At 53.7% G+C, this 129,757-nt stretch overlaps 5 protein-coding genes across 6 annotated transcripts; 1 reads left to right on the top strand and 4 right to left on the bottom strand.

The window, feature by feature from the left end:
* Window positions 1-5,400: 5,400 nt before the first annotated feature.
* On the bottom strand, window positions 5,401-7,874 carry TSPO2 (translocator protein 2). Its single transcript, XM_009818349.2, has 3 exons — window positions 7,702-7,874; window positions 6,518-6,656; window positions 5,401-5,583 (listed from the first exon to the last, which is right to left on the bottom strand). The coding sequence occupies exons 1-3, from the start codon at window positions 7,872-7,874 to the stop codon at window positions 5,401-5,403; spliced, it is 495 nt and encodes a 164-aa protein (XP_009816651.2).
* A 16,907-nt stretch (window positions 7,875-24,781) lies between these two features.
* Window positions 24,782-38,704, bottom strand: BAK1 (BCL2 antagonist/killer 1). 2 transcript variants are annotated; one of them, XM_059831288.1, is made up of 6 exons: window positions 38,663-38,704; window positions 34,453-34,572; window positions 27,842-27,977; window positions 27,566-27,709; window positions 25,249-25,429; window positions 24,782-25,052 (listed from the first exon to the last, which is right to left on the bottom strand). In XM_059831288.1, the coding sequence occupies exons 2-6, from the start codon at window positions 34,538-34,540 to the stop codon at window positions 24,948-24,950; spliced, it is 654 nt and encodes a 217-aa protein (XP_059687271.1). In that variant the 5' UTR covers window positions 34,541-34,572; window positions 38,663-38,704; the 3' UTR covers window positions 24,782-24,947. The 2 variants fall into 2 exon arrangements, with proteins under 2 accessions (XP_059687271.1, XP_059687270.1); XM_059831287.1 differs by lacking the exon at window positions 38,663-38,704 and adding an exon at window positions 29,809-29,816 and having other exon boundaries at window positions 34,473-34,565.
* A 22,803-nt stretch (window positions 38,705-61,507) lies between these two features.
* ITPR3 (inositol 1,4,5-trisphosphate receptor type 3) lies at window positions 61,508-103,958 on the top strand. The gene is made up of 58 exons (XM_059831304.1): window positions 61,508-61,596; window positions 69,536-69,606; window positions 73,499-73,620; window positions 76,843-76,929; window positions 77,118-77,276; window positions 77,409-77,507; window positions 77,629-77,712; window positions 78,677-78,823; window positions 79,196-79,291; window positions 80,512-80,562; window positions 81,146-81,288; window positions 81,467-81,566; window positions 81,861-82,021; window positions 82,728-82,869; window positions 83,114-83,275; window positions 83,425-83,597; window positions 83,725-83,844; window positions 84,007-84,189; window positions 84,274-84,525; window positions 84,814-84,958; window positions 85,085-85,232; window positions 85,540-85,736; window positions 85,890-86,019; window positions 86,290-86,347; window positions 86,557-86,722; window positions 86,888-87,052; window positions 87,266-87,334; window positions 87,794-87,919; window positions 88,094-88,216; window positions 88,399-88,599; window positions 88,970-89,221; window positions 89,316-89,441; window positions 89,758-89,883; window positions 90,003-90,123; window positions 90,877-91,061; window positions 91,188-91,336; window positions 91,517-91,625; window positions 91,797-91,887; window positions 92,132-92,301; window positions 93,002-93,176; window positions 93,259-93,443; window positions 93,814-94,014; window positions 94,446-94,556; window positions 94,857-94,952; window positions 95,218-95,319; window positions 95,609-95,695; window positions 96,358-96,468; window positions 96,980-97,172; window positions 98,174-98,299; window positions 98,821-98,993; window positions 99,107-99,271; window positions 99,764-99,956; window positions 100,476-100,571; window positions 101,004-101,128; window positions 101,407-101,572; window positions 102,262-102,422; window positions 102,945-103,106; window positions 103,453-103,958. Exons 1-58 carry the CDS (start codon window positions 61,508-61,510, stop codon window positions 103,519-103,521), a joined length of 7,995 nt encoding a protein of 2,664 aa, XP_059687287.1. The 3' UTR covers window positions 103,522-103,958.
* A 1,463-nt stretch (window positions 103,959-105,421) lies between these two features.
* Window positions 105,422-109,203, bottom strand: LOC104263843 (ubiquinol-cytochrome-c reductase complex assembly factor 2). The gene is made up of 4 exons (XM_059831307.1): window positions 109,060-109,203; window positions 106,763-106,837; window positions 106,331-106,400; window positions 105,422-105,600 (listed from the first exon to the last, which is right to left on the bottom strand). Exons 1-4 carry the CDS (start codon window positions 109,195-109,197, stop codon window positions 105,506-105,508), a joined length of 378 nt encoding a protein of 125 aa, XP_059687290.1. The 5' UTR covers window positions 109,198-109,203; the 3' UTR covers window positions 105,422-105,505.
* A 2,460-nt stretch (window positions 109,204-111,663) lies between these two features.
* IP6K3 (inositol hexakisphosphate kinase 3) lies at window positions 111,664-120,789 on the bottom strand. Its single transcript, XM_009819222.2, has 5 exons — window positions 120,591-120,789; window positions 115,427-115,649; window positions 114,270-114,442; window positions 113,393-113,568; window positions 111,664-112,134 (listed from the first exon to the last, which is right to left on the bottom strand). Exons 1-5 carry the CDS (start codon window positions 120,787-120,789, stop codon window positions 111,664-111,666), a joined length of 1,242 nt encoding a protein of 413 aa, XP_009817524.1.
* Window positions 120,790-129,757: the final 8,968 nt, after the last annotated feature.

Genomic DNA, 129,757 nt, shown 5'->3' with positions numbered 1-129,757 from the left:
ACCCAGCATGCTGGATGCATGCGGTAGGTGCAGACTCTTCCCTCGTAGGTAGTCCTCTTCAGCAGCTGCACCTCGTGTGTGCGGAAACCTCCAACGGAGCGACCACAACCCTGCACCGCAGTCACGGCATCGGCCATTGAGCCGGTTCCCTCTCAGTGGCACAAACCCAAGCTGTGGTTTCCTGCCCAAGCCCGTTCTCCATCCTGTGACAGATGTGTCCCGCAACATCTGGCAGTCTGTCTCCCTCTATTTTAAAAGGTCTGGCTTCACTGTGTCGGGGCATCGAGGCCAGAATGCCTGAACAGAGCCAAATGAAGTAATGGGGAGGAGTAGACCTCAAAGACACCAAACCTGCAGTAAGATTTGAAGAGCTGTCTGCATGGGAATGCTGCCAGCAAAGGCGACTGCTAGCAAGGCAAGGCTAAGGTGACAACCTGTTCTGGGAGAAGCTTTCTGGCTCTGCTGAAGTATTGGATATTAAGGTCTGATTCTGCATCCATCCAAGTCCAGAAGAATTTCTCCACTGACTTTAGAGGCATCTCTGAACAATCTGTGGACTTTTTTTTCCCAATCTTAAATAGGTATTTCACATAGAGAGTACTGTATTCCCTTGACCTGTCTCCCAGGCAGGTCATCTGCTGTTCCTCTCATTGCAGGAGGAGTTACTTTCCTGAAGTTAAAATGGCTGTTACCATTTCCCGATCACAAAGGGACAGTAGAAGAGACCTGGCTGCAAAAGTCCTTGCCAGGAAAAGGAGGCTTTTATTACATTTTTGGTCTGGAGGAACATTTTCGGATAGATGCGAGAGTGAAATAAGATACTGGCTGTGTGAGTCATGGCTCAGATGTGCTCTCTATTCCAAAGGGACAGCTGGTGGCACTAACAAAACATCTCCCTAGACACATTGTCTGGCACCAATCCCCCTTCTGTTTTTTCCAGCTGTAGCTACCGTTACGTGATAAATAAATAAACACTCTCTGACAGTGATGTGCAGAGGCAGCTTTCCTTCCCTCAGCCCTTGTAGGCTCTCACCTGTACCTGTCCCTCTCCTCCCGCTGCAGGACCACAATGCCAAGATTTAAAAGAAGGGACTGCAGTGTCCCCTGGGTTTGACCTGGATGGTGCCCACGTCCCTCTGTGCAGGGTGGTAGCTCCCTGTGAAACTACACCAGAGCTGAAGTGAGCCGTGGTGCACACAGAGATAAGCGATGCTCTCACCTCCTTGCCCGCCTTATCTTCACAGCTAAAGCCTGGGCCTCCCTGGCCCATGATCCCCAACCCTTGCACACCCATTGCCACGCTGCTGTAGAGCTGGGAAGGAGTCTCTTTTGTTGGCAGGCACTGCTGGCTGGCTGATGACTTCAAAGCCCGACTGGTAGTTAATGACAGCTCCAAGCAGTACAGCCTCCTTCCTGCTGGGCTTCTGCTGCAGTTTTGCTGGGAGCAGTTCAAGGGGAAGGTCAGCCCCAGCCACGCTGCAGGTGCTCAAAGCCCCAGGAATTTATATTCTGCACCACCCCGTGCAAACGAAGGGGCGGTGGGGAAAGCTGCTGGCGTGTGGTCAGCTCTCTGAAGTTTACACGCACACAGCAGCAAATCCTCTCTAGCATTTGTCTCTATATTTTAACATAGCTCCAAACATCAGCAAATCAATTGAAGTTCCTTACTGCTGAAGCCAGAATGTTTTCTGGAACAGCTGGTAAATTATTGAATGAAGCAAGGCTTAGGAAAGGAGGCTGGACTGAAAGGCAGAAGGATTTTGTTTATGCACAAATATTGTGTATCCAGCGGCCAGGGGATGTGCCCTTGGGCTAAGATCAGTTTAATATCAAAGTTTAATATCAAATACGTCTTTCTGGAAAGACTGGCTGAAGTTTGAAGAGAGGGATCATCATTAGACATGGTGATCTGAGAGGTGGCTCTAAATGCCACGACCCCATGAAAGCTGTCATGAATGCATGGCCTTTGTCTGAGTCACTGCTCGAAATCATGTAGACTGCTACATGTCCTGTCGTGGGTTATGAATGTTCCTGACGCTGGGTGGGACATGGTATCCATTCCATAAGCTAATTTTGGGGGGCTGGACAAACACCTTGCGTGCCTGCTAAGGTGATCCAGCCTGCCTGCCGCCTGGGTAATGCTGGCATAGGCAAAACTTCCCAGAGCTCCTTCTGGACCCCCTGGGAAAAAGGGCCCTGCAGGAAGATGGTGTATAGCAGGGAGGAGAGCCCTGAGCTCATGCACATCAAATCCCCTTTCTTGCTCAGAGGCAAAATTTCACTGCTTTTAGCAAGCCAGGTTCCCAACAGTGCTTTGGATTTCTAGCACCTCTCTGTTTTGGTTTTTCCCTCTTCCCTTTGGTCTGTGTGTAACACAGGGCCAGATCCAGACAAGGGCTGCCCAGCCACGTGCTTCTTCCAGCCATCGCGTGAGCAGGAGCATGAGCCCCATTACACAGCCCTAACGGGAAACCAGGGCCCCTCTAGATCCGCAGAGGCTGATTTTGGTCTGCACTGCACAATATAACTAAGATATTTTCTAGATGGCTGACTTTGAAATGTCGTTATTTTTATGCAAGGGGTTTTAGTGTATCCATTTAAAAAGCAAATATACTAAATGATGCTTTAAATATTAATACAAGAGGCTGCTTTGCTGAATTTAACTTTGTCAATTGATTTCAAGCTCTTATCTATATTACATGTAGGAACATCTGCTATTTTTGCTGCCTGCAAGAAAATGCACATAGCAAAGAGCAGCTATTGGTGTACTTATAGGTAGAGTAGAAGGAAGAGGAACTGAAATGAAGACAAGAACAAGTCAGCTAGCCACAGCAGTTGGGAAAAAAGGGGAAGGCAAAGATGAAAAGATTGGAAAAATCTATTACTCTTAATTCCAGGTTTTCCTCTACCTGCAGAAAAAAATGGGTAGAAGGGGAAAGAGGACTCATTTATTAAAGCTGATCAAATATGTATCTATATATTTAATTTGGAGATGCTATTAAAACGTTGCAGGTCTGAACCGGATCTAGAGTCACGTACTAACTCAAATGTGATTTAAAGAATACTTTTCCCCTTTTCAAAAGCAGAGATCACTGTAAAGACTTGCTTTACCCCTCCTGGCTTCACTAGGTGGCTCTGCTCATCGCTGTTCCTCCTGGCTTTGCCATGCTAACTAGGAAAGGACAGCCGTAATGATGTTCGGGCACCCTAAATCATTCTTAACTCCACTGAATTGAATCTCCAGCCCAGATATTAGCTTCTTTTTAGTAAGAAATAATTTATGTCTTCGTGTCCTTTGGCATGTGGCTTTCCGGAAGACACAGAGGAGGCATCACTGTAAATAAGCTTAGTGGTAACATACAGTTACATAAAAAAAAAAATCCTACATATTTCAGCGCTTTAAGTAGCTTATGATCTTTCCAGTGCTGCTTGCAGTGCTCATGCTTTATAGTCCTAACTCCTGCTTACAGCCACATCTATTCAATGGCCTGTTCTTATGCAGCTTTTACTTGGGAGATTACAGCAATATGCTTGCAGCAGCAGCCCTATATAAAGATGTTCTGTAGCTAGAAGAGAAAAATAATGGATGGGATCAAAATGACAGAACAAGATACATGACCAAATTTTAAAAAGGTATGGCAAATTTCAACCGTGCTCAGCTACTGGTATTTGTTTCTCTTGGCCCCAGCTTTCAGTCCTGCTGAGCACCCAGCTCTGCCATTGACATGAGTTGGACCCAGGAACATTCAGCATCTCTAAAAATCAGGCTTGACGTGACTCAGGAAGGACCCCAAACCCAAGAATTAGCTTCCTTACCTTGAATCTGTGGGTGAAGTGTAATGGAGGAGCCTGTCACAGGGATGCATCCCCAAGGGAACGTGTCTCTGCTGTGCAGGGGCTGAAGGAACCTTTGGGACCTTTAGGCTCAAAACCCACACAGCCCATTTACTCCTAACATGCACCCGGGAATGAGTCTGGCCGCCAGAACCCTGCAGAGCCTTGCTGCTGATCCCCTTCCCTTTGGAGGGAAAGGACAAGCCGTGGACTCCAGACAAGAGCCCCTGAGCTTTTGCAAACCTAGTGCCAAACAAGCAAAACAAGAATAACTTGGATTTATTTATTCTCCAAACAAAAATGGCTTGGTTTTATTAAAAGCAAATACAATTTATTTTACATCCTCAGCTAAGCCCTCCTACCCCCACCCTTTGCAAGTATACCCACGCACCTTAATCTACAGTTAGCTGCCAGGAAGAAGATCCACCTACCACTTTTCTTCACATATATTACTTCTATCAATTAAAAAATAATAGTAAATATTGTCTGTAGGCAGCAACGTCTAAGGCTCAGATCTATCAAAGGCAATGGCCAGAATAAAGGATGGACAAGGGCTAGTCCATGCCCCGTTTGTGTCCGATTCTGTCATGGCTTGGTCCCATTTCTTTTGAACTATTTGTATTTTAACCTTCCTTGATTAATAATATCCAGGAATGGAAAGACTCTGGGATGAGATACCTGTACTGCACCTGACAGACTTGGCATGAGGCTTTTTGCCAATCATGTAATTACAACCTTCAAGGCAGTGTGAGCAAGTTCTTAAATTTTACAAAAGCTCTTGTGTTTCTGTACTTAAAAAAAAAATATTTTTTTTTCAAAGGCACTGATGTTAGTTTTTCTTTTCTGATGAGAAATAGCACATGGAGGTGGAAGAGAGAAATTTCCTCTTGGGAGAAGCGTTTGCATTCTAATCATTGCTGCTTTATCTTGGAGCATGAAACTCAAGAAGTGTGATATTCCACAAATAGAAGTCAAAGTGCCCAATCTCCTTTCGCTAGCAGAACAAGACAGGTTACTACTTGCTCAGTAGCTGACAGATAAAAAATTAATGGTATAAAGCACAAACCAGGTGATACATGAAAATGAAGCAACAGCACAAATAGCAAAAAATCAAGTAAGTTCTTAAAAATTGGTGTGCATGAGTGAAGGGCATTTTTGTTTGGTCCCAGAAGAGGAGATGGGATTTACCACATGTGTGAACAAGTTCTGCTCTCTGGGGGAATGGTAGCAGTTTTGAGGGGTACACGGGATTGCTGCTCCGAATTAGGCTGGTATCATGAGATCCTAATTTGGCTATTGGAATTTGACCTGATAGCATTAAGGTCACGATACAGCTATAGCCCCAAAACCTCAACAGTGCTGGAGAAAATAGTTCCCAGGTTAAGGATGCACGGTTACTTTAAAGGCGCACATGGGTGCATGATGCAAACGTTTCTTTTACACAGCCACAATGAAGGTGGGAGGAGGAGGCGTGTTCTCATGCCCAAAATGAATCCCGCAAATTAGATCTTGTTTCACATCAGCATAGTTTAGTTTCACAAAATGCCTTTGTTTCTGTCCCTGCTCTTATTCACTCTTTCCTGGTTTTTGCTCAGGGTTCTCCTTCCAGATGCGGATTGTGAGACAAGTCGCCATGGCCAGCCAGCCCAGGTAAGGCACCATCAGCAGCGCTGCTATCTTGTTAATGCGGTACCAGGAGCACATCGTGCCTATCGCCAGGCCGTCCAAGCACAGGACATCAATCAGTGCCTGGAGCAGAGAGGAGACAATGACTCGGGTGCCCACTCTTGGGAGCACGCAGCAGTCTTCCCCAGCACGACTATAAACCGTCCTACTAAAGACAGTGAGATGAAATAGGAATTGGGGAGGTTTAGCACTGAAAAGTCACCTAGAGTGATCCTAAACCCCAGGACCTTGGCTCTGAACTCTGATCAGTGAGATCTGAATGTATCACACCGGGAGCCAAGACTAATTATCGAGTTCTGCAGATTAATACACTGTTTATGATGATTGGTGCCCCCTTCTGCTGATAACGCCAATGCAGACAGATCAGAAACATGCTTGTGTTAGTACCAATAGCTATTACCACCTAACAGACTTTCTAAATGTACCTTTTACCCACAGAGTGACAAAATTCAGATGGAAACGTAAGTGCCACTCTGCATCTCCGGGCCTTGGCACCTCAGGTAAGTCTTTTTTGAATATATCACAAGCCCAGCTCTGCCGTGCCGTGCCTTACCTTCCTGCATATCCTCTAAGAGGCTCTACAGTGCACGGTGCATTGTATTTGCTCGATAAGCCACTCACAGCTACTTTTCCCCCACAGGGATGCTAACTTTGCTGCTTGCCGGCGCAGGGCGTGACTCCCAGAAGGACTTATCTCTAACCCCGAATCCTTAACTAGGAGATGCAGCAGCTGGGCTATTGACTCCCTGATCTCCCACCCTGCTCTGGTCGGGCCGGCTATCTGCATGGCAAGAGCAGGGTGAGGGGTGGAAGGGACTGATACCATTGTCTAGAACCAGGTGCAGTGTGAACTATATCTGAGCAAAAGCTATTCTTGCAGCTCTCTTTACAATTGCATAATGCTAGTTAGAAAGCCTGCAAACAACCCCAAAAGCTGTGTGGCAAGGACACTAGCAAACAAGCCTCCAGCAGATGAATGGATGGCCAGATACATTACCATCTTCAGGTTACGTGCACCGAAGAAGAAGGGAGGCCAAGCCCAGTTCAGCGCCAGCTGAGCCCCGTAGAGGCCCAGCGGGACGATGGCTTTGCTGCTGCAGCCACCCAGGTCATTCCATATCAGGTAGGAGGCATAGCTGTGAAGAGGGAAACGCATTAGTGTTTTGCAGCTTGTATCAGAAACTGTGGCCAGGAGACCTGTGGGAGTGATTGCCCCCCTGTACTCGGCGCTGGTGAGGCCGCACCTCGAATCCTGTGTTCAGTTTTGGGCCCCTCACTACGAGAAGGACATTGAGGCGCTGGAGCGTGTCCAGAGAAGGGCGACGGAGCTGGTGAGGGGTCTGGAGCACAAGTCTGATGAGGAGCGGCTGAGGGAGCTGGGGTTGTTCAGTCTGGAGAAGAGGAGGCTGAGGGGAGACCTCATCGCTCTCTACAACTGCCTGAAAGGGGGTTGTGGTGAGGTGGGTGCTGGTCTCTTCTCCCAGGTGACAAGTGATAGGACAAGAGGAAATGGCCTCAAGTTGTGCCAGGGGAGGTTTACGCTGGATATTAGGAAAAATTTCTTCACTGAAAGGGTTGTCAGGCTTTGAACGGGCTGCCCAGGGAGGTGGTGGAGTCACCATCACTGGAGGTGTTTAAAAGCCGTGTGGATTAGATGCTTAGGGACATGGTTTAGTGGTAGACTTAGCAGGGTTAGGTTAACCGTTGGACTTGATGATCTTAAAGGTCTTTTCCAACCTAAACGATTCTACGATTCTAAATCCGTAATACAGACAAAGTCTTTTCATGTAAAATTGTTTCGCAACGGTGATTTGCAGGACAGTCGTATTTGCACAACAGCTGCATCCGTGTCCCTTGCTACTCTCAAACCCATCGCCTGTCTCATACCTGCGTGGCTCGTACAGCTTCCCCTGGGCAGCGGCTGGTTTTAGTATCTGTTTACAAAGCTGAGCATGGGCTGTGTCCCTGGCCAAAAGCATTGCCTGCAGTGTGAATCTGAGGAACTCAGCCCAGAATTTGGCTCAGGCTGTACTTCGTCTGCTGGGAATAAGCATACCTGACATGCCCTGCTGATTCGGGTACAAGGGATATCCCAAAAGCAAATGTAAGAGTTTGAAATGACCGGTCTTCTGTGTATCGGAAACAGCAGGACGAGAGAGGGAGCGGTTATGCAGAACTTACCCCATGCCAGTGTACAGGACAGTCCAAGCAACAGGGAATATTTTGCGGGGTGGACACCATGAAGGTTTTTTCAGCTTCTCATACCAAACAGGTATTTCTTTTCGATTAATGAACCAGCCAAGGAAACCTCCAACATGAGGCAGGACAGTAAAACCAACGGTATAAGCCCACATCCTTCCTTGGTGGCTTGAAGTAGCCTTTTGCCTGCTGTAAGTTAAAAACAATAATTGATTATCACTTTAAAGAGACATTTTTTCCTACTTTGCTCTTTCAAGCTTTTTCTCTAATTGTCCATATTCCACTTTAGTCTCTAAGGCAGCAGGTAAGTATTTAATACTGTATTCAGCTCCGCTGCCGGCTCCCTTCTGCCCATCTCCTGATCTCTCAGATAGATAGGGGTAATTATTTCTGTTGTGGTTACATTTTTCCCCTTGATCTACCCAGCAAAGTGGCTCCCCCCTACTATTTCATGGCTTCTTACAATATTCGTGTGGCAGGGTTCAGCTACAGTGGCTGTATCCTTAGAAGACAAGACTGCAGTTACTTTTATCATTCCTCCTCCGAATGCGTAAGTCGGACAGCACACAAACTTTAATGTACGTTTGCAGAGGCTACGCATCTCAGCAGAGCTGTTATCTCTCCTCTGCATGCTATTCTGAATACGAAAACCCAGACAGATGATGCCCAGAAAACCCCGTCCATTCTGACCTCATCTAATGTTTTCACCATGGATTTATGTGTTAAATTAAGTCTATAACAAGACAACATCCTTAGCACAAATTTTAAGTGCTCAATGAACCTGTTTTAATCCTCCCTGCAGCCTTAGCAGGCAGAGGTCGATTCTCACCTCTGTAAGCAGGTGAGCTGAGGCACAAGGGTAGTTTCTTAATTTGCTCAGGGTCTTCCTCTTGCATAAAAGGAAGGAACATTTACTTTAATAATTACATTATGCTCCCACACAAGACAGCTGCGATAAGGATAACATCTAGCATTTCATTCTCTGTGCCGTATCTTCCCCTGCCACTATTCTCTACAGGGCTCTGAACCTGCCAGTCTTCTGTCCTCTTTCCTTTGGTCTCTAAATTCACCTTCCCTTTTGATCCATTAAGGAATTAAACCCAAATTAGCATTCGTTGGGGATAGCACATAGGATTCGCCAGGAGCACAGCAGTTTTGTGCTATCAATCAGCAGAAGCACAAAATGCGCCTGAACAAATGCACTAGGGAAAGATTGGTTTTCGCAATGCAAGAAGAGGGAAGCAGGCACAGAAAATTCCCTCGCCCCGGGGAAATGTCCCTGGCGCTCTGAGCACTGGTCAGAGAAAGAGGGAGCACGAGGAGGAGAGGACTGATCTGCACAGGCGTCTCTGTTTGGGATTTTAATTCACAATTAACACTTTGCTATATCCTATGCTAATTGTTATTATCATCATCATGCTACAAAGCATTCCTCTTTAGAAACGCACGCCAGCAGTACAAGCCAATTTACACATCAATAAGGAACAAATACCCCAGACACCATCTCTAACTAACAATTTCTTTCCCAGACAATTTATAGCGCTATTAAAGTGTCTATGGAACCAGAAAATCAACCAAACACTGAGAAAAATAATAGCTGTTAGTCCTGCTTTTAAAGTGTAAAACAGCACCAGCTGATTTCTGGTTCCTCCATAGTACTTCAGAAAAGTAAAATGGGAAAAGTAGATTTTTCTCTCCTCCCAACTCCTTTGTAGTTGCCAGACTAACCTGATAGACTGCGGAAGTAACTGAGGGTTGAAAATAACACAACACTGTTATAAAACCTTATTTTGTCTCACAGCTGTTATAACTTAACAGGGTAAGAGCTGTAAAAAACCTTACCGTCTCTTATGGCCTTTCTCTCCCTTGCAATGAAAAAGGGTTGGACATCCAAGGCCAGCTTCTGCCTCTAATGCTGGTGCTGCTCTACAATGAAGAAATTGTCGGCTGAGTTTTACCTAAATAGCAGAAAAAAGGGGGTGTGTGCGCGCGCCGGCGGCTGGATCAGATTACACAAGAGAGCCCAAGTTCGGCAAGAATTATGGGGGACTCGGTGGTGGTTGAGCAACTGTGCGGAGGGCAGGACCAGCTTCGGGGTCCAGACAGCACCGAGATGCAACATCTCAGGCTCTTGGCTGGGTTTGAGGACAAGCATCTTGCCTGTAGGTCAGAGGGTGGCTGCGTGAGACGGAGAAGCACCCTTTTATCTGTCCAGGAGCACCTTGGGCATGCGAATGTATAAATTAAAGTGTCCCACATACAAATGAACGTGGTAATTGTACAAGAGCTTGCGCCTAAGGGATCAGGTCCGTAAGAGCAGGACTTCAGTGCGTGTTACATGGATGCAAGCTCTGCTGATGTACTCCGTCTGAGTATCTGTCCCAGAGCGTGCCTGTGGGTGTGAGCGCAGGACAGAAGGAACCTGCTGCATGTACAAGGATGTCCCTGCCACACCGGTCCCTGTGCACTGTTTAACACAACATTGAGTAACCAGATGCTTTTCGTGGTCGCCTATACACTAGTCTTTTGGCTAAAATTCACTGGAAACCACTTGAATCTAAAATAAAGACATTACACAAGCATGTTAAATGAAAAAGAAAAAAGCTAGAAATCAATTTCCATTAGTAAGCTGTCTGCAAGGGATGGGAAATTAAACACTAATTTACTTCAGTTATGGGTCATTACCTGAATTTCATGGCCAGAGGCAGAATTGCTGGTACCTAGCAGAATGTGATATTACTGTTGTAACACAGAACCAATGAGATCTTCTGTTTTATTGGGCTCAGAAGGAAATTCTTTTTTGTGGGAGGAGGACAAAAGAGAAAAACAGTGTAAAGGGACAGATTTTCAGCTAGCATAAATCAATGCACTGCTATTGCAGTGGTGTGTTTATGCAGTGCAATTGCCACTTTGAATTAACAGATGCAGCACACATTAATCAAGCAGTACCCACCTGCATATTCTTTCAGAGTCTGTTGCTATTTGCCATTAGAAACTTCTGTCGTGCAACAATGCAGCTACTATATGTGACGGAATGGTTTCCATTGCAGTCAGGCACTTCTCCGCTGAAGCGCTCGTCGTGCAGGTTGCTGGGTGGCATTGCCTTCACCAGGCTTTGGCAACTTGGTCAGAAAGCAAGCAGTTCAACAGTTTTTTAGCTGGTAGTGTTTCCCTCCCCGGGCTTGAGTACAAAACCATGATTACTGGTTTGCTTGACATACAGTGGTTGTATTCCCAGGCTGTTTTAGAGTCTAATATGCTGGAAGAATTAAAAACTAAGGGTCAAATCACAAGGATCTCGGGACATCTGGGGAGCTGGGGATGATGCTGCATGACTGGGGAATAGCAAACGCAAAGAGGAAAAAAGTAGCAGAGGCAATTACAGGCCTAAAAGTTGCGTATCAGTCCTACTCGAGCTTGAGAGCAAAGAAAGGGAGAAGTGCCAGCATGGAGGTACCTGGAAAATTGGGATAACATGTAGCAGATTTGCCCGAAGTGGATCACAGCAGGCTGGATGCCGTTGCCTGGGCAGATGTCTGCTTCCTGAGCAAGAAGATGTGGTATGCCGCCCTGGTCTGGACTTGTGAATGGCATCCGTTACGGTGTTTATTAGGTAATGGTGAAGTTGAAGATGCTGGCAGATGGCAGTAGGGCTGCTGGGCAGAAGAGACAGCGAGAGGGAGCACAGGACGACGAGGAACAGGTTTGGGACGAGTCTTTGGTGGTACCAAGCAGGGATCAGTCCTGGGACCCAGGGTGATTTTAAATACAGTATGGGCACGTGCACAGACACACCGGGAGAAGTGTGTGTGCGTGCCCCAGGCCTCCCCTTCTGTGTTGCAGCACATGCCACGGGAGGGAACAGTGCTGCAATAAGCCGGAAAGACTTTCTCTAGCACAATATTGGTTTTCCTCTGTTACCACAGATTTATGTCTCAATATTTCTGGTTTGAATCATTTTACAGTAATACAAGATGAGGCAATACTACCTCTTAGTAAAATCATTTCGATACTATGTCTTGGTATGCTTCTGATTATTAAAGTAATATTACTGCTGGGTTTCAGATCACTGCCGTATCACTGCAATGTGTTTTCATGAAAGAAAAGACAGGGGAGAACCGAGTTACACAACTGTGTTTGTTTTCCTCTTCTTAGCAACCTTTGCACGTTGTCCCAAGAGGTTCTCAGTCCATGCAAGATTAATTGCCCAAATATAAAAGCCCTGTTAACCTGAATATATTATTGAAAAACAGCATATTTCAATCTGCCCTAGTTTTGAAAATAGAGATGCCAGGTCAGCTCCTGGCATAAATCTCCAATGCTCCTCAGAAGCCAGCGGAGCTTCTCTGATTTACATCGGCAATAAAGTCATCCTGGTTTGTCTGCCACTGATGAGAGCGTGCGCGTGCTCGCCGAGCTGCCACAAAGAATGCGGCAGTGGCCAGAGAGGAACCTTCATGGCAATCACCGTCTTCTGAACAACTTAAACCTGCCAGCCTTGCCATTGCAAAATAAAATATTTCATTTTTCAATGTGAAAAGCCATTAAAAAAAAACCACTCCTAGTTTTATTTCTAATGAATAAAAGCTTATCTTTAAAAGTTGTCAGTTATGTTGAAATAAAAATTCCAGATAATACGGAATGATACAGGAATTTCCAGCTGGTGACTTGGTTTTTTTTTCCACGTGAGCTGAGGTGGCCCTGGGCTGGCCAGCGCAAGAGCTCCCAGCCCCTCAAAACTTGGATGGGGATTGCTCGGTGAGCTGAACCTTGCAGCTTGAATTTCCACCCTCTTTCCACTAGAGGGAATTTTAAAACAGATCTTTCTTAGGATTAAAGTCCAGTTTTCAGTGCGCTGCAAAGTACTGCCTGCAGGACACTGCTGTGCCTGGATGCACTGGGGCACTGGCCCTTCTGCAAGGTGCGAGATCCTTTCTCGCTCCTGGCTGATTATCGCTAACCATGGGAGCCAACTCTCTTGCGAGATGAATAGCAGAAAAGGCTCCTTAATTTTTTAGGGCTCAGCCTTTGATTTCTCTCTGCCCTCACCCCGGCTCCCTGCTGCCGCCCATGGGGGCTCTCCCACGGCTGGGGGCTCTGCGTCCCGCAGGGCTCCGTTTGGGGCCAGCTGTGAGCTGAAAGGCCAGGCTGAGTTTCGAGGTAAATTTTGAATATTGGAGCTTCTCATAGCACTGCTTGTTTGTCAGTAGCAGACCTGGTGAGGGCTGGTGTACAGAGCTGCCTACGTGCGATAACCGTAAGGGGAATGGTTCGGTCTTATCTGCACGCAGAAGTTGCACCTCAGTAGCCAAAAGAATAAATTTTAACGGACACAGTTCAACGCCTTCTTTCATGTTGGGAGTAGCTTAGTGTGTGGATAGGCGGATGATTGCAAGCAATTAAGTTACGCAGCTTAACAAATTACCGCTCTCTAGCAGAGCCTCTTCAATTAACCACATGCACAGACCCAGCCCAGCACTAATGTGACATCAAATATTTTGCCTTCAACTACCATGACCAGTAATACCTGCTTTACTAGAGTACTTGGTAGCACTAATTTTGACCTGCAGCAGTCAAATCAGCGCGAGCACGTAACTCTGCTATCCCTGAGCACACCGTGCCATGGCGTCCACTCGTATTGCACGGTGCGCGGTGGGATGCTGGGCTTCTGGCACGGGGAGGATGGTTCTTGGGGATGTGCAGAGGGCTGGCGTTTCGTCTCAGAGGACTCAGCCCTTGCGTCAGAAAAAAAAAGCTGCAGAAATGGTACAAAGGCACTGGCAGGGTGTTGTATTGGAGTGGGTTAAGTGTTATCACAACTCAGCTGCTTAGTTATGTCTTACTAAGTCATGATCGCAACCCTTGTATTAATGTCAGATTGGGGTATCGGGTTTAAAGTGAGCCAGAATAATAGTGTTCACCAAGGATTTTATAATGCCTTAATATAGCAGTTTAAAATGCTTTTCAAGGTCTTTCCTACATGCAGAGTTAATTGAGAAAAGCTGTTGCAGTTTCAAGTGATGCTCTCACTTAAATCAAGTTCACTTTCATGTGCTGATGTGCCCTAAATTACACTGGTGCAGATTTCCAGCCCAGCAAGGCTTTGTAGTAAGGGCATGATGTTCGCCAGTTATGAAAAAATTGGGGAGAGGGTTTTCCTGCTGGTACTTTCAGAGGAAAGCCAGAAACTGAGGGGTAGCACGTACCTCCCTGAGGTCTTAAAAAAGCAGCAGATAACCTCTGGACCCTTAACTGTGTTTTCTGTAACTATAACAAAAAGTTCTCATATATTTCCCCACCCAGGCGGTTCAGGTAGTGAACTGGGAAACTAAGACAGGCACCAGCAACAGGCATTGAACCATGAACTCCGGTAGACTGGATGCCTTTATTCCCGGAACGGGATAGCATAACCCTTTCCTGCCCACGCCCTAGCTGACTCAGCCTCCTGGCTGTGATTTATAACTTACCTTTCCCTCCTGCTAATGCAGCATTGCTGAGCTGGCAGCCGGGGGAGGTCGGGGTCCTTGCCAAGGGCTCCTCAGGGTTTGGGGGGATCTGTTGAGCCCTTGGCTTGCCCAGGGCTTAGGAAGCACAAAACCTCGAAACAAGCTTTGTCCAGGTACTAGGGAAGGCACTGGTCAGCCTGTGAGACTTTTGTTGCTGGGGATTATGAAGAAGAAAGGGACCAGCTGTCTTGGATTTCCAGTGGAAGGAGTTTTCCACCCTAATTTATTAATTCAAGGCTTCCACATGACCTGGGAAGTAATATTACCTCTAAATCCACATTTATTGACTTTTTTCCAGTTCAGGCCAAGATTAGATTGTCTGAGAAACTTATATCAAATTTTTTTTTTGTGTTTCTTTTAATGGAAATACCCTTTATACCAGCAGGGAAACCTTCAGTGGCCGCCTCTTTTCGGTCTAAATATTTTTTCTGAGAACTGTGCATCTGTCAAAATGCATCAAAACAATGCTTTGAGAAGTTTTTGTTAGGAGGAAAACTATGTTTTTCTTCTGTGTTTCTTCAGTCCTAGAAGAAATAGAAAGCGAAAAGGTGAAAGAACAAAGAGCCCGGAGGGCATTCTTAGCACAGGGAAAATAAAGGTAAAGATTCTGCAGAAAACCAAGGTTTTATTAAAGGAAGAGAAACCACAACATTTGGAAGACACAACAAATGTTGGGGTTCTTTCATTTATTTGTTCCAAAGTGTGCATCCTTGAGTTAACAGCTCTAACCTTGGTGGTATTCTTATTTAGGACCTCCGTTTGGTTTTTTGTTAGTGAGTCATTACAAGCCTGTCTTTTTTTCTCTTTATTTTTTCCCAGACATAGAGATGTGTGAGTAAAGTGAATATTGCCCCTTGCAGCACCCCCTTCAGAAGGCTGCAGCCAGTTGAGGAGAGCAGATGCTTCACGTCTGAGCACCTTCCAGGTGGGGACAGCAAGTGGATCCCACTATCTGCTCCTGAAGCCCTTCTCTGGTGGCTTTCAAGGTCGGTTCCTCAGCAGCTGGGGTGGTTCTTACTGTGGTGGCTTTACCCCTGGCACGATGGTCCACACAAACGTGTCACAGCAGAAGCCTCTGCAGGAGCGTGGTTTTTTGCATTCAGCAGCAGAAGAGTTGCCGGCTGCAAAGTCTAGAAGGGATGGAGCACCACGCTTCTGCTGGGAACGATGATCAGTCGCGTCTTCCCCTGACAACATCCACATCAGGGGGTAACAAAGATGGGGATGCAGCAGGAGTAACACTGCTTGCAAATAACAAAATGAGCATCTATGACTTGCTTTAAAGGCAAGGCTCAACATCTGAACAAGCTGTAGAGTGCCAGAATTTTGCTGTCTTTATGGGTCTGCCTTTCCCTCACTCACATCTGCCAGCTGCTAAAAATGACCCATTTCTTCTTAGAAGGCAAGAAAAGAAAGGCAAGAAAATAAGGCTCCTGCCTTGGCAAAGCCTTGCTGCTTGGTGCCTTCATGGTACGATTGCTTTATTTTTAAGGAAATGCAGCTGAGCCATGGTCATTGCGTGTGTTCCCGGTGGTTAGCTACAGATCTTTGCAAGAAGATCGCAAGGAAAAAAGGCTTGTGAAATATCTTGTGCTACTTGTGTGCGGCCATACAGTTCAAAGAGGGTGTCATCTGAGCCATGTAGACCTCATCCAGTTTCAGCTCTCTGACCTTTGGTCCAGGTTCTGCAGAGTAAGTGTAGGACAACCCCACCTAAATTGCGGGTGTAAATCCCCCCAGACGAGCACAATCAGCACATGGTAAATGCCAGGGTATTTCCCTGGACTATTCTGGTGAACAAGTTGATGGGCAGAGACATGGTTCAAGCAAATGTGAGGGCTTTTTTGGAGGGAGGGAGTTCTGAATTAGAAATGCGACTTGTATAAAGACAATGTTATGGTTTGGTCTCCTTCAATGACTAGTGTAAGTAGAAAACTGAATTTATTTCTTGCTTTGTGCTGAATCAGGTCTTCTAACGTTGATAGAAGAGGTTCCTCCTTTTACAACAATGATCCATCCAAGGACATTGAATTACTAGAGTATTCCCCACAGCCATCTGATGATAAGGGTATGTCTAAATGGTATATTGAGTGCAGACATGAAATTGCTCTGCCAGAGCTCTTGATATCTGGACAGACTCCAGCTTTGATCCAGAAAGCTGTATGACTGCCAGGAAAGCAGAGCAGAGCCCAACTTCATACGTGTCAGAATGGTCATGTCTGCTGGAACAAGCTCATCTCATCCCACGGTGTAACTGATAGAGGTACCTCCAGGGTTGTCTTCTCTTGAATTTACCCAGACCACCACGATTCATGGAGAATGTTCAGGGAAAGTCAGGGAGATCTGGGAATAAGGAATAAATCGGAGAAGAATCCGCATCTCTGGCTGCCAATTCAGAGGATGGAAAAAACCACTGGCTTAGTAAATTTGCTGCAAGCTCTTCTCACAGCACTGCCACAAAGGCACTCCGGCTGTCGGAGGTGCTAGTGCCAGTCCACGTCAATCACGGGGTTTTACTGCTGCATGTGTTCCCCTTTCAGCTGGGAGATCAATGTCCATTTCCTTCAATGCATTCGTGTCAATGCAGCCAGGTCCCGTGTGGAATCCCAGGTGTCAGTGGTAGAAATGATGCGCGAGATGAATGGACGTGAACAAGCGCTTGGGAGGATGCGTATCCCTGACATTGTAATGACAGCGCCCTGACCCTCAGCCAGGGGCTGAGAAGCTTCAAACACATGCCAAATGAAGGAAACCTGCTTGGGAGCAAAGCATTTTTATTAAAAAAATGAAGATGATAAAAACAAGTGTGATTTCCCAGCTCCTGCCCACTCTCATTTCCTAGCCTGGAAATTAACTAGAAAAAAACCTTTATTTCTGCAAAGCTCTGTGTGGTTCAGAGTTTGACCCAGTTTTAGAGATAAGGTACTTGTCTCAAATACCAGATCTAGATCTAGCTTGCTACCAGATCTTGGATTCTGGTTTAGGGTCAATTCTGCTTGAATGGCCAAAGGCAAATACTTCAATAATAGTGGCCTTAATTTTTTTTTGGTAATTTAATTAGGAGCTTGATCTGGTTTTGGGGCAGGACACGAAGTGGATTACAGGAGCAGCTGGCTCTTTAATTAGGGCCATTTATCTTTTGTTAAAGCTTAACCTTTACTTGCACAGAGAGGCAGTGACAGCAAGGGACAGAGCTTCAGCAGTGTGGTTTTGTGGGCAGAGTGTCGGGTCAGCCAGGTATGTGCAAGACTGCGTGAGTGGGAATACTCTCATCTCGCTTGAATCTCACTGCAGCAATCCCAAAGTACCAACTGGCAACTGTGTCATATGGCTATTTATAGAGACCAGGAACTAGAGGGTAAATATTTATTTAGATTCCAATGCTTAATCTGCTACTGGCTGATTGCATGGAAAGCCTGAGCCCCGGCTCTTTCTGCAGCAATTTATAACCAGAGCCTTCGTCTCCTCTCCTCCCAACACTCCCATACACATTCCCTGGGATTAATTCTGCAGAAAATGGGCATGGCCAGGGTTCAGACCCTCCGGCACCTTCTGGTCCCAGACCATCCTGGCAGGCATCCTGCCCTCTGCCTCTCCTCCCTCGTTTTAACTGACTGGCATTCAGAGGTAGGAATTGCAAATCCAGGCACCCAGGGTGCATGAAGGGTAATGGCACGAAGCTGTCACTGCTCTGTTGGGTAGACAGACTTGTTTGCAATAGCGTGGGATGGGACAGAGCAGCGGATGGGAGCTGTGGAGTCGCTCGGATTCATTGCTGAGCGGGCTGAAGGATGACAGCTGTGCTGTTCTGCAGGCTGACAAGGCAGGGCCACCCCCGTTGTAAAGCCAGCTCCGTTGCGCTGCAGAGTCCTACAGCAAGCATAAATCCTGCCGCGGCCCACCCCCCTCCTTTTCTCAGCCAGAACAACATATCCTTCCCGAGGGTGGGGACAGGGAAACTGGAAGGATGCTCCGGGTTCGTCACCAAGGACTGATGGGGACACCACCGCAGTCACCGGGGGCTGCCCTGGGCTCAGTGCCTCCCACCACAACCAGTGACCGGGAGCCTGGGGCTCCCGGGGGGGTTCCTCCCCGCCCCAAAAGCGAGGGCTGTAGTGACCGGTGCTGGAGGTGGGAAGGCATCAGCAGGTGGGGATGACTGGGGACCGCTGGCGCAGGTGGGTTTGACTGGGGACCGTTAGTGCAGGTGGGGTGTGTCCGTGCTTATTAGCAAGGCATGTGGCTCATTAACGAGGCACATGGTCCCACCACTCTAACACAGTGGTGTTAAAGCATCCTGTCCCCCCAACATCACCCACTTCTTTCCTCATGACAGACACTGCTGGAGCTCTGCGGTGCCAGTAGGAATGGCTGGGGGAAGCTGGAGTCCCGACTGGTCCTGCAAAGGGTGAAAAATCAGGTAAGCAGCAAGGTTTGTCTCTGAGCGAAGGAGAGCAGTGCAGGAAAGGGAGGGCAGCTTGGTAAAAGCTTGCATCCTGTCTTGGCATGTGAAAAGAGGGCACCTGAAAGGGGCATAGCCCAGGGATCTGGGCTGGTATTTGGGAAAGATAGCACAGGACAGTGACTCTTGCAAGAGCCCTGTTTTCCCATCTTTGTGCCAACCCTAGTTCCGCTTGGCAACGCGACTTCCCCGTGCGGTCAGCTGGAGATGTTAGCTAGCAGGAGGTATTGCTGTCATCCCAATACAGGACAGCGGTAGCACCTCCCTATTTTGTACGTGTTGGGTTTTTCTGATAAGAACGCACATTTCCCTTTCACTTGCTGGAGTGTTTTAAGGCAGTTGAGAATCCTGTTGTACTCCTCTGTAATGGATTTTTCCTTTGCAATTTCCTATCTGTATTGTTTCCTGCTAGGGAGGTGCAGACACATCAGAGATAAGATCCTGAAATTCTGGGCAGGTCAAGCAGCTGATCAGACAGCAGATTACTACAGCGTTCTCTTCTTCATCCCTGCAGCATCTGCTGTAAAGGCACTATTTCTCAGGGCTGGCAAAGCAAGCTTCAGCAGCAGATTTCTCTCCCTGTCTCCCTTCATGCTAGGAAAAGCGTAAGAAGGCCTGGTAGCTCTAAACTAATGGGGCAACTGAGACTAAATGGCTTGTGTAAATTTGTGCAGGAGAACCTATAATGCACCCAGGAGCTACCCAGAGCATCCTGCAAAGGAGAACAGCTTCTGGAAGAGAGCCCTTAACACAGCCAGGAAAAGACTTTGCACTGCATGTACCATTTTTATTTTCACATATATATATATATATTACATCATTTTAAAACAGAGTATTTGTGAAAGAAACGTTTTTTCAGGTAAAAGCAACCCACCATGTTCCACACAGCCCCTTTGCCTGCCATTTAAAGATGATCTGCACTGGGGAAAGGCTGGTCTGCAGACAGAGCTTGTTCCCCATCTCCCTCCTGCTACTGGGACAACCTGTGGTCTTCCTCTCCTCCTCCTGGGAAGAAAAGGTGTTTACCAGTCCCTCCTCTCCAGAGTCAGTGCAAAGCATGCTTTATTGCTCCATCATATACCCCGTCACCTCCCTGCAGCGTGGGGAGAGACCTGGGGCTTCCTGGAGGGGTGGAGGAAGGAGCTGTGTGAAACACCGTGCGCTTCGATACTGTGAAAAAGGCGAGGAAGAACCAGAATTAATAGTGATAATGTGGTTTCAAGTATACGTGTAAAACCCATCACACAGAGCTTCACAGAAGGCTACCACCAGTCCTGACCATGAAGAGACTGGTCTCTCTGGGGCAGCGCTGGTCCCTGCCAGCCCAAACCCTGCAGCACCCAGAGTTTGGCAGGGATGGCTCGGGGTTTGGCTCGCAGTGTGAGGAGCGGCTAGAAGGGAGAAGTGGTTCTGACAACCAAACTAATAGCTCAAGCGGATTCCTCCCTCCAGAGGGAAAGAGCTGGGAGAGGGTGGGAGTAGAAAATGCTCTCAGATAGGCTCAGTAAATGAGTCTCTTCCTTCAGACTCTCCCCCTTTTTCTATGCACCCATTATAACCTTCTGAATTAAATTCCGCTGCCCACCCTCCTGAACACACACGCTTCTGCTTGAACTAAGAGTTTTCTGTCTGGACAACTCCCTGTGCTACATGCCCTTAACACCTCTCCTGGGGTAGCCTCTTGCACAAAGAAATCCTCACCAAAAGGAACCCCCCTTTCCTCCTTGCACCCCTTGATATGTAGGGAGCCAGCAGAGAGGCACAAGGAACCACGGTGCAGAGCTCATGGCCTCGAGCGGGGCTGCAATCAGCTGCCCTGACTTGCATCCACGTATGGCTCCTACAGCCCTGGGGACTGGCACCGCTACCTGGACAGCCTGCACCCCTCTTTGCTGCTTCTGGGGTGCATCTCAGCCTTCACTGGGCACTGTGGTGCTGAAGCCATCCCATCTGTTGGTCCTGGGGCTGGGTGGAGAAGGGAAATGGCACAAGCCTTTCTTTGGTTCCTCTCCTTACCCAGTCTAGGAGTGAGCAGACCAGGCAGGTACTGGTACCAGTGGGTGCAGCTAAATTGTAGGCGTCAGGGAGAGCCTGTCCTTCAGATGCAACCCCACCTTGGGTCTCTGATGCTAGAAAACTGTCATGCTTGCTCAGCAGCCGTCCACCAAACCCTGCAATGATTTAGGTAGCCTTGCTTTGAGGGAGGGGGAGACTTTCCTTCCAAGCCAATTCAGTGAACAATCCTCTCCTTGTGAACAGCCATGGCAGAACCTTCTCCTCTTCTGCCATCATTTTCCAGCTGAGGGCTTCCCACCTCTGTTTCCCTTGCTCACCAGGGGAAGAAGCCCAAGCCCCATCATCCCCAGTAGCACCACAGTTGCTAGGAAGGTGGCAGCAGGGAGAGCCTGCTGTTCAGTGCATCAGATGGGCTTGCTTTCGTACAAGGTACAATATGTGACTGGGTTGGTGGTTAAACAAAGTTTACGTGGGTTAAAAAAATATTGTAGTTGATCAGGGCTTTATCCCTGCAGAATAAACTGGCTGATTCAGCCCTGTAAGGGAAGTTTGGGGTTATTCTAATAACACAGTTTTAGCTAAAGCTCTTGCTTCTATAGCAGAGATGTACTTTTTTGTAAGACTGGCTCCTGGCACTGCCAGTCCCAGAGCAAAAGCCTTCTGCATACAGTCAAGGTGGCCTGTGGTACCTTGTCCAGGCCCCCTGCCCAAACTCTGCCGAGTGGGGCTTCGAGGTAGATACCCGCTGCGGCTCTCTAGAGAGGGTCCACCAACCCTACAAAGAGCACCAGCTCCTGGGGAGGGCCAAGCTGCCTCACCTTGGGCTGCTTTGAGCCCAGCAAATCCAACCCTGCTTCAGCCTGTTCCTGCCCCCCTAAAGCACTCACGCTTTCCCAACAGCAGGCTGGTACAAAGCAGCGATGCCCGCCTTTGCTGTGGGTCAGAGCACAGCACACACCCGCAGCTGATGGATACCAAGGTCACCTGGACAAAGAGGGGGACCTGGAAGGGGGTTTCTCCCCTTCTGTGGGAGCTCAGCCCCTCTCTGCCCTCGGAGCCAGCACCCAGGTGGCTGTGTCTGCAGTGCTGTTGCCATCCAGTGACAGGACACAGTACTACAGACCAGTCACCCATTCACAGTCCCAGTTCAAGCTTTTTTCCACTTGGTAACCAGTGTCAGGAAGGCTAGGAGAGGTGAGAGCAGAGGGAGACAATACGCTGATATCCTGAGACAATCCTCCCTGCAAATCCCCTGAGAAAACGGATAAAATGGAAACTTTCCTTTGCTACAGCACCTATTTTAAAAGCTCCCTTCTCTGTCCTGGTATCACAGACTTTACTAAGGCTTGATCATCTACCATAAAGCTGAAAAATGTTCTTTATTTAAAGTCTGCTGGTCTTAAAGCTGAATTTGGTTTGCAAGGTGAAACACCTTATCTGGAAGGTGAGAATAAATTACAAGCAGCATGGCTTTTCATACAAGCAAAAGCTCTTTCCAAACTGTTAGAGTTCTTGAAGCGTGTCGGTGAAGTAGTGAATAAAAGCTGATGTACTGTTTTCCTTCCAAGGTCCTCTGAACAAGTCCTGCTGGAGACACGACCAAACCAGACAACTAGCCTAGAGGACAGTGACATGTCAATAATGTAGCTGATTAAGAGCAAAGGCGAATAACAATTAGTAGTTCATTTTCATCGTGGCAAAAAGGCTCCATCTGGTGGTGTTTTCACCCAGAAAAGAAGGTAAGGTGCGGGGATGGGAAACTGCCGATGATGCAGGCAGTTGATGATGCCGATGTTGGTCAGACTGGTTCACACCAGAGAAGAGTCTTGAGATCCTGAGGAAATGTCAAGATCTGCTCGAGACGGGTGGCACGATGGTAAATGAAGTTGTGTGTGGATAAACGCAAAGAAAGATGCTTGCAAAGGGACAAATGAGCTGGGTGGGCATTCAGCTGCTCAAAGAGAGTGAGCATGGCCACAAAACCTGAGCATGGACAACCCACTGGTGATTTGTGCTGCTCAGCACAGCTAAAACAAATAAAGCAACCAAAACAGAGATATATAGAAGAGGAATATTATAGCAAATATTTTAATGCCTTTCTATTAAGCACAGTCCAGGGCATTCCACCAGGGAAAGGGATACTGCAGAAACAGTCAGGGTCAAAATGATAAGCACAGAAAGACCCTGATTCGGAAATAGGCTGAAAGGTTTGCTATTCTTACGTTAAGAGGCAGGAACATGAGGGACGTAAGTGTTATAAAATTATGGCTGGTCCTGCTAAGCCTCTCCAGCTGCAAGGAGAAAGGATGTAAGGTGTCCTGTCTCTGCTTGGACAGGACATGTAGTAACAAGCTTAAACTGCAGCAAGGGATAGAAATGAGGAAAAGAAATCTATCTGAAGGTAAAGATTAAGGTAGGAATCGGTGATATGGGGAGGCAATACTGGAGGGTTTTATAAACAGGTTAGACAGATAGCTGTTAGGAACGCCTTTGTTACAGTGGGGCAGATGAGCTGCTCTCGAGATCTCTCGACCCTCCCTGGGCTCTCACGTCGGTCGCTGCAGCAGGAGACACCAGGTAGGGCTGCAAGGGCTGCAGGCGAGTTGGGCTCTGCCCCAGTTCGGCAATCCCCATGCCGCAGGGACAAGCCAGAGCACTCTCAGTTGGGGTCACCCGGCCCGTGTTGCAGTAGCAATACCAGGCAAGTTCCCTGCTCCAGCCATCGTGGAAAGGCCCCAGAGGGCAGGAGGGCTCAGCCTCTTTAGGGCTACAATACTGTGACTCCCGCTGTCCCAGGCTCCAGCCCAGAAGGGCTCTGTCCGCATTAGGAGCGGAGCTCAGACATAGGACCACTGCTCGTTTCCTACCTCCGAGGTCCCTCTGGCTCCCTCCCCCAGCTGGCTGACCCGAGGTGGGTGATGCTGGAATAGGGTGAGTTTGGCTCAGATAGGGCCAGTCACAGTTTCAAGCCTTACAGAGTCACCTGGAGTGAAAAGAACAGAGCTAAACCATGCGGTCCACACTGGGACTCTCCCCCTATTTCGCAAAAGTCAGAAAGATTTGGGATGGGAGAGTGGAGGCTGCTTCCCTCCATCCCTGAAAAATCATGCACTTCCCAAAGACGCTGTGCCCAGAAGAGGCTGGGCTTGCTGTCTGGGCAGCTATAAAACACTGCAGCCCTGGGCTTAACCAGGGCATGCCTGCACCGTGCTGCGCAGATGAGCTCAGAAGGCAAAGAGCTGATGCAGGGATGGGATGCAACTCCAGTGCCTCCCAGTGAGCGCAAGGAAGACCCAACTGAGCTGCTCGATTGCCAGCATCCAAGTCTACTGAATGGAAGCTCCCCAGCAGAACTGGAGGGCGGGCGGGCAGGCAGGTAGGCTGCCTACACCGACCATTAGTCACCCCACAGCTTTTTAGTGTTTGGAAACCTGCTAGTGCTTCCTAGGTCTGCTGGCACGCAGCTTTTGAGCTCACGGAGGGCTGTGAGGCTGCACCCCAGCACCTGCATCAGCCACGGGAGAGCTGCAGGTCTCTGGGTTCAGGCTGGGAAAACCTGCCTGCCAGCGCTGCCAGATGTTACTGTTGACTGTCAGATGACAGGTAGTCAGAGTGTTTCTTTAAAAAAGGGGTAGGGATGCTTGTTAAAAGGAAATAGAAGGCTCAAGTACTTGGGCTCAAGAACAGAGGGAAGGTGGAAGCAAGCCCCACACGGGCTTTCTAATGCTGGCTTGTCCCTCCAGTGACTTACAGACAATTGCAGCAACCAAGGCTGCAATCCCTCTTCAAATGCAGGCATGGTCTATGCTAGAGCCATTAGTAAATGGGGAGCTCTGCACCCGCCCCAAGGAGTGGACAAGACCCATGTGCTCACACGCACGCTGGCATTATTACAACAATGCATTTGCTCCTCCGGACTCTCGACTCCAGAGGAGCCTGGTCTGCCTCACTGCTGCATGCTAGGAGTGTCACGGTGATTCTCTGTCCTCAGCAGCTAAGCGAGGCATAAAACAGACAGCAAAGTTGAACCTCCCCCCCCCCCCCCCCCACTTCTTTCCATAGCTCCTGGTGGTGTCTCCATAGATGGCAGAGACCCTGGGCCCTGTAGCGGGAGGGTCACAGGTCCAAGCTGCTCTCTCTCTCAGAGGTTCCTTGAATCCCCCGTCTCTTGGGAGACGTCAATGCAGAGCAGAGATTTGAAAGAGAGCTTGGCCGGACCCCCCCAGCCTCTGCCCCCATGTCAGTCAGGGCCTGAAGAAGCGTCGTACCACTAAATGCCCCACCATGACCAGGGCCACCACCACCAGCATGTACTTCATGTAAACATTGTCCAGCTCGAGTGCAGCCACCTAACGGGAAACAGAGAATAACCAGAGCATGTTAGATCTGCCTCGGCCAGGTTGCTGCTCTGCCTGCACCCGGCTGAGCCCACCAACCTCAGCAGAGCCATGGTCCCCGGGCTGCACCTTTCACCGGCCAGAGCACAGCAGCCTCCCCTCGTCCCCGAATCCCCCCCGGGACAGCCCTGTGTTCCCGCTGGCTCACCCATCCTCCCTGCTGGGCGATCCACTGGGCAATGCGGTTCCGGAGCATGAACTCCGCGACGTAGCGGGCGATCCGGCGGAGGAAACCCGGTATGCCGTACTGGTAGACGTGGATGGCCATGCGGTAGCCGAAGCCCAGCAGCGCAATCACCCGGCCCCAGTTAATGCCGCTCTCGAACAAGCTGAAACGAAGCCCATGGTCTGGTTAGATCGTTGCTGTGGCTCAGACCTCCCTACTCTCTGCATCCCAGGCCACGGGCTCTCGAGCGGTGCCGGTTGCAGAGCAGGGCTGGGGATGCTGCACTAGTCCTCGAGGTGCATCCCAGCCACACAGACGACCTAGTCGTTTTGTGGCTAAGCGACACGTGGCCTCCAATAACCGGGATGCGCTTTCAGAGCAGAACAACCGTGGTCTCGGTCAAAACCGCTGTTTGCCTCAGCCAGGTGGGTTAGGGATGTCCTAGGGAAAAGGAAATTTCTAAATCCTGTCTACGCAGCTACAGGCTCTGAATTACTGGAGGGGAAGCTCTGTGACGGCTGTTTTTGATCTGCCACCGTCCTGCCTTTCCCTCAGGTCTCCACCCGAACACAGGGCACATCGGCTGCCTGTAGGTCCTGTGTATTCATGCGTAAAGGTATTAAAGAAGGTAAGCTGGAACTGGTGGTGGTTTAGGCTGCCAGGCTGTAGGCTGCAGCAAGCTCAGCAGCTGCTATGCACGCAGCCAGGAGCAGAAGCTACCACCCACCAGTCCCAAAGCATCCCTTGCTTGAGCCTGGAGGTAAGGAAGTTTAAATATATCCAAGGACAAAGCGCATTACAACAGGATTGTCCCTTTTCCTGCATAGACAAACCCCTCCAAGACCAAAACCTGACCTTAGACTGACACTCCCAAGGGCTGGGGGGGCTCCAAAATGTGCCTAGTCAATGCCTACTGCTCCTGATCCAGGTTTTGGTTGCTGCGGGCACAAAGTGCATCACTGTCTGCAGGTTTGGCACTGATTTATCTAGACCAGTTTTTGAAGGTGTTTTTTGGTTTTTTTCCTGGTTTCCAGCAAGGCAAGCAAGAAGGAAAAAAAGGAAAAATAAGAAGAGTAGACTAAGGCCCTGTGTCTTAATCTTGTGCCCTGGTCCTGGTGGTCCCTGTCTGCACAGCCGAAGGGAACTGTCTTCTCTGCAGACCCTTGGTGTGGAGCTGCCACCATGCAGGTCGCAAACAGAGAGGGAAGTTAGAGCCTGGGAAGGAACAACAGAGAAACAGGTAGCACAAAGAGAGGGACAGAGGTTAATTTACCTGTTCGCGGTGCGTTAACCGCCTCAGGCTGGCAAAGCGGTGAAAACAGCGCAGCATGGCTTCCCAAGGACAGGGGAGCAGGAAGAGGACAGAAGAGAGGCAGTTAGACAACAAACACCGAGCGGAGGGCGCACGGGGACGTGGCTGCGCCGGGACCAGGCACACTCGGAGAAGCAACGGGAGCCTGGGAACCCAGAGACCCCGGCTTCTCTCCTGGCTCTGCCAGAGGTCTTCTGCACGACCCTGGGCAAACCATTTAATGTGCATACTGTCTTGGTTTTCCTACAGACAGAGAGGGGTGAGGACTGAACCCTTTGATGGCCACCTCGATCCAAGCCCATACCTCAGGCAATCAGGGCAATAAGTTGTGCAGATGTTTGCCTTCGCTCTTCACCCTCTTGCTGTGCTTTGAGTGGGAGAGTTGGGTGTGCATCGCCTGCACAAGACGGCTGCAGGCTCTGCAAGCCTCTGGAGCATCCCCCATCCTGAGTTAGTCCGCTCCTGTTCCATGTGGACCACACCAAGGGCAGCGAGTACCTGCCCGTCCCCGCAGCATGCAGCTGTGTTTGCTTTGCGCCTCTGGAAAGCTTGACCTGTCAGGACTCCCCAGCTACCAAGCCAGTGGCAGCGGGACCAGCAGCAGGTCTGCTTTGGTCCATGGCTGGTCGTACGTCTGAATTGGACCTGGGACATTCGCTTGGCTACTGATGCACAGGCCACGCTTCCCAGGTATGTCCCCCAAACTTTCTGACCCTGCTCAGCTTGTGCAAGGACTTTGAGATGATTGTCATGTGAAAACTGTCCGGACAGTGTGCAAGAGAAAACAGGCAGAGAACACAGGAACCATCATGGCAAGGTTGCTGGGACCTCAACCCAGGGACAGTGGGTGTAGCTTGAATGGACAGGGAGGCAGCTGCTTCGGGATCGGGGCAAGGATTTAACGAACTGCATTACACCCAGTCTGACCTTTCCTTCCCTGGCCTCCTCCAGGCACCTAGCCCATGCCAAGGGAGCCGGTGGCCTTACCTGGAGGCTATTCTGGTGAAGTACTCATAGGCGTTCTCCTTGGTGGGCTGCAAGGATTTCAGCATGTAGCGAAACTCCGCATCGTACCGCTCATTAATGTCATCACCGATGATGGCCAGACGCCTTCCCACCTGGCTCCCCGTGCTGTCCAGAAGGAAGACGGCATTACGGACAAGTCAGCAAGACCGGTAAGCAGGACTGAGGGGTGGGTCTGTAATGGAGCCTGGCTCAGGATGGGGTTGAGGGACATGCATAGGGTTGGTATCGGAGTTTTACCTGCCCAGCTCCTGCTGGATCTCCACGATCTCTGGGTCCATGGGCACTTCGTCCCCTCTCTCCTCTCTCTCCTGTTGGTAGCGGTAGAAGGCATAGCTCCGAAATACCTCCTCAGTCTCCTGTGCCACCTGGTCTTCTGAGAGAGAGACAAGAGGAAGAAAAGTCAAGGGAGAAGCTCATCTCCCCCCTCTCCCAAGTTGGAAAGAGACCATTCCTTCCTTTTCAGCCTAAATTTTTGCTGTTTGTATTAACACTGGCTTTTTGCAGTAAAACAAAAAGAATCCAACATAAATTAGTTCTCTGAAAACTAATTTTGAAGCCAGTCTTTGTTCTTAGGGGCACAAACCCACCTTTTGAATCCATTTTTGGCAAGGGACAGCTACAGGACTGTCACAACACAAACCAGATGTTCAAGTACTTGTGCTTGGCAGCTCTCTCCACATGACAGCACCTCTTAGTAAGGGCATTGCTCAGCACAAACAAATTCAGGAATCTCAGATCCAAACCCAAACAGGAGGCAAAGCTCAGTCTAGTGCAGCCCATCAACCCTCAGCAAACAATCTTGTTTTTCATTGTCACCAACGATCATGCCCTTGCATGGCATCAGCAATGACGTGGTGAGCAAAAGTTAAATCAGTCATTTTAGTATAATTCCTTGCCGATTCAATCACACATCGCTGGTCTCGCATACACCCATCAGCCCGGCAGCGGCAATGCCAGGGCAGGGTTTGCATCTTCTGCATGGGCTGCTGGCAGGAACAGAAAGGAGAGCAGCTTTTGAATAACTCACACTGTAACACAGATTGGTGACTCCCCGTCCTGCGCTTGAAAGCAGATAGACAGCCAGGTGTTAAGTTTGAACTGAACGCCTGCTCCAGCACACCCACCGCCACTGTGCGAGGACGGACACCCAAATCCCCTGCTTTGCTAAGAAATACCCGTGGAAGCAATAAGCTCGTTGCACGGCGAGCGGGAGGCTGCAGCTGGGCAGGGGGTGAGCTGGGGCTGTTGTGGGGGGAGGCTGGGGCTGGTTCTGGGTGCCACAGCTCCCTTCCCCTGCTCTCCTGAACAAACAGGGCTCGGCACGCCAGGTATTCAGGGTTCAGCGAGGGAACGCGCCCGTGCAGTAACGTCACCCGGCCCCGACAGCGCGCGAAAACCGACCCAGCTCCGCGTGAGCAGGAAGCGAGTCGGAAACAACCGGCGTCGACAAGCATGCGCCCATCTGCAAACAGCTCAAGACCCACATGCGCTTCCCCTGTGCCGCTCGGGGAAGAGCAAGGGTCTGGCTGTGGCTAGGACCTGCCCCCTCCGGAGCAGGGAGCCCCCGGCAAGGCGTTTCTGTCCCGTAGGTACCATGGTGACCGATACCTTATCACATGCGTTACACTGCTCCTGGGGAAAGTACCCGGTCTGTCACGGGATGTCTTTGATTAGAGCTTGGTTTCGGCTGGCTTGAGAAGCAATCTGGGCTAGCGCACCGGTTCCCAGACAGCCGACAGCCCAGCTAAGTCACCCCGCAGGGCTCAGGGGGAGCTGGCCCTAAGGTCCCGGTAACACAGTTCTTCCCAGTTTCTTTTCCAAGGTGCAAAATTCATAGGGGACAGAAATGGTAGGACAGATCACAGCCCTGCTCCTTTGGCAGGGTATCACCATTCAGGGTGGAGATTCACAGACATTAGATGATGTGCAATGCCCAGGTAAATGAGCTATTTGGGGGAATGTCAGAAGCGCGGGACCCTGCCGACCCGTGGCTTTAGGTGATCATCCTGCACGGCGTGCTGGTGACACACAGCAGCAACGCTGTCTATCAGCAATGCAGCTCACAGCAGCCAACCCAGCTAAAACCCTTTCCCAGCATCCCAGTATATCCACCCACCAGACTGGCCACGCAGTTCTCGGGCCACTGGAAATTGCATTTCCAATGTGGAGATGCTCCTGCCCGAGGAACGTCCCGAGGCTGGGACGTGGGGACCTGCCTGGTGGACGCAGCTGTCTGGCAACATTGCTCCATAGAACCCTGTATCCAAGTCTCCAAAACATGCTGCGTTGCTCATTGCAGAGTTTTTTCCGGCTGGTCACATCTACATGACCCGCCTGCTGCTCCGGGGAGACGGGCCCAGCCCCGGATGGGGTGCGGGGAAGGGAGAGGACCTGTCGTGTAGAGACTCAGGTTACACCGAGTTCTGGTTGGGTAAATAAAGGTGAAGGGAAGCGACAAGCCCTGGTCGCTGTGTTTTCAGGGGATTGTTTTTTGTTTTGCAGGAACGGGTTTATTTGGCGGTAAACAAATCCCACCTGATGGAGAAGCCAGTGACCGCTCCACCGAGAGACAGAAAACGAGACCAACTGACTCACAGTTTCAGCGAGAGGCAGGGTAAACACACTGCGAGAACAAAAGAGGAAATAAGTGTACCAAAAAAAATCCCTGGTTTTAATTACCCCAGGCGCTATTTTTAGTAACACCAGGACAGGCGAACACACATCTTTTTCCCCCAGGTGCTAGCCCACTGGGACCATCTCTGGGTCTCTCCCCCTCAAAAGAAGAGGATCTGGATCAAGATTTGCCTTGTGGTCTCCCAGCACCAGCAGCGGAGAGGAGGAGAGTGGTTCTGAGCTCCTCTGGGATCTTTGGGCTCCATGTGGGATCGTCGGGGTCGTATTAGGGGGCTCATGAGCTGCTGTGAACTCCCACACTCCAAGGAAGAACCTGCTCCGCTTCCGCCGCATGAAGCGGCGAGCCTGTCGTCCTCGGTCCCCAGCGCGCTCTCAGCGTCAAGACCAGACCTACCCCGACAGCCTCTCACCCGGATCCACGCCGTAGACAACGTTGACCAGCCCCAGCCAGTCTCAAACACGCAACATCTGCATTTCTGTGCAAGATCCTTTGTTTCTCACCATTCCTATTTCCCAGGGAGCAGCTGTGCGACGGTAAAAACTGGCAGGTCTCACCAAAGTTATCCATCAGACCTTGTTACAACTAAATTAAATAGCCCTGCTACAGACTGTAATAACGATAGATGCAGCCTGGCAGCATCCCTTCCGAGCTCAGGAGCCAGGCAGTAACTACTCGAAGAGGTGCATCTGTTTGCACAGAGGGAGATATCCAGCCTGGAAACAGCAACTGGCTCCAAAGGGAGAAGACAGCTCCGAGGAACCGAGAACGGTGTCTGGAGATTTCTGCCTCGAGGGGAAGCTCGACTCCACCTCACGTAGTTGCAATTCAAGTGTGGGTTGAGCAGTATCTGCTCAGTTAATGGATTTGGGTTAGATTGCACCAGGCAAGGCAGCACCTTGTGAAACCTATCGCCTGTCAATAGCAATGCCATCCAGGATCGAAGGCTGATCAACCTGATACTGCATCACACTGGCGTAATCCTGCGCAGCTTGCACCCGAGAGCAGAGCTTCTAGACAGGGAAATGGAAAACTGCCATCCCAGAGGCATCTGCGCAGCACAGAGCCCTTCCCCTTATTCTGCTCTTTAGAACAAGTCTTCCCACCCAAAAGAGGAGCGATGTTCTCAAATAGCCTCCCTCCAGAGCTAATGGGCAAACACCCTAGGTTTTAAGATAGAAATTAATCTGTCAATAAGGGAGATTCTCTGGTCCAGATTCTGGACTAGACTCAAGAAATCTGCTTTAATTCTTATGTTCAATGATGTCCCACCAACACACCTGGAGTTACAGGCTTGCAGCTGGGGCTGGGGGCTGCAGCAAGGTTTTGCTCTGGTACTTTGCTGCCCAAGCTGAGCCCTGTCCCATATTTGCTCATCTACTGAACTGCAAAGGGAGGCTGGGCACAGTGCTCAGCGGGATGCCCCCGAGATGGGTGGGCATCTCACCTCCGGCAATGTGTATCCCTTTGCCCCACCAAGTCTTCCATGGAAGATTTTTTTGGGGCATCCTTTGCAGGCCAGAACAAAGGAGTCACGAGGCAATTCCAGAGCAGACTTACTTCCCAGCACAGCCATCAAAAGTATGGCTTTTTTTTTTCTTTTAAAAACAGAAGTGACATATTCACGGGTGATGCAGTTCAGGGAAGTCCAACACTCCATGTCTGTGCTCGACATAGGAACTGCATGGGCACCAGACAAGAGAAAAGCATGTTTAAATGGTTTTGATTGCTCTACAGAATGTATGAGAACCCAGGCTTAAACAGATAGACAGGTCACATTTTCCCTACTCATTTTATAGGTGGTCTTGGAGATGAAGACACAGAGACGCTCACAGATGCATGACTAACGTCCCTAAGCAACTATTTATCAGTTCATGACTTGCTTCACATGCAACGTCAAGTCCAGCCCTAAGACAAACAACCAAGGACCAAACCTCACACCTCTCTAGGTATGTTACGTGACTATTAAACACACACAGACAGATGAGAAAGCCCAGGTAATCTGAGGAAGAGAACAGTTGCCAATCTGACACTGCAAACTGTGAGTCAGGGTGGCTGGGCTTTCCAACCCTGACACCTTGGACATCCTTGCAGAGACGTGCATCAAAGCTCTCTCCCTTTCCCTAGTAGTAATAAGTGGCTATAGCGATACAGCACCTTTCTGAACAAAGTGCTTTGAGATTCCAGCTAACACGGTCCACACAGGAGCTAAACTTGACCACATAAGCAGTATTTTCATCATGTGGACTAGCCCCTCTGCAGTATAGGGGAGCTGAGCTGCATTTGGCACGGTTACCTGCAAGTGTGAGGACAGCCGTGTTCGTGGCTTGTCCCACAGATCCGAGCCTCGATGGAATTACCCAAACCATCCCCGTAGCTGTGTGTGTACCCTGGCAGTGCATCTGAACAGGTAGGCACTGCCGCCCCCATGTTACAGATGAGAACTGAAGGAGGGCAAGGTTAATTTTCTGTATAAGTCCTGTTTCCAGTGCTCAGCTCAGCACTGTTGGGCCTCCCACCCCTCCTTCTGCAACGTTTGCTCCCCTTTGCGTGACTCTTCATGAGCTAAGTTGCTTCTCCTCTTCATCACGTACAGTCAGGAGTATGAAGCTCCTGCCTTAGTCTAAAATGCCCTAAAAATACCACAAGTGCAAATTGCCACCCAACCTAGACAGAAGCAGCAGCATCTTGTCCATGCCCTAAGCAACGGCTGGTACGAGGGCTCAGAACGATGCTCAAGCAAACCCTTGAGCAGCGGATAAATCTCTTCACTCCCTACCGCATCCAAAGATAAACAAACAGCGCAAGTGAGCACTAAATGAAAGCCAGGCTTAATACCTGTTGACAAAAGCCTTCTTCCACACCGTAATCCCACAGCCCGTGTTGGCGGAAGCTGCGTATTTCTGCTTCCACTGGAGTCCTTGAGGCTTCTGCCTAAGAGGAGTGCAGAGATCCCACCTCCAAATTCCAGAGGGACACCCCCCCCCGAGCTTTGGGAAGCAGAGGGATGCCAGTACTGCCAGTAAGTGTTTGCAAACGTACAGGAAGCGTGGCTGTAAAACGGTGTGGTTAGAGTTCAGGGCCTGATCCTCTCACTGGTTTTCGCATCAGCATCTCGTTGGCCTCAACAGGAAATCAGCATACGTAAACAACTGCTCTTATTTATCTATTTTCCTACCTTGTAGACTTTGGTAAGGGAAGGACAGGGTATTTTTTCTTCCCGTGTATTCATGCGGGATCTAGCACAAATGGTACTCCAAGATGGAGAAGAGTCCAGGCAATCCCAGAGTATAAATAACATGATCAGGCCAATAAAACAGCTCTGAGCTGGATCTGAGCTCGAATACACAAACAGCTAGGTATAGCTTCTAATCTCCATTATTGACAGAGCTGCAGTGACTCAGCCTTATTTACAAGTTCACCTACAAAACAGGTTAAGAAGTCACCCGCGTTTAACAGCTTTCTGTGCAGCAGCATTTTATCATTTTGGGATGAAACGGGAGCTGAGGTTTTGCCCAGGTTCCTTTCGGCCCCGTTCCCAGTTTCACCCACTACTGTGAAACGCAATTACACAGTCTGCTGGGCTCGGCACACACGAGAAATGGACTGAACCTCTTCTGAATGTTGGTGAGCCATAACTTTTCAACGCTGCTACGCCAAGGCACACCGGAGACCTGATTTCATCCAGCAGCCGACGCAGCAAGACTGAAACCAACTGCCTGAGACCAGGCGCTGCTCAGCAAGGCGTGTTTTTCTGTGTGTTTTAAACATCAAGCGCCTTTCGCTCTCTTGTGCTCAGGGAAGGGAAAGTAAATGACACCAGGCACCAGCTGTAGGTCTCGCAGCCAGCCGGGGCGATCTGCCGCACTCCCCGATCCCTGTGGCACCCCGCTATGCCCACCGCAGCCCGCCTGCACAGAGCTGCCAGCGTACCCCAGTCCAGCAGCTCCCTGCACGCTATTTTCTCTGTGCCTTTCCAGCCTGCTGCCCACTGCGCTAATCCAATGCCAAGCGTCTCCCAAAAGCATTGAGCATGTGCTCTCCCAGTTCATTTCGGCATAGCTGTACGGAACGGATTTGTTATCCCAGTCTTGCAAAGGGCCCTGGAGGTATGAAAAAACCCATCTTTTCAAAGAAACACAGTAGGGGGGAAAAAAAAAAGAAAAAAAAGGGTTGAAAATGCTTCCTCCCCTGAGTATGACAGCAACCTTATTACCTGAGTTGAGCTCTTGTGACAGCCTGCGCCCATTGCTTCCCCGGCGTCCCTGGGCCCTTGGTGGGTCACCGTCGTTCCCTGAGGCCATCGCAGAGAGATGCTCGGGAGTATCAGCTTTACCTGGAAGGAGGAGAGACGGTAAGTGAACCAGGTTACGAGCAGCCATTGGGGACACTGGAGCCTGGTGCCCCCTGCTCCCTCACACACCTCCCAGGCCAGCCTTAGGAAGCCCCTTTGGCTGAGCCAAGCGCTCGGAGGAGCAACGCTGCCTGCTTTTATCTCTGCCAGCAACCTGGCTCCTCCCTTCCCGGCACGCTCGCTCCCCGATTCCCGGCCACGCCAAGTCCCTTGGCTAGATTTCTCCTCTCTTCCTGACTCTTCTCAGTAGCACGTTTGCAGACAGTCATATGCCAGAAGAGGGAAGTCACCCAACTCCCTACCCTACTTCACCACCTCCCCACCCTCGCTGGAAACCTGCCAGCTATCCTCTGACCCGCTCTGCAAGTGCCACGGGCCGTGCTGGCTCTTAGCCCAGACAGCAGCAGCATCTGCAGTGGCTTCACACTGGGACGAAAGCAAAAAATCACAGCACAAAGGGCTCTACAACTCCCCGGCTGCACCCAGAGAACGTGTCCGGGACCTGGGCCGTGGGGCTCCGCTGCTGCCCGAAATGCTGCTACCCCGACCTGCAGCTACGACGGTTCAGAGCGCGGCAAAAGCAAACCAACCCGTGACCACACCGAGCTGCCGCGGCTCCCGCGCAGAGCTGCAGCGACAGTGCTGACTTCTCCTAGCAAAGCACCTTTGACTTGTTTTCCGCAACTTCTGCAAGAGAAGAGGTCTCTGTTTTCCTAAATCCAGAGGCTCTAATTCCCCCTGTTGTGTCTTCTGAGCTCCTCTCAGAATAAGAAAATTAAATGGGAACCAATGCAGCTCATACTGCCCCTGAACTTCACAGGTATCCTAAACCCAGAGCTGTAGTTTAGGGCTCATCACAGCTCCTTTAGCCCTCTGCTCGTCACACTGACCTCACCCCCCTGTTTTTGCAGAGAAGGAAGCGAGGCCACGCAGTTACCGTCAGGGCTAGAGAGCGATCGCTGCAGCCCCTAGCCTGTTGCTGGCATGCCAGTACATGTTCCCAGGCCAGACTTCTACAGGGCTAAACTGGTGGCTTTTCTGATTTGCACCAGGTCTAAATTCATGAAGACACATCAACACCCCGAAGTTTAAATAGTATCCTGGGTAAAAATTTTTTAAAGTGCTGGTTAAGGATAAATAACCACCTATGTCAAGATTAGAAGTGCAACACGTGGTCCAAGCTTACAATCTCACGCTGAAGATTATTCAGAAGAAAAAATAAATTGAGACCATACACGGTAATGTAAAGCACAGCCTGCAGTCAATGCGGGGATGGGGGGCTGGAAATGCAAAGCTTACCAGCCTGGCTTAGAAAGCCATCGTGTATTTGCATAGCTGCACTCAGGGAGCGCGAGCCGTAGTGACACACGGATGGAGATGCTGGTTTTTTCCTACACGCCTCCGAGGACAGGATTTCCCTTTTCCTTCCCAACCTCAAACATCCTCACCCAAAGAAAAGCTGAAAGCGCGATGAGGATCAGCAGTTGGGACCGGGGGTAAAGCTGGGATGGGAGCTGGCTCCCACTTGCCCAGAGACCCAGGCTCCAGAGCTGCTCCTCTCCTTGCTCTTCTCTGCTCTGGGATGCGGTGCGGATAGCTCAGGGAGTGCTCGGAGCAGAGCGTGGCCCCGAAACCCTCCCGTGCTTCCTCCGCTGCCATCCCCAGCCCCTCCTCGAGCGTGTGGCAAGGCTACAGCTGCAGCCCACCTCGCATGGGAGGGCCTCCGTGCCTTTCAAGGGGAAGCAAGACTGGACTCAGAGCAGCTCTCTGGCGTTCGTGGGTAAGCGAAGCAGCGTGACTCTCTACTGTACTCCACGCTGCTACAACCCAAGGCTGTACTGAGTACTGGGGAGGATGCAGATGCATCCAGCCAAAGAGTTCAGCTGCCTCTGCAGCTTTTACAGTTGGTCTATAGGCGCAACCGGCTGTGTTTCACACCAACCCACTGCCTCTGACCCCAACCTCAGCCACAAGTAACAGGGAATTTCTGATGCAGTCCTGACTGCCCAGCATGAAGGATGGCTGGTGAGCACGGGAGTCCAGCAGCTGACTCATGTGGTTCTTCACATTTGCCGTCTGGCAAACCCTTAGGAAGCAGCAGGCTGTGACTGCGCCTGTCTTTTAAGAGGAACTTTCATTTTCAGTTTCCTTCTCAATATAGTTTCTTGCAGCGCTTTCTTCTTTTGCAACGCGGGACACCGCAGCCCTTTTGCACACACGCGCATCTGGGACCGGCAGCTGCGTCCCTGTCAGTGTGCTGCTGGTCCCCAACCTGCTCCCCGGTGAGCACCCTGAACTCCCACTCCTGCAAACCCAGCGAACGCCCAAGATAGCTCGAACGCCCAAGATAGCTCGCTGCCAGCCTCTGCAGGGGGTCAAAGTGCCTCAGCCCAACCTCTCCAGCACCAAGAGTGCTGCTGCCCACATTCCTCCTCCTTCCCAACCCAACACCCCTTTGATTTGCCCCATTCCCCCTTTGTTACGAGAATACCGTGCAGGAAGAGAGCAGGGAGGGGCGTGAAGGAGGATGTGACACCCATACACTTAAAGACAGCCCAAGGCTGCAGAAAATGAAAGCTCTCCAGGACTTGAGACAGGGCTCAAGAGAAGGTTTTCGGGAAGCTGCAGGTTACTGGGAGCAGTGTCTAATTCTCAGCAGCTGCTAAAAGGTTCATCTCCACTCTGACTCTTGTAGGAGGCCGTAAAGGGTTAAAAGCAGCCAGCAGCACCTAGGATGTGGGTTTAGCAACACCTCCAAAATGGCACAGGACTCTTATCTTTATAAACGGAGCACATGCCATGCAAAGAGTCGGCCTTCCTGGAACCTGCCAGGCTTCCCTAATAAAAAAAAAGACCTTTGCCTCAACTGTTTCTCATTTCAACCTCATCGCCTTTGCTTAAAGGTCTCTGACACATTTCCTGTGTGCTCCCACAATACACTCACCACTTCTCCCAACTTTTCTCCAAAGGAAAGTGCCTGGGCGCAGGGAAGATGGTGGGATTGGCCCAGAGAGGGAGGCAGATCCGCAAGCTGCGGGAGGGGAGAGGGGCTGCAGGAGCAGCCATAATCTCTATGAACAAGCTCAGCTACGGGGCTCTGAAGTCACCCCCCAACACGTTATGAAGATCCTGTTCAAGGAAATGTGTGGAGCATCCTCTGGGACAAGCATTTCACAGGTCTGGCCCTGGGCCCGTGCACGGGAGTGATTCCATCGTGCGGCGTGCGGGGCAGCTAACCCTCTCCAGGACCGCGGTCCCACAGGATTCCTGCGTCCTGCTGCCATCCCTGCACGGCCGGTGCAGAACCAGCCCCGCTCCTCCCCGCCTGGCCTAGAAGAGCAAGCAGGTGAGTTTGCCCAGTCTGGTGTTTACCCACCCAGCACGGCCCCAGGTCCAGCTCCCCACGAGCCCCAGCAGATGCGGACACCGCAGCCAGGGTCCCCCCACAACCTCGTACCCCCACGTCCCGGAGGTCCCCAGCGCTGCTGGGTGGGAAGCCGTGCAGGCAAACCTGCAAAGCCACACGTGCCGTGCCCGCCTCTGAGGTCACAGCCTAGAGCGGGGTGAGATGAATGTCACCCAGTCCTCAGCGTGGCACAACTCTTCCCACCGAAAGCTCACACAACCCTGTCCACCCTGAACCTCTCAGCCCCCTACACCGAGCGCCGGAATGGGGGGGGGGGGGGGGGGGGGCTGTCACCACCGTGGCCTCGCAAGGGGGGAAAAAACCCCACCCCACCTGGAGAAAATCATATTAAAAGAGGCAACATTCCCTCTTTGGGGCAACGATCATCTCAGAGCGAGACTTTCCAGCCCCGGCCCAGCTATTGCACTCACCGCAGCGCTGCTTGCTGAGGTACCACCTCGTACTTTAACCTTGCTGACCGGGCGGTGCAGGATGAGGCCCTGCGGCTCTGCCCCCCCCCCCCCCCCGCCTTGCCGGGCCCCCCCCGGAGCCCGCCGGCACCCCGGGGCTCCCGGTGCATCCCTCCCCCGGCACCGGGCGGGCCCGGTGAATAACCATAACCCATCCCGGGGGAGGCTGGGGCGGGGGGGTCCCCCCGCTACTCACCGCGTCCCGGCGGGGACCAGGCGGGCCGGGGTGTCCCGGGGAGCTAACGCATCCCGGCGGGGAGCTGCTCCATCCCCGCCGCCTCCCTTCCTGCCTCCTCCCCGGAGCGCGGCGCGGGGGAAGGAAGCGAGCAGGGCCGGGGAGGAGGAGGGAAGAGAAGAGGAGAGGGAAAAAAATTAAATAAATAAATAAAAACCCAGAAACCCAACCCCAGACCATAGATGCAGACGCGGGGCCGGGCGGGGCCCAGCTCCCTCTAGAGGCACCTTCCCCGGCCGGAGCGTGGGAAAGCGGCTGCGGCGCGGCTCTGTGCAGCGCCGAGCACCGCCGGGGCGGGGGGGGCTGAGGGGCTCCCCGGGGGGCTGAGGGGCTTGGGGTGAGGCTGGGGCATCGCCTGGCTGCGGTATTGCTGGGAGCAGGGTTGGGGGGCTGTTCTGCCGAGCCCAGTGGTGTAGGGATGGCACATCCCATCCCAGCACCCTGCTCGCCGTGATTTCCCGGGAGTCTTCGGTTTGTCTGTGGGTTCTCCAGTGATTTTTTCCGACCTTTTTATTAAGGCTGCGGCTTCTTAGCACCATTGGTTTGCCCTCCGTCAGGTTCCCCAGCCGGTAGGGCCAGGAGCCCTGTTAAAGTCATTATTAGCATTTCTGGTTTCTAGTAGGAAACTTCGGTGTTGCTCTACCAGGAAAAAAGTCGCTGGTGGCAGAGGTGGTTCACACCAAGTGACTTAGGAAATCTGAAATCCACTGAGATTAGGAAAAATCACAGTGGCTGGAGGAAAGGGCATGATTCACCCTGGAAAGCAAGATAGCTTCGTCGCTGGAGGTGGCTCTTGGGCTCAGCAAGCTGCCCCGGCTGCTTCTCCTCCCCTCGCTCCTTGGGAGACTGCCAGGGACTTCACTGTTGGGGCTGAAAAATGCCAGATAAGCAGAGGTTTGGGGCCAGTATAGATGCCTGACTGCTAATTATCAAATTACCTGCCTGTCCCATGGTAGGAGCACTGTTCATGCCCTGGGACCACATGCTCTGTGGGATGCTCCCTGCCCAGAGCCAAACAGGAAGATTTTTGAATCCTTGACTTACTTGGCTGAGCTTTGCTGGGGAAAACGGGCCCCTGGCTGCAGAGGGTCCTGCTCTGGCTCCAGAGACGCCCTCTCCCCTTGGAGGTGGGAGCTGCCTTGGCAGACCTTTCTGAGGGTGGTAGGTAGCTGCATGGGGACCAGTGACAAGCAGGTTGTGGAGGGTGAAGCAAAGGATGCCCGCAGTGACTGCGGGGGACGGGGCCAGGAGAGGTGTGCCCTGGCCAGAGACGGCTTTCAGTGGGGTTAGACTAATCATGGAGCAGAGGAAGGTGAGGAATCAGCTAATGACTGTCCCCGTCAGCCTGGCAGCAAGGGTTCTGCCTCCTTCCAGTGTGTGCTCCCCAAGAAACTCATGGTCCTGGGGGGTTGAGGTCCCACCACCAACCTCACTGAGCCTTGGGGTGAGCTTTGGTGGTGAGTGTAGCAACGGTGGCTGTTTGGGTCCAAACGTCCCTACCTCTGGGTTATCCCAGTGCCCTTGTTGACCTGTGCTGGTGGCTCTTCTTGTGCACAGCCAGTGGGATGTGTGCCCAGGTTTTAGGCTGAATACCGGCGCAGGCTCAGCGGGATGTGCTGACTGCTGCGGGATGAATCCTGTGCTTCTCTCCGCCACATTACATCGATCTGGGCTGTTCCTGAGTCTCACCACCATTTCAGATTTAGCATCCCCTAGTATTACCTCATTAGGCGGCAGCGTTGGTGAGAACTTTTGCAAAAGCGAAGCTCATCTAAAATCCTTCTTCCTTTTTGCAAACCACTTCTCTTCCACCTCAGATACATTGCACAACACCTCTGTGGCATGGCTGTAGAAAAACAGCTGGGAAAGTGGTGGTAGGTGAGCATCAGGTGTATGATATTCGTAGCTGCTTCTAATCACTTTGAGCAGCAAAAGTTGTGGAAAGTAAGCTGTGCAGGAGAATTGGACAAGTCCTCTGTGTCCACAGCAAGGAGCTTGTGGGGACTGAGCTGTGGGTGGGCAGGAGGGACTCAAACCACGATGTGTCTGCAAATGGCTGCTGGAGAGTGTTAAAGAGCGGGGCGGTATCAGGGATAAAGGGAAATCAGTTTGAAAGCACCAGCTCTGTTCTGGGAATGGTCCATATGGACATCAAGAAATGGTGGTGGCAAGTGAGTGATCATTTGATGTGTGGTCTGCTGGTGCGGAGACGGCCTGCCTTGCTATTGCAGTGGTTTTAAGATGTTGAGGCAATAGGGAAAAATTCCCAGCCAGCTGGGCCGCGCTGGCTTTGCGATCACTGATGCTGATGTGAAACGTTCCCCACTTCCACGGGCAGCCCCTTTTGCTGGTGTAAATAAAGAGATATATTTGCTGGTGTAAATAAGAGATGCACGGCAGCTGTTGAGAAGGAGCCTCTGCTTTCAGAATTCATGTGGCGTTTTAGGATGTGGTTTGACCAATTGGTTGGTGTAGCATAAATCTGTGCCGCTGCTGGGAAAGGGGCTGCACTCAGCTGTGCATCCCCAGCCCTCCTCTTGTGCCAGCAAGAGCAAAGGGCTGATGCGAAAACACACTTTTTGCAGTGAGGAGGACTGTGGTCTGTACTTTGCAGGAGACGCACCCTGTGCTGGCTGCCCAAGCCCGGCGATGGCGGAGGAAAGGAAACAGGAGGGTGCAGCTGGAGGGTGGGAGAATCTCAGTTTCAACCAGTCATGATGACATGGCAGTTTTAGATGAGTTTATTTGGCGGAAAAAAAGCCCTTCTTGCAGCCAGCAGCTTGTGGACTAGCTGAGCCAAGGATGAGCAGACACTGGCAGAGCCAGCCAGAAGAAACTCCCAGCATAGAAGCGAAGCTGAACTACCAGCGTGCCTCCCCGAGGGATCCGTTACATCAGCAAGAGCAGCTTTATGCCGGCGTTACTGCAGCTACAGCGTGGCTCTGCTGGGCGCAGGAACATTGTGGGGAAGATCATGCCCCTACCTGAGACTGTGGTCCCAGGAAAGCGCTCATTGGCAATGCGCCTTGCCGCCCCGGTGACAGGAGTGGCTGGGGCAGAAATGGGTTCTTCAGTTTGCTGCTGGTTTGGTTTCCGCTGTTAGTGTCATGAACGTATCGCGTTGCGATGGCAAACGCAGCCGCTGCTTGTAAAAGCCGTTTGCTCCGCTGCTGCCTGCAGAAGTAGTTAATTTTTTAATCTTTCTCTCTTTGGCCGTGGTACTGCGCTGCTGGAGGGGTCCTTGCGTGTTCTCGTGAGCCTTCCCCCGTCCTCCCACCCTCCCTTGCTGCTGTGACATTTCAGGGCTAGGCCAAACTGTGGCAGAGGCGGGAATGCTGCAAGAATGAGTCGCTGTGGGTAGAAGGGAGGCTTCACCTTTCAGGGTCCCCCTTTCCCCCCAGCTGTGGGCTGTGCCTGGCCTGTATCCCCCTCCCAGCGCTGGGTTGTGCATCCTTTGCCCCCCTGGGTGCCACCCTGCCCCTGCCCCCGGCCTTGTTTCAGACCCCTGTCACTGCCTCAGTGCCGCAGCGATGGGTTCTGGGCGGTTTGGGGCCGTTAGATTCAAATCCGGTTCTGAGCCGTTGAGCCACCGGCCGACCCTGCAGCCGATGGATGTCCCCACGGCCACCTGGGCTCCCGGCCGTCCCTCCCTGCTCCAGCTCCTCAGGAGTCTTTTTGGGCTCCCGCGGGGGACACGGCAGCCCAGAGCGGAGGGGCAAGAGCTGGGTGCCGTTAGGGGCCGCAGCAGCCCATGGGAGCACCCGTGCTGGGAGGCCTGGGAGGGTGCCGAGGGGGAGAGCACGGAGCCGCTGCTGGGGGAGCTGGAAGAGCTCAGCCTCATCAGCTCCCCGGGGAGCAGCACGAGCAGAAGCTGCCTGTCGTTGAGCACCAGCGACACGGAGCTGGCGGTGGCCGGTGATGTGGTGGACGCGCCTGACGGCAGCCCAGCCCAGCCGCATGCAGGCAGCGGGGTGGCCAGTGAGGAGGGGACAGCCATGCCAGAAGCTTTCGGTGACAAAGCTCCGGAGACGTAAGCGTTGGGTTGGGGGGGTGACATGGGGCCAAAGGCCTGGCTTGCTTCCGTGTCCCTATCAAGGGAGCATGTCCTCATAGACACGGATGCCCTGGAGTGATAGGGAGAAGCCCGCCTGGCTGCATTGGCCTTGTCAGATCCCGAGCAGCCGGTGTTTTGCAGAAGGCTGCTTGTTTAGACTTTATAAACAGCTGCTCGTTTGGATTTTATAAAACCTAGTTTTCCCCTGACCTCCTTAAGACATTGAAATGAGCCCAGGGTTTCCAGTAAGGCTGCAGTTGGCTTCTAGAGCCCACACAGCTTCGGGGCATCCTGCATCCACAGCAGGCAGGCTCCGTTCCCACCACTGCCTGTGCTGCTCTTACCTCCCCAAAGGTCCCCGGGCGGCTCTGCATGGACTGTGGCACCCATCAGAAACCCGAGTTATAGCCCTTTGCTGTCCTTGGGCTCTCTAGGCTGCTGACAAGGGATGCAACCAGATCCAGCTGTGTTAGCGTTGCTGCTAGAGGGTCAGGAATTGCAATGCTGGTGCTGCTGGTCTTTGTTTGGACACGCCTAACTGTGTTTTGCCTCCAGGGATGGGCTCCTTCAAGGTCTGGGTGCTGATGGTGAAGATGTTACCCATGGTGCAAGCCCCGTGCCAATATTTTCTGTGGACTTTGATGCTGAATGGGAGAAAGAGCAGCTGCTGAAAGGTGAGAGGATGGCTTGGAGGGAAAGAAAATCCCCCCACCTCATCCCTGAGGACTTGAGGGCTGCCTGGGGCAGCTGGTTGGTGGGAGAAGTCCTGAGGAATGATGGGTAGCCCTTCTCCCAGTCTGTATGCTGCTTTTTGGGTATGCGCCTTGGGGTTAGTGCTGCACGCTGTCTGCTGGCTAAATGTTGGCATCAAAGCTGTGCGTTGGAGAAGACCAGCCAGGGGAAATGCCCAGGGAGGCAGATCATTTGGGAGAGTACCCAAGGGCCAGGGCACAGAGCACTGAAAATTGCCCAGGGGATGCGAGGGGCTGGGGCACTTCAGCCAGTTGCCCGCCGAATTCAGTGCCCAGCGTGCCTGGCAGTAAGTCCCTTTGCTTTGCTGGTACTAGAGGATCTGGACCTGGCATGGTATCCTCTTTCAGACACTCTACTGTGGGCATGTTTAATTGCTGTGCCAAGGACCACATGCAGGAAGGGCAGTGATAGCTCTGGGGAGTCACTGTTTTCTTTGGGTTTGTTTTAAACTGCAGATGAGGGTGCAGGATCCCCGAAAGCAGAGCTGTCCCAGTGGAACAGGCTCTTCAACGTGAACAGACATCGACGGGCTTCACATAAGGTTGGTGAAAGAACATGGAGCATGGGGCTAAGGCGGCGATCACTCCTGAGACGGATGTACGTGCAGGCGGATCTAAGTACCCTCAGGCCTTAGAAAAGGCATAGGGATAGATTAGCGTCGGGGATGCTAAAACTCATCCCTGGCCCTGCCAAGGCACTGCCACATCAGAGGCTGTGGGCTTCCAGGGGTGTCTTTGAAGTTCTTCTGTACCTCCATGGTCCTTTCCAGTTGAGCAGGGAATGGTCTCAGGATGCTGCTGGTCAGCGATGGGCAACACGTGATATTGGGACGCTTGCTGAGATGGGATGGGTGGGAGTGAAATAGGGATAGTGGCAAGAGCCAGGCCTTTGTGACTCCCTTCCTGGTCTTCTTACAGACCCCCACTGTGACTATGGTTGTTCAATTGGGGTAACTGGTTACCCAGCAACCCTGGAACAAGCTGTATGTGCAAAATTATCTTGCCATCCCTAACAATCCCATTGTAATAGCTCCTGGATCTCCCTAACACGTCAATCCAAGGTAAAACAAGAGATGCCCCTGCAGACTAGGTCTTCATCTGAGATGAGGGTCAGGTCAGGGATGCTGGTGATTTCCCCAGGTATCTGCAAGACAGCTTGAGCAAGCCCAGAGGAGGTCACAGATGGAGCAGGATGGGCATCTCCAATCCAGACAACATAAACAGGGCAGGTTTGCAGCAGAGGAACAAATCTGCAGCAGAGCAGAGACTCCAGCTGCTCGGTCAGGGCCCTGAGAGGCGCTGAAAAAGGTGCAGGACCTGGTAGAGCTGCAGGAAGTAGCTGGGGTGGCGGATGGGTTGGTGGTTTAATAAAGCCGTTCCACCGAAGCGTGGGTGCGGGGTGTGAATGGTGCAGCACGTAGATATAAGACAAATTAGGCGCCCTCTCCGCGGGATGGTGCAACGCATTAAATCAGCTCTTTGAGAAATGGTCAATATTAAATCAGCTCTTTGAGAAATGGTCAATATTTTGTTCCAGACAGCAAAGAGGGACTCCAGGGCAGTGTTTTAACAGTAGCCTTGGGGAGCTGCCTGAAACTGTTAAAAAGTTGGGGTTTTTTAATAGATTTCCTTTCTGTACAGCAGAACCATGCTACAGATCCTGTAGCCTGGCAAAATATGGGAGACGAGCTGAGTTAACAGTTAGGGTGCGGGAGCCTGGAGACCAGATGTCTGCTGGGTTTTGTCACTCACTCCCTACGTGACCCGGGGCCAACCTTTTCCCCTGCTTGCCTCAGTTTCCCATCTGTGCCAGGAGACATCTACTCAATTGCATGAAGCGCTTTGAGATCGCTGGATGATAAATTGGTATGGCAGGGGTGGGGGGGAAGAAGAGGCAGAGGTATTTTTCGAGATTAGCTACTGGAATTAGCGTTACATCAGAATCAAGCTGTTGTACAGAGGCATTTTGTCAACTCTGACATCATCTTTTTTTTTTTTCCTGCTGCAGCCTCACACCCCGGGAAGCTTGACGGAGCTGGAAAGCAAAGCGGAGCCTCTTTCGAATGCGGCTGCGACAGGGGTTCCCCCCCTCCTGCCTGCAGAACCCTCTGATGTGGTCCTGGTCGAGAGGTGAGCTCCTCCACTCTCTCCTGCCCCGGGTGGGAGCAGAACCCCCCCGCTGCCCCCCCCAGCCCTTCAGCAGAGCTGCGGGAACCTGCTGGGGCGAGACCTTTCCTCGGAGCACCAGGTGGCACCCTCCGACTTCCAACCGAGCTGAGCCGAGCCGGGCTAAGCCAGCCGGGTGACACAGACACCCGTGGGTGTGCGCGGGGCCACCCTGGGGGGACCCTGGGTGCAGGCTGCGGGGAGCAGGAGACAGCGGGGACAGGAGGACGGGGTGCGTCCAGGGACCACCTCCGCACGGACCAAAGAGGTTTTCCATCAAGCTACAGGTTTGGTCACCCCACGCAGCGTGGGTGTCAGGAGTGGGTAGGCTCATCTCCTGCAAACCCTTGGCAAAACCAGGGCTCCGAGCCCTGCCCCGAGGCTGCTGGAGCACGGGTGGCCGTGGGTTGCGCGGTCGGGCCGTGAGCCCCGGTTGCTCTGCCGGCAGCGTGCGCGTGCCACCCACGGCTCAGTCCGGCTCGCCGCAGCGTTGCTTAACTGTCCAGAGGATGTGACTAAGGGAAAGTTGCTCTCTGCTCCCCTGGCTGCTCTGGAGCTGGGCCACCCACTGCTCCCCGGCAGGAGGGAGCTGGTCCAGCTCGCCTGGCTCCGCAGCACCCAGCTCAGCGGGGTGTGACGGCTTTCCAGGGATGCTGTGGTACGGAGAGCGATCGCAACTGTGAAAAGGAACAGCAAAACCCCTGTTGTTCATCAGGTTTTATGCACAGAGTTTCCTCCCGGTTCCCTCTGGGGTTGCTGGGGGAGGCAAGGCGCCTTTCCCAGTCGGGCAGGGTGGCAGGGTGCAGGCGGTGGCAGTGCCAAGCGCCCGGGGGCCGAGGTCGGAGCTGCGATGCCCCCGCTCCCCGCAGAGCACAGCCACCATGCCAAGACCACGGCTGTCTCCACGCCGAGTTTATCACGGCTGTGCTGTCCCTGGGCTCTGGATGAAGAGAGAATATGAGGCTTCAGGCAAAGCACTTCTCAGATGCACCAGATTTATCAAATTGATTAAAAAAACCCCAACAGATCCAGGCCTTGTTCCTGTAATGGCTATTGGAGCATGTTGGATGTTAATCAAACCGTCTGTTTGCATGTCCAGAGAAGCCAGCATAAGCCAGCTTGTGTTTTTCAGGCATTGGAAGAGCTGTCAAGCTATAATCTGTTTAGGACAAAATAACTTGTAAATACACCTTCTGATAGTGTGTTGTATAAATATGGGAAGAGATGGGGGTTTCTGTGACTGCAAGTGTCTATAAGAGGGCTGATAAATCTGGGGGGGGTGCTGAGTGTCATCGTATGGGCTCCCAGCAAGAGGGGAGGGAAGGGACTCCCAGACCCTCCTCTTCCTTTTCACCTTTGTCCCCAGCACAGAATTGATCCCTCCAACTTTGCCCACTGGATTTGAAATATTTCAAATAACAGAGCTCCCTCTGGGAGCCGCACCCTGGTTCCCGGGTATTTTTCCTGATCAGCTAGGAAAGCTAACCCATCACGTCCTGGGTGCGAGTCCTGAAGCACAGGGCTCCAGCGAGCGCCCTGAGAAGGCTCTCGGACCCGTGGCACGTCAGCACAGAGAGGGCTCAAGCGTGGCAGCAGACCTCTCTGCAGGCAAGATGCTTGGGACAACCTGCTTATAAGGTCCTGCAGGGCTGTGATGTGGCCAAGCAGTCAGCGTCTGAGGTCGGTTCCTGGCTGTGAGGACATGTTCAGAGTGTCACTCCAATTTGCTGTAGCACTCAGGGTGTCTGTCTTTTTGACGTGTTTCTTTCTCTAACTGAGGTTTTCTGAAGACAGAGGAGGAGAAACCATTGGCTGCTTTGGGAGAAGCTGGGTACAGCTGGGAGCAAGTGGAGCAGGAACCCCTGGAAAAGGCTGAGGTCAGTCTAGAAGAGAAAAACGCCATCGGTGCACTGACATGGGACATCTCTCCCGGTGCCATGTGCCACTATGGTGCTCTTTGGCCACAGCTGTATTTCTGTCTCCTCCACCAAGCCACTGCAGGACCACGGGCAAGGCGCTTGGGCCAATATGCTTAAAATTGCATAGTGTCAGGTCCGTAAATCCATTTTAGAAAAGCTGGTGGCTTCTGCAGAAAAAACCAGCATGTTTTAGTGAGGTTATTTATGAATGAGCCCAGTTTTAAGTCTCCCGTTTGAAAAGACTGGCTCTGCACTCCCTGCCTCAGTTTCCCCTTTCATACAAGAGATTGCATACTAACACCTCCCCTCCAAAGCACCACATGGATCAGCGGCATATTTCTGAAATCTGGGCTGACAAGGGCTCCGGGCAGTACCAGACAACTGGCTATGGAAACCCTCTGTCCCCATGCGGAAGAAACGCAGGGAGTTTCCAAGCCTGGCTCTGCGAAGGCAGATGCGTGCGCCGGTTATCACTCCTCGCTGGTGTGAGCCGAGGGCAGCTGAATGCCAGCACGCTCCTCCCAAAGGCAGGGACAGCCCGGGAGAGAGGAAAAAGCAACTTCCTCCACTCCACGCACAGGAAGAGCACGTCTGGGAGGTGGGAAGGGGGGTGCTGGGGGGGCTGCCTGCCCTCGCTGCCCACCGGGCACGTGTGCGTTGGGGTCACCTCGCAGCATCCCATCTTCTCCCTCGTGCAAAGACCAGATGTGTTGTCTTGTCTTCAGCAGCTGCAACAGGGGGGTGGGAAACTCCAAAATACCATTGGAAAATGAAGCGTGGAGGCGGTTTCTTTGTCTCACGCCGTGCAGGCCAGGAGTTTTACCGGGTTGTTTGCTTGGTTCATTTTTTTTCTTCCGTGCTCAGCTCTCTCTGCAGCCACCTCGCTCTGCAGTGTGTGGGCAGGCGCAGACTTTGAGCGTTTAGGAAAGCACCCAGAGTTAACAGGAATGCTTCTCTGTCTGAACCCATCTGCCATGAGCTCCAGGGCGTGGGTCTGATCCCGAGAGCCCGCACAGTAGCTCCTTTCAGCCTCTGAGGGGGTGTCTGCAAACAGACACCCATTCATAAGCACGGGCTTCACAGGCAGATAAAGGCAGGGACATGCCTGGCGCGGCTCCCGGAGCCGCAGTCGGTGGGCAGTCGCTGGTGTCCAGCTTCTCTGAGGCAGTAAATGGGGCTGGAGGCTGGAGAGGTGCAAGCAGCCGGGCGCCAGTGGGGTGTCGGAGCAGCCTTGCTCCATGCTAATGGTTGCAACGTGCCGGCATGGGTCCAGCTCTCGTAGCGAGAGATGCTGGAGGTGCCCAGGGCCCCGCGCTGCCCAGCGGCTGCAGGTAACAGAAGGGAAGAGCCCGTTTTGGGGCACGGGGCAGCACCAGGAGCCCCGTCAGGCGGTGGGAGCGGGCAGCAGGGTTGGTGGGAGGCAGTGCCGCTCTGCGTCAGCTGCTTCAGGCCCTGAGGTGCATCCTTTTCCCTCCCTAGATCCAGTTCCTCGGAGACGGACCACCCCACATCGGCAGCCCTCGTGGAGGAGAGTTCGATGCTTCTTCTTTGCTCCCCACCCCGATACCAGCTGGGTTAAGGCTCATCCCAAATGGCTCCTCAGCTCCAGCTTTTTCGTCTTCTTTCCTCTATGTTTCTCTTTAATGAACATATCGTGTTTCCTTTTTTGCTCTCTCCTTTCCTGTTCCCTGGGAAGGACCCGTGAGTCTCACCTCACTGGCTGGCATGGCCTGGCTTTGGTTTGAATTTATTTTTTTTTTTTTTAAGATTAAGCATTTAGTGTGAATAAATTGTTCTCGCATCTCCCTCTGATTATTCACTTTCCCTTATTAAACAATTCTGTGTTGAATTACTTTTTTCTCCTTTCCCATCCCTTCCACCCTCCAGCTTTTTCATGTTTTCCAGATTAGATATTCTCTGTGGCTTTTAAGGTTTTCATTTTTTAATTTCAGGGTAAGAAGAGACAGGTCTCTGCCTCTCTTCCTCACCTACCGTAAAAGGAGCGGTGGGATGACCGTGGCCAGTGGTCTCCATCCCCTGGGGCTGAAAGGCAAAGCCAACCTCTTATGGGGTATCAGAGAGGGGTTGGGGGTCCTGTCTCCATGGGGTGGAGAAGTGTCCCTCTGCCCCTTCATTTTCCCTTGGGTGCACGGGAAGAGATGTCCCATCCCCACATCCTCACCTCGTCCCATCCCCTGCCTCCGCCCCGAGCCGCTCGCCAGCGCCGGGCTCTTGAACCACTGACCTCGGCAGCGGTTCCCAGCCCCGAGCGGCTCATTCACGGCTGGGCCGGAGGAGCTGCTGGCAGCCCGGCTCCTGCTAATCTGGGAATTGTATGCCAGGAAGCACACACCCAGCCGACCTGCCCGAGACAAAGCCTGCAGTGTACGCACCAGCTCTCCCCAGGCGTTCCTCTGTGCGCTCGGGGCTATTTCGGAGCGGTCCCCAGCGCGTGGGGCCTTGCTGGTTCCCTCCCCGGACTTCCCCGAGGGTCAGGCACCTGCTTTGGCTGCAGTGCCAGAGCTCGGTCCTCCCGCAATAGGACAGGGCTCCCGACCTGGCACGGCATGCGATGCTCTCACAGCCATCTCGTGCTCCTGCCAGTCTCTGGGGCTTTCATAAAATGGGGCTGTGGCATCTAAACTCCGCTGGTTAGCCTGAAACCGTGGCTGTGAAAGAGATGAACTCCCTCCCCGATCATCTCTGGGGTGTTTACTCTGGACCCTATCAATGCCAAATTAACCACAGCCATCGTTGCTTTCTTGCTAGGTTGATTTAGCAGATCTGTCCGGGCAATAGACACTTGCCATGTTGCCTTCCTGGGTACCAAAACTCTCTGTCCTTGACACATCCTTAGAAGACTTGAGCTCCAAATAGACTTGACTTCTCTGTAAAACCGTCTGAGATTTCCCGAAGAAAAGTGCTATATAAAATGCAGGTATTATTAGCAATCTCCCTCTGCCAGGTCATATGTCAAACCCCAGCACAAGGAGGTGTTAGGAGGAAGGGTTTGCCTTGCCTGAGTCATTTCATAGCAGCGTGTTTCAGGGTTATGCGCACCTCTTTGGGAAGCAGCTGGTGTCATCTGCTAAATTAGCTCTGGCAGAGGCAGCAAGTCATTTCCACAGCATCCGAGCATCCCTAGTCAGCGCGGTCCTTGTCCTGTGCTGTTCCCACTGCGTAGCTGGGAAGTGGAGACGCCTACGCTGAGCTGTCCTTGGCGATGTTCGGGGCAGGCTGGTGGAAATGAGCTCGGTGAGTTATTCTGCTCTACCCTCCGAGGGCAGAGTCGGGCCCGTTGCCTTGACAAGAAGCTGCACGTTCACGTGATGCTCCCACATCCTGCTTGATGTATTTTAAGACGGTTGTTTACAAACACTGATGCGGTGCTAGAGCAAGCGAGGCTGCTCATAAACCCTGTGAGATAGAAAAGCTTCTTCAAACCTCGTTGTCTTCCCATGTGCTGATAGAAGACGTTGATCCAGTGCTGGAGTGCTCTAACTGCTGCGGCTCTTCCAGCTGCGGAGATGGATGGGCCGGTGGGACCGCTTTGGCACTGGGAAGCTCAATCCAATTTCCTGCATCGTCCTGCGCTTCCGTGCGACTTTGTCCTGAGATGTGTGGCCTTGCTCTGCTTATTCTGCGTCTTCGGTAGCACCATGAAGCTCCAGTCATGGACTCCTTGGTGCAAGATGCTGCACCAACACGGAGTAAAATAGATGGCCGGTGCCTGAAATAATTTTCAGTCTGAGATTTCCAGGACTCACAAAGCTGTTGTAAAGTTGCATTACAAATGTGAGACACTCAGATACTACAATGATATGAGCCAATGTAATAGAATATTTAAAATGAAATATTCATCTGGATCCTCAGCCTGTGAAAGGGATAGAGCTCTGCTGGCTTCTGTGGACTCACACTAATTTATTTTTTATTACGACCCATTTGTATTATGATGGTGGCTGGGAGGTTCTAGGAGATTGCCTCCAGCCTAAGATCCCATTATTTCAGGTGCTCTAAAATCACAGAACAGCTCCACAAACTGTGCCCCAAATTTGAAACCGCTAAGGATATAGCCTGGTAGTTTTTAAAAAACAAACCTGTTCTCTAACACACACAGCACTTCCTCCGCTCAGGGCGCCTGCACGGGGACGGGCCCTTCCCTGGCAATTCAGAGGGGCCTCGGAAGTCTTCTCCTCTGCTGACGGTATCGCGCTGGCTGAGGAAGAGATTGTCATTTAATCAACAAAGAGTGCTTACAGCCCCGGACCAGACGGGAGAAATATTTGCCAAACAAAGACTCTATTTTCAAGGAAATCCTCCAACTTCTGCGTCAAATGAGAGAAATGGTTCAAGCTCTGGAGGCAAGCGGCCGAGCCAGCCGTGGGTAGGAAATTCTCGTGTCATGGGCTGAGCGGTTCTCCTGCCTCATCCGCAATGGGAGCAAGGGCTACTTTTACAAGCAGATGTAATTCCTGCTTTACATTCAGGAATGATTTGAATCCCTTGGCGGGTGTAGGCTATAGATACACCTATAGATATTTTCTATTTGCACCCATCCATACCCCTCCCAGAGGGATGCCTCAGGTTTGTGCGATGGGGCGAAGCAGCAGAGACCTGGCGAAACCCCGGCACATTGCCGGCAGAGCCCCAGAGCCACTCCTAGCCAGGACAAGGAACAACAACCGATGGCTCGACCTCACCGGAGAAATCCAACGCAGCATTTCCAGCAAGCGCGTCTTGCACGGGGCCGGGGCCAGGCGCTGCGAAGCGGCTGCGTGCTGCTCGCACCTCCCTCCCAGCAGCGTTGGGGCATTTTGCCTGCCAGAGCCATGATTTTGATCAAAGGAAACGTTAGTCATTAGAGACTCGAGCCTTTGGTGTTAGAATTAAATGCTAGATGTTAAGCTGGCAGCCACGATAAAGAAAACTCCACTTTAGCAGCACGAACATGCTTTGTGTCCCAATTTAAAAGTCCAATGAGGCAATTGCACCCTGCCTCTGTGCGGGCTGTTCATCAGCTGCACGGAACTCACATTGCTCCCGGGACAGCCCGGCTGCGTTTTCAAGCCATCAGGTGCCCGGTTACAGCCGCCTTTCCACAGCCCCAGCCGAGATGCTGATGCTTTCAGAAATCACGGCCGAGCTGCTGCTCTGAATCAGGCAGGAAGGAGCTGCGTCCGCCGCAGCGTATAAAAGAGTTTTTGGGTCCATTGGTGGTATATAAAATGCAATATAATGTTACCTATCATTTTTAAAGCCAGCTCTGGTCCTTCCAAATAAAATACCTCTATGGTTCCTTTTTTCTTTTCTTTAACAGCTATAAACTCTGCCCAACTCTTCCTCTTCCCTCTCAGCTTGTGACTGTCTTGGTTTATGGCATCGTCACAACCTCCTGATTGATTTACACGTAAAGTCAGTAAACAGTCGCTCCCACCCTCTCCAGTCCTTTATCCCACGGCTCCCCGGCTGCCAGGTGACTCAGCAGCGTGGAGCACAAGTGTGACTAACTCTTCCCTTTACAACAAACAGGGATTTTGGGTCTTTGTTCAATGCGTTCCTCTCTGCTGGTGGAAGCTGCCTAACGAACTGCCCTGGCACAGCAGCGTGACTCATCCCAAGGGGGTGCACGCCAATCTCCGGGACCGAGGATGTCCGGGTCCTCCAGCACCACTTCTGCACGTATCCTGCTGCGGGAGCTTGGGCTGGACCGATGCACATGGCCGTGCCGGGCTGGAAGCAGGCAGAGCAGCCAACTTTCTCCTGCGCTCACGGAGCCCAGAGCTCCCTTGATCACACCCAGCAAGCGTTATTCTCAGAACTGGCTGTGGCCAGTCCCTTGAAATCAGATCTCAGGCTGGTTATTATCAATCCTCCCAGTGGTGTTTGGGCTGTTTCCTCCACGGCAGCTTTTGGACCTGCCGCAGGGGTTTGTCCACTGCAAAGCTGATTGCTGCTGGGGTTCGCCTCCAGCCTCTCTTCACCCCCCAGCATGACGAGATGGGTTTGGGAGCAAGGATGTCCCTCACTGGGGACATCCCTCCCTGTGAGGGTGGAAATGTGTCTGTTGAGGCACCGCTACTGCACACCCCATCTTCCCTTTCTCTCTTTGCTGAGCAAATTGTAAGCAGGAAAAAGCTGAGAGCCCAATTCTCTGGTCCAGCCACACCCAAGCGAGCCCACCCTGTCCCTTTAATTGCAGTGGTGGGTGGGGAGCCTTTAAAGGGGAGGGAGCCAGGGGGGCAATTCCCATGGGGCTGGGGGGGTGGGAGTGGGAATTTCCTCCTGGCAGCCGGGGCTGATGCAGCTTTGGGGCCCATGGGGACTGTGGTGCCTGAGCACAGTGGGTCCTGCACCGTGAGTACTCGCACTGGGGGGGTGTATCTGGTAAGCAGCTGGTGCATTTGGGATTTGCTGCATTGGGGTGCATGCAAGAGGGGTGTCAGCCTGCAAAGCTGCTCCCCTTGCACTGGGCTTGCTCCCCCATCCTGTGTGGGGCTTGTCTGAGGGAGAGAGGGAGCACAGAGCTCCCCTGGGATGAAAGCAAAAATGTGGTTTGCAGCCTGGGCTGGTAATTCCTGTGCTGACTGCCTCTGGGGTGTCCCTGTACGCCCAGCCCTGGCAGCCGATCCCGTCCCGTGCCCCTGCTGTGGGTTTTCTGCTGCCCTGGGCTGGGTTTAGCTCTGTTCAGCAGCCCCCCCTGCTCGGGGCACCCTGCTCCCCACGCTCGCCTCCCCGCACAGTGCCCGTGGCTGCGATCCCCACGCTGAGGGGTACTGAGCCCTGCGTGGGACCTCGCTGTATCGAGCACCTGTGCCCCCATGTTCCCCCCCCCGTGACGGGGGTGCTCTGACCCCAGTGGGGAGCCCACCAGCAGCATGGGGAGGCCCCACTTGCAGAGCCAGCCCTCCCCTTGCTGCATGCACAGAAACTCTCCCAGCGTCCCGCACTGTAGCCGGTCCCCAATTTGAGGTGACAGCAGGCTGCGCCGGGTTCCCCGGGGCACTCCTCGCTCGTAGTGCTGGGATGGGGGTACAGCATGGCGTGGGATCCCCCTCCCACGGGGCGCACAGCTGCCTGCGCTGCAGCATCGCCCAGCTCGCATCTCCTTTGATCTCGGCGCTGTAACACCCGTGCAGCAGCCCGGCTGCGCTCGCAGCGTGTTTCCTTTCATTGTCACATTAAGGGAGCCCATAAAACCGACTGCAAGCGTGGGCTGCGGTGGCCGGGCTCCTGCAGCCAGGACTGCCTGCACGCTCCCGTTGTCAGCACACCCTTGACAGAGGGGTGCGGCGTCTGCTTGTCCCCCCCATTCCTCGGGGACACGACTGGTGTGACAGAGGCGGTGGCCTGGCCCGGACGGGGAGGCAGCTGGCCCTGAGCCACATGGTAACCCAGCCTGTCATTCAGCAGGAAAGCATGTGGTTATCTCAGCGAAAACTGTAATTAGGTTGCTTGGCACTAACTTGTCTCAAAAAGCTGGGGAGGAGGGAAGAACCTCAGATCAGCCATTTTATATGAAACTTTACAGGGAGAAATGGAGGCCAGGGCAGGACAGGTCTGTAGTGGGAAGCCAGTACCTCTGCGCTCTGTCCCTTCTCCTCTCCGTGACGTGCCCACACGTCCCTGCGCCATTCAGACCAGACCCACCCCAAGAGGAGCTGGACTGGGTGCAGTAGTGCACCTTGTTTAAAACCAGCCCGGCAGAGCATCCCCATCCCCAGCTCGGAGGAGCTGGAGCCCGTCCGGCTGCCGGCAGCCCGTGGAGGTGGGCAGCGTGCCCGTCCCAGGCTGTAGCTGGAGTGCATTTCCCATCCGCTCTCCGATAAGATGTGTTGTTCATTCATCGCTGCGTGTTGACCACAAGCCAGGCAAGAGGGCCTGCGTGGTCCACTTGGACGCAGAGGAAATGCTGCTTGGCGTGGGAATCCATCGCCAAAAGAGCTATTGAAAGAAGAGGCTGTGCTGCTGGCTCCTCCGTGCTGGAGCCTGGTTTGCAGTGGATCCCTCTGGATTTCTTCAGGGGCTGAGACACGCTGGTGTGATCAGATTCCAGCAGTTGCTCTGGAGCTGCTGGCTGCTTTCAAAAATCTGCCTATTGATGGGAACTGCGAGTCTAGTCTGGGTCCTGGCCCTGATGCGCAGGAGCAAGGAGAGCTCAGGGAAATAACAGGAGGCTTTGCCCAGGATGTAAATCAGTGTGTGCCCTTGGAGATGAGCCAGCAAAGCCGTTAGTGATGCTCTCACATGGGCATGACTGTAGTGGGCAACAAATCAGCTGATTTGGTGCAAAACGGTTGTGCAACTGGGGAGGAGTTTGCGTGGTAGCCGCACAGAGGCGATCAGCAAGGTGCGGGGCAGCGGACGGCCAGCTGAGCCAGGGAGGGTTGTGCAATGCTCAATCTCTTGGGCAATGCACTAGAAGGGATGGGAAATGAGGAATGAGGCTCTTCCCTTGCCCGTTCTGTCCCTGCCGCTGGCTGCCATCCTGGCCCGTGGTGAGGGTACAGCTGGCAGCACCAGGCCCTGCTCCACCCCACAATTAACCTGTGTTTGCTTATTAGGGAAGCTACAAGCCTGTGCAAACACTTCCATTTGCTTTTGCTAAAGTGAAGGTAGAAAAAAAAATCATGCTCATGAGGCGTGACCAGTCCCGGCAGGCTGCTCATGTGGGTCTGGGTCGCGACGGGTCTGGGCTCCCGAGGGCCATCTGCCAAGGACCAGGAGTCCCTTCCTGCCCCGAGCACCCGGCTGATTCCCGTGTCACCCGGCTGCGCCGGTGGCTGTCCCCAGCCCTGCTGTTCTCCAGACAACCCCAGCATTTGTCCCAAACTTGGCCCGGTGTCGCTAACGGCAACTGCTAATTGTTCTCTTGTTCTGTACTATATTTAATTCCCCACTATTATTTTTTCCCCTTTTAATCATAAAAAGCTTAAATTTCCCTCGGGGAAGGTTATTGGCTCAAGTGTGGAAATATACCTGCAACTTGCACGGAGCTGAGCCACCGGGGCATTGGCTGTATTTTTAAATCCAAGTACAAAGTGTCTTCGATGTGAGCGTCACTTAACCCTTCTCAGGGAGGGAGGGTGGGTGGGAGCGAGGAGTCCTTCCCCTCTTCTCGGCTGCTGCTGCTCACCCTGCCCATCCTTGGGGTGGGATGCACCCACCCGCAGGCTTGGAAGTGGGGACAGGAGGGTGGGCAAGGAGCAAGCATGGGACTGGAAGAATTGCTCTATTTTGCCCTGTTTTCTTATGGCATTTTCCTCTCTGTCTTGCCAGGGTGAGACCAGTGTGTGGGCATCCTCCCATGCACGGTGAGGGTCAGTCCGAGCAGGGCTGCGTGTGCACCAGCATCTTCTCCTTCCCAGGGGCCATCTCCTGCCACCCCTGCGGGGACAGAGGTTCAGGTTCTCCGAGGTAACCCGGAGCCTCAATACCTTTGAGGATGTGGGCCAAAGTCATCCAGTCTGAGAGCTATTTTGGGGGAGCGTGGCTGCTCCCGTGAGACCGTTGGCACAGCCACAGTCGGAGACGGCCAGGCGCGAGCGGAGGCACAGATGGGACAGGCAGTAGGGAACTGGCCCTCGTCTCTGCCAGTTAATGAAGTCGCCGGAGGGAGTTTCAGCCCTGCCCCGGCAGACCTTGGGTCACCTTTCAAGCAGCTGCTGGGGGGCAGGTTTGGGGTTTGGGTTTGCAGCTCAAGCAAAGCAGATTTGGGGGTCTAACCCTGGTCAGTGGGGATGCACACAGCATCTTCTACACCAAAGGAGCAATTTTTTTCAGTGGTAGCTACTCTGGGCTCTGAAATCTTCAAACAGAAGGAGAAAGAGGGTTGAAACAAGCCCTGTTTTTTTTGACAGCTCTAGCCTGAAGTCGATCCTGGCCCAACTCTGCAGCTCTTAGCATGGTGACTGGGGTGGGAGGATGGTGCAGCAGCGTGAAAGGCACCATACAGAGCCCGGGCGGCCTTTGCATTGTGTCTGTGGGCAGCAAGCGGGGTCAGGGCACAGCTGGAGCCAGCAAGACGAGGGGGCAAACTCGCCTCCTGGACGAAGAATCCCCCTCTTATGCGCATCCGTCAGCAGAGCCTTCCTTCTCCCTGCTCTGCTTGTGCACAAGGGACTGAGTGTCTCCCTTCCTCCTCCTCGAACAAAGGAGGCTACAGTTATTTTTCGCTTTCTTCTTCCAAGTGGCTTCACCCTTGAGTTCCCGGCCTTGATTTTGGATGGCTGAGGAGACCCATGCAAAACCCAGATGGGGACCTGGCAGAGTGCAGGGATGCTGCTCGGGTACCCATCTGCCTGCCCAGCCAGCATCCCTGCTCACCATCCTCTCCATCATCGATATATTTGCTCCCAAAGCATCTGGACAAACTTGAGCTCCAGCTGGGCTCCTGTCCGGCCCCGGGGGACTATGATCCTGGCTGACCTGTCGGAGGGTTGTGGCACGGTTGGGAAGCCAACACCATCCCACATTGGGGAGTACTCGCTGCCGAGGGCCATCGTGGGAAGGGTGTGGAGGTAGAGAAGAGCTGTTGCCAAAGGAGCATCCTGTGGACAGGGCTGGGGGGCCGGGGGAGGGAGGTGGCCCCGCGGCTTGAGCAGATGCCTGCAAAGGAGCAATTTCAGCATGTGAAAGGAATGTGGCTCTGTCCTGGCCAGAGATGGAGGCCATGCCTTAGGGATGGGGATGACTGCTGCTGAACTGACTCACCGGTTGCCTCTCTGCAGCCGCTTCCTCTCCGGGAGGCAGAAACTCCCAGTTTTTATTTATCGCGTGGCTTAAAGTAGGGGGTAAGGAAGGAAACGCTCTTATTTTTAACTCCTCTATCTCCCCGGGGCCTGGGGGAGTGAGCGCTGGCACAGCAAGGTGGCTGCCCTGCTGCGTGTGCCTACGAGCATCCCCACGGTCAGGGTTGCTCATTCTCCTGCAGCCTGTTTGCAGCTCCCCACAGTATTTTTGGGTCTGAGCCTGTGCACAAGACGTCCCTGGGGTTTGGGAGCAGCCCAGAGACCCTGTGCAGAGTCAGGACATGCAGGGTGGGCAGCGTGATGGCTCGGTGTGGTCATAGCTGCTTTGAGAGCAGCTGAGAGCAACTGAGCCACAGGAGAAATGCACTTTTTTTCTCCTAGAAGCCACCTGTCCGTGCTGCTGCCTGTGCGCTGGCAAACCCTGGGTGGCAGATGCTGGGGGTGCCTATTTGTGCCCACCACGGGGACAGAGCTGGCGTGTCCCAGCCGCTTGGCCGAGGGAGCTGGAGCTGCATGTTGCCCTCCCAGGGCTGGGGAATGGGGAGGGTTTTATCCATCCCAGCTCCATCCAGGGAGAATTTGGAGACCCGGAGACGTAGCGTCACCTTCCCCACGGTGCAGGGTAGGCAGGGGTGCACCCCTGGAACATTTTGGGTTCCCCATCCTCGACTGAGCTCAGCTGGGATGTTCAGCCCTGAGCATGGGCTGGACGTGGTGTCCACCACCCCGAGTGCGGGGAGGGGACTGCCTCCTGCCGTGGGATGGGAAGGAGACTTCAAGAGATTTCATCTTGCTGCTCCTTATTTTCCTGGGTGGGAGAAACCAGGCCAGACGCCTGTTTGGTTAGTCTGATGGGTTTTTTTGCACTTCTAAATGATTTTTACTGCTCGGCGCTCTGCAAACGTGAGCCATCCCTGGGGTTGAGGGAGGACGGGTGTACGGGGACCCAGGTTTGGGCCAGGCTGGGAGAGGTGGTGTCTAGCCCGGCTGTGCCCAGCAAGGCTGGTGGGACTGGTGTGGGCACCGGCATGGGTATGCCGTGGTCCCCCTTGGCTGAGATGCCGCTTGTGCCTTAGATCAAAGTGGCTGATCTGTGCACAAAGTTTTGGTCTTTGATTCCTTGGGGGCTCTCTTTGAGCTCCTGTTGTGGAACCTTCATTTGCTTTTAACAGCAGCAAGTTTTTTTTCTTATGATCTTCTCTTTTCCCCCTCTGTTGCCCTGAGATAAAGGCTTCTAAATTTGTCCTGTGCTGAAAACGCAGCTAATCCTGATGGACCTGAATTCGCATCTCCCCCGGAGGAATTGCACTAATTTTTTTCCCTTTGTTCTGCCAGGGGACCTGTCCGTTTCCTAGTGGAAAAAAAAAATTCACTATTTAGGGCAAGGTTTATATTCCTGAAACCTGTGTGTTTGTTTGTGAGAAAAGAGGACAGGAGGGAAATAAATGAGAAAAGCATAATGCTTTTTTTTTTTTTCCCCTTCTGATATTGTTTTTACAGCAGGCAAGTTTAATTAAAGTGAGGAACTAGGGCACTTGTGCTGTCCAGAAGATGCTCTGAGGATGCAGTCCTTTTCCGCCAGTGTTATACTGGGAGCCCGGAGCTGCTCGCCCAGCCCAGCGGTGTTGGGTTGGCTGTGGAAAGGCTCCTTATGGGCTGCAGGGACCGGGTGGGCTTCGGTGGGTGGGAGGGACTCCTTCCTGCTCACAGCTCCTGGTAAGGATGGGTGGGTCGGGTGCGGCAGTGTTGGGTACCGAACCCTGCGGTACCGCCAGGTTGGACGGGGCTGGGGATGGTGGCTGGAGCGTCACCCTGGTTTGGGGGTGCAGGGGGAAAGCTCATGCATTGAAGAGGGGGAGGGTTTGGGTGATGGTGCGGGGACAGGAGGGGGACAGAGGTGGCGAGAGGCGAAGCGGGTATGAACTGGCCCAGCTTAGGAGTGGCATGCTGGCAGGAGGCAGCTGGGCTTCAGGAAGCCACAAGTGCTCGTCTGGGGCAGAAAAATCCAGCGAGAGCCACCTTGTCCTCACCCGGGGCTTTCCCTGCTCCCGGTGCCTGCTCCGGGCTGGGGGAACGCCAGCCGAAGGGCGGCTTTTGGGGTGTAGGAGTGGGGGACGGAGCGCTGTGGCTTCTGCTGCAAAGTGGGGAGGGGGATAAAGCAAAGGCTGAGAGCAGGACCCGGGCTGTGGGGTCCTGGGATGGCAGGAGAGGGGCTCGGTGGGACAGGAGCTGGTTGTGGGACCCGGGGGGCCTCAGTTTCCCTCCACTATTTATGGGAGGGGGCTGGGGCAGCGGCCACATCCCAGCTGCACCGGCCACTTGCTTTTGCTGAGGGACGCCGAGGGTGGCTGTGCTCCCCGCTGCACCCACCGTTTTCCGGGGGTGCAGGGATGACACCCCACGACCCCCAGCGCTCCCAAGAAAGCGCCCGGTGCCTTTCCAACCGCCAAGTTGGAGAGACCTCGAGGGGGCCGGCTGGGGGGGGGGCGGTCCGAGCACCCCAGGACGGCGGCTGGCCGTGGGGAGGCGAGACCGGGGGACCCCGCGTGGACGGGAGCGGGGGCGGCTGCGGGCGAGGCCGGGGGCCCACGCGCGGGGCCCGGGGGCCGCTCGAGGGCAGTGGGGTGCGCCCCCCCCCATGCTGCCCCGAGGCGGGGGGCGGGGAGCGGAGGGTGGGGCCTCTTTTTGGGCATCCCCCCCCCCCCCCCCGCGGCTCCGGTTCTCCTCCCAGGCCAAAACTATTTGCATGCTTTTTCGAGCAGGACTTCCTGATCGCTCTCCATTGGCTGCAGGTAGAAACCGTGCGGAGACGGAGACACGGACAGCCGGACAGATCTCATGCAAACCTCTCATTGAGCTTCATCCCCCCCCCCCTTTCCTCCTCCTCCTCGCTGCGCGCCCGCGGCTGCCCCGCTCCCCTGGCTGCCATCCCGCCCGGCACATGTAAAAGTTGTGCGTGGGGCTCTCGCTGCCGTCCCGCTCCCCTTTGCTGCTGGCAGGGAGCCGGGCTGGGCTGACCCCCCGCCCCGGAGCAGGGAGCCGGGCCGGGCTAACCCCCCCCCGCCCCGGAGCAGGGCCCCCCCCCAGCTCCGCTCGCCCCATGGTGGATCTCGGCACGGGAAGGTGACTCGGGGAAGAAGCGGCGCTGCGCTGGGTCGAGGGCAACCATGAATGAGATGTCAAGTTTCCTGCACATCGGGGACATCGTCTCCCTGTACGCCGAGGGCTCCGTCAACGGCTTCATCAGCACTTTGGGGTGAGTGAGGCGCTCCCGTCTCTGCCCACCAGCGAGCCCGGTCCCGCGGGGAACCGGCCACCGCAGCGGGATGGGATGGGGTGGGATGGGAAAGCAGTGCTGAGCCTGAGCCCGGTGGGAAAAGGGGCCGGAAAGCTCTGGGTGCTGCAGCGAGGAGGGGTGCAGGTGCTGGGGAGGGGGGGCTGTGTGCCTCCGGGCCCTGCTCCGGCTCCACTCGCTGCCGAGGGCAGGATGTGGCCCTGGAGGGACCCTGCAGCCCACCCCCTCCGGCAGCCGCGGCCAGAAACTGTCCCCCCCCATTAGGGGCTGGGGGACACGAAATGGGCTTAAGCAGCGAGAGCGGTCGGTGGGGTTAGGAAGGGGTTGTGCGTGTGGCTGAGCAAGACTGCTCCAGCAGCCGGGATCCCTCCCGGGGCACGGGGTGATTAAGGGCTTCCAGCCCTGTCCAGTGTGGCTGGAGGCTGCCGTCCCCTGGGACAGGCAGCAATGGCTCTTGCTGGCCCCCCCTTGGGGTTCCACACTCCCGGGGGTCAGCTGGAATCACTGTGGGGTCACCAACAGGCGGGTGCCCATGGCCACCAAGTGCTGCTCGGGGCTGGGGGGACTGGGGCACTGCCAGGTCCAGGCTGAGCCGACTCCTTGCAGCCCGCTGGACGTGTCAGCATGGGCGAGGGAATGTTGCAGCCCGACCCGGGGAGACAAGCGGACAGCTTGGGGACCTCTCCCTTGTCCCTGCTGTTTCCGTGCAAGCCAGCGGTGCTGCTAAAGCAGCACCCAGGCAAAGCCAGGCCAAGATCTTTGGCGATGCCCTTCTCCATCCGTTGGCTGCTTGATCCCGCCGGGAGCGTTTGCCCTGTGGCGCTGGGAGAGGCTGTGTCCCCACTGTGGTTAGGGCTCTGCCGGGGCTGTTGGATGCCCCCGGGCATGGGTGGGTTTTTTCCTTACCCCGAAGCAGGGACCCAAACCTTGCCCACAGCCCCGAGCGGGTGGACGTGGGTCTGTGCCAGTGCGCCTGCCCCATGCTGCGTGTAGGAGAGGCTGAGCTCAGCCAGGAATGCTGACTTGGATGGGATTCCTGGGGCAGGAGCTGCCCGGCTCTATAATCTGCGATGAATGCACTTGCTCCCACATGCCTATGTATAACCGGAGACGTACATACCTTCGCCTACACGTGTTCGCGCACCCACCGCTGGGCAGGCGCAGCCTCCGGGTTCATGCCCACCTAAGCCTTTCTCCAGCTGGCTCCAGGATGCTGCCCAGAAATGGGCTGCTGGGTGCAACTGGGTGCAGAGCGGGGCACAAAATCCCTGTGCGTGCAACTGTACGGTGTCAGGCGGAAGGTCCTGCACATGCAGGATGCAGCCTGGCTGTGCCCAGCCCTCCCTGGACGGGTGGGAGGACATCCCCAAGGTCCTTTTTGGAGGGGTCTCGTAGCTGGGCCGCTCTCCCAGTGCCAGAGCTGTCCCAAGGTAGAGGCTGCAGACTCGGCAGCTCAGCACTGAGCACCCTTCCAGCCTGTCTGTGGAATCGGGTCTGGAGGAGGCTCTGCTGGGACCCAACACTGGTTATTAGCTGATGCAGCACATCCTAATGGCTCAGCGGGAGCTGAATTAAGAGGTCTTGGGACTCTTTGGAGCTCCGATCCCTTTGCAGCTCTGGACCCCAGGTCCCCCTTTTTTCGGGGTGCTTCTCTAGACTTACTTAAAGCATCTGAAAACCAGGGCTTGCTTGGAGAGCCTCTGCTCCCAGGCCCCAGCACAGTTTTTGCTGGGCAGCCCCACTTTCCCAGGGTTCTGCTTTCTCCCAGTTGTTTCCCGCCCTCTGAAATTGTTTTCCCTTGTGCCCCCGCGACCTGGGACACCCAACCACACCTTAAATCACTCCTGCGATAAGGGACTGGGTGACTCACCAAGAGCTCTTCTCCCTAACCCTCTTGCCGCACCGCTTGGGACCTTATTTAGCTCATTTGCAAGACAAATAGCTCTGCCAGCCCCACACTGGGTGCTGGGTGCCTGGCTGAGCACCCTGCCGGAAGCGCTCCCTCCATCCTTCCTCACGGAGGCTGTGTGATTGCTGGAGGTCTGCAGTGGGATCCTCTGTTCATATGGGATGATATGGAGTGTCTCCAGGTGCTGGTCACAAGTGTCACGCTAAGGGCTGTACCCCGATGCTGTGACATCCCTGTGCCAGTGTCCCGGCAGGGCACTGGGCTCCTCCCGAGAGCGCTGCTGGGGTCTCTGGGGTGTCCTGGCTGATGCGGGTGAGAACGTCAACTAAATACCAACCCGGTGGTGCTTACAGGCGGTGCTGCTGGGGACAGAGGGCTCTGTCTGTCTGTGCTTGGGATGCACCGCTGGCGGAGTTTGGAGCCGCTTGTACCGAGCTCCTCCACGGCAGCTTTTGCAAAATGCCCGGAGAGGATGAGGAAGGGGAAGGAGGTCTGCCAAGAGGGTGAGGAAGGAGATAAGGTGCCTGCTGGGGATGCTTCCTCCTGCCTGGCTCTGCTGCAGCTCGTACTTCACGTTAAACCCATTAACCCCAGTGCTTTGTCACTGGTGGGGTCTGGCCCAGAAGCGAGTGGGTCTGGGAGCCTCTCTGCCCCAGCGACGGCGTGAAGCCCTGCCCCGGGCTGCGGGGAAATGGGCTGGGAAGGGTCTCAGCCAGGACTAAGCCAGCATGCAGGAGCTTGCCAGGCTCTCAGCGGCTCCATCAAAAAAGCACCAGCTTTTCCTTGAAGCCCAGCTGCGTTGGGGGTACCGGGGGCTGGCCTGGCCGCTCGCACAGCACTGGACTTTCATGACCCATGGGATGTCTCAGCAGGGAAGAAGAATCCCGCCTCTTATTAACACGAAGTCCCATTTTATTATCTTTTTAAGCGCTTTCCTCCTTTCGTACAGGAAACTTGCTGAGGATGGTGGAGGGGGTTGGTGACGGAGCTGGGGGAAGCCCTGCAGCCCCCGGCTGAGCCTCCTCTGCTCCCAGTCCCCCAAATTGCACTGTCAAAGGCCCCTGGGCACAAACCCTTCCTCCGCACACCCTCTCGGCAGTGGGCGTTTGCTCTTAAGGAGGAAAAACATCCCGCCGAAGGGTGGGGAGTACTCCTGTGTGCTCAAGTGCTGGGCTAGGTGGAGGAACGCAGAGCCAAAATACCCACACTAGCTAAAATGCTAAAGACAGCCCCAAAGGAGGAGGTTACTTAAGAAGTCCCACGGGAAGGCAGGGCGAGAGCTGGCTGCCCTAAAGCACCCCCGAGGTGTTGGGGGAACCCGGCTCAGCCGCACTGCTGGTCGCATCCCTTGGATGAGTGCCCTGGGAGCAACACGGTCCCTTGGGGGAGATGGGGATGGGTGTATCGGAGATGCCAGAAGTGGTTTTGGGGACATGGGAAGGTGCCCAGGAGGAGTTTGTGAGATGCAGGGACCCAAGGGTGGTTTGGTCTTCCCTCTTGGCTCGATTCGAGGCTACTCCCGGCTGGGAGGTGGGGAAGGGCTCTGCTGGGGCTGCCCAACTTTGCTGCTGTGGCTTTGCTGCTGCAAATTAAAAGCATCTGAGGAAATGGCAGCTTGAAACAGTTTGGGACAAAAGCAGCAGTGTGGGTCAGGGATGTGGGATTGGCACCGAGCAGCTGCTTCGCAGGGCATGGCACCCCACCATAGGGACCTTGTATGTGCAGTTGCCTTGCTGCTTCGGGACTATCGCTGGTAACTCCTGGGAGATCTGTGCTTGGGGAGAGGGAACTTTTGGGATTGGGTCTGGGATGGGGGCAACAGCCGCTGATGTGGGGTGCCCTGTGGGGATCATCCAGGCAAAGCAAACCAGTGGCCAAGGAGGGAAAGGAGCTTGGAGACCTTGATTTCATTCCTGCTCCAGCTTGATGGATGGGATGATGCTGTGAGCCCTGGAGGACACCGCTGTCATGAGTGTCCCCATCTTATCTTGTGTCCCTGATAAGCCAGCACCAAATGGCTGGAGCCAGAAAGGAGTAGAAATGCAGTGCAGGCGCCTGCGCTTGCCGGGGTGCTCCATCCCTGCCATCCCCGGGGGGGTCCCAGGACCCGCCGCGGGCTCGGGGACCAGCACTGGGGGCTTAGAGAGGGGAAGGGCCGGTGGCAAACCTGCCTGAATGGCAACTGGCTGTTTAAGGTGAAATAACACCTTTGATGATAGCTGTAATTGTGATTGCAGGTGGATTTGCAGGGTGGAGCAGTTCAGGGAAACACAGCTGGTTAAAGGGTAACTCCAGCTCTGCCGGGTCAGGACGAACTCGTCTCTGCGGGGAGGAGAAGCACGCAAGGCCAAGAGCAGCTTCTTCCTCCCGGCGCTGGGACAGCGGGGGAAAAGCTGCATTTTTGTGGCTGCCCTGCGTTCGCTCACTTTATTTTTATTCCTCCCCATGGGCTCAGCGCCCATCCTGCGCCCTGAGCCGGAGGGGCTGACCCTGCCCTGTGCCCAACAGCAAGCTCTTCTCCTCCTCATCCTCATCCTCATCCTCTTCCTCACCTCCAGGGGTTGGTGGGCTTTGTAGTGGGGTGCTCCTGCCTGGGTTGGAGCTCCCCTCCTTCCAGAGCACTCCTTTCCCGGGCACCCCTGGACCATGGCGTACCGGGGCTCCCCTTGGCATCGGATGCGCTGTGGCGTGGCCAGGGAAGGCTCTCTCCTCTTCCCCAGCCCAGGTTTGCCTTGCAGGATCGGCGCCTCCACGTCAGCCCCAGCTGGCCACCGTCCCCAGGGAGTCTCGGGGTGTCCGACCGCTGCAGATTGCAGCGCTGGACGAGCTGCTTTTCCCCTGACCTCCGGCGAAGGCTCTGCCTCGCGCGAGGCCAAGCGCGCTGGCCCCAGGCCAGGGAATCACTTTGTGCTCGATTTATTTTTATTTTTTTTTAAAGCATGCAGAAAGCCCCACTGGAACCACGGCGATGAATTGCACGGCTTAAAGCTAACCAGATGCTCGCCCGCGCTTTGCTGGGCTGCGGGCAGCAGTCTCATCGGTGCACAGGATCCGGCCCCTCGTGCTCCCTGGGGGTAATTTGAAAAGGCAAAGCGTGAAGTTTTCATCGGTGCATACAGCCTGCTGCTTCGCTCAGGATCTTCCTCCAGGTGCTCAGACACCATCAGCCTGTTTTCTCATTAACACCTGAGAAATGAGAGCTGCCCTCCGCGTGCCCGGCGTCCTCCCCGCAGCTCGGTGCGGCAGCGAGCGCCCGTGCGTCCCTGCTGCTCTAATAGTAGAGGGAGCTTTGATTTGCCCCATCCTGCTGCGGTAATGCTGGTTATTAGTGGAAGCGTGTCCTGGCCCCAGCAGTCACCCAGGTGACTCATGTCCCCCCTGTCAGAATCCTTTATTTGCAGCAATTTTTAACCGAAGAATGTTAGTCCAGAGTATCAGTTTAATAAAAATAACACTTTGCATTCCTGCAGAGCGTGTAATCCTAGGATTAAAGATGCTGCAACTGCCTTGAGATCATTAACTAATTAAGACTTCCAGCCTGGCAGGTCACTATCTCTAATCCTGCCCGGTGGAGCGGTGACGCTGGGCACGGGGAAGCGGCAGGCGAATGCTGCCGGCAGAGCTGGTGTGGGTGGGAGGCTCCTGCGCTGTTTCCTTCGGCACTCAAAATGGGCCACGCAGGTCAGGCGCTTCCTCGGAGACCCCTAGGCATGACGATGGAGGATTTTTATTTTTTAAAGTGCAGGATGAATTGGGCCCTCTGCTTTTGTAGGCACTGGTGGGAGCTGAGCATGTGCCGAGGGTCAGTGCTTCACTCCATGAGCCTGACCCGTGGGTTGGTCGGGGCTCAGCGCTCGGTGGTCTTTGCTCCCAGGCGCATCAAAAGTGTTTGTTCCTCCCTGTCCCCCATCAAAATAATAGTAATAGCAACCAAAACCACCTGCAAGTGGCACCGGCGCTGGGCTGAGGCTTTGCATATCTCCTGCGGGGTGAGATGTGTGGTACAGCCCCTGTCCGCAGCTGCCTCTGCTCCGCTCTGGATTTTCCCCTCTTTCCCTGCCCTCCCCTGGCTCCGTGTCCCGCAGGAGTTAGGGAGTGTGCCCGACTCCTTTCCTGCTGTCATGCCCCATGGAAAAGGCATTGCATTTGGGCAGCCCCTGCTCGAGAGCCCGAAACCCCCTGCGCTGCCAACCACGAGTGTTTGCAAAGCCAAGGCAACCCTGTCCGGCAAACAGCTCACCATGCGTTTACTGAAACCTTGTAGGTTTTGGGTTTCTTTTTGCAATCTTCAAAGTCTTTGCTAATTGTTTTTAAGCTTCTGCTGCCACCAAAAGCATTAGAGAAACTGCTTTTCTCTCTTTATTTGAAATCTAAGGTTAATTTCCCCCAGCCCCAGGGAGCTTTAACGAAAGCAGGGAGCTGGTGGCGGGGGCAGTAGCAGCGCTGGGTGTTCAGAGCACCCTGCCAGCCCATACCTCTGCTGCCAAGGATGCAGCAGTGCTGGGGTCCCCGGGGTCCCAATCCATCAGCGCGGAGGCCAAATTCCTCTCTGCCGAGCTGTTCAAAGGAATTTTCCCCTCCTCCGGAGAGCGGCTGGGCTGGGGGAAGGAGGCTGGATCGGGATATCTGTCTCTTTTGCCAACGCTTTGCAGCGCAGCATGTCCATCTCCAGCAATGTTTTGGCTGTTTGGTTTGTTGGGGGGGTTGGGAGTCCCTTGGGGAGCAGACGGGGCAGCGTGGGCTCTGCTGTGCCCTTCGCCACCATGCCACATGCACGCGCCTCATTTCTCCAGGCTGCATCTTCCCTCCTGTCCCAGGGACAGAGCTGCCCCATGACGGATGCTCCCTCCCGGGATGGCGTCATGAGTGCATTCCTGCATCCGCTCGCATGCTCACCGGCTGCCTGAATTCAGCCTCCACAGGTGGGGACATGCTTCTCACTTCCTCGCCCGGGGCAGGAGCGTAGTTTCTCTCGGTGCATCGCTTCCCAGGGGCTGGGAGAAAGCGGGCGAGCGGGTACAGCCTGTCTCACTGGAGCACCGAGTTCCCTTGAAAGCCTCACAGGACCATGTAGACGAGCTCTGGGTGGCCCCGGCGCCATGAGCCCCTCGAGCGATGCTCATTCCTCTGCACTTTGGGGGCTGAGCAGAACTTCATGCCAGGTTACACTTCGCTGTTCTCGGTAACTTTGAAAAGTAACATCCCATCCATCCCGAAATTGGTCCTCAGCACCCAAGACCAAACTGGTAGGATTTTGCTCAACACTGGGAAAACAAGGAGGTGGGCAGGGAGGAGACACAAAGCCCTTCACATCTGATGGCAAGAGCCACCATCTCTGATCAGATAATAATTAATAACTGGTTTTGGTGGGCCCCTGCCACCTCCATCTGCAGCAGCTACACCCTCTGCGTCCTGGTGCGGTGACCTCCCAGCCGGAGAAGGAGAACCACTGAATGAAAGTTGAACTCATCACGTTTTTACCAGATTAACAGCGAAATAACGCCGCAGCCGATGCACCGTGCCGGGGGGGTGGATTCGGCTCAGCCGGGAGCTGGGCAAGGCAGGATTTGCTCTGGCAGGACGCGGGCGTCAGACCCTCCTGCACGGGTCACTAAGCAAAGGCTCCAGCAGCGTGGCTGACACGAAGCATCGTGTTTTTGTTGCTGCTGATTTGTATCTGCTACTGTTTGCCCCAAGGGACCGTGATGAAAAACACATGTGAAAGAAATGGCGGGTGGTGGCGAACAAGGGGTGACATGTTTGGAGCCACTGCCCAAGAGCAGCTGCTCGCTCCAGGAGCTGAGTGTTGTCGTGCTCAATATTTGTAGGGTGCAAATGGGTGGGAAACAGGAGACGCAGCTTTTGATGTTGTCGCTTTGGGCCAGGTGATGGTGGGGCAGCTCTGGTTTGTGGCAAAGCCGCTCCGCTCGCTTGGGCCCTCCTGTCATCTCGTTGTTGCTGACACCTCCTCCTGCTTTTGTCCCCGTGCAGGCTGGTGGATGATCGGTGCGTGGTGGAGCCGGCCGCTGGCGACCTGGACAACCCGCCCAAGAAATTTCGAGGTGAGTCTGGGGCTGGGCTGGGGCAGCTCCCTTGCTGCCGTGAGCAGCCTCAGGGATGATGCTGGTGCCGAGCATCCATGCCAGGGATGGGGATGGGGACGGGGGTCCCCGGTGTTCCAGCTCGCCCAGGGCTCGGAGGTGCTGCTTGTCCTTTGCAGAGGAGCCCGGAGGGATCTTGGACAGCCTCCACAGACTTGCTGCTGTGGCTTGGCCAAACCACTTACCTTGCTCTGTTTGCCTCTGGGGGCATTTATGCATTTATTGGAACCACCTCCACAGGGGGATGGTCCTTGGGAGCCCTTATCCCAGCCCTAAGGAGCAGGGGTGGCCGGGAACCATTCTCTGCAAAGGTGGGTCCAACTGTTCCCAAATGCATCCCTAGGGATGCTGGCAGCTGGGTGTCTACCCACCAGGAGCCAGGGACAGGAGGGGACAGACAAAGGGACAGTTGCAACAGGCAAACTATTTCAAGGCGAGCCTGTTAGCAGTCAGCCCTAATTACATCTGCTGTGCTTGGCTGCACCTCAGAGAGAGCCGGGGGATTAAGCCACCCATTTACGAGGCAGGCAGGGCTTAGGGAGAGACGGTAAATCCCGATCTGTCCTCAGCCATCACGTTTTGGGCCGCGTTGTCTCCTCCGGCACTCGGGGCCGAGTGCGTTATTTCCCATCTGGGCGAGGGGCAGCCCCGGGCAGGAGCGGGCAGCCGTGGCCAGGACCAGGCGGAAAAGGGGATGAGTCAGTGGAAGCCGGGGCGGCTCCTGGACTGTGGAAACGGTCTGGAAAAGCCAGGACAGGCCACCGGGAAAAGTAGATTGTGCCTCCCGCTTCCCCCGTTTGCGAGTCCTGGGGCCGGCCAGCGAGGTGGGCTCGACCTTCGGGCTCCCCGGGGAGCAAATGGCTGGGCTGAGCCTGGGGGATCGCGTCTCTGCCCCACGCTGCACCTACCTGGGAAATGCTATTTCTGTGCCTGGCTGCCCCGTGTGCTCGGTGTGCTGCAGAATGCAGGGGAAGGACCGTGTCCCAGAGAGCGTCCCGGTCAGGTTTGAGCGCCCGGTGCACGCAGCATATACATAGAGCTGTGCTGTACACTGAGAAAATATCCCAAACCCGCCGACTGCATTGTTGGATTCGGGGATTGGCTTAGGGCAGCCTTTGCCTTCATCCCAGCTACTGTAATTTCAGACCCCCTTTTAAAAAAATCTTTTTAAATATTGGTTCCCCACTTTGCTTTGTTCCTCCAACTCTTTCTCAGGGTGGCTTTAACATCCCGCAGCAGGCTGTCCTGCGGGCACCCTTCCCCTCTGGGCACCCTTCCCCAAGGGGGTCCCACCTGCGCAGCAACCTGCCTCTCCGTGGGAGCTGTTGCCACTAATTTCTACATGGGACTGATTAACGAGCCATCCGACAGCTCCCCAGAGTCCTGCAGCCCTACACAGCCCCGGGGGGCCGTCCCCGCTTCCGGATATCGGCAGACTTTCACCTGGGGCTGGATGGGAAGAGCTGGAAGCAGCAGCGGGGCGGCGGGTGCAAGCCTCGTCCCAGCAGCCACACCGTCTCCCTGCCTGGACATGGGCGGGTGTTGAATCTCTTTTCCAGGCGAAGGTCTGGGCTAGACTCAGCCCTGCTCCATGCAAACCCTATCAGGATATCCCGGCGCTTGTTTTAATGGCCGGAAAAGTAGCGGTCTGCCTTCTCAATAGCTATGACCATGAGGGAGGTAAAAACAACGGGCTGCTGCTGTTCTCTTGCAGCAGCAGCAAGAGGCTTAAGAGGATTTTCATGTGCTGCTGCTGTCCCCATATCCTGTGGCCGGACCCTGCCTTATCCTGCGCTGCCGTGAGGCACACGTGGGTCACGCCGGGGCCTGGCTCGGCTTCCCGGTGGGGAAACGGGACCCTTCTCCCGGAGTCAGGTCCAAATGTTTTTTTGGAAATGCCAAAACCCACCCGGGGGCCTGTCCTCGGCTCTCTGAGAGAGCCCTGCACCTCTCAGTTATTTGCTTTTCTTTGCGGTTTCTTTCCCCCCTAAGGCTCTTCCCAGCCCTGCGTTCAGGCACGTCAGGAAAAAAGCAAATAAAGCGCTTCAATCCTGCGCTGTGCCGGCGCCGCGATGGCTGCAAGGCGAGCGGGCAGCGAGACCCCCGCCCGTGCCGCTGCCCGAAATGCCCCGCTGCCGGTTGGCAGGAGGTTTTTGCCTCCGTGGCCGTGCTGGGTCGTGGCAGCTCGGCCGAGCATCGCTCTGCTGGGTTGCTCTCGCCGGGCAGTGCTGACGTGGGAGCTTTCCTCGGCTTCCCTCTTTTCCGCCCACTATCCGTCTTGCAAAAAATTGTCGGTGCTTAGACCCGGGTGCCAAAATCTCCAGCTTCCAACGCAAGCTTTGCTGGAGACTTTCTGTATACGAGTGACTCCGTGCCTCAGTTTCCCTCCTTGCAAAACAGGGCTTAGTATTGAGATGGAGATGTCAGGCAGCCCCTCCGGGCAGGGCGTGCTTGGAGCCAGGGGTTTGATTTGCGCCTATCGTTTAATAGCTATGTTGGGGTTTTTTTAACTCCCCCCAGTTTCTACTTTCTACCAGGTCCTTCTGCAGCCTAATTAGCAATTTAATGAAAACGATTTAAGGTGCTGCAGGTGGCCCAAGTGTTTCTGTAGCCCTGCTCGGAGGCAGTGGGAGAAGGCAGCCAGGCATTGCAGCAGCTACACTCAGTCCCCGATTAAAAGCCCGGTGTCACGGCCTCCTTGGCACGGGATATGCCATTAGCAAATAGACCTGTAAAACGAAATGTGAAACTTGGCCTCTTCCCAGCAGCCCGAGCCGGTGAGAACTGTGCTCTGCGCTTGTTTGTTCGTCACTCCCAGGTAAATAAATATGTGCTTGCCAGCGCCTCGGGACCAGGGCCAGAGATGGAAGTGATTTTTTTTTTTTCTTTTTGTGTCTGAAGTTTCTGGGCTGCTATTTCAGGCGTAATTAGGGCGATCCAGGCTGCAGAGCCCTCCCTGCCCTCGCCCCGTACAGCTTCCAGCCCTGAATGAGGGTTTGGGAGATGTAAGTGCCTCCTCATCTCCAGACATCTGCTCTTGTGCTTCAATTCCCAAAGCCTGGATCTGAGTATCCGCACTTCCCGCCATCCTGGCCACAGCAGCCTGGGGGAAAACAGGGAAATGGGGCAATTTGCAGAACTTGGATATGCTGCAAGTGTTTGGGGGAGCTGGGATGCAAACCTGTGCCCTTCAGGTCCCCAAAGTGTTTCTTTTTGGCCTTGAAATGCAGCTGTTGACATACAGATTTTAGGAGCGGTTGCTTGTAGCCTGCAGTCACGGGAGAACAGCAGCGTGTGTGCAAAACCGGCATATCCCGATGGCACAGCCACGGTCCTGCTGGCTCAGGCTGTCCGATGGGCAGGGGAACAAGGGAGATGTGGAGATGTCTGCTCATATCCCAGTCTCACGGCGCCTGCGTCCTGCCGGCTTCCCTCCCGGCGGGATCCTCTCCTCCTTTGGTACAGCTGGGCTTCATCAGTACTTTTTCTCCCCCTGAAGTTTTCCTTCCCAAATTGCACAGCCGTTTCCGATGGGAACATCTCTAATCGCGAGTCCCAGAAGTGGAGTCACTCCTGGACTCATTATTTACCCTGATTTGAAACTAACCCACCAGCTAATACAAGGTGACGTGACCCTCCACCAGTGCCAGCCACGTCTCCCTTGGACCCCCAGCAGCGGGCGGGGTGGTTGTGTCAGCAGGACCATCTCCCAGTGATGCTGCTGGGATGGGAGCAGTGTCCCGGAGGAGCACTCGCTCCTGCCCCTCGGTGACGTTGGCCCCCCTGGGGACACGCTGGTGGCTGGCGACTGTGTGGCTGCTGCAGCCTCATGCTTGTCTTCCTCTCCTCCCAGATTGCCTCTTCAAGGTATGTCCCATGAACCGCTACTCTGCCCAGAAGCAGTACTGGAAGGCCAAGCAAACCAAGCAGGACAAGGAGAAGATCGCAGATGTGGTGCTGCTGCAGAAACTCCAGGTGAGCAGCCGTGAGGGACCATCCTCCGCAGAGTGGACAGGCCCCGTGGGTTGGTTGGGTGATGACATCCAAACCTCTCATCGTGCAAATCCTGGTATGTTTTGCTTCCCAGAAAACAGCCTGCATGGAGGCCAGGACCTGCCCTGGGCTTTGCTGTCCTCGGGGTGTCCCTCTGCTCTGTCACCTCCTGTCCCACCGCCCTCCCCTCACCGTGGACCATTAGCCACAGCCACCTTGTCTAGAAGAACGGCTCTTGTAGCCGTCAGCTCTTAATTAATTGCGGCATGCGGTGTCTTATAAGGGGGTTGAGATAGGAGCTCAGTAAAGTGCTTTGCGCTGGCACCTGCCGGACTCACGGTTGCGGTCCCCGGATGGACTGGCCCCCAGGGATTGACGCTGCACCCTGGGTTACCCTTCTCATGCGATGCTCTTATCCGGCCTCGGATATGAGAAGCAATTGAACCTTGGATCCTGCCAGACTCCTGACGGCTCCTTGGCTTCCGTGACGTGCCTGCTCGTGTGCCCTTGATGCAGAGGGGAGCCCTGGGCAGCATGGCATGGCCAGGCTCGGTCCATGCTGTGACAGTGCAGAGTGAGTACAGCAGCAACCCAGGAGCCACAGATGATTTTGTTGCTCCCAGTGCAAGGGAGATGTTCCAGGGAAGACCTGCAGAGAAGGATCCACAGGACTGAGCAGGCGGGGAAAGGAAGGGAGGGCTGCGATGCTGCTTTTGGGATGAGAGGTGATGTCCGCTTGCCTTTCCACACTTGCCGCTGTGCCCAGCCTTTTCTGTGTCAGCCCTTCTGATGCTCCTTGTGCAGAGGAGCACGTGGCAGAGCAGGGAGAGGTGCTCTGTGAGCACAGCCCCGCACCCCCCGCAGCACCCAGGGGTGCCTGGCACGGAGGAGGGAGGCAGTGCGGTCAGAACATGCTCCAAAGGGCTGTGGAAGAGAAAGGCTCCTGTTGACTTCCATGAAGTTTGGAAAAGGCCCATGTTAAACATTGCATAATCGCCTCAGACAGCTGGCGAGGCCCCGAGGATGATTCATAAAGCCGAAGCTCAGGAGGGATTCATTAAATCATCTCGTCAGGCTTCAAGCCCAGCCCCATAGGTCCCCCAGTTTTGCCTTTGGGGAGCAAGGTCTGATGCAGTGTCCGGACAAGGCGCCCTGCCTTGGTTCAGAGATGCCAGGACAGGGTCGGTACCTCCTGCTATGTCCAGCCGTACGTGGCCGCTGGCGTATGGAAGCACTATTTTCCTGCTCCAGTTAGACTGTAACTTGTAATGTCGACAGCTGTACTGGCCATGACTGGACAGAGAGGCTCGTTTCTGAGCCTGATTGATTACACCTTGGTTAAGATTTATCTTAAAGAGATTCTGTCATTTGCTTGCTCTTTTCCGCTGCTCCCGGTGTTGCCCTTTTGGCAAACACTCCTGCGCGTCCGGAGCTGAGCGCTGGGGGAGCCCGGGCAGGGAGGGAGCTCTCTGCAAAGCACTGCCCGTGCTGCTGCAAAGCCCCTGGATGTCCTGGCAGGACACTGGACTCCAGGCTGCGATTTATCAGCATCTCCCGCAGGCTGAAAACGTCTTCCAACTCACGGAGATGATTTCCTGAAGCAGAAGCAGCCCGGGTCTCAAGCAGAGAATCCCTGCCCAGCCATCCGTGATGCCCGTGGTTGCCTTCCCGAGCTTGTGCTCTTGTGCGGTTGTTTTTAAGTGGGTTTAAGGCTCGGCGTTTTCTTGGCTGACTAATTGTAGGTGCAGCCAGACGCAGTGCAGACGTGCCGTGGAGGCTTTCCTCCCGCTCTGCTGATGTCTCCCCATCCTCCCTGCGCCCTCCTGGGCTGCCCACCGCTGTGTGCATCCCTGACACCCCATCCCGCCCTGGCTTGGGGGCAAACCCCGTCCCATCCACGGGACAGGCTGGGAACATCAGCCCCTGTGGGCTTGTGTGCTCGGGGCAGCCGGTTCCCGCTCCCGGCCCCACTGGCTTTTGACGAGGGAGGAGCTCAGATCTGGATGCAGATCTAGGACACGCCACAGTGCCGGATCTCTCGCCGGAGCTGTGTTGCTCCATGGGGTTGTTAAACTCGCAGCTCTGCATCAGTGTGGGATTTCTTGGCAGCAGGTTTGTTTTCCTGATGGCAGCAGCCACCACCGCAGGGCTCGCATCCCCCGGGGTGGCACCCAGAGCTGCGTTGGGGACGGAGGGTGAACTGAAGTGGTGGCAGCATTCAAAAGAGCGAAGGGTTTGTAGTGCCGCAACGTGTGCCAGGCACATTCAGAGCCCCGGCGTTGCCTGCTCGGGCACCCACAGACCACCTGCCCCATCCTCCCGGTGCAGAGCTGCCATTCCAGCTGTGTTTCCCAATTCCCTCTGCCCTCAAGTGAAAGGGGGCGAAAGCAGGATGGGAAAGGGAGGATGCTCTCCCAGCTCCATCCCTTGCTGTGTTTCCCATCCCAGCTGCAGGGGAACACTGGGCTTGTGCTGCCCGGGCTGGCGCCGGGGCTGTCGGCGCACCCTCACCATTCCCAGACGGATCCACTGCGGGAGCAAGTTCCTGCCTTCTTCCACATACGTTGGCATCGCTCCTCCGACTGCCAGAGCCACTGCATGGAAAATGTCTGTGGTTTTGGAGAGAGGGGCTGCAAGCAGTGCTGAGCAATCCACTCTTGGGGCACCTTGGCTGGTGGGGACCCATCCTCCCGCATCCACTGCAGCAGGTCTGGACCTGCAGCCGTCTCCGGGCACGGCACTGCCAGCATGGCATCTTTTGCTCTTCGGTCTTGGTGCTGCCGGGCGCTCTCGGTCCCCACAGCTCTGCTGCGGTGGGGCTGAGGTGGGTGCATTGCCCCAGCCTGGCCCGTGCACAGAGTCCCCTTTTGGTGCTGCCCCATAAGACCTGCTGGGGTGTTTGGTTTGTTTTGAATTTCGGTGCCATTTTGTCCCTGTCTTAATTTTTAAGTCCTCGGTTTAAAGCTGGCATGGACTTCATACAGCTGCTCAGAACCACACCAGAGTCCCAGGCTGAGCTCTCAGACGCTGAGGACCGTATTGTAGCTCTGGCCCATGTTGCCGGGGGGACAGCGGGGTGCTGATGCTGCATCCCAGCCTGTCTCATCCTCCTCATAGCCGAGGGTGCAGGTGGCCCCTCTGGGGCTTGCTCTGGGGTGGGGTGAGGAGAATGCTATTACACTCAGCTCTTCTTTTGGTGTTCAGCATGCAGCCCAGATGGAGCAGAAGCAGAACGAGACGGAGAACAAGAAAGTGCATGGCGATGTGGTGAAATACGGCAGTGTCATACAGGTACGGGTGCTTGCTCTCCCCTCCTCTGCGCTCGGCCGATGGGTTTTGGGGAGAGATGCACAGATCCAGCACATCTTTGTCAGGCAGCTGCTGGGAAGGGGCTCGTGGGTTCACTGCTGGGTACGACCAGTCCTGGGGACCTTGGGGGGCCGTACGGCCACAGCTCACACTGGCATTCACCTTTCCAGCTCCTCCACATGAAAAGCAACAAGTACCTGACAGTGAACAAGCGGCTGCCGGCCCTTCTCGAGAAAAACGCCATGCGGGTGACGCTGGATGCCACTGGCAACGAGGGATCCTGGCTCTTCATCCAGCCCTTCTGGAAGCTGAGGAGCAATGGAGATAACGTGAGCACGGGTCCAAAAAGTCCCCAAATTAAGCTGTGCAGAAAGCACTGTGCGTGCCGCCTGCCAGGGCTCGCCTCCCCACGGGGCGCCCAGCCTCATCCTTGCTCCCCCCTTTCCCATTTTGTTCCCCAGGTAGTCGTGGGAGACAAAGTCATCCTGAACCCCGTCAACGCTGGGCAGCCACTGCACGCCAGCAACTACGAGCTTGCTGACAACGCTGGCTGCAAGGAGGTACGGGGAGGCTGGGCTGCCTGTACAGCATCTGGCTTTTAGGGCTTGCCTGTTTTTTTTTCCTTTTTCTTCCTTTTTTTCCTTGTCCCAGGGATCATGACCTTGCTCTCTTGCTCCTCAGGTGAACTCAGTCAATTGTAACACCAGCTGGAAAATCAACCTTTTCATGCAGTTCTGCGACCACATGGAGGAAGTGCTGAAAGGGGTAAGGAAGGAGGTTCAGCCGCCCAGGACACTGTGGGCTCTGGGGACCCGGCTCCGGTCCCCTGCAGGGGCAGGACGTGTGAACAGGCATTTGGCTGTGTGACAAGGGCAGAGGAAAGAGATCCTGCCTTGAGGACCTTAATTTCTAGGAGAATTCATCACTTGGAGAATTTATCAGCAAGTTAGAGTTGGATATTTTAGTATCTCCTGGCAGCAGGTACCCAGGGGGGCATGAAACTACCCTCCGCCTTATTGTATTAAATTGGCTCTCGAGGACAATATGAGGCACACGTAGTGCCAGCAGTGGCTTCTAGCCGCGAGGCCAATTTTCAGCTGTTTAGCCATGCAGCAGGACTGGCTGTTGCCTGGGAAAGGAACTTTCCCTGCGGAGCTATTGTTCAGGACTGAGGTCCTCCAGGAAGCAGCTGGATGGATATTGATTGTTATGATCTTACAGACCCTCGTCCCCAGGCGCCACACTTATCCCCCCGCTTCCCACATCCACTGCATCCTCCTCCCCGGGGCGTTAATGCCTTAAACACATTGGTGAGCGGAGCCTCTGCCCTCTCCAGGGGTGTAAAATGGTGGGTTTGTACCCATTTTACAGCCCGGGGAGGGGAAGCAGAGAGAAGTGACTTGCACGAGTAAACGGAGCGATGGCATTGTGGAGGGCAGGGTGCCCCGTGCCCATGCAGGGTGCCCTTCCCTGGGTTTAGAGGAACATTTGTGCTGCTAGAGGCAGGTGTTAGCACAGCTCAGGTAGGTAGAGCTGGAAGAGCTGATGGTGCCCTGTGATGTCCGGGCTCCCACGGTCCTGCTGTGCCACAGCTGGGAGCTGTGCTCTGCTCTGGACCATGTACAGGGGGGATCCCATCCCCTTGCAGGGTGGGGGGGGTCACACGAGGAGCCACGTTGGCTTGTAAGAGAGCCACATCCCTGGGTCTCACCACCGTGTCCTGGTCCAGGGGGATGTGGTGAGGCTCTTCCACGCCGAGCAGGAGAAGTTTCTCACGTGCGACGAGTACAAAGGCAAGCTGCACGTCTTCCTCCGCACCACCCTGAGGCAGTCAGCCACCTCGGCCACCAGCTCCAACGCGCTGTGGGAAGTGGAGGTGAGCGGGGAGGGGATGGAGCGTGTGTCTGCGGGCTTTCGGGGTACGTCCGTGGGTTGCTGCGCTTTCATGGGGCAGGGGTTTGCTAGAAGCAATGGTTATTTCTATACATTTCCACCTCTGGTAGCCTGACTGCCCTGGTGAAAGCCAGCACAAGGCTCGAGCTCTGTGAGAGAGCTGGGAACAGCGGCTGCTGATGGATGAGCCCTGGTGTCTGTCTGAGCTTGGCTCCCTGAGTATATTTGCTCGTGGCCACCTCTAAGATAGGACGGGGCTCTTGTCACCAGCGTGTTTGCCTGGGGAAGGGCAGGAATGGCATCCCGGTTCCCCACAGCTCCCCACGCTGCTGACTGAGCCCTCTGCTTCTCCTAGGTGGTCCACCACGACCCATGCCGAGGGGGAGCAGGGCACTGGAATGGCTTGTACCGCTTCAAGCACCTCGCCACGGGCAACTACCTGGCAGCAGAGGTAAGGGGGCAAGCAGAGGGATGCAGAAACCTGCCTTGCCCTCGAGAGGCTGATACCTCCCCTTGCAAAGGCAGTGCCCACCCGCCTTTAGACAGAGCAGCGGTGCCCAGGATTGCCTCTGGCCCCACTCCAGTTTGCTTTCGGAGCCATCCTGCCCTGAGCCTCCGCGGCTCCTCCTTGCTCACAGGAGGCATTGGCACCGGGGCTGTGAGCATCCCTGGCATTTGCCCTTTGCAGGGCTAGGCTTTCCCCCCTGAAATCCCCCACCCCACGGTGCAGGGGTTCACTTGCCAAAATAGCTGTTCCTGGCTCCCTCCTTTTCTGGCCCCGGGGGGCAGGAGGGGGTGGCTGCGGTTTTCCTCTCTTTCCTCGCTCCAGACCAAGTGACTGTACTGGCACAACTTCTGAGATAATTCATCCTGCTGCGTTTAACTCTTCCCAATCAGGTTTTGCCCATCCTCATCCTCTGGTCCACAGCAGCATCCAGGGCTGTCCTTGCCTGGGGAGGGTGTGAGCAAAATCTGGAAACACCATCTGCCAAATTTTTTTTCTACTGCTTAAGGACAGCTCAAGGCCTCCTGATAGAGGCACAAAGAGGTTTCCGCACTTAGATAATGTGGTTTCTATGTCAATAATGAGCTGCCAGGACCAAGGGAAAGACAGTGTTACACCCTGCTGCTGGGGAGCAGGGATGTATCGGGGCGGGGGGGTGTCTCGGTGCACCATGTGCCAAAGGTGCTCCCTAGCTGGAGAAGACAACCAAAGGTAGCCCCCAGGGCCCCTTCCACCACTGCACAATGGAAAACAGCAAATAGTGGGGCTCTGAAATGCTGCTTTAAACCAAAAGACACTCCAGTGACACCTTCTGCAGAGGAAAGAAGATCACAGATTGATCCCCATCCTGGGCTGGTGCTGCCCAGCTTGTGTTGCTGACTGGGACCTCAGCCTGGGGCCCCGAGGGATTTACAGGGAGACCTCGTCTTGCTGCAGCACGGAGCCACGGGTCTGTTCGCCAGGGCTCACCCCGTCCCGCTCCTCGGGGACGGGGCGCTGTGCACTGGGTATGGGTCACGTCCTCCAGCCCCATCTGGGCAGGTTTCCTCTCTCTGCGATGTGATCGAGGGAGGCAGGAGTAGAGATAACACCCCACGCTCAGGGTTTTGGAGGGACCGAGTGGGAGGACTGATAGCTGTCTTTCATCTCCCTCTTTAACTTTTCAGGAAAACCCAAGTTATAAAGGAGACGTGGCTGATCCCAAAGCAGCGCCCACGGTGAGCTGTGTGCAGCCTCGCTAGCAGAAATGCTGCTGCCGCTGCCTGAAATCACGCCGTCTCTTAGACTCTGCCTGAAAGCAGTGAAATGCCCCAAAACAGAGCCTGCTGCGGGGACAGTGCCTGCGCCAGGTCCTGCTTGGTGCCGAGGCTGCGGCCGGAGGCTGTCCCGCTGCCCAGCAGAGCATCCCCGCACCCCGCACTGTAGAGTAGCGTCCCTATGTCCCGCTTGCGAGAGGACCCTGCCAAAATCTGTTGAAGGGGTCCCAGTGCATGTTGGATCCCCAGGCCACGGGGAAGTGCTGGTAGAAGAGAGATTTGGACTTTCAGGGGTTTTTTCTCTTTGCTGTTGGTGAGATTTGGAGAAGGGGTGGCCTCGTAGCTCAGGTGCATCACGCTGCGCTTGTGCTCTTGCAGCCCCTCGTGCGTCTCCACGCTGTGAGGCTCAGCCCGGCATCCGAGCAAAAGCTTCTGCTCTGAGCGTAGCCGCTGCGTGTCTCCTCCGATGCCATGTGCGCAGGGAGGCTGGGCTCGGCGGGGCAGCTGCCCCGCGCCGGGCTCAAAGCCACTTTCCCGGGTGCAGGGGGGCATAGGCCGTGCCAGCCGCAGGAACACGGGGGAGAAGATCAAATACCGGCTGGTGGCCGTGCCCCACGGCAATGACATCGCCTCCCTCTTTGAGCTGGACCCTACCACGCTGCAGAAGACGGACTCCTTCGTCCCGCGGTACGTAAGCACGCGTTGCCCTGGAGGGACTGAAGTAAAGGAGGGAGGCTTAATTGTATGCTGTGAAATTTTGGCAAGTCTGTTTGGGGGGGGGCGGCTTTGCTGGGTGTTGGGGGAAGTGGTGGGTGCTGGCGTGTCCGTGTGGGGATCACTCACCAGGACGCTGTGCCATTTGCAGAAACTCCTACGTGAGGCTGCGCCACCTCTGCACCAACACCTGGATCCAGAGCACCAACGTGCCCATTGACATTGATGAGGAGAGGCCCATTCGCCTCATGGTACGGCCCCGCTCCCTCCTCCCGTGCATGGATTTATCCCCTGTGCCCCAATAGCTCTTAGCATGCTCCTCCCCACCCAGCACCCAGGATTTACCCAGGGACTGAAATACCCTGATGATCTGAGTGGGTGGCTGGACACCAGCCTAGAACCCATCCCAGTAACCTAGCGCCCACCCCAGTCCTTCTGATGGGGACAGACTGGGTCACTGACTTCTCCCGCGGTGGGTGGTAGATGGTGGGGACACGCTCAGCATTGCCCTGTCTGTGTGATGCTGCTTCCCTGTTGCTTCCCAGCTGGGCACGTGCCCCACCAAAGAAGACAAAGAAGCTTTCGCCATTGTCTCCGTACCCGTGTCTGAGATCCGGGACCTGGACTTTGCTAACGATGCCAGCTCGATGCTGGCCAACGTGGTGGAGAAGATGAATGAAGGTTTTCTCAGCCAGAATGACCGGAGGTAAAAAGTCATTTCCCCTGGGAGATGGGGCAGTGCGGGGCTCCTCCAAGGGCTCTCCAGCATCGCTGCAGGATGGGGCCCCTGCTTGGGTCTTGGTGCCAGCACTGTCTTGCTTTCCTGCCCACAACCCAAATCCACGCCTGCTTCTCCCAGGAGTCTGGCGAGGAAACCAGATAACGCCGCAGCCCCGCTCCGGCCCCTCCTTTGCCGCTAGAAAAATATCCGAGGGGCTGAGAGATGGCCCCACGATAGGGGCAGCCGGGTTAGTCACGGTATTATTTTTAGGTGGGTGGGTTCTTGGTGCTTCCTGAGCAAACACAGATCCCCCGTGGGACAGAGCGAGCCGCTTCCGCCCTGCCAGCCCGCCCCGCACGAGTCCCGCAAAAGTGACTAAGGGGGCAGAGGCGTTAAATGCAAAATCCCCAGCATGAATCATGAGCAAAGGCCCCTGGCATTTACCCTGGCACGTATAGTTTCCTTAGGAACCATAGGGGCTGTAAAACCCAGTGCTTCAGGGCAGTCATTAACCTCTAGCAGGGAGGGGAGGATCAGCCAGCAGCTTCCCTGGCAGTCTTTTGAGCCCTGAACGTAGGCTCTTTGGTCCTCCAAAATGCGCCGGCATCATTGCAGGGACCCACGTCTGGGTGGGCCATGTGGGGTGGGTGAGCAGCCCCCCCCAGCCCACTTGCACCATGCCCGTTTGCAGGTTCGTGATCCAGCTGCTGGAGGACTTGGTGTTTTTTGTCAGCGACGTCCCCAACAATGGCCAGAACGTGCTGGACATCGTGGTGACCAAGCCCAACCGGGAGCGGCAGAAGCTGATGCGGGAACAGAACATCCTGAAGCAGGTGAGTGGCCCCGGGGCCCTGCATCCAAGCAAGGCTGAGGTCCTGCGGAGTTGTCGTGCACTGCCCAGGGCCACGCTGGATTCCAGGGGTCTGGAAACCCCCGTGGAGGAGGTGTAGCTGGTCTCCAGCTCATGCCTCAGTGGTGCACCAAGCCCTCCTGGCAAGCACGGCTGGTGTCCAGCCATGCATGGGGTTGATGGTGTAGAGGAGGACACACCACTTATTATCTTTTGCTTTTGGGCAGATCTTTGGGATCCTGAAAGCCCCCTTCAAGGACAAGGGTGGGGAAGGGCCTCTGGTGCGGCTGGAAGAGCTGTCCGACCAAAAAAACGCTCCCTACCAGTACATGTTTCGGCTGTGCTACCGCGTGCTCCGGCACTCCCAGGAGGACTATCGCAAGAACCAGGTGCATGGGGGGGGTGATGGGGGAAGCCCCCATCCCGCCAGGTGTTGCAAAGCCCGGGGGGGGGACTGCCAAAGTCTTGGTGGGGCAGGAGGCATTGCCAGACCCTGACACGCAACCCCGCGTGCTCACCACCTCTCTGTCCGCTCCAGGAGCACATTGCCAAGCAGTTTGGCATGATGCAGTCTCAGATTGGCTACGACATCCTGGCCGAGGACACCATCACGGCCCTGCTGCACAACAACCGCAAGCTGCTGGAGAAGCACATTACGAAGACGGAGGTGGAGACCTTTGTCAGCCTGGTGCGCAAGAACCGTGAGCCACGGTGCGTGTCCGGAAAGGCCCCATCCCAAACAGTTTTGTGCTGCGTGATGGGTGGGATGTGCCTCAACCAGAGGTGGAGAGAGCCCTCGGGGACCCCCCTTTCACAGCGAGCTGTCTCTGCTCTGTAGGTTTTTGGACTACCTCTCGGACCTGTGCGTGTCCAACCACATTGCCATCCCCGTCACCCAGGAGCTGATCTGCAAGTGTGTGCTGGACCCAAAGAACAGCGACATCCTTATCAAAACGGAGTGAGTAGCCAAGGGGAGAGGTTTTCCACATTCGGGGTATAGTGCCTGGCTCTGCCTGCCAGCAGCTCCCACGGTGCCCTGGTAAAAACCCCGTCACCCCTCGAGGTGCAGCCGCTTCCCGTCCATGGGAGCATCTTCAGTTCTACCCCTTTTCTGCCCTAGGCTGAGGCCAGTGAAGGAGATGTCCCAGACCCACGAGTACCTGAGCATCGAGTACTCGGAGGAGGAGGTCTGGCTCACCTGGACGGACAAGAACAACGACCACCACGAGAAAAGCATCCGGCAGCTGGCGCAGGAGGCCCGGGCTGGCAATGCCCATGATGAGAATGTCCTCAGCTACTACAGGTGATGATCCCCCGGCATCTTCTCCCCAGGTGAGGATGCAAGGGTTGCACATACTCACTCCCTCTCCCCCTCGTCCCCGGGCAGGTACCAGCTGAAGCTCTTTGCCCGCATGTGCCTGGATCGCCAGTACTTGGCCATCAAGGAGATCTCCCAGCAGCTGGGTGTGGACCTGATCTTCCTCTGCATGGCAGATGAGATGCTGCCTTTCGATCTCCGGGCATCCTTCTGCCACCTCATGTTACACGTGCATGTGGACAGGGACCCCCAGGAGCTGGTGATGCCCGTGAAGTTTGCACGGCTCTGGACCGAGATCCCCACAGCCATCACGATCAAAGAGTGAGACACATTGGAGCTCGCAGTGGCTTTGAGGGACAGGCCAGGCGGTGGGCTGGCAGATGCCATCCCATGTAGGGACTGGCTTGGCTTTAGCAGGGACTGGGAGGGGGGCATTTGCGGAGTGACTTTGGTAGGTCTCAGCCTTCAGAAAGAAGTGGGCTCCATCACAGTCATGAGTATGACTTCTGGCCGTGATGGCTGAGCCCACTGCCTGGACAGTGCTCCTTCCAGGCTGGGTGTGAGGAGACTCGCTGCCATTCAGCTCACCCCCACTGCCTCCCCTCGCAGCTACGACTCCAACCTCAATGTCTCGCGTGACGACAAGAAGAACAAGTTCGCCAGCACCATGGAGTTTGTAGAGGACTACCTCAACAATGTGGTGAGCGAGGCGGTGCCCTTTGCCAACGAGGAGAAGAACAAACTCACCTTCGAGGTGCGAGACCTGCCGATGTCACCAGCATGTTGCAGGATGCCGCTCTGGCATCCCTCTCCCCCATGTCTGTTTATCCTGCTCAGCCCTGAGCATGGCGAGGTCTGGAGTTGCCTTGTCCTTCCCCAGGTTGTCAGCCTTGCCCACAACCTCATCTACTTCGGCTTCTACAGCTTCAGTGAACTGCTGCGCCTGACACGGACACTGCTGGGCATCATCGACTGTGTCCAAAACCCCCAGCTGATGATGCAGGCAGTCTACAACGACGAGGTGACAGGTGAGTCCCTGCTCCATAACCAGGCACGGTCCTGTGGGCAGGTGTTCTGTGGTCTGCCCAGTGCTTTCCAGTTTTGGCTGCAAGAAAACAAGCCACTGGTTTGCTGACATGGAACCTTTGGCTGGGTCTGCACTGGGAGACAGGAGGTGTTGAGCCCTTGGCCGTGCCAAAGAAATGGCCAGTCCCTCCTACTGGTTCTCTGATTAATATCTTCAGCATTTTCCAGTCTAAGTGGGTCCTTCTATTGGTCCTCTGCCACCTCCCCTTCCATCTGCATTAACTCTGCCCGCTGTGGCTGCCTCTGTAGGGAAGAACGTGCGGAGGTCGATCCAGGGCGTTGGGCAGATGATGTCCACCATGGTGCTGAGCAGGAAACAGTCCATCTTCAGCCCCCCAAGCCTCAGTGCTGGGTCTGCCCCGGAGCAAGTGGACAGAGGGAGGAGTATTGAGAATGAGAACATTGTGGTGATGGAGACCAAGCTGAAGATCCTGGAGATCTTGCAGGTTGGAGCCAGTGGGGAGGGAGAAGCATTGTGGAGCTGTGGGTGGGACCTGTGGGATGGGGTGGTGAGGGGAAGACATGGGTTTCTGATGCAAAAAGACAGCTGGCATGAAGAGGGCACTCACTTTTGCTTTCTTCTTCTTCACTGCTGTCAGTTCATCCTGAATGTGCGGCTGGACTACAGGATTTCCTACCTGCTTTCCGTCTTCAAGAAGGAGTTTGTGGAAGTCTACCCCATGCAGGACAGTGCAGCCGATGGGACAGCTCCAGCCTTTGACTCCACAAGTAACTCTTCCACTTTGCTCCTGGTACAGCTTCAACTTGGCAAACCCCACAGGCTGGGGACACACGTGCGACAGAGGTGACAGCTCCAGCCACTGCTGCTGGCAGGGAGCACGGGGGACTGGAGTCTGTGCAGATGGGATGAGGTGTCCTGTGTCCATTGTGAATGCTCAGAGCAGGGACCAGGGAGCTGGGTTGGTTCCTGTGGGGTTTCTGCCGATGCACAGGGGTCACGTTGCCCACCCCTTCCATCTCTCTTTCCTCTCCCTTCAGCTGCAGCCATGAACCTGGACCGGATCGGCGAGCACGCAGAAGCCATGTTCGGTGTGGGGTGAGTCCCTGCCCTCTCCGGTGCATAGTTAGCCTGGCCATAGGGCTCTTCCTCTCCTGTCCGTACTGCCGAGGCTGAAAGCTGCAGGTGATGAGGAAGATGAGGCTCTAAAGGCTAACGCAGCTGTCCCCATCAGCCCCGAGGGGTGACTGAGTGCACACAAGCTCCCATGTGGCTGCTAACACCAAGCGCTTTCGTCTCGGCTTCAGGAAGACGAGCAGCATGTTAGAGGTGGATGACGAGGGAGGGAGGATGTTTCTGCGGGTGCTGATCCACCTGACGATGCACGACTACCCACCGCTCATCTCCGGCTCCCTGCAGCTCCTCTTCAAGCACTTCAGCCAGAGGCAGGAGGTCTTGCACACCTTCAAACAGGTAACCTTGGTGGGACGCTGCTCTGGAGCAGCTCTAAGCCCACACTTAACTGTGGGTGCAGGAAATGGGATGGGTCCTGGCCCCTTTCCTTGGGAGGAAGGTCTGGGAGAGGAGGGGAATGGGGTTTGTGTCCCAAACTGGAACCCCCTGGGAATGTCACTGCAGGTTCAGCTCCTGATCTCAGCCCAGGATGTCGAGAACTACAAGGTGATCAAGTCAGAGCTGGACAAACTCCGCACTATGGTGGAGAAATCGGAGCTCTGGGTGGACAAGAAGGGCAGCAGCAAAGGGGACAGCACGGTGGAGGGAAACAAGAAGGAGAAGAAAGAGGTGAGAGCCCTGAGCCAAGACCCTCAGAACCGGGGCGGGAGAGGAGTGGGCTGAGTTGCAGCTCGCTTCAGTCCAACACCTAATGCCTCCTGATGGGCCATGCACCCCTCTCCCTGGAAGAGGAGGGTCAGGGAGGGTCCTGTGGGGTGCAGTTATGCCCCAGGCTTTGGAGAGGTGCAGTGGGACCCTGGTGCTGTTTCCCTCCCCTTGCAGCATGCTGCTGACGAAGAGGTCATTGCTCCGGGAGAGAAGAGCAGCGAGAACTATCAGATAGTCAAGGGGGTAAGTGAGACCGAATCCTGTCCCCAGGGCTGTTTCTGGAGGCACAGCCAGCGATGTCTGCCTGGCCTGGGCTGGCACGGGCACACCAGCGAGAAGGGAAAGGGTGAAATCGTGGGGGGGATTTCCAGTCTCTCCTGTGGTTCAGTAGAAATGAGTGCAAGCCAGGGCTTGTTCCTGCAAGCTCAGCGCAAGGAGGAGCCCTGTTACGTCCCCAGGGCTCGCGAGTGAGCCTTGCACTGGGGGGGCTGGAGGGGAGAGGGTTGGTGACGGGTGCGAGGGCTCTCTACGTGGCACTGCAAGGAGGATTTCTGAGGAGGGTGCCAAGATTTGCGAGCGATGCAGGGAGCACCCGGGTTTATGGAGGGCACATCTGGATTGCAAGCAAGCCCCCAGTGATGGTGGCCATCGTGATGGGCTCCCAGGCTCAAATCCCCTCTGCCATGGTCCTTCTCTTCCCAGATCCTGGAGCGGCTGAATAAGATGTGCGGGGTCGGAGAACAAGTGCGCAAGAAGCAGCAGCGCCTTCTGAAGAACATGGACGCCCACAAAGTGATGCTGGATCTGCTGCAGATCCCTTATGAGAAGGTGGGTGCGCAGAAGCCGGTTGATCCCAAAGCGCCCAGGGTGAGCGGTGGGGGATGCAAGGACCCCCCTGCATGGCTGGGTCCTGCAGCTGGGCAGGGCAGGAGGGGCAGCAGCCTGCTGCTGCTCTCCATCCCTCCCCAACTCTGGGTATTTCTCTTCTGTGCCCTTCCTCAGGGTGATGCCAAGATGATGGAGATCCTGAAATTCACCCACCAGTTCCTGCAGAAGTTTTGTGCTGGCAATCAGGAAAACCAGGCCCTGCTGCACAAACACCTCAACCTGTTCCTGACCCCGGGGGTAAGGAGAGGGGACCGAAAGGTGGTCGTAAGCAGCAGCACAGGGAGAGACTTCGGATTCACTCCTGGGGCTGAGAGCAGGAGATACAAAAGCCAGGAGGAGACCCCGGGAGAGGAAGCGTCAGGGCAGGAGGGGAGGCTGCTCCTCGCAGCCCCCAGCCTCACTCACCCCTGGTTCCACAGCTCCTGGAGGCTGAGACGATGCAGCACATCTTCCTCAACAACTACCAGCTCTGCTCAGAGATCAACGAGACGGTGCCGCAGCACTTCATCCACTGTGTGGCCACCCACGGCCGCCACGTGCAGTACCTTGACTTCCTGCACACCATCATCAAGGCCGAGGGCAAGTACGTCAAGAAGTGCCAGGACATGATCATGACCGAGGTGAGCACCTCTGCCCCCAGCCTGTGGGGCGTGAGCATGGGGTGTAGCAGGGCACGGCTCCTGGGAGGTGCACGGTTGGCTTCTTCCTTGAGGAAGAGTCTTCCCGGCCATGCTGGCTTCTCCTTGGAGTAGGAAACCTCTCCAGGAGCTCAATGCAAAGTCCAAGAGCTAATAACCATTTTGGAGTCCCACAAGCTGTGATTTTTTTGATTGCACTGCTAATGCTTGCTTTTCCCTGTAAATGCACGTCCCTTTCACCCTTCACTGGCTGCTGCCTCTCATCACCCCACTGCAGAGGACACCGTTTTCTGCCTTGCGAGGTTTCTGACCCTCCTTCTCTGGAGCGGTGACCACTGACCCTTCCCTGCAGCTCACCAACGCTGGGGACGATGTGGTGGTTTTCTACAACGACAAGGCTTCACTGGCCACCCTTCTGGAGATGATGACAGCAGCCAGGGATGGGGTGGAGGAGAACAGCCCGCTGATGTACCACATCTCGCTGGTGGACCTGCTGGCTGCCTGTGCTGAGGGCAAGAACGTCTACACGGAGATCAAGTGCACGTCCCTGCTGCCTTTGGAGGATGTGGTGCGGGTGGTGACACATGAGGATTGCATCACGGAGGTACGGGGTGCCCAGCGAGGAGGGTGACGGTGGCTTTGCACTGATTGCCTTCTTCTGATGGTGTCTGTGCCCCTCCTCCCTTCCTCCCTGGCAGGTGAAGATGGCCTACGTGAACTTCGTCAACCACTGCTACGTGGACACCGAGGTGGAGATGAAGGAGATCTACACTAGCAACCACATCTGGACTCTCTTTGAGAACTTCACCCTGGACATGGCCCGGGTGCGTGGGGAGGGTTGGGTGGGAGGGACACAGGAGCAATGGCTGCTGTATTGGATGGGGACAGGTTGGTGTCACCAAGGCTCCCTTGAAGCCTGGAGAGCCAGACATGGGGCATGAGCACCATGGGGACCTGTGTAGCTGCCATGCTATGGGCTGGGGACCAGTCAGAGCTCTCTGGCATAGACCCAGGAGCTGTATCACTGGCCACGTCCCTTGTCTCAGCAAGGTCCCAGTAGCGCTCTATGCCAGCAGCATCCAGCCAGGATGCATGCTCACCTCACCCTGGTGCCATCAGCATCCTCCCTTCTCCTCACAGATGTGCAAGAAGCGAGAGAAACGCCTGCCAGACCCTACGCTGGAGAAGTACGTGCTGACGGTGGTGCTGGACACCATCAACGCGTTCTTCAGCTCCCCCTTCTCAGAGAACAGCACCTCGCTGCAGGTAATGAGGTGCTGCATGGACAGGCAATGGCTGGGGGAGGAAAGTAGCTCATCAACCCCGCCGAAACAAGGTCTGGACACACCTCACACTGATACATCCCTGCCTGCTCTCTCCTGCAGACCCACCAGACCATTGTGGTGCAGCTTCTCCAGTCCACCACGAGGCTGCTGGAGTGTCCCTGGCTGCAGCAGCAGCACAAGAGCTCGGTGGAAGCCTGCATCCGGACCCTGGCCATGGTCGGTAAGGAGCTGTGCCAGAGGGATGCTCTGTGCCCCATCGAGCAGGAGGATGCAGCCACCCTTGGCTGCCTGTGCTCCGGCAGCGAGCAAGAGCCATCATCCCTACTGCGGGTCTTGGCTGGGTGCCCCGGTGAGAGGCTGCCGGCCAGGAACGGGGAGGTTTAGCCCTGGGATGTGCTTTTTTCTTTGAGCTACATCTCCAGGCATGACCAGGGCGGCGTGGGGATGACCGAAGCTTGAGCTTGGTTGCGAGATCCCTGGTGTGTCCCTGCTGGTGAAGGGCCTGGAAACAAAGTCAGCATTTATGGTGGCTTTCCCTCACCAGGACTTTGCCCTCAGCCTGCTTGTGGCTACCAAGTCAGGACAAGGGTTGTTAGCACTGAGTCACTGTGTGGAAAGGATTGCTTGGTGGTTAGACACTGGGTGGGGATTTCCCTCTGTAATTTGAGGCAGGGCGCTTACAACGTCTCCATGCTGGGCTTTCCCAACCGAAAACTGGAGGTGGTGCCTCTTTCCATCCTACGTTGGGCTGTGGGGGCTGTGGGCAATGTTGTGCTGTGGTAGGAAGGGATGGATGGAAAGACTCCACCCCTCACTAGCCTGCAGGACTTTACTCTTGTATTTAACCCAAATCTTCTTTGCTGCAAATGAAGGGTTGCTGAAGGGGTGCCCAGTCTGAGGCAGTGGGGTAGGACCCAGCCAATGGTGTGGGCTGGGTCCTGGCTGCCCCCAACCCTGGCTCCGTCTCTTGCAGCCAAGAGCCGCTCCATCGCGCTGCCCATGGACCTGGATGCCCACGTCAGCTCCCTGCTCAACAGCAGCTCCACCAGCACTGTGCAGAGGAACACGTCCAGCTACAAGACGGCCACGCGGACCTTCCCCCGCGTCTCCACCACCCCCAATCAGTGGGACTACAAGAATATCATAGAGAAGCTGCAGGTATGGGGCAGGGGAGTGGGGGTGGCATGGATCAGTGCATGAGAGCAAGAAGGCGCTGGCGTTGCAGGGGTCCCTCGTGTCTCCTAGGCATGCATTGGCCCTAAAGGTGTGTGCTGTGACTTGTAGGACATCATCAATGCCCTGGAGGATCGCTTGAAACCGCTGGTAGAGGCTGAGCTGTCTGTCCTGGTGGATGTCCTCCACCGGCCGGAGCTGCTTTTCATGGAGGGGACGGAGGCGTTTCAGCGATGCGAGAGCGGAGGTTTCCTGTCCAAGTGAGGATGCTTTGTAATTGCCCGGGGATTGCTGGGAGTGCTGGGAAGGGCTGGTGACCTTCATTCTTTGTGGGTTGTGCATCCTGGTGTGTGCCTGTAGCCTGGAGGGATGGTGGGGATGATTCCCTCAGGGACGCCCTTGTCCCTCTCGGCTGTGTGACGGTGGCTTTGCTGTGCCAGGCTGGTGCAGCACACCAAGGACCTCATGGAGACGGAAGAGAAGCTGTGCATCAAGGTGCTGAGGACGCTGCAGCAGATGTTGGTGAAGAGGAACAAGTACGGCGAGAGGGTGAGCACCGTGGTCCCATGGCACGTCCTCAGCCCCGCTCCTTGTCTGTGCAGTCCCTGCTTCCCAGGCTGGCAGTGCCCTCCCCACTGCAGCCCATGGGTGCTCAGCCTCATTCTGCTCTAGCGCTGGCCCTGCCGCTGGGAGACTCATGACGTTTATTTGTCTTGGCAGGGCAACCTGCTGCGGAAAATGCTCCTGAACAATTACCTGCAGAACAAGAAGTCCAGCTCCAAAGGGGAACTCGTGGATGCTGCTGGGGGAGGTGAGTGCCCCTCTCCTGCCTCTTCCCTGTCTCTCTGCGCTGCTTACACACACCTCGAATTCCCGGCTCCTGAGCCATGATGGGATCAGGTCTGTCTGTAGCTGGTTGCCATGCCCCCACCTCCACAGGAATAAAGGATTTGGGGAGATGAAGGGATGGGACTGAGATGCCCCAGCAGTGATTTAGCTGCGCTCGTTCTCCTGCACTACCACACCATCACATCCGTCCCTGTCCTCTCGTGCAGGTCAAGACCAGGACTGGTCCGCTATCGCTGCTGTCCAGTGCCGGCTGGACCGAGAAGGGGCCACCAAGTTGGTGGCTGACCTCATCATGAACACCAAGAACGAGAAGATCTTCCAAGAAAGCATCCTGCTTGCCATCCGGTTGCTGGACGGAGGCAACACTGAGATCCAGGTGCTGAGCCCCAGCTGTGCGGTGGGCGCCAGTCCCAGGGGGATTGGGCAGCCACGGTTTGATGGGTGCAGCGTAACCATCCCAGCACTTGGAAGATGTGGGTGCAGGGCAGTCCTTTCTCCTGGGTTGGCCCCTGGGCAGCAGGCTTTGCCAAAATACTGTTTGGTTGCATGTGTTTGCTGGCCGTCCAGCGGAGGAACTGCAGAAATCTGTCTGGTTTTGAGTTTTCCGGCTCGGTGGCTGGATGGAGCTGGAGGGCTGGGTGCTGAGAAAGGGGCAGGTTGTTGCAGGTTGTTTCTGGAGTAATGCTGATGCCCTCTGCTGGGTATTGCTAAAATGGCTCAGGGCTGCAGCTCTTGGGTGGTAACTCATGGGTTGTCCCCAATCCTTTATCACAGGGAAGCTGAAAAATTGTACGTGCAAAAAACCAGTAGGGTTCCAGGCCTGGAGCTGCTGTAATCACTGCTTGCTCTGTCCCTAACCCTGCTTAGGGTGAAGGAGAGCACAGCGGCAGAGGACGATCCACCCCTGTAAATCCAAGAGGACTGTGATGTCCAGGGCTGTTGCGTGGAGATAAACCTGCTCGCCAGGTTATCTCAGACAAGGTCTTGAGTGCTGGAGGCTACCAGATCAGAGGGGCAGGCAGGGACAGTTTGGACCCCATGGTGGACACTTGAATGACTATCCTCCCTCCTCCCAGAAATCCTTTTACAACCTCATGACGAGCGACAAGAAGTCTGAGAAGTTCTTCAAAGTTTTGCATGACCGGATGAAGAAGGCGCAGCAGGAGACCAAGTCTACGGTGTCTGTGAACATGAGTGACATTGGGAACAAGCCTCGTGAGGACAAAGACGAGCCTGACCCCGGCACCAAAGGTATGGGGCCGTGTCCCTTTGGTAGAGACAATGTGTGTCTTGTTGGATACCCCGATGCTAACGAGGCTGGATTGCCCCTTAGGACGAGGAGACACCTTCCTGATGCCTGGCACCCCCTCCCGATACCCGATGGCCATAGGGTTTCGGAAGGGCCATGACACCGGGGAGCAAGGCCAGAACAACGAAATGGGGGTGACGGTCCTGATCATGGAGCCTATCCTGCGATTCTTGCAACTGCTCTGTGAGAACCACAACCGGGACCTGCAGGTTGGTTATGGGAGCTGCTGGGGTCTGGGGGTCAGGACAGAGGCCATGGGACTGGGGTGTGGGAAGACTGGGCTCTGCCCCAATTTGGTCCAAAAAAGCCATTGCACCAGCCACTCTATGCCTCAGTTTCCCCATCTGCAAATGCACCATCCCTTATGAATAACTTTTCACATTGTGGAAGGAGCAGTTCATGGCATGACTGTATCTGTGGGACTGAGTGCTGCTCTTGAAGGTCTGTACGTTACAGGGGTGGCCCCAGCCCAATTCTCCATCGAGCTGCAGCTGGAGGGGGTGTCGGGAGGGGGATCAGGACTGCCCCCCCATCGGAGTGGTGCCGCTCAGCCCCATAACTGCAGACTTTGCTCGACAGAACTTCCTCCGGTGCCAGAACAACAAGACCAACTACAACCTGGTGTGCGAGACGCTGCAGTTCCTCGACATCATGTGCGGCAGCACCACGGGGGGGCTGGGGCTGCTGGGCCTCTACATCAACGAGTACAACGTGGCCCTCATCACCCAGACCCTGGAGACCCTGACCGAGTACTGCCAAGGGCCCTGCCACGAGAACCAGGTCTGTGGGTATCCCTGCAGGTCCGGGTCATTCCCGGCACGCCTGGGGCGTTTCATTGCTGATCAGGGATGCCCAAGGGAGGATTTGGGGGGGGATGCGTGGGAAAGCAGCAGGGACAGGGACAGCTTTTGGTTTCAGGGTGTGAACAGGAGCAGAATACGGGCAGCAGAGGATGGCAGGGTGCACAGGGATGCTGCACGGGTTATGAGCTACTGCTTGGCTAGATAATATGGTGATGCAAATGAGGGTTAAATAATATAGTGGTGCAAATGGTGCTCTTTCCAGGGAGAGAGGAGACTTGCGGCTCCTGGGGTAATCAGGCAGGGTCAGTGCTGTAGGCACGGCACCGATTCGGACCTGGGCTGTGTTGGAGGGTGAAGCTGGGAAGACTGGCAGCATCCATGGGATAACACTTTCCATTGCTCCCTCAGAGCTGCATCGTGACCCACGAGTCCAACGGGATTGACATCATCACAGCCCTCATCCTCAATGACATCAGCCCCCTCTGCAAATACCGGATGGACCTGGTCCTGCAGCTGAAGGTAGGCAGAGCCTCGGGCTGGGGTGGTGGGCACGCCTGGGCGCATCACTGCGTGGGCTTGCTGGCATGTCCGTGGGGTGAGGTGGCCACTGTAGCAGGGACTGTGCTTGCACCAGGTCGTCGAGCATGGGAGCACGTGCGCTTGGTGGGACAGGGCTGGTGCATCTCCACCATGCGAGGCTCAGATGCCTCCAGCACGGGGGAGTTACATCTGATGGGGGCACGGGGGGTTTCTGCCCACTCCGAAGCCCTGGGCAGAAGCAGGGCACAGCTCCCCTCAGCAAGGGCTTCTCCTCGCCAGGACAATGCCTCCAAGCTCCTCTTGGCCCTCATGGAGAGCAGACACGACAGCGAAAATGCCGAGCGGATCCTCATCAGCCTCCGCCCGCAGGAACTGGTAAGGGCTGACCGTGAAACACTCCCACCTTGCCCCAGAGAGCCCCCAGCCTCCCCCCAGCCCATTGCTGGACCTTTTCTGCCTGCGGGTCCTGATGCAGTTTCTGGTTTGCAGTCCAATAACCATCTCATCTGCCGTACTGCTGGTCACCGCCTTCTGCGCGAGCATCCTCGCCTAAGAGTTTTCCCAGAGCCATTCGTGGCCAGAGGAGGAAAACGAGGCAAGGAGACGGGGAGAAGCTCACTGTCCCTCTGCTGCCTTCCAGGTTGACGTGATTAAGAAGGCCTATCTGCAGGAGGAGGAGTGTGAAAATGCCGAGGTTTCCCCCCGGGAAGTCGGCCACAACATCTATATACTGGCGCTGCAGGTACTGAGCTGTGACAGCAGGGTCCCTGCCAGGCTGGGCTCCCCGTGCCGTGCTGGGCTCCCACTCACCAATTTGCACATTTTTCTCTATTTTTATTTACATTTCCTCCAGCCAGGCTGGCCTCCTTGGGGAGGCACAACTGGGAAATGTGCTTTTGGCTCCTGTGAAAAGCCAGCCCCCAGGCTTGCCGGCCGTCCCGCTCCCCTGTGCACCCCGTGTCCCGCTCCCGGGTGCACCGGTGGCTGCTCGCCAGCCCGTGCTCACCCGGCTATCGCTGTCCCTCTTCCAGCTGTCCCGACACAACAAGTCTCTGCAGCAGCTCCTGAAGCCGGTAAAACGAATCCAGGAGGAGGAGGAGGAGGGCATCTCGTCCATGGTATGGAGGGAACAGAGGCAGAGCCCCCGCAAACCACCCCGACCCTGATGGGAGACTGCAAATAGCTGCTTCTCCCACCCTTGCTGAGTCACCCTGGGTTTTGTTGTTTAAGATTTGATGGGTTTTGGTATTCCCCAGGGGGACTAAAGAAAGGAAGACTTATCAGTGCCCTTGTAGCCAAAACTACAAGTCCAAAGGCACGTGCACCAAGCTGCGGAGAGCCGTACTTGTGGGGCTCGGCCGTAGGGTGACATCCAGCTCACTGCAGGCAAAGGCTGGTGGCCCTGGTGGGGTCCTGCTGGTACCTGCTTTCTCCCCTTCCCTGCAGAAAAGGAAGAGCTGAGTCCTTTGTTGTCATTTCTTGCCTATGTACCTTAGATCCTGAACGAGATTCAGCAGTAATGTGATTTCCCTGGGGTTTTATGGGCATTGATTTGTAATTTGTGGATTAGCAGCATTTGGATGTAATTATTGCAGGGAATTGAATGTCTGTCACCTCAGGGAGGGCTCGTACCCCTTTAGGAAGCTTTAATTCATTTGCTTTTCCCTGAAACCTCATCAGCCTTGGTAGATTTTGAGGAACGCTGTTGTCAGTGCAGAGTTAGACCTGACTCCCCCGGCTGAGGCCACTCTCATCCTCTCTCCCTCTCCCCGCATCCCAGCTCAGCCTAAATAACAAGCAGCTGACGCAGATGCTGAAGTCCACAGCCCCGGTCCAGGAAGAAGAGGAGGACCCGCTGGCGTATTACGAGAAACACACATCCCAAATTGAGGCAAGACCTGTTAGCTGTTGGGTTGCCAGTATGCACATGGTCGGTGAATCCCACATGTGCTCCAGCTGCCTTGTGCCTGGTTATTTTGCACTAGGAGCCTTCCCATCCCCGTGCTGGCAAGAAGCAGATGGGCCCTTGGCTCTGCAGAGAGCTGGAGGCGTTAGCAGAGCCTGTGAGGAGCTGAGGGAACGAGCTGCCCCCCCGGACCCTTTTTTCTTCCAGCAGCAGTGGGGATGCAGCCGTTTCGGCAGCCCCGTCCCTGCTTGCCAGCATGGATCTCCTTGCAGATGGGCTAGGAAGGGTTGATGTGCTCTCAGCTTCCCTCCAGCACAGCCAGGACTGCCTTTGCTGGGTCGATTTGTAGCGTTGTAGACCAGCAGCCGGTGGTATTTGGATCCCAGCAGAGTGGGAGGGAGGAGGAGAAGGCACAGCTGGGTCTAGGGAGGAGGAAACCAAAGCCTGGCAGGGGCAGGATCTGACGGCACCCTCCCCGTCGCCCTGCTTCCTGCAGATTGTGCGCCTGGACCGAAGCATGGAGCAGATAATCTTCCCTGTGCCTGGCATCTGCGAGTTCCTCACCAAGGAGACCAAGTACCGGCTCTTTACCACCACGGAGCAGGACGAGCAGGGCAGCAAAGTCAGTGATTTCTTCGATCAGTCGTCCTTCCTTCACAATGAGATGGAATGGCAGAAGAAACTGCGCAGTAAGAGCAAACCAGACCTTCCCTTCAGGCTCCCCTGGGCCAGCACAGGCACTTCCCACAGCCCCTGTTGTGAAAGCGGGAGGCAGCCTTGCTTTGGAAGAGCTGTGAACCCTGGCAGCAGCCTGGAAATCACATCTCTGAGCTCTTGTGCCCCTTGCTCTGTAGAGCACAACACACTCGGCAGTTTGCAGGGACTGGAGGTTAATCAAGATCCCGGGGGTGTATTTCCTCCATGCCTGTTAGTGCAGCTCCTCGGTAGTCTGAAATGCATCTTGCAGCACATTCCCTGGGATTACACCTGCAGGTGTTTTCCCCTGGAAAGCCCTCTCTTCATTTGTTTTCAGTTGCCTTCTCCTAAGCCAGGATCTAGCAGCTACATATGGGAAATAAAACTTGTTTCTCTGCACCCCGCAGACCTGCTTAGGTGCTTTCAGGGCTGCATCAGGACGGAAATCCTGGCTTAAAATAACAGGAGCTCAGTAAGGAGCCACACTATAAATACCGCGATGCAGCTAAGGAGTAGTGTAGCAGCTCTGAAAACACTTGCAGATCCAGTCAAAACTATCTTAGGAATTCGGCAGGAAACAAGTTTCCAGTATGGATGGGAAATTGCTGGCTGGGTCTCCTCTGGGACTGATCACCAGCGCTGAAAACACAAAGACGCTCTTGTTTTGAAGGACATGAGCGGCGAGGCTGTAGGAGGTGGGAGATGGGGAGGAGGGTGAGGAGGAGAACGGAGCCGATCTGATTCCAAGGTGCCAGAGCAGGTCAAAGGGCCGAGAAGCCAAGAAATGTGAGCAGTAACATTTTGAACTTGCACTCCTATTTCAGCAGATGAGGAGGGAGCTTTTATTAACGTTTTGAAGGAAGCGGGAGGCAAGGGTCCCTCCGGGCCCACTAGCTGCACTGAGCCGAGCCCTTCAGATGTCCGGGAGGACAAAGCCTTCCCCGGGTGGCACAAGGTTGGCTGAGATTTGTGTGTCTGCCTCCTCTCCCCCCAGGCATGCCGCTGATGTACTGGTTCTCCCGCAGAATGACACTCTGGGGAAGCATTTCCTTCAACCTGGCTGTCTTCATCAACATAATCATTGCTTTCTTCTACCCCTATGTTGAAGCCACTTCCATGGGTAAGTGCCCCAGCATCTGCTGCTCCTCGAGGTGGAAGAAAAAGGGGACCCTCATATGCAGGAAAACTGGTCTCCTTACCTGTACTCCCTCCACCCTCAGTCTCCTTTTGACTCCTAAAGCCCCAAGTCCTTGCTGCTGGTCAAAAGAAGGGATTGAGTCAAGATTTCAGTTGCCAACCCTCCCACTGCTTCCTTCTTAGGGCAAAGTCTCTTTTCCTTGGGCAGCATTTTCCCTGTTTGTAAAACGGTGGAAGCAATAACGGCATACGTACCTGCTGTCAGGCAAAGCCTCCATCATTTACAGTGGTTTTGAGATCTCAGATAAAAGACATTAGAAAAATGTATCAGTAAGAACCATCTTAGTCAATACTAGTCTTTGCAGTCAAGCATAATTTCTCTCTTTCTTCCCTCTGATAATCAGCACATTAGTTTTTCTGGACAGTCTGGACAGCAGCAGTGTCTGATTGGCAGCATGCATTTAATCTCATGCCATTTAATTGCTGCGGGTCTTCTCTTCCCAGGAGTGCTGGATTCCCCACTGATCTCACTGCTCTTCTGGATTCTGATCTGCTTCTCCATCATGGCCTTGTTCACTAAGCGCTACGGTGTCAGACCGCTCCTCGTGGCACTGATCTTGCGATCAATTTATTACCTGGGGATTGGACTCACTCTGAACATACTGGGAGCTCTCAATGTAAGTTCTCCATGTGCAGGAAAAATAGCATAGCAGCCCATAGCACAGCAGGCTGCTCTGCGTTTATAACATGCAGCAAACCCCACTCCCTCCCATTTCTGGTTGTCCCCCAGCTGACCAACAAGATCGTGTTTGTGGTGAGCTTCGTGGGCAATCGTGGGACCTTCATCCGAGGCTACAAGGCCATGATCATGGATGTGGAATTTCTTTACCACGTTGGCTACATCCTGACGAGCGTCCTGGGACTCTTTGTGCACGAACTCTTCTACAGCATCCTGGTACAATAAATGCAGATGTTTGGGGCACGGAGGTAGCCTGTTTGCCCCGTTAGAAGCTAGAAGGTTCCTGTGACACCTTCCAGGGGCTGATTGATAACAGCAGGGAGAACAATTCACTGTGCTCTAATCTTTGCGTAGGCTGATCTTTCTGCCTTCCGACAGTATCTATTACTGTCTCTCTCCTGGTCTTTTGCTATCTTTCTCTTTCTAATCTCCACTGTGTACTTTATCTGGGTCAGCTGGGAGACAACGTGAGCTGGTGAGGGCAGAGGCAGGGTGCATGTGTCCTATTCTTGGCTCTCCTGCTGTGCATAAGTCACTTCATTCTTCTCTGCTTCCCTACAGTAAGCTGGGAAACTTAAATGCTTTATGTGAAAGTTAGTCAAGGTCTGCTGAGTGATCCAAGATCTCAGGATAAAAGGGGATGTAGGTAGGCCAAGCATTATCAAGAAAAGCACCCTGCAGCATTTCTTTGCTCCTGGGTCCTTTCAGCTATTTGACTTGATCTACCGTGAGGAGACCTTGTTTAATGTCATCAAAAGTGTGACGCGGAACGGGCGCTCCATCCTGCTGACAGCCCTCCTGGCTCTCATCCTCGTCTACCTCTTCTCCATCGTGGGCTTCCTGTTCCTGAAGGATGACTTCATCCTGGAGGTGGACCGGCTGCCGGACAGCAAAGCCAAAGGTTGTTCAGCCCTTGCCCTCGTTGGCTGCGGCGCTTGGGCTAGAGAGGGGCCAGGCAGAGCGTGGGTCCCCTTCTGCAGCTGGACCATTGCATGAGACCCTGCTCCCTCCCCGCTGCAAAAGCACGCACATGTCTGTGTGTGTCTGTGTGTGCATCGTGGGTTTTATACCCTTGGCGCAAACTCCTGGTAGTGCTGGTTTTGGGGTTGGCAAAGAAGACAGCTGCCAGTGCTGACTCAGGGACCTCGTGCTGCAGAGAGCAGGGTTTCGGGGCTAGGAGTGATTGCAGAGAAGGGGGTGGACAGCTACAAACAAAGTTTTAGCACTGTAGAGGTCTTACTGAAACTTGAGCAGAAGATTCAAAGCCTAGAAAAGGCTAGGAGAATGTGAAACAGGTTTTTTTTCCAAGAAGCTTGAAAGCTACACGACGAGGCAGTTGAAAAGCATCCGTGACAGCAGCGAAGAGCTTTATTAAGGCAAGCTGATGCTCTGACAAGGCTGTGGTCTCTTTTACTTGCAGATGACCCCTTGGGGATGCAAAGGAACATGGAGACCTTCATGGAGTCATGCAGCGGTGACAAAATTAGCTGCTCTGCTGTGCCCACCGCCTTGGAAGGTAAGTGAGCTCATTAGAAGGGTCGACTCTGTTAGTGGCAGAGTAGGTTGGCTGCCTGGTTTGTCAGCGAGCTCAGAAAAATTCTAGCTTTTCAAAGATGGAAACAAACAACCCTCTTTCTGGCATGTAACAGGCAAGAGGCCTGCAAATGTTGCGCTGACCCTGGCATAAAAAATGTTGAAGTAGATTCAATTTAGTCATAAAGAAAGTGGGAGCTTCAGGAGCACTCAGCCAAACACCTCCACAGCAAGAAGCAAGCTGGGAAGTTGCTGGTTGGGAGGTCCACAATGAGCACCTGCTCCCAGGAGATTTGCTGCTGCACCACTGCAGCAAGAGTCTTCCCCACAGCTCTGGATTCTTTGCAGTGGCCTGGTACTTAAGTCCTGTCTATGCTCTGGCTTTTTGCTTTTGTTTTCCCCTCTGGTACTGTAGAAACTGATGCTGACCAGTGGGAACGCGCCTGCGACACGCTGCTCATGTGCATCGTCACTGTCCTGAACCATGGCCTGAGGAACGGAGGGGGCGTGGGTGACATTCTGCGGAAGCCATCGAAGGATGTGAGTGTGGGCAGCATGTGGGACCCCTTTTTTCTGCTAAGTCCTGCTGCGTTTACCCCTGTGCAGCTGCCCTCCCTCCCTGGGAACTGTGACACTTCCAGCTCTATCCCCCACGCTGTCCTCCAGTGCTTTCCTCCTCTCTTCCCCCATCACATCCCTGTTATTCCTCCTCACCTGGTACCCTCAGCCCATGGCCCGTGTAGCGAGGCAGCACGGTTGGAGCGGCTAGAGGAGGGGCAGCGCGCGAGACACACGTTTATCCCTTTCACCCATTACAGGAGTCCTTGTTCCCTGCTCGGGTTGTCTACGACCTCCTCTTCTTCTTTATTGTCATTATCATCGTCCTTAACCTCATCTTTGGGGTCATTATTGACACTTTTGCTGATCTGAGGAGCGAGAAGCAAAAGAAGGAAGAGATACTGAAGACCACCTGTTTTATATGTGGTGAGCGCTGTGACCTCGGTGTACAGGAATTGCCCCAAAGCTCTTCCTCTTGGCTAAGGTGGAGGGAAGGAAAGGAGTTTCAGCTGGTTTCTGGTTTTCATTTGGTTAACAGCAAAACTTAAATCTGCAGTGTGAGGAGGCTTAAACAAGGCCACAGACTGAGAGGGGAAATTGTCTATATTGTTCCTCGCCTTCTGTTAATGAGGTGTTAAACTAAAATGCCACATTGTGGAGTACTTGTTGCTGTGCATCGATCGCTCCAGAGACCATCACTTAGCCAGTGGAAAAAAAGCACCATATTACTAAGGAAATAAAATACAGAAAATGTTCTGGAATGCTTTCAGTCATAGGAAAGCGTCCAAAAAAGGGAAAAAACCCAGTAAGTCTAGCTGCTTTTTTCTTAAAAGATCCACTGGGTGCATTTTATGCTTTTAGCTACATAGGCTGGAAGCAGTACTTTATATAGAAGCCTCCTGAATACACAACCGGGTTATTTTCCCCCTGTTTTGGAGGCTTGTTGTGTGCTAAATGCTAACTAATTATTAAAAGCACTTCTTGAAAGTCACACCTGGGAGAGGATGCAATTATCTGTACTTCCTTTCACATTTGCTTGCTTGCTCACTACTTATTTTCTCCTCCCCTCCCCATCTCCTCCCTCCACCTTCTCCGTTCTTGACTGCCTTTCCCAGGACTCGAAAGGGACAAGTTTGACAACAAGACAGTGTCCTTTGAGGAGCATATTAAATACGAGCACAACATGTGGAACTACTTGTACTTCATAGTGCTGGTGCGAGTGAAGAACAAGACAGACTACACAGGGCCAGAGAGTTATGTGGCGCAGATGATAAAGGTATGTGTCCTTTCGGGCAGCTCTCTCATTATTGCAACCTGCCTACCCCGGGGAAACATTGGAGAACAAGGGGCTTGCTAAAGAAAAACAGTTTTGAGAAGGAGCTTTTGGAAAATATTTAATCATGTTGTTGCGCCTTAGTTCGTTCTTAGCTGGTTATTTCCACTTTGCAATCTCAGGCAACAGCACATTGTCTATTTGATGTTTTGCACTGTGTACTTAAGTTTTGAACCAAGGGCAGAGCCAAGCAGTAGAGAGTGTGGCTTCAAGGTGATTTCAAGGCAAGAAGGGATGGAAAGGAAATTTAGAAAAGAAAAACTTCTGAACTTGAGCCCAGAAGGCTGTAAGAAAAAAGCTGGAAATGGACTACTTGTGGAAAATTTGCAAAGATACAGGCAGGACGAGCCTTTGAGAATTTCTTTAATCCCTAAGCACAGGCAGGCTTCCTGTTAAATCCTACCAGGTCTCTTCCCTCCTCCTCACCCCTTCTCCAACTCCCATTCTCCATGATCACCTTTCCAGAACAAGAACCTTGACTGGTTCCCCCGGATGCGAGCCATGTCGCTGGTCAGCAATGAAGGGGAAGGGGAACAGAATGAGATCCGAAATCTTCAAGACAAACTCAACACCACGATGAAGCTGGTGTCCCATCTCACCTCCCAGCTGAATGAGCTGAAGGAACAGGTACTAAACACTTTAAAAATAGGAACGCTTCAGGAACACCGGACTGTAGAAACTTGCTGTCCTTACCAAAATAGATGCTGATTTCAGGGAACAGGAGGCAGAACCAGCCCAAGCCAGTACAACTTCAGATACAAAGCAAAGGGCTCCTGCAGGTCTTCTTTTGGTGGGGGGGATCAGGGACAGGTACTTTTTGATATTTAACTTCCTCATCAGCTAAAGTCCAACTCACAGGGCTCTCTGACAGACATTTAAAGCAGCCTGGTCAGTCGCACACTGGAGGAGCACGTTAGTGAATAGAAAGAAGGCTTGGTTTCCTACCTCACTTGTGTCCTTGTTTGACTCCTAGATGACAGAGCAACGGAAGCGCAGACAAAGGATGGGGTTTGTGGATGTCCAGAATACTATGAACCACTAAGACACAGAAGCGGCATCAGCTTCACCCACCGAGGGACTACACATACGTATCAGCTAACGAGGCTGCTTATTCCTGGGTTCCACGCATGGACGTCACTGTCTGAGAAAGACAGACCATGCGGAAGGGCTTCGCAGTCAACGTTTTCCCTAGATCGCTTGTAAACAATTCAGGAACTGGGGACTGGCCAGGATTCCTCACCATACCTGGACCCACAAGTTACTCTAATGCCCTTGTAGGAAGATAAATCATACAAGACTTTTATTCCTCATTGCAATAACTCTTTAATTTGCAAATGTGGAGGGTTGTATCTTTATCTCCATGCGCTACATTCTGATGGCTTCCACCTCAGGTGTAGTGTAACTAGCTGTAGGGCTGCAATATTTAACTTATTCCAAGATTGGCACTAGTACATGTGGATCTTTGCAAACCAGCCATCGTATTCGCTGTACCCTCTCCATTTAAAGAATTCTGTTCATCACTGTGGTGCAGTAAAGGAGCTAAACTCAAGGAGATGGATTTGTTAATTTAACTCACCGGATGAGGATGCGTATCCAAGCTTGTACTAGTATGAACTAGCCTTTTGCCTTCTGTGGACCAAGGATATCTGGGCAGTAGTAGTAGGAGACTGCAGGTTTACAGTTCACTGTGAAGGGGTGTCCTGTGTTTTAGTTTCATCTCTGGTGTAATGTTTTACTTTTTTTGTTGTTATTGTTGTTACTTAAGAACTAAAATGTAAATTGCCTTAACTAAATTAAATACAAAAATCATGTTATAATAAAAACTTAAACATGGTAAAGAAAGCGCCCTTCCTGTGCACTCTGGTATGTAATGGGGCTGTTATAAATACAAACAGTGAACAATCCAAAGACCTGAAGCCAAACCAGGGCTGTATTACCCATGGTGCTCCACAACTCAATGCTCTCAGCTCCAGCTGTTAAACTTTAAAATGTAGTACGACGCTGCAGTCAGAAAATGAAGAAGAATGCTACCGTGAAGAGCTACCTTGAACACCAGCCTTGTTTTCTGAAGCTCTGGCTTAAAGCCTGCTGCAAAGTTTCAAAGTCTTTCACTACTTGCCAGGAAAACACTGTTCAAATACATAAAAAGGAGCAGCTGTTGGTGCTGCCTGGAGCCAAGCAGAGTCCTGGCATAGCTGTGCTCTAGACACTCATCCTTCCCAAGCCAAGCAGTGCTGTAGCCACCCGAACATCAGACCTGGGCCTCTGCCTCCCAAGAATAGATACTGATGCAAGCATTAAAGCTTTAAAAAGGAACAAAAATAGGCCACAGCAATGGACTAATCACACTTGAAATTTGTTTATCGCCCTATACACCAACATGTCATTAAAACCTATCTTTATCCCTCAGATATGCAGTAACCCATACAGAACCTTCTCTTCACACTGAGGGAAATCTGTGTATAGCTAGCTTGACCAGCAACACACCGCTGCAGCATTTGATTGAAATCTCAATTAAACTCTTACACTGCTCCACTGTCACCATGGTAAATTCACTCTCAGTCCTCTCCTGTGTCATCTCAAAAGGAAAATAAATGTGATTGTTCAAAGTTATTCCTCCCTCAATTTCACTGTTACCAGCACTAACATTCAGAAACACAAGCATAGCTATGTTTTCACATCATCACTACTGCTATCTTCACAGCAAATTTAAAGCTAACATGGTTGTACCTACTTGCTGTGTACATCTCCTGGTTGTTCCATTTCTTGTAATACAAAGGATCTGGTCTAACACCACAAAGTTCTTTCCTCTACACTACATTGCTCCAAGACGGTTTCAGCACAGATGTGTTAAGCTATGCCCTAGATTTTCAGGAAAAAATAAAAGAGGGGGCACTAAATATGGAGGGTGTAAGTGTAGGTCTGAACAAAAATGCTGTTGCTAAGAGGAATAAATGGTTTTATTCATCATGGCAACATACAGTGCTTTAGGAATATATACAGTGGAGAATCTGAGAGTTAGCCTATCACTTTGAGTCCTCTTCAGGTTTCTTGGCATAAAACTTTTCTCGCAGTTTTTTCCATGTCCCTTTTTTCATGTCTTCCATCTGTTTCAGAATGTCTGCAAAAGGAAAAGAGAGAGAGAGAGACAGAGATGGGGAACGAGGAAGAAAAGCAGAAAAGCAAAGGAATGAAAGCCCTCTTGTAACAGCTTTGCCTTACACATATTTTCCTTTTTTGACTTTTCATCTTAATGAATTTCTATTTCAGGGCCTGAGGCAAGTTTGTTTTCCCTTCCCATCAATTGTGCAGGGAGTCCCTTATCACTAACAACTAATATTCAGTTTCCACGCACTGCAGTCAAAGTCAGGAACTGGAGCAGAACAAAACTGCACTAGCTTCCTACATTGCACTTAATAAATGATTTGGCTGAGAGTATTTCTGCATTGTGGCACCCTGTTTTCTCTCAAAGTCTAATACAAAAGGAGAAATACTGAAGGGAATTTGAACATGGTGAAACAGAAGCTGAGAATTTTTTGAATGATGTAGCAAACGTGCATTTCTTTCACATAGCTCCTGCTTTCTGATCTCCAAGAGCCCTTGCAAACCCTTTGCTGTTCCTGCCCAGTGCAAAATACAATTGACTTTTTGCCCTTGTAGATTACTGAAGATCTCCTCAATTATTCCTGAGCTTGATCCTCATTAAACATCCTAATATATTTGCACGGCAGTCCCATTCTGTGCTTTAGTCACAGGTGTTTAGTAGAAGTGATGCAGTGAACACTACAAAGACTAGAATGTACTTTCTCTCCTGCACTGACTTATTCTCAAATCAAGCACAGTATTAGTACCTGTTGCTAGTATCATCTTGCAATCTTCTACTGTCACGCCAGTGAAGCTTGTGTCTTTCAGGCGGGGATACTTCACAAATGAGCAAGTAGGTGAGAAAAGGAGAGAGGGAAAAAGGCATTACTTGTAGTGCATTAAAACAGGTAAAAATGTCACCGTACAGTAGAGTCTGAGTTCATTTCCAGTCAGGCTCTAAGAATTCTGTTCATACATATGAACAAGAACTATCATCTGCATTGTTCATACATGTCACGGAGGCCAAGATGTCTGCAGCTTTCCCGGAGCGACCAAGGGCACCAGGTAGTGCTGCATCCACCTGACTGCTCACTTGTCTGTTAGACATTCCCAGAAACTCTGCTGGGACGAGGCAGCCATCTGCAGTAGGTGGGGACTCATCCCCTAAAAGAGGGATGATGGCTAATGCCAAAGCTTACCTTGTTTTTGTAGTAGTTGGTGTGGATTCTGACTAAGCTCTCGTACATTCGGTCACAGGTCTCAGGGTCAGCAATCTGGAAAGGGATAAAACTATCACACAAGTCTTAATATAAATCTCCCTAGCAAAAACTACCTTGTGAGAAGGACAGTCAAGGAGCAGCTTAGGCGACTTCTCAAGTGCAATGCAGGGTGCTGGTGACCCTTATCATGCTGCTCCAGAACACAGATAATTTTCTTTCCCTTCTACTTCTCACCAGCTTGGCCTACAAGAATAATGAAGCATGTGATTTCCAGAATGAACCTTAAACTCCACTGGAAAAGATCTGACAGATCAACTGTGAATACGCAGTTAATGAGAGCATTGCTGGACAGTTTTCTTCGCACTTTTATTGGCCAATGCTGTGAAATCTGTGAGACTTCTTGCTCAAAGGCCAGTTTTGCCACCTGTTTTATTCTAAAGCATCAAATAGGATAACAGAGTAGCATGGAAGTTGGAAAATCCCAGTGCAGGCTAAAAATAGTTTATAATTGATTAGGGAAAAGCAGCATGAAAGACTCTGAACAGCTTGTGAAGGGTAAATGGATTTCTATTTTGGTTAAGTCAGTTGGAAAGATTTTTCTAATACCTAAACCTCTGCTAGGTGCCTCGGACAGGTGCATCTGACTTGCAGAGCCATCTATTTAGCAGCGTGGATGGCACGTCATCTCAGTTTTCTATTTTACAATGGGGGCCAACTCAGCCAGAACTCGGCATTGCTGCTCAATGACATCAAACATAAATGATTAAAACGGACACATGAATAAGAATAGTATCAACAGAAACATGTCAGGATAAAATGTCACGGCTCATCTGTCCTTGGGACATTGGCACAGGTTCAGCACAAGGCGGGTAATGCCTCCTGTTCGCAAACTAGGAAAACTAAGGAAAGGCTCTTCTTAGTAAGTAATGGCTGCTGCAGGAGAGAGGATATAGGGAGAGACAGGCTGTCAAGAGTAAGCACCGTCACACTGCAGGTGATCTTCAGCTTAATGTATCTTGCAGTCACATTTCAAATGACCCTGCTAATGTTTTAGTAATGATAGCAGAAATAGCTATTACATGGGTAGCAGAAACAGTATTCTCCCTCTGTAAAATCAGCAAATCTTATTCCATGTGAATAAAACCGACATTAGACTAATAAAGTATCCTTTATGGTTCTAGTTCTTTTCTCAGACATTCCTCCTGCTGTCTGCCAGTACATTTCCCTTTGCTGTATTAAGCCTTTACACATACAAATTGATATCAGTGCTGCAGGCATCAATTTAGATTTTCGAGATGACTGGCAGCTTTGGGATCTTGTAGCCAATTGGTGCAGCAAATTCAGCTGTCCTGAGCACATGAAAGAGCAATAAGGAGTTTCTGAAATGTCTGCTGCAGACTATTCTGGTAACCAATACAGAATTAGGTGCCTATAATGGTCCCTTGAAGTAGAAAACACACGTCTGGAACAATGCTTTTGTGCCAGGAAAGGGCACATTTACATTCCACAGCAGCACCTCCAAGTCTGTAAAGGTCTGCAGCCCAAGTCAAGCATTAGGTTTTCTAATTTATTTCAGCACCAATACCTAAACTCCAACACAATTACAACTGCAGCCAGAATCCAATTTTATAACCGCTGCATCCTAACAGTGCCAGGCAATGTTGCATTTCACTGTGTCCTCCACACTGCATTGCCCTATCATCGTGATAAGCAAAACACACTGATTAACTCGATTCCAGCACAGCGCTGGCAAATTCACAATGCTTTGTATCCCACTTCCATAACCCCGGGAATGGGGCTCTCTCCCAAGCACGTAGTGTAAGTGGTGGAAGAACGCAGCACACACCGCAGCTTGTCCTATGCGAGGAACAAGGGCCGTGGCTGCTGGGACTGGCTGGGGCCTGTGTTTCAAAGGCGAGCAGGGGGTTCACGCACCGCCCTGTCCTGGGCCCGAGGGAAGCTCTGCGGGGCCCTGGGAAGGCCCGAGGAAGGCCCGTTTCAGAGCGGTCCCCCGCAGGCACAACCTTCTCCTCGACTGTAACCGCCAGAGCTCCGAGGCGGGGGACACCGGGGGAGTGTCAGCACCAAACTTCCGACGTTTGTGCCCAAAAAACCTCCGCAGCCGCCTCAGCTTGACCGTTACAGCACCGCCGGCCCCTCCACCGCCGGAGGCCGGGAGGGAAGAGGCGCCTGCGCGGCCCAGGCCCCGCCTCGCCCTCCCCCCCCCCCACCCCGAGCAGGCCGCCGCCGCGGCAGTGCCACCCCCCCGCCCTCACCTGCGTGTTCTCCCCCTCGCGGAAGGCCTGCGCCACCCGCTGCCGCAGGAAGACGCCCAAGTCCCGCTGCCGCTTCGTCTCCTCCACCGGCCACTCCTCGCAGAGCTTCAGGAACCGCCGGTACCTGGTGGCCGCCATCGCTGCCGGCGGCGCCGGCCATGAAAGGGTCACGTGACCTACGGCAGGCGAGAGGGGTCGGGCGGGGCTGCGCATGCGCGGCGCGGTCCCCGGCGGGAGAGCGGCGGGGGGGAAACCGGCGCTGCCCCTCAGTGCCGCCCCCCGGGGGGCAGCACCGAAACGGGGTGGGGGCTGCCGAGAGGCTGCCTCATCCACCTTCCCCCCTGTTTCCGGGGGTGCTTTCGGTGACGGCTGGGGGAACTGCCAGGCGAGGCCCTCAGGCCGCTGCTGTGCCCTCAGGCCCCCGGAGGGGCGGGGGTCGAGGCCTGGGGAGCAACGCTGCTCTTCGTCAGCCCGCCGAGCACCGCCGGTGGGCTCACGGCCTGCCCTGTGTTTTTCAAAGGCAGCGGATGAGCAGCCTGGCTTTGCCCGTTCATGTGCTAGATTGCTGCCCACGCTGCCAAGCGTCCTGCTTCGCCGCTGGCAAAGGGATCTCGCTCCTGCGGCGCTGCAGGAACCCGGGCCAGGCAGCCAGCAGCGCGGCATGTAATAGCTACCTTAATGCTTGGCTTCTGGCTGTTTTAAAACCTAGAAAGTCTTGCCTGTTTTTCCCCTTCTGCACGTGGAGTATGTAACGTGGTACACTGGCTCAGAGCTCCTTCTCTTGGCAGGCAAATGGTTAAATACTTGATAATTATGTGCTTGTATATAAGGGGTGAAAAGGGAGGGAGTGGGACGCCTTCGATCACTATGCAAGCAACAGGTTGCCTTTTTCTTTCCAGGAGCGATGGCAGGTGAGGCGTGCAGCCAAGGCGGGTGTTCTGCTCTGCTGGCGAGCGGGTCTGGCTGCTGGTGTCGTGCTTGGACCCTTCTTCATCCTTCCCCACTTCAGACCTGACATTCCGGCGCGTGCATCCAGCAAGAGGCTCAGCAGCGATGCAGATGCTGAGGTGGGTCTGCATAAACCCCATTGGCAGAGCTGATACCAGACACAGTCAGCACTGATCATGGGAAGATGCTACACACGTGTGAGCCAAGACAATTGAGGACTCAATCCTTTTGCTACTGAAGCGGAGTGTTTGTGGCTTTTTTTACAGTCATCTGAGTTTGTGGGCAAGAAATACACAATGCTGTGAACAATACCCAGTAAATAATGAGGACTTCCCAGATGAACTTTAGGCCAAGTAAAATATACAACTGGTCCAGATGACTTAAATTTTCCAGCTATAAATTGTAGCAGTTCACCAGCTGCATGCAGTAAAATACAAGTGAAGGGGTCTCCCTTGAGACCTGGTCTTTAAACCCATGGAAGTAACATCATTTTTTCAAAACATACAGCCCTAAACAAAAGATAACGTAACTTAAGAATGCTGTGGAAGTGAAAGAAAGGCAGACAACAGGTGAGAGTTACTTAGACAATTTTATTTATATCCCCACTCCCCAGTAATGGGGTTCTGTAGCTCTACTCCTTGTGTAAGGACTTCTCTTTCAGGTTTCCCACACCATGCAGGAAGGAATTATGTTTGTTCCATAATAATAAAATCTGTCCACAAAAGCTGTAAACATATTTTGAGTCTTTTGTTACTGTCTCTTCCAAACACACACACAATATTTGTATCAAAGAATTTCTAGGTGACCTTTAATGTCTAGTCCCTGACTCAATCTCATACTTTTTTTCTACTTTTTTTTCCCTTTTTTTAAGCAAAAATACTTTGATGTGAATGTTTTTTGTGACTGATATCTGACAGAATCATCGCATTGCCGTACTTCCAGCCCTTGCTTAGAAAGTTTCTGAAACATGCCCTGTTACAATCCTGCAGGGATATTAAACCTTTGCAAGGGCCAGTTCTTGGTCCGAGGTCCCCCTGCTTTCACACCATCAGCAGCGCAGAACCTCTGCAGCATCTCCTACGCCCGTGTTTTCACACCTGCGCTGTACAGAGAACACCCGACCGTCTCGCAGCGCTGGGCGCATGGAGCGTGAATGTCAGGGTGTGCGTTTTCATCTCCTGCTTGCGTCTTTGCGTTCAGGCCATAGTGTTGAGCATGAGTTGAAAGTAATGCTGCAATCTGTTCAGCCCTGCCAGCTCATTTGAATAGTCTCGCTCAAACGCACAATATCTCCTTAGCCCGCTTGGCTTCGCGAGTGTAGAGGTGAGCAGGTCCTATTTTATCATTAAGACTCTTTCAAGTAATGCTTTCTTTTGGCTCACAAATAAATCAAGGACAGCAGTAAAACAAGAAGGGAAAATAAATCTTCTGATTGATTGCAGAGAGAACAGATTCTTTCAGCTCTTTGCTTTTTATGCTTGAGTTCAGTAATGGCACGTAGCGGTTTTTTGCACTTTCCTAGCAAGCTGTCCATGCTCTCATTCCAAACCGTGCACGTGACATCCAGCAGCTGTGAGGGTCCCGTGCAACTGACCCAATGCGGTACTTTTCAGGGCTATCGGTCACTAGTAAATCCAGGCTATTTCACAGAATCTGTCATTTTCCTTCCAAGATATTCTGAAGGATTTTGATGAGGTTCTCTAAGCCAAAAATATAGCCGTGGTCTGGCCCGTCGTAAGTGGTGTGATTGCATTTGGAGCCTTTAAAAGTGGTGTGGGCAAAGTCTATCATGCGGACGTCAACTCTGGAGTGATTAGCGCCCTGTGACATGGTGCGGTTTGTTTTTTGGAAGTGAAGGTGATTATCCAAGGGTGCCGTGTTCTCCTTGTGCTCCTGTCCGTCATAAATGATGAGAAGTGAGCTGGAGTAGAACCTGTAAGAGCTTTGCTTCCTAATGACAGAAAGCAGAGCTTTTAGCCGCAGGATGATGGGCTCCAGGAGATCCGTTCGGAGGTGGTTACCGTTGCACAGGAACTGGCGCAAGGTTTGCCGGAATCCCTCCGGTGAGAGTTTCCTGCCGTAATACTTATCTTTGCAGAGAAAATGGCCAGTGTCCGCTTGGTAAACCTTGAGGAAAGAGAGCAACAATCCAGATTCAGTTGTTCAGTTTTTCCCAAAGCTCTAGATCTCACCCGAATCTAAAAAGTTCAGACCCAAGCTGAGGAATGGGACACAAATCCTCTGAAGTCTGGCAATTTCTAGCAATGCCGGCAATGTACTGCAGGCATCTCACTGAATCCCACCTCCTGTCTTTTCTGGAGATTTAAACTATTCAATTTAAACCACCACTGCAGATTCTTGTTGTACTGCTCTAAATTATCCCTTTGTGAAACCCAAATAGCTGTAAGTCATAGCCGTGTCACTAGTGATTTACAGCGTTTTCCCTCTGGCTGTGGTAGGAGTTTGCAGTAGTACAGGACTACCCCCGCTTTGCACCGCCTTGCAATACGTAATGCACGGGTAGCAATAATCTTGCTTTCTTAAACACAGAGAGACGAGATGTAGACAGAAATTTGTATGTGAGGCTCTGGTATCAATGAGTAAGAAATGAGAGAGGGAATTTAGAATTAGCTCACACGCCAGTTGTAATTTAAAGGATAATCTGCTCAACAGAAGGATGTCAGAGACCAGAAGGGGACACAGGGTTTGACACCGAGTGTTTACGCTGCTATATATGTGCTTTATAATCATTCTTGTAATTAAGCTTCAGGCACAGCAGGACAACATTTTGAAACCTGTTTGAGAAGTGTGAGTGAACCAAATGCATGGTTTCGGTTTCTAGGAGGAAAGGCAGTGATTTGGAGCAAGAGGAACCATAATATTTAGCACAAAATAAACCCCTCGCTCTTGGGGTGACAGGATGAGACAGCTCCGTGAAGGCATGAGTGGGGCGACGGGATGCTTTTTTTGGTTTTCTTTTCTGTGCAGCAGCCAAGAGCTGAGTGTGAGAGGGGAATCTGTGTTCGGGTACGGGCGGATTCTCAGCTGGGGTAAACTGGTTCCGGCTGCTCACACTGGTGGCAGTGGTGCAGGGTGGTGCTTCTGCAGCCACCACTTGTGAAAGCAGCCAAATCTCCAGAAGTCAACGGGAGGGTATGGGCAAGGGTTACCCTATATGTGCCATATTCTATACTCTTCCCTAAGCATGGTCTCCTGTTTGAGGATAGGACACACTGCTGAGTGGTCAGTTCTTACAGCCTGTATTTGGAGGGAGATGAGAATAAAACTGCTTCAATTTACACCAAAGAAGAGTCCCTTTAGATTTCCAGCTTGGCTTCAAGCCATGTGTCGAGCAAACACCGAAAGGAGCGAGGCTCCGTCTTACCTGCATCCCACAGATGCGCACGCCCAGAGACGCAGAGGTGCTTTGTTCACACTTCTTGATGTGCCGGGCTTTCTTCTCCTCCGAGGCATCATCGCCATGCTGCCGGGTTCCCATCTTTAAGTCCAGGATGCAGGGATAGTTGTATTTTGATACCACATTTTCAAGCAATAGAAACTCTGAACATGAGTTAAGGGAAAGCCAGTACTTTTAAATTCTAATTGAAAGAGGTCTTAAATCAGAGCAACTGCTGACGCTCTCCATTATAGCTCACAACTGTAATGAGACTTTCTGAGCCAATTTTACCAACATGTCATTGCTATAGGCCCCTCGCTGCCAATTGCAGTTAATTTACTGCAGTACAGTCCTACCAATTAAAGCACCAACAGCTCCATTCTCAAGTGACACGATAGCCCTGGGCTGTCAATCCCACACCTCGCCTCAGTGCTGTACTCTCTCCAGTGGGTGTGGAGGAAGTTCTTAAACTGTATTACTCACATGACTGGTGGGTAATGAAGTGTATTAGGAAAATAAAAGGCGAGGCAGCTGCTAATTCCTATATAGTTGCATTTTTAAATGTATGCCAAGGGGATCCTTGACTTACGCTGAATACCCTTTATGAGAAGTGGTTTTTTTCTTTTTCGTATTTTTTTTTTTAAGAATAAAATAGAATATTTCAGTTGGAAGGGACCTACAACGATCATCTAGTCCAACTGAACAGTGGAAGACAATAACAGAGCAACTGTATTCTGTATATTCTGTATTTTCCCAGGGACTGGGCAGAGGAGGGATGCATACCCCCTGCAAGAAAACATACACTGATTATGAGCTGTTATTTGTAGCCAAGACTATGCTGGAGGGGAGAGAGGAAAAAGGATACGATGAAGTTTGTTCTCATTATGCTTGGAGGACATGCGGTTCAGGTGCTGCCTGTGACAGTGCAGTCCCCAGGGGTTGTAGCTGTTTCTTTCTGGCTGGTTTCTGTTTGCGTCTTCCAAAAGTGGATCTGTGCGGTACTGAAGGTCTGTCCTCAATAGCATCTTCCCCGGGCAGCTAGACAAAACACACAAAAGAACACGTTTGGTTTATAAGCTCCCAAAGAGAATATTCCCTCCTCTTTTGTAAGAGCCTCAAACTTGGTAAGGTAAATTTTCAGGGACTCTCAAAGGAAACATATTCATCACGTCCAACCTGCGGAGGTCCTTTGTTGCTTTGTAAAAGTAATTTTCAGAAAGCCAGTTATTGCTGGGTGCCAATATTTTCTTTCATTATCATTTCAAAGTGTGCTTGGCTCCTATGAGAAGCACCATTCATAGTGCCAATGACCAGGAATCTCTATTTGTCTACCTAATGGGCACAATACAGGCGAATTTTCCAACAATAGGAGTGATTCCCAATTTAGAGGGGCTGCCTTCGAGGAGGGGAGGGAGGGAGCGATGAAAAGATTTGTTCTCCTTGGAGGGTCATTCCTTGGTCTCGCTCATCCAAAAACTGTAACTCCCATCACGCCGAAGGCAGCGGATTTGCGGTAGCAATATTGCACCCTTCAGTCGTAGCTGACCTAGGTCTTTTCTGCACCAGTTCGAGATGAAAGGTGTCTTGCGGAAAGCTTCTGCCAGCCCTAAGGTCACACTGCAGTGCCTTTCAGAGACAGCTCTCCCCTGCGACGAGGACAGGATTGAACCACGCTCCAGTGTGCAGTTGCTGCGTGGCTGTTACCAGCAGAAGGGCATTACGTGCTGTGGCTGTTCTCCCGGGGCCTCTCCTCCTTTTGGAGCATGCTATGTTTGAGACATGTATTTGAGCAACAGCATCTCAGTGATGGCCAAATCTGCCCTGCTCCATCCGCAAGCCGGGGAAGAGATAAACCATGAACCACCAAGCCGGGCTTTGCTTTTCTTCACCGTGGTTGGGCATTGCTTTTGCTCACTTTGCCTTAAACCAGGAGTTGTGCCACCAAAACCATCCCGGTTAGACCCTACACAAAGCGGCAGGCGAGGACCAGGAGGAGGTTTGTAGGGAGCAGCAGACCCTCACCTGTCTTTGAAAGTCTTGGTGAGCTGCGTGTGACTCCACTTGACGAGCGTGCGCTCGCTGCTGGTGCCGGTGCTGGCAGCCCACTTGCATTTGTGCCGTATCGTCACCGAGGAGTCACTGATGGCGTTATCCAGCCGGCCGCAGCTCTCTGTCTGCAGGCTGGGGCTGGCAATCAGGGTCAGGTTGCCCAGGCTGTCCTTTTTGAGGTGAACGGAAACGATGCCTGGACAAAAAGGGGGAAAAACCAAACCAGAATGAGATTAACCCATGGGTTACCATACAGGCTTGGTCACCATCTGCACCAGCCCGAGGTGGTCCAGCCTCCCTGAGAGGGCTGGCACGTAGCAGGACAGCTGCCTCCTCATGTTTTAGTGGCCTCTCACACTCATCCCACTCTGATTTGAGGCCCGATAAACACCACTAGTCTGAGATGCTGGAAAACTCGCAGGCTTTTCTAATGATCCCTCCTCTCAAGGCTCGGCTTGAAACCTGCCTCCTCTGAACATCATGTTCCTTTTTCCTCTGTCCCTCCAGGCTCTGCTATGCCACAAGTGACCCAGCAAAGACCCCCGCATTGGACCCGGAGCTCCTGGCTCATTTATGACAAGGGATGTCACTTTTTAAGACAACAGCAAAATTGGAAATACTTTTCATTGGCATGAAGCAAAGGGAGGGTTGGGGATGAGGAATTTTCCAAAGACAACCAGCATGCCAACTGCTTCCTTTAATTGGAGAGCCCCCAGCAGCAAGGGCAGAGGTATGTGGATGGGCTGGCAGCGCTGCCTGCGTACGTGAAGCCCGTACATTGTCATGGTCGTGTCCTTCCCCAAGCACCAAGGACCAGCACCCGAATGGCTGAGGGGGGACCGGACCCTCACATGCCCAGTGTTTGCGCACGAGGAGGAACATGACCGTGACTGAGGATTATTACTTTCCACCCTAAGTGCTTAAAACACCATTGCGTATTTTAACATTGCGATTTTTCCCTGACTCTAACGGGAATCACAGGGCTCAAATGCCATCCAGCCCATCACATATTTAGCCCAGTCTTAGCCCGTCCCTGGCATGGGGACGGCTGCCTCCGTGTCTCAAATGACAGAGCAGGAATGGCCATGGCTCGCGTGCCAGACGGCTCTGACCTTTCTGGGAAAGGCTGATAACCGCAGTCCTGCTCCTGCAGCCCTCTGTCAGGGCTGGCTGAGCCTCTCAAGGCAGCAGAAGCATTTTGAGAGCATCGCCCTTTGGGTCTGAGAGGGGATGCCAGTTGCATGAGTCGTACCCTGCTGCTTTCAAGCCTAGCTGCGGTATGGCAGATCCAAAAGAGGATGGTCATGGCTGTCAGACCAGCAAAACTCAACACTGGGTCACTGGAAAGACCCCCCGTTAGCAATGTGTGGAGCTGGGGTTCATCCAGCTGTGCCCACCGTACCCTCACTTGCTCTGTTGGGCACTGCGGGGAGATAGATGCATTTCGGCAGCTTAACAAACAAGGGAGCTCTGTTCTCCCAACCAAATTTGCCAAAACAAATAAATATGCAAATTCCCTTCTCTCCATTTAGAGTGAGATTATAGTAAGTAAACACAGACACAAGGATTTGTCCTCCCTGTGTGTGCGCAGAGTCCTGCCTGCTGAGTTTTGCTGACTGAGGGAGGTTTTCACCACCTGAACTGCAGGACTCCTGCGTGTCTGCAGCCACCGACCACCTCCGTTAGACTCGGGGTGCCCATCCCTCCCTGGGTCCTGCACCCCAAAACCCTCCAGGTCCAGCTGTATTGGGATGCGCTTCCCTCCCGCCCTCCGTACAGCCCTCCTGCTCAGGTACCACAACCATTTCTGTTCCCTTTTGCTGTAAAATCAGCATTAATCCAAACAGCATGCCGCGGCAGGCTTGGTTAAATCAGCTAATTTTGCACTGAAATGGGGGAGGAGTATACACAGGCTGCTTTGCTAAGGGAGCTGGGGTGCTGGAAAATTTAATTAGGGGGTAAGTAATATTTTTAGCTATCTCAGTCCTTTGCTTATGGTCACGGTGAGCACAGGGAGCTCTGTCTTCCTCAGGCTCCAATGTTACCCACCCGATCTTTCGCTGAGTCCCATTCGTAAAAAAATCCATATTACAGATAACTGAGAGCAAGAAAAATTCCTATCATCAGCTCAGTTGCCGGCTTTGAATTTTCAGGGGAGATAGGTAGGAGAAAAAGCCAGCGTATCTTTTGCCTAAATCACAACCTTTTTATTTTTAAAAAGTCACTGTGAGGCAACCAGAGCCCTCGATTCCAAATCTAGCGCTATGCCTCAGTTACAGCGCTACAGCAGCCTGTAACCTTAAAAACTGTCCCAGTTACATATCTGCAAGTCAATGGAGCTGTGCTGATTTACATAGTGCTGACAATCTGGCCCTAAAAATGCTATATATAGCATGAAACTAAAAGTTCTTAAGTATCTTACATTAATATGAAAATTAATGGGGAGATTTTCAAAGGCAAGAATGAGCCGTTAAATTGCAAAAGAATGTGATCCTCGCACTCCTTCCAGCCGAAAACTCTGCCTTCATAAACCTACGTCTCCGGCTGAAAAATACTTCTGTTTCCTGGTGCGTTTCCATAGGGGTTTTGCATACGTTCTGCAAGTGACCTACGTGTGCAAACCAAATCTATAACACATGGCTAGCGACCTTCTCTTTTATTGCAACAAGAAAACATCGATCTGGGAGCAAAGGTGTGTTGAGGTACTTGTCTTTGCTGGCCTTTTAGTGTCACCAAAGCCACGATCCCCCTCCTGTCCAGCACCAGCGAGGAAGCCAGCGGGTATTTACGGGTGCTGTCACCATGCTAGTGGCATCCCAGTGATCCTCAGGAGCATTTTGCTATGTACCTCTACCCTCATGGATTTATTTTTAAATTTACAAGTGCATTTATTTACCACCATGTGCAATAGGAATCTGAGCAGAACCAGGCTTGAAAACAAGTCCAGCATCCCCTCGCAGGCTCAGCTCGGGGCAGGCAGAGGTTTGGAAGGGGTTGGTGGGGGGAAAGCTGGTCCCAAGGTCACCAACCTGCCTGAAATGCTTAAGCGAGTGGCAGACGTTTTTTAAGCAGCCGACTTGGTGTTAGATTTGAATGATGACATTTGATTAACATTGCACATAATGTCACCATTACATAATGGTCCCCAAGCCGCCCACCCCCCCGCAGCCTAAGAATAGAGATGAGGAACATGGACACGTGTGAACGGATGATGAAGACCTCAGGATTATTCCCCCTGATGCTCATTCCCCCCATCACCCTCGTGGGAAAATGTTCCACCTCTTTATTTCGCCTGGCATTCAGGGCTGGGACAGTTATAAGCAGGAAAAAAAAAAAAAAATGTGTGTGCCCAATGCCAAATTGGAGAATTGCTATTTAATTACCCCTCATTGCAAAACTCACTGGGACTTGCAATAAAAGAGGAAAAGAAGACAAAGAGGTATTAATAACCGGGCCACCCCTGAACTGATAAACTGGGACTGTTTAACATCTTTATTAGAGAGACAGCAGGGCCCAGCTCCCCAGCACCGCACCCTGGCCCCTGCTAAAGAAAATTGCTTAGAGGAAGACTTGTTTTCTTTCTTAAGCATCTTTTCAATATTGTCCCATAAATCTGCAAAGGCCCCTGACTTTCTGGGAAAGGGAGAGATTGGATTGGAAGCACACTGAAACCGTGGCTGACACTCTGAGCACTTTTCTGTAACGCTGAAGGACCAAAAGATATTTTAAGTTTTTACGTGACAGCTGAGCGTCTCACCTCTCACAAAAATCCAGGGTCAGGAGCTTTACGAGCAGCACAAGTCTGGCAGTAAAAGCAGAAATAGCGAGGGAATAAGAAAGGGTGAGAGGGAGGATGGCTTTAAAAAAATGCTAGGACCCCCCCAGACACCAAGAGCTGATTTCAATAGCTAAGCTGAGAAATTCAGCTGGGAAAGTGGTTCAGGGCAAGGAGAGTTAGGGACAGGGAAACTGAAGGGGGGACCGGGCAGTGATGGGGGGCATCGAGCGGAGGGGCAGGCGGGAGGCTCTTCCCCATCCCGGGAAGGTCTCGCCTGTGGCAGGACAGCTGCCTGGATGTGATTTTTAAGAAGTTAAGTGGTCTGTGCCTCTGATTTTCCAGGGCCCAGTGCTCACAGGAGCCGGTGGGGAGCAGGGCTTGGCTAACGGGGAGCACCCAGCAAAAGTGATGCTTGATACACCCCTGGGCTGGTTTTTCAGGCTCGGTATTTCACCCTGGCCCCAAGGACCATCTCTCCCCTAGCTCATGCTAGTGCCAACCCTGACCCTTTCCTTGCCCTCCACTGATTTCTCCGCCTCTGACACAAACCTTCGCCTCCTCTAAAACCAGGGCCTGGAGCGATGGGGCCATGCACGTGGGGCAAAGGCATTCTGAGCTCTGCTCCTGGTACAGGAAACCTTTCTTATCGGGGGGTGCTAATTCAAAGCTCTACTGAATAAAACACATCATGTGTCAGATCTTGGGACTGCTGTTTTGAACAAGACTCTCCTAGTCCCTGCTTTCCTGCACCTATTCAGTGCTGCCATTCGCATGCCATCAGACCAACTTATCTGGGGCCATGAGCTGCAAAATCCTCAAAGCAAACACTGTTGGGAAACCCCATCCTATTCCTGCCTCTTGTTCTCTGTTTTTTCTGTGTTTACCCTCTCTGTCCCGCTCCTGCGTTGCCCAGGCTCTCAGCTCCCCAGGAGGGGATTATGTTCATGCTCTCAGCCTCCATCTTCTCATGCCTGTCCCCCTCAAGAACAGACCAGTTTCAGCCCTATTTGACATAACGAGAGTCCCCTGTGCTACCAAGGCCAAGGGATGGGCAGAGGGGAGGATCTCCTGGTGCCATCAGCCAGCGCTCAACCCTTATTAGACATCAGAGACTCCCCCCCAGCCACAGAGACCCAGGAAACCCTCCCAGTCTTACAGAGTGCACACACTCAACTGGGAAGCATCCTTGCTTAGCAAAACCTGCACAAGTGATGGGGCTCCACAGCTCAGAGCCAGTCCTGGCCAAGCCAGCCGGTACCTCTGGCGCTGCCCCTCGCCCCACCAGCCCTTATCCCAGTCTTGGGATAAATCCTGGTGACAACACTGACCCGTAGCTCCTTCCCCAGCCTCTCCCCTTACCTTTGTACTGGGGTGTGAACTGCCTCATGGCCAAGGGCAGCGACTCGTAGAAGCTCAGCTCCTGCGAGACCAGGGGCTTGCAGACCGTGTGCTCGTCGTACTTCATCATGCTCATGTGGCCGCCCACCTGATGGACGAAGGGCTCCAGGAGGACGGCGGTCCTGCTCTCGCCGGGGTCCAGCGGGCTCTGCCCCACCATGGTGCTGGGCGAAAGGCGGCGGGGGGCTCGCTCCCCTTTAGTAGCAGCGAAGGGGCATCGGAAGCGGGTTTTGGGACATGCTGCGCTGGGCCAGTTAACACCCACGCTGGGTTTTCACCGATGGCGTCTGCAAAACAGAAGGTATGGGGGAGCGTGAGAAAGGGGGACGAGCCACCGCAAAGCCACCATCTCCGCCGGCATGCTGGCAGGGCTGGGAGCTCAGCTTGGCCCCGCACCACCCGCCAGCAGCCTCTGCCGCAGCCGGGGCCGGGCATCGAGTGCGCAGCCGGGTGGGATGAGATCTTTAGGTGTCCAGGGGCTGGCAGGGACCCCCACCCTGAAACGCAGAGTCCAGAAAAGACCCAATTTAGACCTGTTGGGGACAAAAGAAACAGAGGGGAATGATCGAGAAGAGCTATCAAGTTAATGCAGTGGCCTCATCAAACCAGCTAGATCAGGGCATTCCTTGGACCGGTAATGCTGGGTTATTAATACGCTGTATTAATGACACCCCTTGCTGTGAAGTGGCCCCAGTTTGCCTTACGAGACTGTGTTAATGAGGGTCTTAGCCTTTCCCAAGCTAGTACATTCCTTGCAGGGGAGGTTTATTAATAAAGCCTCTGCAAGCTCGTGTCCCTGGGCAGTCCCTTGCCTCTTAACACTGCTGATGGGGTTAGCAACATTTTCTGCACCTTCTAAAGAAACCTCAGTTTGGGACATTCCCTGTCATTTAACACTAGAGCATTAGTAGGAGCGTTTCCTCCACCATGCTAACACACGGCACAGGGATGTGTCAAGCCAGCACCGAGCCGATTTGCACCCACGTGCTGGCTCTCCCGAGCTCTCCAGCCCTGTTCTCTGCTACAGCCCCAAGGAGCATCCAGCAACAGATCTGTTCCTGATTCTAGCCCCCGAGAGAAATTCCTCCTTGATTTTGACAGCAACAAGTCCTGGCTCTAAAACACTAAGGTAGGAAAAGCACAGACATGGACCACATCTGTGCTGTACTGCCTTGATTCCTCTTGCAAGCACCCAGCAACACCCACCCCTTCACTTTATTCTTTGCAAGAGCCCATGAATGGCTCTTGCTCTGGTGGACATCGGGCAGGGGAATCCCATAGCCCCTGAGGAAGACAAAAAGGCAGCTGAGCTAATATTCACACTGGAGAAGCAGTCTGGCTTCATACCATCGAGGTGGTAAAGTCAGGGGAAGGCACTCCAGACCCCAAGATAAAAGGGATGGGGGAAAAAAAAAAATCATCCTTTTGAGGAGCGGTCCATGTTCCTGCGGCCCTCAAAAAGGGGTGTGCAGAGCCCTGGTTCGCCTGCCCCTGTCAGCACAGGTGACCTTCTCCTTGTTCCTCCAGCTTCAGCATAGCTTGGGGAGTTTTGCATCCTATTTTTGCTAGCAAAAACCCAGTACAGTAGATAGTAACATCTTTGGAAGGTCCATTTACAGAATCACAGAATCATTAAGGTTGGAAAAGACCTGTAAGATCATCAGTCCAACCATCACCCCAACCCCACCATGCCCACTAAACCATGTCCCACAGTGCCACATCCACATGTTCCTTGAACACCTCCAGTGATGGGGACTCCACCACCTCCCTGGGCAGCCTCTTCCAGTGCTTCACTGCTCTCTCAGGAAAGGCATTTTTTCCTAATATCCAGCCTGAACCTCCCATGGACTTGAGGCCATTTCCTCTTGTCCTATCACCTGTCACTTGGGAGAAGAGACCAACACCCACCTCCCCACAACCCCCTTTCAGGCAGGTGTAGAGAGCGATGAGGTCTCCCCTCAGCCTCCTCCTCTCCAGACATCTCTAGCCAAGCCGCCAGAATGTGTTGCTGGGTGAGCCACACCGCCTCTGCCCACCCCAAGCCTTGCTGGGACCGGGGCAGCACCATCACCCTCTCCTTGACCAGGAGACTCCGAATAGCAGAGGGATGGTGGTACCTCCCTGCTCACACCAGGAATAAACCTGGAGTTTCCCATCGCGGGCAGCCGGCTGCCAGGCTGCTCCCGGGTCTCTGCGAGGAGGGCAGGCTCAGCTTTTCCTCCGGTGCCAGCATGTACAGCCTGACCTGGGGGCTTTAACCACTAAAACGCAGCATATTCCTCATCCTGCAACCAAGAGCCAAAGCGCTGCTGCTTACATTTCCCCTTCACGCCCCTCCTGCTGCGATTAAACCACCGAACAAACAAGCCCTCGGCGCAGGAGCCTGCTTTGTTTTTCGCCTGGAGGAGTGGGATGAAGTGGGTTGAAGGCAGAGAAGGGGGAGACGAAACACTCCCACTCCAAAACACACGGAGCAGCTCCTTTACCTTCCCCCAAGGTGGGGTGGTTATTTTTTTCCCCCCTCATTTTTCTATTCTTTCGTCACCGCACACTTTGGAGAGGCATTTCTACTGTACAATTACCAGCCTGTACCGGTGCGGAGGGAACAAAGCCAGGCCACTTAGATGAGTGCTTTTCAGGCGGGGAAGAAAGCAGCTCTTCGGAGCCTTTCTGGAAGTTAATAAAAGCATTTAGCATTTTGTTAAGTTGTGGCAACTTTTAAAGAGGATTTCTGCCTTGAAAACTGTAGGTTTGTGGTGGGGTTTGGTTTTTTCCCCCTCCTCCCCTCCTTTAAAAAAAAAAAAAGGAGAAAAGCAAAAAGCAAGTGGATTTGTCATAACACCTCTCTGGAGCAGAGAGCGCAACATGACTTCAATCAGTATTTATTGCTTCAGAGACAGTCCAAGGCTGAGACTCAGCTGACACAACACACTTACAATTCTGGCAACCTTGGCATTGTGAAGAGAGTTGGGGGGGAAAAACCGCCACGGTTTGATAAGGCTCTTCTTGTTTTCTCTTAAGCAAAACTCGGAGCAAGATTTGCAGTAAGAGAAAGGGGCTCTTTTCATTTAGTTCTTGTTCTGAAGCAGCTCGTCCATTCGGAGCAGATAAATGTTACTGCAAACACTTACTGAGCTGCTCTGAGCTCCTCTGAAACAAGACACTCCTGAAATAAATCACTTCTGCTGGCTCAAGTTATCATGAATGCCAAAAGATATTTACGTCACAAAAATACATGGAATTACAGATAAATCTGTATCCTCAAAAACAAAACCAGAAACCTTGACTATTTTTCCTCTGGCTAAAAAAAAAAGAAAGCATCCCAGGCACTGCAGATGAAGATGAGTCAGAAAATACTGGGGAAGGAAAATACTTCTCTGTATAGAAAACTCCCCTCTCCAGAAAAAAACCCACCCTGAAATACTTTAAAGCATCTGCAAACATGCATCTCCCTGGCTCTTCTCCCTGGTGACTGGCAGAACACACCAGCTTCCCTTCGAGTGCGTCACAGCAGCATCACTTGCATTTCTAAGCATCACGTATACGGAACGCGGACCTGCCAGGCTGATCGGCACCGGCCAGACCACGGCTCTGCCACAGCACGAGCCGGGGCTTTCGGGGGCACTGATGGCCGGGTACCGTCACCCTCCGCCCTGCTCTCCTTTAGGGCCAAATGTCAAAAGAGTCTGAGCTAAACAGGTTATTTATTCCTAACTGTCAACACAGCCATAAGAAATCAAGCAGATTAAATTCTCTAATCTTTAATTAGTGCCTGCTCCATCCCATTCCAAGCAGAGACGTTGTGGCTCTGAGTCTGACACTCTGGGGGCAAGACGCAGACAGCCTGGCCCTAGCAGAAAGTCCAACCTCATAGGCAGCTAGGGTCCTGTTAGCAGAAATACTTCGGAGTATTAAAAAGCAAAAATTACTTTAAAAACAAGCGCTCTGTTAGCACGGGACCATGTTCTTAGTGTTACCTATTGTGGTCGGCACCTTCACCTCTGGGGGACCCAGCTCCCCGGAGCACCCCAAACCCTGCTGCAAAGTCAGGTTTCAAGCACTGCAGGGTGCTGCTAATTTTTTTTTTTTCTCTATTAAAAGGCAAGAAAATAATGTAGCTGTTAATTTCAAGACATCCGCATGTCCGTAGCTCTTGGTACTGGAGCTGACCTGCATTCAAAGCCAGCTCCGGCACCGAGCACCAGCCCAGCCCGAGAGCAAGGCGTGGGCAAAGCCCAACCGCCCCATTTCCCTTCAGTCTTTGGCCTCGTGCCTCCAAACCACGCGGCACCTCGGCCGTAAGGAAAATCCTGCCGGTTCCAGCTCAGCGCCCATGCCAGCAGGGCTCGAAGCAGACTTGGGCTGTTTGCATGGGCAGGCAAGCGGCTGCAACCCTCCGTGAACCTTCAAATCTGCCTTTCCTGCTCCTCCCTCGACTACAGCCACAGTCAGAAATAGTTGCAGGGCAGCACCATGCCGGGAGCGAAGCGCTCAGCTCTCGGCAAGAAACCCAGCTCTAACCATCCTGCCATAAATCTTTACGTGCAGAAACCCTCGGCTCTTTTATCTTACGTTTCCTTTCCTCGAAGCAAATGATGTGCTTAAAGTTGACAACTGGTCCCCACGTCCCTTACGAAGAAGATGCAAAGATTCGGTTTGCTGCGCTGAAGGATTTATTTGGCTGCTTTGTGGGAAGCAGCAGGATCGATGGGGAGGGATGGGAGTCGCCTTGCCTTGGGCTGGCAGGCTGCTGACAGCCCCCTGCCCACCCCCGGGGCTGGCATGGGCATCGGGAGATGGTGCGGGGCAGCAGTGGGGCTGGCAAGGGCTCAGCTTCCCAACGGGACACGGGAACGTGCCTTTGGCCCGTGGTAGAGAGCTTGGGGCTGCCAGCAGTGCCATGGGATGGGGTGATGTGATGCCACAACATCCCATGGGAAAGGACACGAGTCCCCTCGCCCCCCTGCCCCATTTCTGCCTTTCACACCACCAAACACCATCTGCCCTTTTGCTGAGCATCCCCACACTTTCCGGCGATGCTGTGAGCGCGACAGAGAGCCAGAAACCACCGAGCGTATTTTTTGCAGACCCCAGGTTGCTCCAGAGGTTCACACCAGCCCCCCGGGTGCCGGCTGTCCCCCTCGCTCCCGTCCCTTCCTGCAAGCCACGGCTGGGCTCAGAGCCTTCCTAACAACATCCCACCCGCTCTCCACAATCAAGTGCTTGTTCATCCTGCCCGTATTCATCCTGCCCTGGAAGGTGGCCGGTGCCGATGGAGAAGCCACCCTGGACCTCACCTGCTGGGTGTATGTGGCCGGTCCGGGCTCGGCGGTGAGCGTGGGCTCGGGGTGCTGCCTGGGCTGGGTTTCTCGCTGCTTCTCGGTGTGGCTCAAGTACGAGAAATGAGGGAGCGGGGGGGAGCCCGCGGACATTTGGGCCATCACCTGACTGCCGCCGCCAGTGCTGGCAAGCGCCTGGTATGTCCAGCTGACAGCTGAGCTTTAAAGGGGGGAGAGACACCCTTGGGTGTTAAAGGAAAACAAAGCCGCGTGTGCGAGAGGGTTAAGGATGGAGGGAGAAAGGCCGGCAATGTGCGAGGCTTTCCAGAAAGCGTGGCCACACTCTGGTTCCCTTGTGCAATCGTCTCTCCAGGAAAACAACCATGGCTTTTTTCCAGTCTCTTTTCCACCATACCGCTTGCAAAAGCCCGTCCGGCTCGGCCCCACCGGTGTTTATCACCTCCTCCTGGGAACGGGCTGGGAGCCCGGCTATGTCCCAGGGAGAGGGCAGGGGTCTGGCAGAGGGAGCGGGACAGACACCGGCTTCCCGGAGCTCCCAGCAAACAAACCCGCCGGCTGTTTGCTGCCTGCGTGGGGAAAACACGCCGGGGCGACACGGAGGACAGGGCAGAGGGGCTGCGATGGCTGGAGGGAGGTGGCGAGAGGAGCCGGGATGCTGCAGGACAGACCGAATTAGCAGTCTTTTTGACAAAGCAAAGCTATTCATGGCAAAGGGGGGCAAGACATGGGGCGAGCCCGGGGTTTGCCCAAAGCCACGCAGCAGATGAGCGGATCAGGGAGCAGAGCCCGCAGCCGCCCAGTCGCGACCCCGCCAACAGCCTCGTGCAGGGAAAAACGACACCCCGGCGCTTGGGACCGGTGGGGGAATGGAAAGTCCCAGGGACCTTCCTGCCAGCGCCGAATTGTCTCCTCTAGTGAGTCAAGGACAGCGTGTGCCCCCCGGCCCCCTCCAAACACCCGCTGCCCGGTGTCCTCTCCAGTGCGTGCCGAGGGCAGGGGTGCTCTGGACATACTGTGCCAGCCCATGCCCGCCTCATGCATCCCAAGAAGACAGAGCCCGTATATTATTTAGGAGATCACGCAGCACACGCAGTCTGGGCATGCCCCAGGACAAGCAGGGGGTCGTGCCCGCTGTCATCCCCCCCGTCCCAGGGGACTCGGACCAGCGCCCAGCGATAACTCGGAGGACATTAGCAAATCAGTGCCCGTGGCTGGGGCCCCGCGGGTTGCGATAGGGAAGGCGCTGGGACGGCTTTGCAGCAAAACGGCAGGAGGTTAGGAAGAAAATCTCGCTGTTGAGATAACAATTGATGGATGTGGTAATTCTTGCTAACTGGAGGGGAGAAAACAGGCTCACGAAGACCAGAGGGATCGAACTGATGGTCGGGGGCAGAGGCAGAGATTAAAGACAAGGATGAAACAAAGGCCCTGATTCCTGAGCCCTGACTTCACTCTGCTTTATGCTGGTATTTTAACTCAGGAAAGTTTTTTGGGGGGTTGTTTTTTTTTTTTATAAGCTTGGTTTCTGAAGGAAGAAAAGCTGATATGGGGGCTCTGCGAGGCCAGCCGCAGCGCATCCCCTGCCAACAACTTCTGAATCCATCGGCCAATCTCAGCAAAATGCAATGGAGGTGTCAAAAATTCAGGGTGTAAATTCCCCTGAGGTACCTCGCCACCTTTCAGCAATGGGGTGAAAGGTCCCCCAGCCGTGACTCGGCTCTGCTCAGCATCACCTGCACCGCAACAGCCCTGGAGCAGCCGGAGGCCAGGGGAGAGGACAGCTCAGGAGTAAAACACTCGGAGTTGGGGGAGACGGAGTGACCTTTCCAGCCAGGGTGCCTCGCGTAGCCGTAGGGAACATGCTCCCATCCTCCCCTTCCCCACTGCATCCTCCTCGCCACAACATCATGTCTGGTCACATCCCCTCGGCTGAATGGTTGAGCTATAGGTTATCATTAAATGTTGCTGCCGTGGGGTTGTGGAGAACTCGTACTCGATAACATAACCCCCATGAGAGATGGAGGGGTTTGGTGGGTTTAGGTGCCATTAAAGGGGGCAGCGATGGGAGGAAGGACCAGCCCAGACGTGGGGCTGTGGTCGGGGCTGGGGATGCTGGTGCAGACCTGGACCTGGCTGCTGCCTTCTCCATCCCACCTGGGCTACGGCCCCCGCTGGGCTTACCTAGACAGGGCTTAGCACCCTGGCTCTCCCGAGACGGGGGGATCAGGGGACACAGCCCAGAGGTGTCCCAGGGCTGAGGCACCTCTTTCCCTTCAGCAAGCCAGGGGTGATTGCTGCAGGCACCAGCTGGCTCTCCTGTGTGTCTGGAAAGGGCTCAGCATCGCAGGACAGAGTGCCCGTGGGTCACAGCTCAGCATCACGGACCATCCCAGCGGCAGGAACATGCTGGTTCCCAGCATCTGCTTCTCTCTTCTCCCATCCCCCAAGTTGGGCTGGTCTTGGTGTTTCCTCCTGCTTTTCCTCTCCCCTTTTCCAGGAGGGACGGGCAGGGCAGGTCTCCAAAGGCAGCTCCCCCTTGCCGCACCCACCACGAGGGTGGCATGGGCAAGCAGTGAGTCCTGACATCCCGTATTCTCACCTTCACGCACTGCAGCACATTGTTCCAAAAGCCCCGGAAAAAAGAGAAGCCAAGCCAATATGCAATTCCCAAACATGTCAGGCTTTAAACCCAACCATTACTGAGCTGGTAGGAGGGGGCTGGGACCATGCTGGGGAGGGTCCCTTGGGCTCAGTCAGAGGCAGGACTGCGCACCCAGGTTTGCCTCGTGGCCCCCGGGAGCCCAACATGAGTGTCCAGCTACTGCAGCACATCACCGACACACACCTTTCTCCTTTGCAGAAACCTGTCCTGCTGGATATCATATGTATTTTTAATGCGCATGTTAATTGAAGCAATCTCATTTTTATGCCAGGCCAGGAGCCATGTCCTTTGCAGTTATCGCTCCATTAAAACAAGCATACGAAGGATGCCTGAGCCGGAGCCCGTGAGCGGCTGCGGGGTCCCTGCGCAGGCAGCCGGGCTGATTGCCGCTGCCAAACGGCCACAGAGGCAATTACTCAGCCTCTTGTAAAAAGCAGAGCACTCTAAGGGGAGAGCAACCCTCTCTCATATTAAAACTATGCTAATTAGGAACTAATTAGGGGCACAAAGATATTATTACCCTTGGCTAGCCTGCAGGCTGCAGCCTCAGTCCTGACTCCAGACCTCTCCCAGCCCGGCACGGACTCGGGGCAGGGTGGGCATGCTGTCATTAATAAAAGTGGAGGCCAAGCCTCGAGTGAGCCAGGGCTGCCTGGTCCCCAGCTCCCGGGTAACCTCAGCACCCCCAAGCCTCATCCTGACATGACCTGTGCAGGGCCCTTCTCATATTAAAGGACTAAATTTGTATCTGGCAGGAGAGTTGGAATAAAACTGTGTAACTGAGGATTGCCTTGGACTTTAAAGAAAAACAACAAAAACTGCCGAGGACAGGCAGGGAGCTGACACCAACCGTTGTGCTGCGCCTGTCCTTTCCCCTCCTGCACAGATGCCAACACTGTAGGTTTTTCCCCTTTCCACCTCCAAAAGCTTTGGACCACCCATAAGTCTTTGCTGTTGTTTTATTCTCCACTCTCTCCCTGGACAGGCAGCAGTGCCAGACGGGAGCTGCAGCCACGGCATGGTGATGCCAGGACAGCTCCCGGGGCCAGGCTGGGTCCCTCCCTCGCCCCCAGCCAACCCCGGGGCTGGAAATGTCCTTCGTGCTGCTGATGGGTGCTGGAGCCTCACCCGACGGCTGGTAAACAGACATAACCCCATGTCAAGGT

The sequence above is a fragment of the Gavia stellata genome, chromosome 30, assembly GCF_030936135.1.
Source record: "Gavia stellata isolate bGavSte3 chromosome 30, bGavSte3.hap2, whole genome shotgun sequence".
Classification (NCBI taxonomy): Eukaryota; Metazoa; Chordata; class Aves; order Gaviiformes; family Gaviidae; genus Gavia; species Gavia stellata.
Note: the sequence above shows the minus strand (reverse complement) of the source record. Positions and strands in the feature narration are given on the sequence as shown.

Excerpts from the sequence above, each read along its gene's own strand:
- TSPO2 (XM_009818349.2), bottom strand. The coding sequence starts at position 7,874 with ATGTGGGCTTATACCGTTGGTTTTACTGTCCTGCCTCATGTTGGAGGT. Across the intron at positions 6,657-7,701 it reads GTCCTGTACACTGGCATGGG|CTATGCCTCCTACCTGATAT; the intron begins GTAAGTTCTGCA and ends CCCTCTTCACAG. Across the intron at positions 5,584-6,517 it reads GTGCACGTAACCTGAAGATG|GCACTGATTGATGTCCTGTG; the intron begins GTAATGTATCTG and ends TCTCTGCTCCAG.
- BAK1 (XM_059831288.1), bottom strand. The coding sequence starts at position 34,540 with ATGGCCTCAGGGAACGACGGTGACCCACCAAGGGCCCAGGGACGCCGG. Across the intron at positions 27,978-34,452 it reads GTCACAAGAGCTCAACTCAG|AAGACCAGGTGGCACAGGAG; the intron begins GTAATAAGGTTG and ends TCTCTCTCTCAG. Across the intron at positions 25,053-25,248 it reads TCGCCCAGCAGGGAGGATGG|GTGGCTGCACTCGAGCTGGA; the intron begins GTGAGCCAGCGG and ends GTTTCCCGTTAG.
- ITPR3 (XM_059831304.1), top strand. The coding sequence starts at position 61,508 with ATGAATGAGATGTCAAGTTTCCTGCACATCGGGGACATCGTCTCCCTG. Across the intron at positions 95,320-95,608 it reads TCTATATACTGGCGCTGCAG|CTGTCCCGACACAACAAGTC; the intron begins GTACTGAGCTGT and ends TCCCTCTTCCAG. Across the intron at positions 101,129-101,406 it reads TGCGGAAGCCATCGAAGGAT|GAGTCCTTGTTCCCTGCTCG; the intron begins GTGAGTGTGGGC and ends CACCCATTACAG.
- LOC104263843 (XM_059831307.1), bottom strand. The coding sequence starts at position 109,197 with ATGGCGGCCACCAGGTACCGGCGGTTCCTGAAGCTCTGCGAGGAGTGG. Across the intron at positions 106,838-109,059 it reads GCGAGGGGGAGAACACGCAG|ATTGCTGACCCTGAGACCTG; the intron begins GTGAGGGCGGGG and ends ATCCCTTTCCAG. Across the intron at positions 105,601-106,330 it reads CAAGATGATACTAGCAACAG|ACATTCTGAAACAGATGGAA; the intron begins GTACTAATACTG and ends TTCCTTTTGCAG.
- IP6K3 (XM_009819222.2), bottom strand. The coding sequence starts at position 120,789 with ATGGTGGGGCAGAGCCCGCTGGACCCCGGCGAGAGCAGGACCGCCGTC. Across the intron at positions 113,569-114,269 it reads TAATGAGAACAAACTTCATC|AGTTTCTATTGCTTGAAAAT; the intron begins GTATCCTTTTTC and ends ACTCATGTTCAG. Across the intron at positions 112,135-113,392 it reads TGCGCATCTGTGGGATGCAG|GTTTACCAAGCGGACACTGG; the intron begins GTAAGACGGAGC and ends TCTTTCCTCAAG.